General features: G+C 39.9%; 5 protein-coding genes across 5 annotated transcripts; 2 read left to right on the top strand and 3 right to left on the bottom strand.

The window, feature by feature from the left end:
* Positions 1 to 6824: 6824 nt before the first annotated feature.
* LOC119738458 (UDP-D-xylose:L-fucose alpha-1,3-D-xylosyltransferase 3-like) lies at positions 6825 to 12597 on the bottom strand. The gene is made up of 3 exons (XM_038213357.1): positions 12118 to 12597; positions 8895 to 8984; positions 6825 to 8410 (listed from the first exon to the last, which is right to left on the bottom strand). Exons 2-3 carry the CDS (start codon positions 8962 to 8964, stop codon positions 7437 to 7439), a joined length of 1044 nt encoding a protein of 347 aa, XP_038069285.1. The 5' UTR covers positions 8965 to 8984; positions 12118 to 12597; the 3' UTR covers positions 6825 to 7436.
* An 18768-nt stretch (positions 12598 to 31365) lies between these two features.
* Positions 31366 to 45203, top strand: LOC119736880 (UDP-D-xylose:L-fucose alpha-1,3-D-xylosyltransferase 3-like). Its single transcript, XM_038210892.1, has 3 exons — positions 31366 to 31719; positions 42752 to 42840; positions 43314 to 45203. The coding sequence occupies exons 2-3, from the start codon at positions 42771 to 42773 to the stop codon at positions 44273 to 44275; spliced, it is 1032 nt and encodes a 343-aa protein (XP_038066820.1). The 5' UTR covers positions 31366 to 31719; positions 42752 to 42770; the 3' UTR covers positions 44276 to 45203.
* Positions 45204 to 66264: 21061 nt separating this feature from the next.
* LOC119736585 (proteinase T-like) lies at positions 66265 to 71962 on the top strand. The gene is made up of 8 exons (XM_038210602.1): positions 66265 to 66391; positions 66984 to 67124; positions 67241 to 67382; positions 68328 to 68561; positions 69206 to 69368; positions 70080 to 70314; positions 70722 to 70859; positions 71957 to 71962. The coding sequence occupies exons 1-8, from the start codon at positions 66281 to 66283 to the stop codon at positions 71960 to 71962; spliced, it is 1170 nt and encodes a 389-aa protein (XP_038066530.1). The 5' UTR covers positions 66265 to 66280.
* Positions 71963 to 76221: 4259 nt separating this feature from the next.
* On the bottom strand, positions 76222 to 90039 carry LOC119736586. The gene is made up of 6 exons (XM_038210603.1): positions 89544 to 90039; positions 85301 to 85385; positions 78906 to 79069; positions 78164 to 78354; positions 77470 to 77666; positions 76222 to 76298 (listed from the first exon to the last, which is right to left on the bottom strand). The coding sequence occupies exons 1-6, from the start codon at positions 89874 to 89876 to the stop codon at positions 76222 to 76224; spliced, it is 1047 nt and encodes a 348-aa protein (XP_038066531.1). The 5' UTR covers positions 89877 to 90039.
* Positions 90040 to 97997: 7958 nt separating this feature from the next.
* On the bottom strand, positions 97998 to 119638 carry LOC119736587. Its single transcript, XM_038210604.1, has 6 exons — positions 119527 to 119638; positions 116367 to 116552; positions 113416 to 113579; positions 112910 to 113094; positions 112167 to 112348; positions 97998 to 98296 (listed from the first exon to the last, which is right to left on the bottom strand). The coding sequence occupies exons 1-6, from the start codon at positions 119570 to 119572 to the stop codon at positions 97998 to 98000; spliced, it is 1062 nt and encodes a 353-aa protein (XP_038066532.1). The 5' UTR covers positions 119573 to 119638.
* Positions 119639 to 121896: the final 2258 nt, after the last annotated feature.

The following is a 121896-nucleotide window of genomic DNA, read 5'->3' on the forward strand; positions in this document are numbered from 1 at the left end:
GACTTGGCTCTTTAGGTGGCTTTCCCCCTCCGGTTACCTTGTTGGACTTAATTTGGAATTTATTCTCAGACTCGCTCAAGTAAGAATCGAAAATGGACGAAGAATGGTTTGGGGTATCACAAATCATGAAAATCCAGCTGACATCTGATCTGTTGATACTTTCATATACTTCCTGTGTCATTCCCATGCAGTTTGTATGATACCAGGTATCACACGTATCACAAGCTACAGCTGTTCTCGTTTTCGACCAGCGGACGGCTTTCTTAAAGACCCCACATGGATACTTGGGAGAGTAAGGACCTGGATTTAATTCTGTGTCGTGGGCTTGAGTAATCAGAAGGATGGTTAGATACATCAACACCGAGTTCTTGCTTGGTTTAAAATCAGCAATTTATTTTCTATAACTGAACATGAAGATAACCAGGAGGCTTGCCAAAGCTTTTGGCTGGTGTAGTGGTTCATCTTGGTAAGGCTAGCTGCAGGATACCACATGAAAAAGTTCAGGTTCATTGATGGTGGGTGAGACACAACAAAAGGTGAGACATGCTGTTCATTTTTTACAAAGTTGGTAGCCAATATTGGCATAAAAAGTAGCGCTGCAAAGATATGTGGGTCAAAAATGACTGATAACTGACCTTAGTTCCGATAGCAGGGGGTAATATGAGGCATCAAACCTGTCACGATCACCATACACTGTACAGCATGTACAATGCGATCCAAGATGGCTGCACTGGTGTGACCCCGCGAATGCACAGTCACCGTCACAGAAGAACTAAAAAAATGCTGGAGTTTAGGGATCCAATGAGGCAATAGGCAGGTACAATAACGATCCAGGGGAGTAGGAGGGAGTATAATGTGACAAAAGAAAACAGCGTCCAGGACCAAAAATGGTGAAAAAACACGAGCTCAGTGAGGAGAATTCCGAAAACAGGTGTTCCCGCGACCGCGACCTTTGTCATCCATATTTGTCTGCCATAAATAGTTGCCTTCTTGAGAATAATTTGCCTTCCTTGCCCTTGTTATAGCCATGTCTGATATACTATCCATATATGCAATTGCTAGAGGATTTGATGTTGATTCACTTACACGCAGTAGTACTGTACCACAATATGGGCCTTGGTCATTTTTTGTGCTAATCCACGCAAGTTCTGGACATGGATTAGCCTAATACACCTGTCACACTGTTGTATCTGTTGTCATCACATTCCATACATGCCCACTGCACCCAAAGCACCCAATTCCAATTACTGACGTATACAACTAAATTCTCCTAGTATGTAACTAGTAAGCAAGGTTCTTAGTAAGGTTTCATGAATTACAATTTAGTTGACAACTCCATAGTAGACTTAGTCTCGGTTCTCGACGCTCCTTGTGTTTTTATTCGACGAGCGCAACCCATGGCACCCAAAACCATTAACCAAGGAGCGTCGAGAACCGAGACTATAGCAGACTACTAGGCATTTTAGTATCCTGCTAAGGCCTAGTTGGCTGCTAAGTTAGTAAGGTTTCATGAAAATGGCCCCTGGACCTCAACATTGACCTACCGTACCATCCGATGTGGCAAAATCTGGTCGGTATTGTTTAATTGCTAAACATCTCTAGTTTATATTAGCCTTTGCAAAGTGGAAGTTATGTATTGGTTATCAACCTCTGATTGATCACACTCCAGCATGCAGCAATAGGTTTTCGTCTGCAGGCTAGTAAGGTCATTTACCTTTATGCGCATGCGTGAAACATTTCACGTGAGTGGGGTTTCTTTCTTAACTTGTTTAATGAAGTCCTATACTAATAAACAAAAAACCATCCGTTTGTGTGCTCCCGATTCGTGGCTGAGGAGAATTTTTTAAGGGACATTAAGTTTTAGAATCATTTCGTAAATCAACTGACTCATGCTTACTTTTACTTTTTCAGCCATTGTCGATCCAGCCTCAGCATGATGTCTCTAAATGCATCTATTTTGTGCTTGATGGTACTACTTGACTTTCCCCAGTATTGTTGCAGCTTGTCTCTCCATCCTCTTCTCTGGCGCCCTCTATATTATTTCGTTTGTTCTCATATGTTGTCCAGTGAATGATTGCTAAACTCCTGTTCTGCGGTTAATGTGTCCCGCCCAGTTCAATTTCCTACACTTTACTGTTGATATAAATGTCCTGAACTTGGTCTGTTCCCTTATCCCTTTGTTTGTTTCTCTGTCCTCGTGCGTGATCTCTAGTAGTTTCCTTTCCATTTTTTTTGGATAGGGTCCAGGTTTCAACTCCGTATGAGATAGCAGGGAGAATGCACTGATTACACACCCTTTTATAGGCACATTGGGAGGTTACCTTTCATGATGGTGCTGTATCTGCCATAGGCTTGCCATCTAGCTTTGATTCTTCTTCGTATTTTGTTGTCTTGGTTTTTGTCTTGAAGGGAGAACCGTTGGCCTAGGTAGATGTATTCGTTAACCTGTTCTATTTCTATGCCATTTATTAGTACTTCCTTTGGAGTTGCTGCATGTCCTGCCTCGACCTTTGTCTTTTTCATATTCATTTTAAGTCCAGTAAGTGCTGCGTCCGGCTCTTGCAACATTGTCTGCAAATCTGAGATGGCTCAAATTTCCCCATTTATGCTGACTCTTTTAGTTGACCAATTTAGTGTTTTGAAAATTCCCTCTAGGCAAGCTGTAAATCATAGCTTTGGTTTGTGATCCTTTGTCTCCCTGTCTTAGTCCCTTCTTTATCATATTTTCTCACTGTCCATGTGCATTTTGACAATGTTGTAGCAGCCGGAATATATGTCTCTGTAGATCTTGATGTATGCGTTGTTGATTCCCTTGTCTTCACGTTCTTTCAACACTGCCCAGATTTTAACAGAATCAAATGCCTTTCCATAACCAACGAATGCTACGCATGCGCATTATGTTAATTGACTATAGGCCTACTTGGTTGGCGAAAAAAAATTACCGCCAGCAGGGAAAAAAAGTTCTCTGCAAAACATTCACCGATCTAAAGCCTTTTCCCAAACTGCAACACCCCTCTAGATCCGCTTTTATGTTTATTAGTACATATGATGTGCCAGATATTGAATTTGCAATGTGTGATTAATAGTACAGTCGAATTGAATTGACTGTTGCAGCAGGTGCAGAGGCGGATGTGCCCTCTGGCTAGTGAGCCATTGTTGACTGTGAGATATACATATATATATTATATATAAATATATATATGCATATTTGATCAGTACAGCAGCAATAAAATATTTCTCATTCATGGAAATTTATTCACTCTGCCGCCATGACTATTAAACATGTCCAATAAAATGCAGTCAAAAACAGAAAGTGAAAGTCACTGGACCTAGATCGCGTACTAGGCCAGCTGGCCAGCTGTCCAAAAAATCTCACTCTATTCCGACAGATGGTCCTAAAGGCTTGGGTTTAGAAATGGTAAAACACGAGAAGGCTTGCTCGTCAAGGTGGACATGAAGCCAGGCTCAGGCAGATTTACTATCGCCGTGCAAAATTGCGAGTTTCGATCGCCACGAAAACTTGATTTTGAATTGTTTATGCATTTATAATATGTTTTATGCCAAAACAGTCTAAACTGTTTTCCAATGGGGCCCTGCATACATCACAAGTTATTAAAGAATGTTTAACAAAGTAAAACTCATAAGGAAAAAGTGCATTGGCGAAACAGACGAACAACATTAATATAGGTTTTCCCGGTAAGTTTAATACATTTGGCAGCCAATTTGACGACGAATCACTCCTTTTCGCACAAATTTTGATGCACGTTTGGATCAACATTCAATAAACTAAATAAATGGTTCAATTTAAATTTAAAAACATGCGATTGCACTTTAAAAGATAATGCATCCAAATTAAAATTTCACATTGGGTCATTCGAATTCGCTTTCAGTTGCGTCAGTTTGGTCATTCGAACTCACCATTAAGCAAGCATTTAGTGTATAAGCACAGGCATTTGAAAACGGTTCATGTTATTCATATGTTCAACAGGGTGTTTTTGTTCCAATTGGAAGTACACGAGAACTTTTCTCACAAGATTCTGCCACAAAGCAGCAGCCGCATAATAGCCAAATTGATCACTTTTTCCCCGCTATTTGTTTTGCCTATCAAAGGAAAAATCAGTCAATGCACTGAAGCAAACAAAAAAAAATAAGCATGTTTAAGATAAAGCGAATTGAGCAAATATCTCGGACATATGAGAAAACAAACGGTAAAAGAGCATCAGCAACTATGAAAAGGCAAAAGTTTAAAATATTTTGCGAAACTAAATGTCTAAACAAAAAGTCGAACATGATTAGCATCATATCTTTTAGTGGAAAACAAATGAAAAGTAATCAAAACGTCACGTCATCATTATGGAAATGAAAAGTAAACTAAATTTAGCCTGTAGAACGGTACCAGTGTGTGTAATCCTAAGGCCAAATAAAAAAAAACGTGTTTAGGCCCCCCAAAAAGTCTTCGGTTTCTGGTATGCGCGCGCGTCGCCGTAGCCATGCGCGTCGGCAAAATGAAAACGTTTTTTTTTCAATGAAAGATGATGTCTCAAAACCGCCAAACTCACTGGTTTGACTGGAATCCTGCTGCTGCACAATTTTAACGTGTTTTTAGATTGGGTTATGATCGAGAATAAGCTTTATGTGGCCCTTTCTGGACTCCCATATATTTGCACTAAGTTTAGTCGGGCGCCATTTGCAGTCATCAGCCGACATTTGAAGCAAAGAAATCAGGTAAAAAAAAAAAAAAGCCGCGTCGCCACACCACTTTTTGGGCAAGCTCCATACCAGAGCGTCCTGCATTTTTGAGGAGGCCCCTTGTTTTTTCCAAAATGGCCGCCCGACCGGGCTAGTTTTCAAGATGGCCGCCAGCTTTTTTTTAAATGACCGCCACTTGGACGGAGGACTGACATACCAGTTTGATATGGGCTAGATGCAACAGACAAAGAGGCCAAAATGATGTCACTGTTTAAAATGTATAATTTGTTCGTTTAATAAAAAAAAGGGAGGCGGCCTCCAAAAAGGAAGCGGGGGGGGGGGGGACGCTAAACATGTTTTTATTTCGCCTAGCTCTGTTTGCAGATATAACAGAAGAATTAAAAACGAAATGCCATGTAACAGCAAACAAAATATAAAGTCAGTGGAATGGGGCGGGGCATAGAGGGGAAGAGTGGGTGCTTGGGGGGGGAGGGGGGTAGGGGCACTCTATTGCCTGCTTATTCATTAACCGGTTTACAACTGAGATTTTTATTTACAAATAATGTGGTAGAATAAGGAGGGCTTCATTTTGGGGCATTATAAACACTTAATAATAATGGGGAAAAATAAAATGCATATTTTTTGCCTTTTAAGAAGAAATAATTCTTTTTACAACACTACTGCACCAAAAATACACCCCAAAGTTTTCTCACCAGATATGCAAATACCAATGTTGGTCCTACTGAGTGCCCTGGCAAATTGTTGGTTTTTTTTCAGGGGTAAAAATGCGGTAAAAAAAAAAATCAATTTTGAAAGTTTAAAATTCCAGCTGTTTTGAAGCGTCTAAAATCAATAGGCCTATAAGGAGGTGTTTCAAAATGTGTTTTGCATTTTGTCCAGGAAGGGTAAGGACAGTGCTTTGCACTGATATAAGTTTAAGTGAAATTATTTTGCATTTTGGCTGGATGGCCTTTAAAAAATCACCCAAATCAATTTTAGCAGTTTTCAAAATGGCCCAAAACAGCCAAAAACACATAAACGCATGCTACCATGGCAACGGGCAAAACATTGATTTAAAAATGTCTATTTTGGTTACTCACTCCCAAAGTAATCGATTTTTTTGACCGTGGACACTTATATGAAGTATTTACACGAAATGACTCTTAACTCTGTCAGAAAATGGAACTCAGTTTAGTCTAGCAAAGAATGGGTTACTAGTTTTCTGTCAATACAAAAGTACGGTTATTCACTCGTGAGTGAGACATTGAACAAAGAAATCACCTACGTTTAGTTATGGGGATATTTACTGCACAAATGTTGAATTATATGCGGCATAAAAGCGACTAGTCCCATATCAGTTTATCAAAGCTGCCACCATTTATACTGGAACTTTCAAATAGAACTTATTCAGACTATTCAATGCCAAAAAAAAGAAGTCTTGTAAACAACAAGGACACCACGCACGTACACAATAGTGTGTAAACACCTGCAATCGTGGACCCCTATTGTCCCTCTTTGTTTGTACCCTAACTTTATGGGAAGACCTCCCATTATTTTTCCACGATCGTCAATTGGGGACCTTCGGGAATTGTGGACCCAATTGTCCTCTATTGTTCAAAGTCCCCTATTGAATGCAAAAACGAACCCGCATGTTCAGGCAATAAAGTAGGCATCATCGGCACATTTTTGAATTGAGCAAAAGTTCTAGCAAAGGTTCCTATTAAGTTAGTACTATAACAGCCCCATAAATGTGGCCCATTTACTGGACTACCTCCGTAAACATAGGCCACACTTCCACCATGTACAAAAAACATGTCGAACTTTGTCAAATTTTGATTTTCACATTTAGGCTTAGTTTGTAGGGTTTTTTGGCTTTAGAAGCATACTCACCCTCTTTATAGGCTAATCAGAAAGTGCTGCCTTTATCAGATGTCTATCTTTCGTGAAATTTCCAGATTCATTTGCACACGTTTGCGTATCAAAATTTCAACATGAAATTTCACAAATATTAGACATCTGAAAAAGGCAGCACTTTTTGATTAGCCTATAAAGAGGGTGAGTATGCTTCTAAAGCCAAAAAACCCTACAAACTAAGCCTAAATGTGAAAATCAAAATTTGACAAAGTTCGACACGTTTTTGTACATGTGGAAGTGTGGCCTATGTTTACGGAGGTAGTCCAGTAAATTGGCCACATCTATGGGGCTAGTACTATAACAGCAAAATCTCCACAGCAAAAACTGCCTAGTGCTAACAGTTCTTGTAGCGATAAATACACCACCTATACCCAAACAATGAAGACAAAGCTTACCTCAAGTAAAGATAAGAAGGGAACAAAAAACAATTCCAACTGGTATGATGTCATCTTCAACCTCACGCGATTTACATACATCCATTAATAAGATCCTAATTACGATCCCTCTGTCAAGAGCTAAACTGTCTATTCAGATCGTCATCTGATCCAACAGGGAAACATTATATGAGTTATAGCTCATGTTGACACCATCCAGAATGATAATTTTTCTCAGATTTTTTTTCAGTGTATATTAGTTTCCAGCACTAGTTTTGAGATTCGATGTTCACAATAGCTGTGTTCAATAACTAGACAAAAGATGATTTGATGCCATCAGACTTGTGATCTACAAATCTATATATATATATCGGTGGAATTACTTTAAAACACACAGATGTTATCCCCTGGGTATTTCCAAAGCATTCTTAAAACTTTTCAGGTTCCGATTTCAAGTTTTTATGCAGCTCGTATACCGGAGTCGCCGATAGTGACGTTGACAAGCCACATGTTGTTTTTCTTGAACTTGTCCACTTTGGCGTCGTGGCCACGTACCTTAAATCCCACGTTATGCATTATGATGGTATCGTTGTTTTCCCTCCTCCATTCCGGTAGCCAAAACACATTAGCATGCGGGAAATGCTTGACGGGCAAGGGTCTGACGTCAACGCGTACCGGCTGGTCCTTGTGCAACAGGTTATTCAGGATGGCCTGGTCGGATCCCCTGTGCTTCGGATTCGCCAATATTTCCACCCACTTCTTGACGAACATGATGGTCTTTTCTGTTGGCTTGAAGTAGCCCAGGCCGGCGCAGTGGCCGGACCCAGTTTGCAGTCTGGTCGGGTAAGGGGAGCGCTCATCCACAAAGGACATGTCAAAGTCCCCTTGGAAATACGAGAAAGGATCTTGAAACCAGAAGGTATCCACGTCCGTGAAGAAAACCTGGAATCCCTGTTGCAACAGGGACAGGATGTACTTGTGGCGTCTGTTCACGAGGCGGTTATATTCGGGGCTGAAGACCAAGAGCTTGTCCGATGAGGCGTCTCCCTCGACCATTTCCAGCACGGTTATCGCTGGGTCGCCCTGGGTAGCACTGAGCAGAGCCCGGTAGGCGTTCTTCTCCGCTGCTAAGATGGTGGTGTTCAGGCAGACCCCGGTCCTTTTGATACTCTCCAACAGGTTCAGTGCCATGTCCATGAAGGCGGTGTTGGTGTGAAGCAGCAGCACAACACCGGGCTTCTTCTCAGTATCGGCCAAGGTGCAACCAGAAATCTTCCCCCGGATGTCCACAGTTCGATTTGGTGGCGGCGAAGTCGCGTGGTTGGAGAATGTCTGGACTCGCAGAGCGCTCACAGCGGCATGTGCCATTCTCGTATCCTTGCCTTTAGTCCTGTCATCTTGTAGCGTCGTGAAATGACCTGAAGAGTAATGATCTGCAAAAGAAACCAAAACAAGAGCAAAGGCCAAAACTATTTATTCTCAGAAAGAGCATAGAAACAGAAAGAATTTAGAGAGTAACTCTGAAACACAATTTTCGTTTCATTTTATCTTGTCAAATGGGACGAGAGTTGAACATATTTGGGAATATTCTTGTTTGATGAATCTGCACAAGCAAAAAGTTAGCTTTCCACACTGCTGTGGCGGACCCAGCTTTAGCTGAAGGGGGTAGCTGTGGGGGGGGGAGGCATTTGCATATTTTTCTGCATAATTTGGGTTTTTTTTGGCCACCCAAGGGGGAGGGGGTAGACCACCTATCCCCTTCCGTAGATCCGCCACTGCCTTAGTTGATTTTCACGCCAACTTCACGTATACACAAAACTGTTGTTTCAGGTTGGTTACCAAATTTCGATCTATTGGGAAAGGGGGAAGGAGGGATCACAGTAACTAAACACGATGTTCCATTAGCGATTGACTTACATATCAACACGAAGACGCTAAAAATTTGCAGAATGACCATAAACGCCAGTGTAGAACGTTTGCACTCCATCTTTCCTCTCCGAAAACTTTCTGAAAAACGACATTCATCGATAAAGAACTCATTAAGAACAACATTCATCGATAAAAGAGAAACTGACGTGAGGCTGTGAAAAACATTACATTTCTTTCCCCAAATATTATTGTCATAGTTGGGATTCCCCCCCCCCCCATGCAAAACAAAACAAAAACAAGAGACGCTTTGCGATGTAGAAGCCTTCAAAGTCTTTGAAGTTAATTGACTACGTTTAATGATTCATAAAAAAAACCGATAAAATGGAGTCAAAAAGTTTTTAAAAATTTAAAAAGGCGATAGAAAACGATTTACATATTCCCTGATATGGCGATTCTTCTAGGCCTAATATGTACATGTTACGGTTGTTAAATTGTGTGGACGTTGCTCATTGTGGCGGATAGTTCATGTTTGTACAGTTACTCAGCTTTACTGGAAAGTGCTGTTTGCTGACGTTCTCCCATACATTGAAAAATGAGGGTCGATTTCCCATGGAATGCATTTTGCACATTACTCATAAAACCCAAATAGTATCAACCCCATTGCGCATACGTTTGCAAGCTACTAGGCATAAAGTAGTGACAACTTTGCAGGTCAGATTATATGCTTTGGAGCGTAGCTTCTTTACAATTGAAAACCCAGACAATTGCAAACGAAAGGAACAGGAACAAATAAACCGCTGTATGCGTATATCACTATGAAGGGGGTTGAACTATTGGCAAGGCCGTAGCCAGTACTGGTTCATTGAATTCTTATGGATATTATTTCTTTCTTTTTTCTTTTTTTTAATTCTTGCATCTTTACACACTGTGTATTTTGGTCAGTTATTTCCCGCTTCCTTTTCTCACAAAAACAAAAAAACCCACCTGATTTCTGCCTAATGGCTGCGAGGTTTTGATGTGATCATTTTAATTTCAATTTCAATTTCAACAGACATTAATTTTATTTCCATATGTTGCAGAGAAAAATGGACAAAGAATAATAACAGGTAAGATAACTAAATTAACTTAAAATTGTGCAGAAGCAGGATTCCAGTCGAACCAGTGAATTTGGTGGTTTGAGACATCATCTTACATTGAAAAAAAAAAACCTTTTTAATTTGCCGACGCGCCTGGCTAAGGCGACGCGCGCGCATACCAGAAACCAGAGCCTTTGTTGGCCTAATAATCATTTACTTCGTTTCATATGAATAAAAAGGAGTAAATGCTTCAGATTTCAAATATGCACTTGTCATTTACAAGGCTGGGTTGGGGCAACCTTGAAATTATAAAGCAAATTAATTCTGCGCAAAAACTACAGCATTTATTATATGTTAATCGCGACAAATGATACCATGTTCGTATGAATAAAACATGGCATTTGCTTTTACTTCCAATGTTGAAGCATTTCTTCGCATCTGTTCAATGAAAATTAAGCAAACACTTTTCTAAAAACCATTTGCTAAAATCTGAAAATAATTAGTTTTTTACCTTTTAGCTTTTGCTACACTATAAGCGTTTACTTCGTTTCATATTGAATATAAAAGGAGTAAATGCTTCAGGTTTCAAATATTTGCTTGTCATATTTCTGAAGTCCTTTATCTAGAGAACTGTAAGTCCAATTAGGTTGAAACTTGGTATGTGACTAGACCGGGATGTATTATAGGTAAAAAATGAGGTGACGTCAAGATGACGTCATCCTGAGATTTTATATGAATATTTGAATTTTTGGACCGTTTCTCCATATCTCACGAACGCAACATGCAAAGTTAAAAATTCTTTTTGTATTTGGTTTGTAAGGTAATAGATATTTGCATAACATTTTTGAAAAACTTGGGTAGGTAGATAATGGTACTAGCATGCAAAGTCCGAAGTGACGTCACGATGACGTCATCGTTTGATTTTTTTATGATTTTTTAAATATTTATAATTTTATTCTGCTTCCAAAATTGCACACTTTCTTTCATCGGATTGACATTAAACTTGGTTCAAACCAAGACCACAATGACAAAATGTGTATTGAGAAGGGTTTTAAAGATGACGTCATTGCAGGGCATGTGACGTCATGTGATAAACTTATATTTTAGGAATTATTCTAAGCATTTGAACAACCTTTAACTGCATGAAGCACTCTGACAAGTGACTGCAAAAGGACCAACGAAACATTAACTTTTGTAAAATGCGAAAAGCCCTGTGTTCTGTTTGCAAACAGACATGGTGACGTGGTGACGTGTTATTGATTTAAAAAAAGTAAATAACGCGGAAAAGCCCTATGTTCTGTTGCAAACAGACATAGATCTCTAGTTGTAGTACTTTTTGTGTTCCGAGATGGGAAAGGGAATGTACCTCCGACATCCACTATTCCACCATTTCATTACCAAATCCATTTTCTTCCACTTACGGCTTTGGAATGTATACACATGTATGTACTCAGAAGAAAACGTTAAATCAATTTTAATAAACATATGTACTACTGACGTAACACTGTTTACATGTGCACTTTTTTATGGGAGCCTGGTGGGGACGGCAGTTCGTATAGCTAGATAGAAGCGCACACGTTTATGTGAAGGCTAAAACAAGTTTTTCATTCTTAAAACTCTACCGAGTTCCCCCTCCAGAATTTAGTTTCCCCCCCCCCTGCATAATTGTAACTCCGCCTTCGGTGGTCAACAAATAAAAACACCTTTGACCGTAAGAGAACTTTGCTGCTACACCGAGCCCAGACTATGTATTAGAGTGTGCATAAACTGGACGGGGAAACAAAAGCACGGAGTTTAGAGAGAACTCCTGTATTACGATATATAGTTTTAGTGATTCCTGAGATATGATTTGTCCAAGAAAGACACCGAGAAACTTCGTTAAATATACTTGAGTAAGCGAGGTGCCATCAATAAGGATAGGAGAAGCTGTGCCGAGTTAAAAATTAGTAGAATTGTTTTTGGCTGATTGTAATATAGCTAATGAAATTGGCTTTCCAGTCATTATTATTTTCGTGCTACATATTTTTTTAAATATGAAATATAATTTTGGGGGTTTGGGTTCCGCTTTTTTTTACTCACCCTGTAGTTAAATATATCATTGCAATGTTGAAATTTGCTCTTTGGGACGTCATACCCGAACATCACGGGTAGTATCGCGGTAAATCGCCTTCAAAAAATAACAAAATCTCCCTTACCTTGTACAAATAGAGCCGCTGGACTTGCAGAAAGTGTGAAGTCCCGGCAAATCTGTTATATCAAGTTGTTTGTCGTCAAAATGGCGTGTTGCACGATGCGTAAATCCTTTATTCGAGGTCAGCACACAATGAACACCAATACCAAAGCATTGCAGGCCAACTGATTGGGAAATACTGTGTCTGTAGTCCTTTCTGGGCGAGTGAACTCGTTGAAAGCCTTAGTACTAAGGGCAATAAACACTGATAAAGCTATTGTTGTACAATAATTTACATAATAACGTGAACTTGGATGCTCCCTGTACAGAATCTCGGCACTCCTTATGGACAATATCTGACAATATTTCGCAAAAACGGACAATATTTTGCAGGAACTGACACTATTTTTGGCAGGAACAAGCAGCGGACAGTTAGTCTGAGTATCATCTGTTACTCAACAGAGCCTGCACGCTCCGCAACAACGTCTGATATGTACATGTACCTGATCTGATATGCACGTTTTATGCGACCCTATAGCGCCAGGCAAACGGATTACTTATGTGATGCATGCCAGTAAATCGGTCCAAAATTGCCTACGCCGGCCAAATCACGATTTGCATGCCCTCAAATTCTTCAGTATTTGAGAGTATTTTGGGACATGAACTTGAGGGTTTGTAGAAAATATGGGTGGAAGCCGTGCACAGGACTGGGAGCTTGCAGTTCTGTGTAATTTGGATGTAATTTGGACCCTAAAAGCGCTCTATTTTGCAATGGAGTGTAGGCATCGTTTTTCATAACGGCGATGGGCTTCAGGACTATTTGAAGGGGTGATCATCTTCGGATGGAAATTTCTCCTAAATGTCATGAGTTGACCCTCCAAAAATTGAAAAGAAAATGAAAGATGATGAAATAAGCTTTAAATTGACGTGTGTCTCGAACACCTTGGAGAATTGTGAGTATTTTCCCGAATTTCTGAAGTGGGAGCATTTACCATTGGGGTCTATGGAAGTTTATTTACTGGTCTGGAATCTATAATTTCAAAATGGCGGCGTCCGTGTTGTTATGAAAGTGGAATTGAAAAGGGGCAATTGCTGTCTGAAATTGTTGATTACAAAATGAAATAAACACAAAAAAACTTTCAGAGACAATTTCTTGACAAATTTTTCTGAAGTTCTAATATTTGGCTGTGTTTTTATTGAAAAACAATTCATGCACCATCATTCGTGTGGATTGTTATGTAAACACAAAGAGTACACACTGCTCCATTCACCATAGTCTTAAGGTGCTTCGAATAGTTTCTTTTCGTTTGCTAAATTTTCCTTTACTGGCTAAAACAGGTCTATGTAATTTCATTAATATTAATTAAATAAAGTATTTTCACTCTTTACAGATAAACCGGCTTGGCAGTACTGTCATATTCAAAGTAAATACGAGGCAGGGAGAGGCATTGCAGTACTAGAGTACGTATGGAAACTTACAGCCAATGGCATGAATGAATGTACCGGTAAGCACTTCTTAATGTCAAAATGGAGGCCAGCGATATGAAACTATGGTGTGGAAGGATAACATTTGCAATTTTAAGAAGAGCCAAAACAAACAGAAGTGGATGTTTGGTGTGGGCGGGGTCCAAGAAGACTGGTTCCAGAAAAACAAAATATGGCCAAATCTCATGCCGAGTGCCTGGCTCGAAGAAACGCACAATGAAAAGTGTGCATCGAGTGGCTTACATCGCACATACCGAGAATTTCAATTTGCTACGGGAGTGCGATGTAAGTCACTTGTGCCACAATTCATTGTGTGTCCTCTTCGAGCACCTTTCCTTGGAGCCAAGGCTGGTCAATAACCAGCGAAAAACTTGCCGAAGGCAAAAGAAATGCCAAGGCCATGGCACATACAAAAGTTGTGTCCTATGAAAAACTAGTGTAAGTATGGCACTAAATTATATTACTAGCCTTCCACAAAGTTAAATTACTTGCTAGGAAACTGCTTGCAATAATTATGGTCGAGTCTAACATTGTGACTTCCATTCACTCCTTGGAATTTGAAACCATGCTTCGGATTCAGTTGGCCCTTCTTATACATATTTTGGGTAGAATAATAGGAATGAAACCTCTTAGATCTACACTGTGCGCGGCTTTTTCTGTTGGCTACCCCCTTTTTCTTTCAGCATGATATTTATGTGCCTTTTCTATTTCAGCGAGGGCTTTTGCAGCTGGAGAGCCTGGAGTAACTGAGCAACTAGCAGCTTTGCACTTTTTCACGATTGAATTGGCATGCCCATTATTGACCATATGGATGGCACTGTGGTCCCGACTAGAACCATTTCTAGAGAAGGTTTGTGTTCCTTTTGGGTTTGTAATTCGCTCGTACCCCCCGCCCTGCAAACAGGACGCTGGGATACTCTGATGCGCTTCACAGAATCTTGTGAAGGAAGTGGCCTATGACCTATGTATAAAGCATCTGGCTGCAGCTGTTCAAGACCGCAGTTAGACAATGTGCGCAAATGCTATCCGAAAACCTCCTATAGAATTGCGCACATTCCATACCGGATGTGATTTCTGTTTCCTTGCGGACCATGTGGGCGAAATTTTGAGCGTCGCATAATGCAATCCGAACGTTCGTGATTGGTGATTCGAAACGGAGCCTGAGCGAGCGATGGGAATTGTAAATTTACAACACAGATAAGTTTTACATAATTTCCTCCATTATTACGCTTTTCAACGAGAAAAAAACCACCTGTAAACTGGGATAAAAGAGTAATGAATCAGTCTTAACGGCCGTTTCAAACCTTGCAGAGTCATGACCTTGATGACGCGCAGGTCACTGGTCACGCAAAATCCAACCAATCAGAGCGTGAATTCATCAGAGTATCCCAGCGTCCTGTTTGCAGGGCGGGGGGGGGGGGGGGGGGGTGGGAGCGAAGGTTTGTAACCGCAAATGCATGGTTCATCGATTTAGATTTTTGGGTACTTGTTCCATATTTGTTTTTTTCCAAAGCTTCATTGCCAATTCTTTTGCTGAGTAGTCTAAGAACAGTTTGTTCATCAGTTGCTGAAATGTTTAATTTACCCCGAGCATCAGCTGGCAGGTATGGAAACTTATATCTACCACCTCCACAAACTATTGACCACTTTCTACAAAGTATATGTTTCCCCATGTAGCACTGAATGATGGCTTTTGCTGCTTTTTCAGCCATGTCAGCCATCTTCAAGGGCGGATCCAGAACACAATTTTTTGGGGGGGCCAAAACATTTTTTTGTTCCCCAAAAAAAGTGGGTCAAAAAATTACGGCGTGGGGTTCGGGGCCCGCTTAAGGGCCCCGAAAAATTTTTGGATTCTAGATGCTCTGTGGTGCGATCTGAGGCAATTTCTGACCACTTTAACCAATTTTTTTGAGGAAAAGATGGTGGTGTACTCATTGCCTGCCTTTATTGCAATGTCACATAAAAAAAAAAAAAAATTGGTTTCGTTTTGGGGGGGGGGGGGGGGCATGGCCCCCTTTGGCCCCCCCCCCCCTGGATCCGCCCTTGGCCATCTTGCAGGAGTCTCTTCTGAACTTGTTTACAAGTGCAGCAGCCTCGGCTTGTGCTCTGTGGCTGATATCGTCAGCAAAACGATTTTGCAATTTTCTCTTTTCCTTTTTCGTTTTTCCTGGAAACATGCCTGCACAAAATTTTGCCCGACCTATGGCTGCATAAAGTGACCGATTAAAATGAGGAGGGTCTAGTGAATGTTCAGTTTCCATACCTGCCTGGCTTTGCATACATGATTTCATTCCTTTTGCCAGACACCCATCGGCATCAGTTGTAACCCTATTTACTACAAGAGGCTCATTACAGTTTATCAGTTTTTGTGCACATTGACGGCCACCTTCTTGTTCATCGCCCATATTGAAGGTAGCTGGACGAGTAGCTGTGCATGTCTCCTCCTGCTTGCAGTTGGCATTGTCACTTTCCTTACAAAGTTTGTTTCATGGTGGAACATCACGACGTACTTCTTACTTGTCACGTTTTCACAAACGACGCCTCTCGTTTGTGTTGCTGGCACAAACAGTATTTTTTCCGAGCATTTCTGAGGGGGTTGTTGTACTGTCTGTCCATCTCAACTGCCACAGGGCTTTCCCTGTCATGACCCTGTAGTTCGTGAATGTCTTTCACAATTCTTCTTTTATCACTCATGTCCCTTTTATTTTCAGCAGTGATGATTTTTTGCATTTGTCTGCGAGGTTTTGCAGACCAGGTTTTGCAGGAACGGTTGTGTCCATCGCTGACAGGAGCCGCCGAGCACCTGCGGTTGCAATGCTGGTGCCGTAAAGGCCAACTTGCAATGCCATATTGGGAATGGCAGTCTTTCTCCCCTTTCCAGTGTGTTGTATTTCACTGTACAGGTTTGTGTGGTCGGTGTGAAATCCGCACTTCTGGCAGGCCAACATCTCAGACACACCCAGACCTCTGCGCACCTCAGCATCATGCACAAGTTCGGGTTGACTTTCACACCCAGGATTTGCTTGCTGATGACTAAGCAGGCGCGGTTCTAAAGCCAATATTTTTGGGGGGCTAGCAAGGTAAATCCAGAATTTTTCCAGGGAAGCGTGCTGAAATGTATACCGGTTATTATTTCCGGACACTTAGGCCTCTGAAAATCATACGTGGTGGGGGGGGGGGAGGCTCGTTTCATATTTTCTACGGGGAGCGTTCGCTCGTACCCCCCGCCCTGCAAACAGGACGCTGTTTGAAAAAGCATTACATACCTGCTTATTTAATTACCATGAAATCTTTCTGTTCATCTTAGGTTAATGACATAATTTAGTGATCAGCAATAGTTTTAAGTTCAGATTCACATTTGTGGAATTAATAGGAAGTTCAGTGATGACTTGAAAAACCAATTTGTCTACATAAAAACAGGGCATAATATAGCCAAAGCGTTAAGTTTTGCATAATTTTATGCTTTGTATACAGTGAAACCCTTACAAATATGAAACTTTTGGCTTCAAAATACTTCATGTTGGGTTAATGATGTAATTCGGTCATCTACAAAGAGCATTTTCAGCTCTGCATTTGAGAATAATAATTCCTAGAAAAAAATGTATTATTACATACTTTGTAATTATTTCCCATCAATTTACAATACTTGGAATTCAAATTTTAGACAGTTTGTTTAATTTGGATAATCGACATAATTGAATAATCTTTCAGCATCACATGAAACATTTCAGTGATACTTTGGAAAAAATACTGAGTAAGCATACAACACTGAATATTACCAAAGCGTTACATGTATTTGCTGAATAATTTCCTACTTAAACAAAACAACAATAAACTTTAATTATGAATTTTTTTTGCATCAAAGACTATTTAGTGACATGTTATTCAGTCATTTACATTTATGGAGACAGTGTGGTCTGCCTTATGGATATAAAATCAGTAATGCCTAAAATACCAGGTGGTACATGTATATGTAATAAAACATTGCATACAGATACACAGTATGTCAAAGCATTGTTTTTGCATTATTATCGTTATTATGAAATCCCTTTGGCTATGACCGTACAATCTTTGACAGTTATTTATCATTAAGTATTCCAAGTTGGTGACAATCTGCATTGAAATCGGAGGGGCCATTGCCAAGATCCTTAAGGGAATGTATTGTCAGAGGCCCCAAAAGGATGTTTTTGGTATAACACTTCGAACGAAGATTTTGCTTAAACCTGCCACCTGATAGCTTGGCAACAGAAAGAATTGAATTCAGCACCCTCGAATTGACAAAGAACAAGCATTTTTTTGTTGCAACCAAAACTTTTGAACGGACTTCATTTTCTAGGCAAGAAAGGATTTCTGGCCCATGGTCTAGTAGTCACAAGTTGTCGTACACAACCACTTCCTTGCAAAGAGGCAGTGCGTCACCTAAATAACCTGATGCCTATTCAGAGAGAAATGAATAATAAACTTATCGTCCAGCTATGGAACTGCAACTCATTGAGGAACAAAACTATCCTCTTATCTGACCACATCATGGAAAACAGTGTAGACATCATGTTTCTCACCGAGACATGGCTGAAAAGTGAGGACCCTGTAGTGATCAGTGAATGTACTCCTACTGGCTATTCATTCATTAATGCACCACGAGGCGGAGATGATGCTCACGGAGGACTTGCTGTCATACACCGGACTGGACTCAATCTATCCATCACTAACATCGAACTGACTCATGATACATATGAGAGAGTATGTATTATGAATCAGGCTAAAACAATATGCTATGCTCTGATTTACAGACCCCCACCATCTATGCCGAACGGCCTCAAAACTGCGGACTTCCTTGCTGACTTTGATGAACTGACAAAAGAGCTCACTGCACATTCATTGAAAATCGTTCTGCTGGGTGACTTCAATATTCATGTTGACATTCCCAACAAACCTGATGTGGCTCAGTTTCTCTCATCTCTCGAGGAAGCTGGTCTTCAACAGCATATCCAGGGCCCAACTCACAAACGTGGACATACGCTGGACCTGATCATTTCAAGTGTCACTGATTCCATTGTGAAATCCCAGTGGCGTAGCCAAGGGGGGGGGGGGAGGGCCCGTGGGGGGCGACAGCCCCCCCCCATGAAACCTCGTCGCCCCCCCCCAGTCGCCCCCCACTGAGATTTTGAGTTTCTAAAAAAATTATCATTGATCTACATGACACCCCCACCTCCCCATGAAATGTTCCAGCCCCCCCCCCCCCCCCCCACTGAAAAAAAGTGCATGACAAAACACTCTCAGACCATCACATTCTCAGCTGTGCAGTCGACGCAGCCAAACCTCGATTGCAGGCTGTGACATCAGTTTCGCGAAATTTCCGCAGCTTAAACAAAGAAACTTTCATCTCTGGAATTGTTGAAGCATTTGCAGAGTTTCCCATTGACGGCTCTGCTGATGACCAGACTACTTTCTACAACATTGCCATCCCCAAAGTGCTCGATAACTTATGCCCAGCCACAAAACGGGCGCACAAATTTCGTACCCACCCACCTTGGTACACCAATGAAATCTACGAGGCAAGGCGGGTACGTATATAGGCGACTTGAGAATTCATGGAAAAAGAGTCGTTCTATCGAAGATCACATCAAATACTTGGACCAGATCCCTGCAGTTTACAGATTAGTCCGGAGAGACAAGTCTGTGTATTTTAAAAACCAGTTGAGCGGTGCTGATACAAAGACGGTTTTTCGTGTTCTCAACTCACTGTTGAACAGATCTCCAACAATCCTGCCAACCCACGTCTCTGCAAACGGTCTATGTAATACATTTGTTACATTCTTTAAGCAGAAAGTCACTAAAATAAGGGAGACTCTCTCATCGCCTGTTTCTCCATCTGAAGGCCATGCAGGAATAGCTGACGATGATAACAACGGAGATTCCACTACATCGGGAACCGAGATTCCTGAATTTGAGTCTGTCACATGTGATGACGTCCGTAGAGTTATCATGTCTTCTCCAAACAAGTCCTGCTCGCTCGACCCTCTCCCAACTTGGTTGTTGAAGGAGAACATTGATCTCCTTCTTCCTTACATTTCCTCTGTTGTCGAGACATCCCTCAGCTCTGGTAGATTTCCATCGCCCCTCAAGGAAGCTATCGTGACACCTCTCATCAAAAAAACCTAATTTCGATCGCGAAAGCTTGAAGAACTACCGACCGGTCTCTAATGTGCCATTTTTGTCCAAAATCATTGAGAGAGTGGCTCTATGTCAAATTTCGCAGCACCTGGCCCTGAATGAGCTCAATGATGACCTTCAGTCAGCCTATAGACGTCATTACAGTACAGAGACTGCACTCTTGAAGGTCAAGAATGACATAATGTACAACATGGATAGGAAGCCTGCTTCATTTATTGTTTTACTGGACCTCTCAGCTGCCTTTGACTTAGTTGACCACAATATCCTGATCGACAGACTGTCTGAAGTGTTTTCTATAACATGCACTGCTAGGGCGTGGTTTGCATCTTACCTCTCAGATTGCAAATGTAGATGCAAAGTTGCCTGTGAGTTGTCCGAACCTGAGTCCCTGGACTGCGGCGTTCCTCAGGGGTCGGTTCTCGGCCCTCAACTTTTCAGCATGTACATGCGTCCAGTGTCAGACTTTATCAGACAATATGAAGGTATGCATTATCACTCATATGCTGATGACGTTGTTCTGTACACCATTGCTGATCCAAAAACTCCCGTCTCAGTGAACAGTGCTCTCCAGTCTCTGTCAAATTGCATTCTACACCTACAGAAATGGATGACATCTAACATGTTACAGCTGAATTGTGATAAAACTGAATTTCTTGTCGTGACTAGTCCACAGTCCCGGAGGTATTTATCTGATATCACACTCACCATTTCAGACCTTTCAATTCCTCCTGCTTCATCTGCAAAAAGTCTTGGTGTCGAATTTGACTCGGCATTGAAAATGGATCGCCATGTGTCCAAACTATGTCGCGGATTACACTACCACATGTCCAATATTGCTCGCATTAGACCATACATAACGATAAAGCTTGTGAGCACGCCACCCGTGCATTAGTAGCAACGAGACTCGACTACGGTAACTCTCTGCTATATGGAGTCAACTCATCCCAAATTCAACGACTAATCTTCAAGGCCAAAAAACGCGATCACGTCACTCCCTTGTTGAAACACCTATATTGGCTACCCATCAAGCAACGTATTGTATTCAAAATCCTGACCCTTGTTTACAAGTGTCTTCACAACAAAGCTCCGACCTATCTTGGCTCTCTAATCATGCCGCATCACTCTGCAAGACCTGGCCTCCGCTCCAGTCTGGACACGACCCTGCTCCATGTGCCCAGAACAATGCATTCCAGGCACATGCACCTCGGCTCTGGAATGATCTCCCGCAGCACATCCGACTGTATCCTTCCTTGGATATCTTTAGAAAGACCCTCAAAACATATTTATTTGATTGAGATTCATGTTTTCATAATTTTCTTGTTAATGTTCAGCATATTTTTGTGTGTGATTAATTTATTGTTCAGCGCTGTGAAACCATCTAGGCCTATGAGTAAGAGCGCTATATAAATGACTTTATTGTATTGTATTGTATTGTATTGTATTGTATTGTATTGTATTGTATTGTATTGTATTGTATTGTATTGTATTGTAAGAAGTGGACGGTTGTTGCGTCAACGGGCAGCAGCCTACGACGTCTGATGATGATGATGATGATGTAGTACAATACACGATGATCGAGTTTCTCCAAAAGGTCGTACAGTTTCAGCCGTGACTGTGCTGTAGTGTAAGGCTGCGATGATGGCGTTAGTCCGGCCAGACGATTCCACAGAGTCTTCGGTTTGCCATTGAAGTTCCGCCTTCCTTCTGGTTGGTCGAGAGCCCATCGAAAATGGGCAGAATTACCTGGTCATGCACTACTGAAGAAAGGTTTTAAAAATGCTTGACAATTTCGCCAAAAAATAAAGTGAGTGGCAACGTGACTTTATGGTGTATTTTTTTTTTTTTAGTTCTGCATGATTTTCTTGGTCGGTTGGGGCAGTAAGAAACACCTGTGTGTGTTTTCCCCTTGGCTTAGGTCTATTTAGCTTATTTATCTTGCTGAACTAGTTGCATGGGTTAACCACCAATAGTCTAGGAAACTATAAAGGCCTATATTCAGAAGGGGTGTCTTCATAAAGATGCTAAAAGCCAGCAGTGCACAACGGAAGTTGAACACCGCGGGAATAGACCAGAGGTCATTTCAGACACTGGATATATGACTGGTGAAGATGTCTAAATAGTATATTTTCCCGATAAAACTGTAAGTAATCAGTGAAAAATCCGTTTAGGCCATGCAGTGCTGGCATTGCGCGAATTTGTTTAGAAAGATAGATATGTCCAAGAAGAAAAAGCTGATTTGGCCTATGCACACCGTCACAGTGCATATCGGGCAGATGAGGCGTTCTCATAATTCTGTCTGCGTAATTGCAGAAATCATCTCCCAGAGACCCACTAGGAAATGCCTATATACACACTTATCAACTCCAAAACACGGGAGTTTTGTGCTCCGTAATTCTGTCTGCTTAATTACAAAATTCATCATAATGCCGCCTCCCAAAAGACCCTTTTCGGAACTCATATGTCAACTTACACACGGCAGTTTTGTGCTCCGTATTTAATTATGTGTGCTATAATTACAAAATTCATCATATTGCGTCTCCCAATACCCTTTTTACAATGAACTCATATATCAACTAACACAATGAACTCATATATCAACTAACACAACACGGCAGTTTGGTGCTCCGTACTTCTGTGTGCCTAATTGCAAGTCTGTTTCCTAATAATTACAAATTGATCATAGTGCGTCTCCCAAAGACCATATATAACAATGCATGCAAGGTTATAACGAACATTTGGTTATAACGAACATCCCCCTTGGCCCCCGAAATAATAAGTGCACTCTCACTAAAACGAAAGACACTATAAACGAACTGTACTCAAATATCAACTCACACAACATGGACGTTTTGTGCTCCGTAATTCCGTCTGCCTAATTACAAATTCCTCATATGATAATGTGTCTCCTAGAGAACCTGTTTACAATTGAGGGCCTACTCTTATAATAAACTCATTATAGACGCATTATAAATTCTGATGTGATGCGGGTAGCTATGTTGTATGAATAACGATCCAGATCCAGATCTCACAGCATGGGAGTTTTGTGCTCCGTTCTTCTGTCTCCATATATACTCTCTAAATGTGGAAGAGTGAAAAAACACTCTATTTAAGAGCAATATGGCGGACAACTCTCTTTCAGTGGCCCATAGTGAATTAAAAAAAAAAAAACCTAAAAGAGTGAATTAACTTCCACTCTTTTTAAAGAGCCATATGGGGGACACGTTAGAGTGGTTTTTCGCACTTTTACATTTAGAGAGTAATAACAATATTATTGCTTTTCTTTAATAATTTCTGGTAATGACACGAAGGATTCCGCAAAAGCATGAGGCAATGTAGCTCGCAAGCCTGAGGAAACCTGCAGAGAAAGGAAAATGAGACAAATTAGATGGAGGAGGAAACACCAGAACAATATCCTGGGGAAAACCCACGAAATCAGGCAGGAACTGAAATTGCTATTTACTAATTAGTCCAGGCTGGATACGCAAAATTTGCCGAAAAGGAACAAAAAGAAGAAAAAAGGTCAAAAATCTGACCCCGTGGTGGAGGTCGAAGAAGAGGAAGTAGTTGAGGAGGACATCAACTGGCGATTTGCCTACTCGAACAAGCGGATCGTCGAAATCACCCAGGCAACTGATTATCAAGCGCTTGTTAAATGGTAACAATTGAAATTCTTTGCCCATGTCTGTCGAATGCTTAACTCTGCGACGCAAAAAAGTCCTTATTTTCGCCGTACCGAAAAAGTGCAAAGGAAAACGAGGCAGAGACCAGGGTGACCGTAAGGTCATGACCAAATTCTGCTAACTGCACTTCAAAAATCTCCCCAGAATTACTCGAAATACACTATAAACACTTAAAATTACATGCAGATGTTGTAGTATTCCCTTAATTAAGGTTCAAACTACATTATAAACAATCTAAAGTCACATAAAGAGGTTATGACATTGCGTAAATTTCAGGCAAAATGCGGTTGGTCACGACGAGGTCTGGTCCTAGTGAACCTCAGTGACTAGACCAGGCAACCTGTCCCATTGTGCAATGGTTTGTTTGAAAAGATTGAAACTTTTTTAAACAAAATAATGTTATTATTTTTTTTTTAAATTTGCTGTTTTCTGTCAAATAACCATTTTTGCAAAATTCTGCCAGAAATCTGCCAAAAAAAGTCCATTCTGTCAAATGTTCTGTCAAACTCGTTTTTTAACAAAACATCTGTCAAAGTTAGCCGAAAATCGGCTAAAAAGGTCACCGTGGCAGAGACGTTGAAACCCTGCGCACAGTTGTGACAAAAGCGCAGTGCAAACACATATCCGAGCACACATTTCCTGCGCGAATGTTTCCACCGTTGTTACTAATCTTTGGACAATTCATGGACTTACGACTCGGATCTATGCCGAATAGGCTTTATTCACGAGTCGGCCATTTTAAATTGAAAGCGAGGTAAAGTCTTCATTTTTGGAACTTACGAATATAAATGAGGGCAATGGAATAAAGTTAATTACTAATTAATACCAGTCTGCTCTGATGAATAATTGAAAATTGTAATTAAATATACCCTAATGTTTTAAGCCACATTTAAAAAACAAAGGAAAGTGAGGCTTGGAACGCACAAATAGTCTGGCACCATCCCATTCAACAGTTTACAATTTACAAAATACATTCAGGAAACACGATCAAAATGGCTACCTAGTGAATAAAGTCTGTTATGAATGGAGTTTCCTGGTGGAATGTTCTATGTATGTTTGTATGTTCAACAATCTACATATCAGATGATGTCTCAACCAGGGTCCGGGATTTCCGTAAGAAGCTGCGGGAAGACAATCTACCGACCATCCGACGAGATCCGACGTACAATTCGCCTACATCCCTTGGTCTACTCCGCCATTAATCAGATACAAGCTGCACACCGGGGAATTCAAGACCTACACGGGGAAGTATATAGACGAAATCAAGTACATTTTCGTTATAAACTCATACTTCATGTTTTATTTTCCACCTTAAAATTTGCTCTGTATTTTGTATTTCATTTCAACCGATTGATACTCAATGTTGTTTACTACCGGTGTTCAGTAACCATGGTTATACTTGAAGAATATGCCTTTGTCATCATGAATAGAGTCTCCGTAACAGTAACACGTAAGCGTTTCCGACTCACATTAGCATTTAAATGCAACATACAATGTAGAGCTTTATACAACTTCCGAATGCAAGTTACTCATCACCTGGATCGTACTCTAGCAAGACTTGCGCTCTATAAGCGTACACAATCCAAGACTAAAGGCATACACAGCCCACACAGCGGCTTTCTCGAATCTGTCTAAAAGGGAGAAGTATTTTATAACCTGTCTGTGTAATTTATACTCAAGTTTATTATTTTGTTAAGTGTTCATGTTATCATTGTTTACATCTTTGTGTGTTGTCCGTGTGTGCAGGAGTAAAGCATTGCTGTATGTACCTGATCATATGAAATTAACTACGATACTGTTGTGACAACTAGCATAGATCCTGATATAAACTTTCAAGCTCCTGCTATTAATTGTGATTACTATGATCAAGAACAGTTTGTACTCAATGCATTTAACAAAAATAAATGTTCAAACCTGAAATTACTACACATTAATGCACGTAGCCTACCCAAAAATATTACTAGTGTTATTAACTGTGTAAATGTTTCAGGAAACACATTTCCAGTGATTGGGATATCTGAAACATTGTTAAAGACATCCAAGATAAACTAGTCCAAATTCAGAATTTTTCTCTACAAGGTTTCTGCAGACCAAGCAAAAGAGGTGGTGGGGTGGCACTCTACATTAGAGACGATATAGTGTATAAGATTCGCAATGATATATCAGTGAACAATTTGGATATAGAATCATGTTTTATTGAACAACCACAATAGCAACGTGGTTATTGGAGTTGTGTATAAATCACCAAGTGCCTCATTTAATGCTCTTATGGAACACATCAATGAAATATTGGCATGTGTAAACAATGAAAATAAAAAGTGTTATATTATGGGCGAATTTAATATTGATATTATGCAATATGACACAGAAAATACTGTACGTGATTTTATGGATAATATACATTCCCAATCGTTTTATTCTAATATAAATAAACCCACAAGGATAACTGCTAATACTTCGACTGTCATTGACAATATCTTAACGAATGATTTTCTTAATCATCAGTCTGGTATTTTAGTTACAGACATAAGCGATCATTTGCCAATATTTTTAGTTATTGATAATTTAAGAGAGAACCAACGGAATGAACGCCAATATAGTAGGCGTGATTTTAGTAGAAATAATATTCAAAATTTTGTTTTCGATCTTAATCAAATTGACTGGAGCTTTATAACGTTACAGAATAATCTGCATAATACATATGATATCTTCCTTGAACTTGTGCACAAACTTTATGATAAGCATTTTCCCTTGCATGAGGTGAGGGGACGGTATGATACTTGTAAGTCTCCATGGCTAACTGATGGCATTTATAAATCAATAAGGAGGAAAAACTATCTATATAAAAACTATCTCAGACATCCTAATTCACAAAACAAAATTATTTATACTGTGTATAAAAATAAATTGAATACTATGATTCGAATTTCAAAGCAAAACTATCTTTATAAGAAATTTGACCAGGAAAAGAGCAATGCAAAAGGAACGTGGAAAATAATTCATGTACAAATATATGAATAATTTGTTCCCTTTGTGTTTCGGCTCATGTTTTACTTTAGCTTTAAATGTTCATTGTTATAAAACCAGGAGTATCGCGAAGAAAAATCTTCATGTTGGCTTCAATAGAACAACAGTGTTCAAAAATGGAATAGTTCAACGTGGCACGAGTTTCTGGAAAAGTTTAAGTATCCCTCTTAAAACGTCTTTAACTCTATCTACATTTATCAAAAAATTAAAAACACAACTTCTTACATAATTATTATTCGTAGTCTGTTAATACTTTGTAAACATACAACAAAAGCTTAATGATACTCCTGTTTGTCTGTTTGTCTGTCATTGTCCTTAGTTCGTACTTAATTGTCCGTCAGTCTGTAAGTGTCCAACGGGTCAGGGAACAAAAGCGATCGCTTCACCCTATCCCCGTGTTGTTATGTGGATTATGCATATATTTTCATTATGTTAATAATGGTGTTGTGTAAAATTACTTCGTATTATAATTATTTTGTATGCTTAAAGGTTAACATAACGATTAAATGTTTGTAGTGTCATAACAAAGTTGAAATAAATGTTCAGTATAATAGTATGTACGCAGTCATGTGGTTGCATATAGGCATAGGCCGATTTCAAAAGGCTACGTGATACTTTATTTGGAATGAAACAACATGCACACAGAAATGTTGATGTTCACGAGCGAAATATTCGAATATCAAGTTCTCCCGTTTGGAAGACCGTAACTTCATTCAACTTTTAGGGTTTGTTTCCCTTATAATGATCCAACTATGTGCTAAAAATCGTTTTGATATGTTCAGTACTTTTCGTTGAATTGGAAAAATAGGCCTGGCTACCGTGCATTGTTAAAAGTTGTAACACTGGTGTTTCCAATATTTGTCAATCTTTTCATGCCTCACGAATATTGATAAGGTTCCTATCTATTGTGGAGTGCAGTAAAAAAATTCAGCATCGCCTCCTTCACCAGTTATTGATTAATAAATATCACCCTTTTTGCTAACTTCCATTGGTCGAAACCGAGACCCACGCGAGGTCACGCCGAGTGACGCTAATGAATATGCTAATATGCGCTTCGTCATTGTTGCCCCAAAATCGGCCAACCTGCAAACCATGCACGTGAGTTTGGTCGGCAAAAAAATCCTCGTCGAAATTTTCCTTGGAGATAGTTCAAGGTGTAACACAAGCGTTTGTAACAACAGATTAAGCTGAAATTCAGAATATACTTAGATGATATATGTGTTCAACTAACAACTTGTGGGGATTCCTAGAAAATGAGATAAATACATACATTTAGGGACGTTTTTGAACGATTTCTTTACAACTTTAAGGTCAGCTTTACCAGTAACCAGTATTGACGTTTCGGCATCGATGACGGCGATTGTTTTCACTGACATGAAGTTTAGAATTTCTTCTTCCGTTATAATTTAACATTTCAATCATACTGAGCATATTTTCTGAGAAAAACAACGTTCAAAAAGCCATGTTTTTTGGGGGTGCATGAATTTCACTGCTGTGTCTGTGGCGTCCAAGTACATAATCGGATTAACTTTGTCTAACAACAGCAACGCTAAGGCCTTCGTAACCACATGGCTGTATGTACCGGTAGAAGGCGTGGAAAGAACCGCTACGCAAACCTGACTCCCCATAATGCGTCTCCCAAAGAACCTTTTTACAATGAAGTCACATATCAAATCACATGGGAGTTTCGTGCTCCTTAACTATATTTCTCCCTAGTTTTTCGTCATCTCTATGAGACCGTTCACATTTGGTTTAAATTCTTGACTCAAAAACAATGCTAAGGATGTTCGGTTCATGATACATGTACATTTAATGCAACAGATCAGTTTGATCAGTAAACATTAAAAAGGGTTCTGCCGAGTATACACTAGAAATTATAGTGTATACTCGGCACAACCCTTTTTACCAACTGTTCAATCAAACTGATCTGTTGCATAAATTGTGAGTAATTAGTGTAATGGCTTCACGTCTTGTTCGCCGCAGCGGTGTGGTTCTTGGAGTTTAACAAGCCTCGTATAGCAAGACAAAATGCAAGGTAGTTATTATACTCATGCAGCAAAAGGATGACAACGGCCATGCAATTAAACTACTGCGCTATGGATTAAGCATTTTATAAATGTATTTTAAATGCAGCACCAAGTCACATTGGTGCATGCCCTCGTCTTGGCAACCCGACAATGTCTTGGGCTGTAGGTGTTTCTTAGCATCAGTTTTTCGTATTTTGTTACTGCAGCTTCATCAAAAACTGATCTGAAATTCTGGAAAGCATCATCAGCTCCTTGTGAGGGGGCACCTGTGGAGGGCTCAACTTGGGGTGCTTTTGATTAAAAAATGTCAAAGAGGGCTTGAGCTCATGATTTAAGATGGCTTGCCTGTTGATGGGGAAAATCCATGCAGACTTGAAGCTGTTCATTACAGTATAAGCGGCTTGAAGAAAGCAAGAATAGCTTCATGCAACTTCGCTGGAAATGTGGCCATGTCGATTAGTTTCCTGGTTGCTCCCTGGTGTGTTTCTTCCACTGCCTCTTCAAGAGCCCAAACACACCCACATTCCTTGGTTGCATCAGTTGAGTTGCATTCGGGACAATACGGTAGACTTCAACGTCATGAGCAACTGCATAATCACACATGTTCATATCAATGTGGCAGGACTAGCAATGAGCAGAATACCTGGGCGCTCTGCCAGTGGACCAGTACTGCGGTAAAAATGATCCATGAATTTCGAGAAAATATCCCCATTCATCCAACTTGTTTGTGGGGCGTGGTTTGGGCGTGGTTTGGGGAAAACAAAGAATGGTGGCATAAGTTCCCCTTCTGCATTACCACAATGCATCTCACAGTCAGCCTCTGCTTTGTGGATCCCTGCACTGTCAGCTAGATGTGGCAGTGAACCTGAATATTCTGATGTGGTGGGTCCAATCACATGCCCTGACTTGCTTCCCATCTCAAATCCTGTTTCGTCTGTATTCCAGATCATAATGGTTTGTCCAACAACTGAAGATTGGACACAAAATGCATGGTAACATATTAACCCTCAGATAATTTATGAGCTTGAAGGGTGTTACTTTGATTCTGGACGATTTCAGATCCGTTCTTTTCACCTTTGAACCACATCAGACTTCTGGGTCACGAATTAAGGAGTATAGTTCCAAGTGTAACTGGGCCTGCTGCTCTTAAACATCCGTTTCTCCTTCCTTGCGGTTCTATCAACAAAATCTAAGAACTCTCCTGGGAAATGTCCGGTGCCCCTCTTGGCCATTTCTGACAGCCATCTGAAAAGAACAAGCTCGTCTTCACTAACAATGGGCCGGGGACCATTTTTGCTCTGTATGCATCCACATCACCAGATATTTTCCAACCGAGGAAGCCGTAAAACACTGAGTTTTGTCTTGCTGTACTCGTATCTGCTAAAAGACTTTCTCAACTGTTGAGGCTCTACTTTAAGAATTCCTCGGAGTACTTGTTTTACGCTGCGAAGCTGAACTAAAAACAGTCTGAGGGACGTTCCTCTTTACCATTTTCCATAAAATAAACTAAGGAAAATAAACACAAAAAGGTGTTTATTTGATAGAAATAAAGATTTCAACTCGTAGTACATGTAAACGGTATCCATTCTCATGTACACATTCTCCACAGTTTGTAAAAGTGATGTTATTTTGAACCAAGTTTGAATAAAAAAAAACCGTGAAGATAGTATGGCATAACACATTGGGGTTTTTTTAACGAAAGCAAACGTTCTGCGATCAAGCTTAGGGTGAAGAGTAGCTCTTGCTGCATTTTATTGGAAGATCTGTGTACCTCAACAAATTTGTTAAACACAATTATTCAAAACAACATTATTACGGATTATTCAAACAACACTATCTTTTGGGCACATTCTATCGGGTCTTTGGTAACCCATTGTAAGTATAGGTTTTCCCGGCCAATTTCTTAAAATGTTCATTCACTTCTAAAAATCGGTCATTCATTTTCGCCTGAATTTGAGAATCGCTCTGAACACACGTTTCATTTTCGCAACCAGAGCATTCAATTCCATTTCAGTTCACCTTTCGTTTATGTCCATTCAGATTCGTTTACAAGACTTCTTTTTTGCCTTTAGGGGGCGATTTCAAACATTCACCATTCTATTTCACTTTTAGTTTAATGCCATCGGCACCAGATAAAATGAGGGTTTTCTTTTTCATCAACCGTCAATCAAATTAGCAGTACCTGAAATCAACTTAGAAATGGTATGCTTGCGTAAATGAATGCACAGGTAACGTAATTAGCTGTCTGTTTCTCAAAACCGAATGCACGGACAGTGAAAACGATTGAACTTTCGTTGAATTGAAATTGGATTAAAGACATGCATTCAAATTCAGACGAAAATGATTGACCGATTTTCAGAAGTGAATGAGCATTTCATAAAATTGGCCGTGAAAACCTATATCACAAAAAAACATGGCAAAAATGTAATAATCAACATAACAGCTTATACGGACGTCACGAACCAGAAGCTAGTTAACCATTGGTCCTTGCTCGAACATGCCCACAGCTCAGGTCGAATATCTGCTCGACATGACATCACAATTTCCGAAAGTAATTTGTTTGCCTGGCGCTATAGGGTCGCATAAAATGTGCATGTACATATCAGACGTTGTTGCGGAGCGTGCAGGCTCTGTTGAGCAACGATGATACTCATACAACTGTCCGCTGCATGTTCCTGCCAAAAATAGTGTCAATTACTGCAAAATATTGTCCGTTTTTGCGAAATATTGTCAGAAATTGTATCCATAGAAGTGCCGAGATTCTGTACATGGAGCACCTAAGTTCACGTTATTATGTAAATGATTAAACGACAATAGTTTCATTGCCCTTGGTTATAGGCTCGCTCACCTAGAAAGGACACGTAGGTCTATTCCCCAACCTGTTGGGCTTGCACTGCTTTGGTATTGGGGTGTTTATTGTGTGTGCTGAACGCGAATTAAGGATAAGCGCATTGCGTGATACGCCATTTTGACGATGATAGCCTTGACCAAGACTGTCAAACTTCACAAACGAGCTTGTTCCCGCTACCGCACACCGTACCGCCGCGCACACTACAATGTACCCGTTGTGCTACCGTTATCCTCAACGGCCCTTGCTTGTGCTTGGTCTGCACATGGTCAAGGCTATGATGAAGACAGCTGAGTGACAGCAAACAGCTTGATACAACAGATTTGCCGTGACTGACGTTGGAACTTTACCACTGTCTCCTGGTCCGACGGCTCTACTTGTACAAGGTAAGGGAGATTTTGTTATTTTTGAAGGTGATTTACCGCGATAACAACCTTGATTTTGGAGTGTGGCGTCCCGAAGAACACATTTCAACATTGCAATGATCAGCTAGCATTATAGCCGAGCCTTTCGGTGATTAGAAAACGGTTAAACTTCAACCTCAGACAAGTAAACTAACAGTATAGTTTCAAAGTATAAACGATTAAAATGTTTTGTTCCTAATTCCGAGAGAATATCAACCCTGTGCGCAGGTCATAATGAAAACAACGTTTAAGTGTCTAGTTTGTACACACTAGTGTCTTACATTGCAACTCCTTCGCAGAAAGAAATCTTTTCAAACATCATGCATATAGATTTGCCTTCTAATTGAATGTCTATTTTGTGCCTGATGTACAGAAAGCCGTCTTTCGCCCTCGTTTGTGTGTTTACCGAGGGCGCGCTTGGTGAGGGGGACGCTTTTTCGTTTTACTCTGCACTTCGTGATTTATATTTTGTTTTTATCTTCGTTTTTAGTCGCACATCTACGTTTTTAAGGAACTTTTTGGAAGTTTGTTATGGTTTTCCCTGTTAAGTCGTCATTTTATTTGCGAGTCTGAGCGGGTTTTTTTCACCGTGATTTTGGACTTTGAATATCTTTGAGTTTCGTCATTTTGTGTTCGCCGTATGTCGTCATAGAAATTCACCGGGCGCCATGTTTGTTTCTCAAACCAAATCCTACGTATTCGTCGGATGCCTTCTCCTTGCCAGCCGTGTCATCCGCATATACCCAACAGGAAAGTGCGCTTTCCAAGTACAACTATTGTCGTAGGAACTTTCCATTTTGTTGCCCATTTCCTGCATGGGGAATACTAATACATTGTAATGACTGGCTCGATGTCCATATCGCTACTGGTTCATATGAACCGTACTTACAGCAGTATTTTATTGCGTCTCATGTTCGACATATCCCTTTCTCATATTCGACATATACATAACCCAGTTAATACAAGAATCATGCAACAGTCCTTCTTTTCTGAGTCAGTTCACACGTGAAACACATTGCCCCATTCAACTGTTTGTGCAACGTCTACATCAAATTTCCAATCATTAATCAGCAGAGTAAACAAGTCCTACTCGGAAGCGCACCACCCTCATCAAGACTCCAGTTATACTCCTTAGATATACATGGACTACTTTTTGGAGGTATATTCCACAAGGTACCGTGTTACATCTTTTTAGGTTGATGTGGTATAAAATAGCATGGCAATCTACAAACAAAATTCGATCAAAAACCATGGTAGACAAGTTCGACTATTGCCTCAATTAAACGCACGCTAGTAGGGAGGTCTCATCGACAATTTTGGATCAGCCTACAAAATACACTAGCCTTTCACTGGTTTATTCTTAATCAGACATCACTCATATTTGGCTGAGTGTAATGTGATGAACACATCGAAACTTCGCGGTCATCAGGAAGAAATCTGGTGTTGTTTGGCTTTGTGAAAAGGGAAAGGGGAAGCAACTGACTAAAAAAACACAGTGTGTGAAAAATAACCCTTGTTTGGCTTTGTGAAAACAGAAAGGGGAAACAACTGACCAAAACCACAGTGTATGAAAAATAACCCTTACTTTCATTATCCTATGACAACAATAGCGTTCAGTAATGTAAGTGGATTTAATTCTAGCGGCAGCAAATGCATGGACATAAATTGTCAGTCCTTAAGAGTAATTTCGTGTAAATACTTCATATAAGTGTCCACGCTCAAAAAATCGAATTTTTTAAAACTTCGAGGGATGAAAGGACCTTTGGGAGCAAGTAACCAAAATAGATATTTTGCCCGTTGCCATTGTTTCGGGCCATTATGTGTTTTGGCCTTTTAGGGGCAATTTTGATGCTGCAAAAATTCATTTTTTGCGTTATTTTTAATGGTCATCAAGGCAAACTGCGAATATCACAAAAGTAACTATATCATGACAAAGTATCATCCTTACCCTTACAAGAAAACAATAGAAACCTTTTCTAAAAAATTCCCTTTATATTATTTTTAGGCCCTATATGAAGCATGTTTTTAAAACTAGCAAAATTGCATTTTTTACCCCATTTTTATCCCTCCAAAATGGCACTTGCCAGGGCACTCAGAATAATTTCCCTTCGGCTATGGTTAGTTCAGACAATGGTCTTTTCATATCTGGTGAAAAAAAATCTTGGGTTATTGTATATCCTTTGTGCAGTAGCGCTCCAAAAATGTTAAATTGCACAAAAACCAGATTTTGCCACCGAATTTAGAACTTGTATGTTGCATAACAAAACAAATGCAAATAAATAATATGCAAGTAAACACTGTATAAATAAAATAGACTTCCTTTTCACAGCCTCCCCTTCCCCTACCCCGGGGGCATTGCTTGGGGTTGAGGGTGGGGTGTGACCACCCACCAATAACTTGGCATTGTCGGTAAATTCATTGTCACATTGGCAAAACTCATGTGTTTGCAAGCCGCAATGAATAATAATATCCATTGTCCTCTGATTGAAGTGCACCATTATTCAAGTGATATCCAGTCCTCCCCTCCCAGCAAGGCCCCGCCCCTTCCCTTGCCACCAAATTAAGTTTTTGATTTCTGCATGTATTTACCTAAATTAAATTGAAAATACTAGATAATAATTTGCAAGTGAACCTTTTACAATCTACACCAACAGCCGTCTCACAGCTAGCCCCTTCCCCTGCCACCCCCACTCCCAAAGCTCAAAAGAGAGTTTTGCCAATTCGGGTTGAAAACCCACAAATTTTTGGAATAAAATCAGTGAGTATATAGTCCCTATGGCATTGACAATGGATGCATACAATTGCCTGACTGGGATGAATGTTTACACAAAAAATACAGAAATTATGCCCAAAATGTTATCTAGACAAGAGTTTGGAAAAATATATAAAAAACACCGCTCGTGGTAACAGCAATAGAACCAAGAATGTCATATTATAGAGTAATGGTCAACCAATATTTTCCTGACAAATCAGTTGTAGGAAAATCGGTCAAAGCATGTGCAAATCAACATGGGGATCACAGTGTGCTGTACCCCTCCCTTTCAACCCCCCCCCCCCCCAATACCCGCCAGAAAGGGTTCAAATCTGTAAGCACTTGTGGTTCGGTGGGGAAGTTAATATCTTTTTTATTAACACATTAACAAAACATTTTTTCCTGGTTGTATACAAAAAAACCCTGTAATTTATAAGCACCAATACATTTAAATTGCTTGTCATGCAACAATGGATGCACCACATAAGTGTGGCCTTGTTGACTACTGATGACAGTTTGGAAGCGACTCAAAATGTCAGGTTGATTACAAAATTACGATTTTGGAGGGCATAGCAGCACCCACAACGGTACTATATTCGACTTTATATGTGCTCGATCTGACCATATTTACACGTAGGGCCAAGACAATTCAATCAATCAAAATAGAGGCCATTTTGAGCTTTCACTAGAGTGATAGTTGTTTTAAAGTACATGTATTTTAATATAAAAATATGAGTTATTTGCTCTCGTAATCGCCATATCTCTTCTCTGTATTGAAAATAATAAAATAAATGCAATTTCGTTAAAAAAATTACAGCATTATGTACATGTACCATGTACATGTATCCATATTACACCCCCCCGCTTTCCAGATATTCCAAACCACTCCCACCTTGACAAAAAATAGCCAAACCTACATAGTGCATATAAATATGTGGACTTTCCGCAAGGCAATATGTAACCTCAACAATAATACATGTTGAATTCTTTGGGAGGGGGAGGGGTCGTTGCTCATAATGAGCACTGGAGTAGGAAGAGGGGTGGCAGGGGGTGGGCTGTGAGATGGGTACGCCTGTTGGTGTAAATTATGAAAGGTTTACTTGCAAATTGATATCTATTTACAATTTTAATGTAGGCAAATACAAGTAGCAATCAAAATCTGAATTTGGTGGCAAGGGAAGGGGCAAGGCCTAGCTGGGAGGGGAGGACTAGACATCATTATTTTAATTAATGAATGCACTTCAATCAGAGGACAATGGATATGGCCATTATTATTCATTGCGGCTTGCAAACACATGAAATTTGCCCATGTGACAATGATTTTACCGACAAAGCCAAGTTATTGGTGGGTGGTCACACTCAACCCCAAGCAATGGCCCCAGGGTGGGGGAAGGGGAGGCTGTGAAAAGGAAGTCTATGTAATTTCTAAAGTTTTCACTTGCATATTATTTATTTACATTTGTTTCGTTATGCAACACACAAGTTCAGAATTCGGTGGCACGGGGGAGTGGGCGGGGGCTTGTCAGGTGTGTGTGTGTGTGGGGGGGGGGGGGGAGAGAGTACACGACCTACTATTCATCCACTGGTCTAAAAATGATACAGAGTCTGATTCTGTTTGTGAAAATGTGCTTGATTCATGAACAATACCAATTATACAAGTTATTACTCAAAACAAAGGAAAACACTGAAAATACACTTTTTTAAGGTTTTTGTGAAATTTACCATTTTTGGAGCGCTACTGCACAAAGGATATACAATAACCCAAAATGTTCTCACCAGATATGAAAAGACCAATGTCTGAACTAACCATAGCCGAAGGGAAATTATTCTGAGTGCCCTGGCAAGTGCCATTTTGGAGGGATAAAAATGGGGTAAAAAATGCAATTTTGCTAGTTGTAAAAACTTTCTGTATTATAGGGCCTGAAAATAATGTAAAGGAGATTTTGTAAGGGTAAGGATGATACTTTGTCGTGATATAGTTACTTTTGTGACATTACTTCGCAGTTTGGCTTGATGACCATGGCAACGGGCAAAATAAAAGTTTAAAAAGTCTATTTTGGTTACTTGCTCCCAAAGTCCTTTCATCCCACAAAGTTTTAAAAAATTCGATTTTTTGAGCGTGGACACTTATATGAAGTATTTACACGAAATGACTCTTAAGAATTAAACACAAAGGAATTTTTATTGGTTGACCACCACAGACTTCGTGAGTAAATGCGGAGTTACAATTATGCGGGGGGAACTAAATTCTGGAAGGGGAACTCGGTAGAGTTCTCAGAATGAAAAACTCATGTCTTATACTAGCCTTCACATAAACTTGTGCTCTTTTCTATGGAGCTACGAAGCGTCTTCCCTACTAGACTCCCATAGAGAAGCGCACTTGTCACCAAAGTGTGACGTCGTCAGTACAGAGGCTTATTAACATTGATTGAACGTCTTAAGAATGAAAAACTCATGTTTGTAGGCTTCACATAAACTTTAAGACGGGGGGGGGGGGGGACACAGGGCTTGAGCGAGAGGTGCCCACCATTCTCCCTAACTTTACGTCACTGGGAGTTGAAAGTCAATAATCATGATATCTCATTTGGGTATAGGAATGCGGTAGCATTTTTGTGTACTGTTACTACATTAAATTAACAAATTATAGAACATCCTCAAATAAGATACCAGCAAAACGGCCCACACTGTCCATTATCTTCATTTGGCTTTCTTCATCCGGTTTTCTGATGTCTAGTCCAGTAATTTGTCTTTTATAACATACAATCGACACCGCACCCGCTCCTTGTCGGCAGAGTTGTAACGAGTCACTGATTTTTGTGACTCGAGTCGAGTCGAGTCATTTTAAAGAAGTGACTCAAGTCGAGTCGAGTCATTAGGTCAACAAGTTCGAGTGGAGTCGAGTCGAGTCACAGTGTGTGGTCGAGTCGAGTCGAGTCAACTATTTAGCTCGAGTCAATTCGAGTCACAAAAAATCTGAGTAAGGGGAGTAGCGAGTTCGATGGCAAAATGATTAATAAACCGTGCAGTAATATTGTCAGGCCCACCAGCTGTAGACAGTTTAATAGTTTGGAGCGACTTATAAACATCCCATGGATACAAATACGGGCAAGGTTGGGAAGAGGGTAAATATGCTGGGAGTCTACTAAGGTCAACACAATCCATATCTAATGCAACTGATACAAAATGTTCATTAATAGTAGATGCTATCATGAACGCATTATCTGGATCAACTCCTGGAATATACACTGACGGATGGTCTTTGTCATTACCAGTAAGCATGCGAATTCGGTGAAACCAAGCCGATGGTTTACTCTGTTTGAGTTTTGCAACCCGAGTGGCATAATACTGTTTCTTTGCCACGGCTATACCTGCTATAATCTTCGTCCGCAATCTTCTTCAGGAGACCATATCATTACAATGAAAAGCTACCTGTCGTGCTTTAATTAACCTTTTGATTTGTGGAGTCATCCAGGGTTTATCAGTAGTATGAATTTTGACTCTTTTAACCGGAAAATATAAATCAATCTTTGTGTTCAAGGTCTCAATAAACTTTTCATATTTTGTGTCAATATTAGTGTGATCTAACTCTTGAGCCCAGTCATAATTACTTATCCACATTCCAAAGGAACGCCTGGCACTCTCGGGCATAGGACGCCTCGAACACAATTTGCTTGCATTTTTAATTCGAGGATTACACACTGGGGTCCAAAGTACAGTGTTATGGTCTGACATGCCAACTGGTGATGTGATTTGGGGTATCGCATACTTATCACTCATATTCGTAATAATCTTATCAAGAATACTATTACCTCTAGTTGGTTGGTCCACAACTTGTTGAAAATGCTGATCTGCAATAAGTGGATTAATATTCAATTGATTAAAGTCTCCCAATATGACAAACCAGCCTGTGGGTTGGAGACACTCAGATGATCCATAGTGCTCAATATGTGGTCAGTCATGAGCTTAATAAGAAATCGCCCGAAACCAATGATGAAACCACGAAGTCTGGTTCAGGGTTTAGCATTACATGTTATAGAACCACAAGATGGGAGTCCGCGACACGGTGTATGTTTGTTGTGTATTATGGAGGAAGAAAAACAGACGGCCGCTGTACATGAACGTACATTATTCGCGAACATAACGTGACGTGAACAAAAACTGGTACGGCGCGGCGTAAGTCATTGCAAATATTTTTCGCAAATAAGTTTTGCTTTTATTTTTAGGACTCGAGTCTTATTAGCCTTCCTCGAGTCGAGTCGAGTCATTCTGATGAGGGACTCGAGTCGAGTCGAGTCGCCAAAAAATGTGACTCGAGTCGGACTCGAGTCGAGTCATTGACTCGAGTCATTACAACTCTGTCGGTAAGGGACACGGTCATGTATTCGGCATTATGCGCATTATGGGAGTCCTCTGAGCAGAGTCCTGTTTTTAAGCTCTGGCAGGAGCTTCCACATGTCACTCGGTCTGTCGGTCTGTCTGTCTGTCTGTCTGTCTCGAAAACTGACCAAAAGTATGATATTTCATTGTGCTATCGGCGTCGCATTTTTCGGCGTCGCGTTTTTCAGCTCTGGCAATCATTTTGATCGATTTCATGCAAGACTTTCATTCAAGACTTTTTGCAACACGGCCAGAGCTTATTGTGCACTCGCACTTTTTTTTGTACAATTACTCAACAACTTTCAGTGATTATTTAGGAAACCCCCACGAGTTTGATGTGTAGGGCAAAAAAGCAAGAAACCACAGGGTACAGCGCAAGAATTAGACTTGATTGAACGTCGTCTTCTGAGTACGTGCATTAGTATAGGTTTTCCCGGTCAGTTTAATAGATTTGGCAGTCACTTTGATACGAATCACTCATTTCCGCACGAATTTCGATGCACGTTTAGATCAACATTCAATTAAATAAATAAATCGTTCCATTTAAATCTTAAAGCATGCGGTTGCACTTTTGAATGATTCAATTTCAAAATGTATGCATTCAAATTAAAACTTCACACTGGGTCATTCAAATTCGCTCGAGCTTCCAGTTGCGTCAGTTTGGTCATTCGAATTCACCATTAAGCAAACATTTGTGAAATGTGAGCAAAGGAATTCGAAACCGGTTCATATTATTAATTTGTTCTTTAGAATTCAATAGAGTGTCTTTGTTCCAATTGGAAAGTACATGAGAACTTTTGTCACAAGATTCTGCCACAAAGCTGCAGCCACAAAATAGCCAAATCACTTCCCCCCTCTTGTTTGCACATCAAAAAGAAACATCAGTTATTAGTGAAATAAAGCATGTTTAAGATGAAGCAAATTGAATTAAATAAAAACAAAATCACGTTTAGACATTTAACAAAACACGGTTCGCAATTTAAAACAGAAGACAAAAGGGCAAAAGGTAAGAAATAGGAACATAATTATAACAAAAACTACATGTATACGTGTACACGAGAAAAAGAGTGGAAAGGATCACCCTTGGTTCAATGTTGCCCATGGTTATTGTTTATACGTCGACTTTTATATATCATGTTTAATTTTCTCGTATCACTAATTTGCATTTTGTTTCTTCTCTAGATTAAAGACAGATAGCACATAGGCCTACTTTGAAAATTAACAAACGAATGAAACCAATAAAAAAGAACAGTCGAAAAGTATACACACAAAAGAACTAACATCTTGCCTTTGTTTCCCATTATTTTGAATAAAGAAAAATTATGCAAATAACCCTAAACCAAATAGACTGCTAAATAGAATGATCAGTTAACCGAATGACATAACTTCAACTTAGGATGTGTTGAACATGAAAATGTCAGGTCGGACAACGAATTGGACGTCTGAAAACTAATACGAACCACGGGAATGACAACAGGGAGCTAATTCGCTTCAAATCTGCCACTATCAAGATGAATTTGATTGTTTTTTTTTGCGAAGTTGCCAAGGAAAACAGATAGTATTCATCCCAACGCCTTAACTGGAAGAAAATGGATTTGGTAACGAAATGGTGGAATAGTGGACGTCGGAGGTACATTTTTGTAAAACCTACAGAAGGAATCATTTCCTTCCCACCTCGGAACACAAAAAGTACTACAATTACAAAACGTATAAATTGTATCACTTTGATATAGGCCTTTGTATGACCCATACGACGTGAATGTGACAGACGGTTGATGCGATACACTTTACTACACTCTAAGAAAGAAGTGTAAATTTATGTTGTGTAAAACTGTTGTGTAAAAAAATTGTGTCATTTCTGCCCAATATTGAGCAAAATGAAAATTTCGCCTGTACCTCCTACTTGTGTCAAATGTGTTACACATGAAAAGGGTAAAATAGTACCCAACATTGACTACAAGTCCCAGCAGCACAGGCAAACAGTTAAAATCATGGTATTATTACCCAAGTGATGGGTTAAAGAAACTGGATTTACCCCACCACTGTGTAACAATTCTTTCATTGTACACGTCGAAGAGTAGAATTTACCACGACATTAGTAAAAGTTACCACTGTGTAGGGTAAACTGACGCACGTGACAACGTTTACCCAATATTGTGCATGCGTCATCACTCATGTACAAGATGGCCGCCGCTTGTGAGACCTTCAACAATTTGGGGATTTTGAAGACGTGATTTCTTTGTTCCAGGTAAGTCAGTGAAATGAATTTCAGTGTTGTTTCCTCCAAATGCGATGCTGATGTATGAGGATTAATATCGGGGAGATTGGAGAATTGACATGCTTACTATTTTGACATTTATTTGCATCTTGGATGTCACGGCTCTGCCAACCACGATTCCATGCACATGATGCATGCGTTTCATGTACCGTATAGTGAGTGTTCTCAGATCTAGAAACACGGAGTAAAGTGACCTACATTTGGGGAATTGTTTTTGAATGAGTTGATTGAGGGAAATTCAAACACCCCTTGCCCATCATTTAGCCCACGTTCCTCGTAATAGTCCTCATGCATCAGCACCATTTTTAGGGAAATATCATCTTATTCATTTTACTGACTTTCCAACCCAGGACTTTGAAAATGACTTTGAAATCCCTCGCGATTGCTGTCTCTAGCATGCAATTCACATTGCAGAGTTCAAAGTTGAATAAAACCGCAAGGATCAATAACAAAGGTACACAACAACTAATTTAAAAGCAACCCAAGTGATGGGTAGATTTAGAACCCAACAATGCAGGGTAAAAATTAGAACCCAATATCTGGGTAAGAAACTGACACAACACTTGGGTAAAAGGAGGGTTGGGTAAAGTTTGCCCAATAATTGAGTAAAAAGGGAACATGGTCGTCACATGGGTAAACTTTCTTACCCAACTTTGTTGTGCAAACACGTAACACAATTATGGGTAAAAGTTACACTAAAATGGGTACTTTTCTACACTTTAGCTGTTGTGTAAAAAAAGTACACAAGTTGACGACCATGTTCCCTTTTTACTCTCGAAAAGGTAGTAATTTTACCCAATATTGAGCAACTATTTTTTAGAGTGTACATATATCCTGGTGTGTCTTTTTTGCATTTAAAAAAATCGTATGAAAAAATATCCGTAAGAGTTTAACTGAACCAGTACTGGCTACGGCCTTGCCAATATTTCAACCCCATTCATTCCTGTTATGTTTGTCATTGTCTGGGTTTTTTCAAAAGAAGCTACGCTCGAAAGCATAAAATCTGACCTGCAAAGTTGTTGAGTACCTTATATACTTGCAAACGTATGCGCAATAGGGTTGACCTTGTGTTTTGTCAGAATTTTGTGTGCGTAATGCACACATGCGTTCCGTGGGAAATCGACACCCATTTTTCAATGTAGGCCCTATGGGAGACCGGCAGCAAACAACACATTCAAACTGTCAAACAATACGGTTTCTGCCACGGTTTCTGCCAATCCTTTTTTCCGCAACCCCCCCCCCCCCTAGGGGGGGGGTGTTGATTTCTTGACGGAAGTCGATAAGATATTCTATCCTTGTAAAACTGCGCCAAACAAATGTTTACAAATTTCCCCTGGAATCATTTTTCGGTTTTTGTTTGCTTCTTTGAACATGACCGTTGTGTAGTCATTATTTTTGTGAATATATAAAAATAGATTATTATTATTATTTTTTAATTTTTTTTTGGGGGGGGGGGGAGGTTGGTCAAAGCGTCTAACCTAAAGTGCCCGAAGGCCTTTTTTTTGGGGGGGGGATCCCAACTTTTGAAGAACTTATTTAATGCATGAATGTTGTTCTTAATGAGGAATAAACAGACAATTAAGTTTAAAAAAAGTTTTGTTTTGCAGAAAGTTTCCGGCAGGAAAGATGGAGTGCAAACGTTTGACACTGGCGTTTATGGTCATTCTGCAAATGTCTAGCGTCTTCGTGTTGATATGTAAGTCAATCGCTCATGGAACATCGTGTTTAGTTACTGAGATCCCTCCTTCCCCTTTCCCAATAGATCGAAACTTGGTCGATAAACAAACCTAAGGCAATATATACGTAAAGTTGGCGCGTAAGTCAACTAAGGCAGTGGCAGATACGGGGGGGGGGGGGGGTGTAGGTGGTCTACCCCCTCCCCCTTGGGCAGCCCCCAAAACACACAAATATGCAGAAAAAAATAGTAAATACCGGCTTCCCCCCCCCCCTTCAGCTACAGCTGGGTCCGTTACACTGAGCAGTGTGGAAAGCTAACTTTTGTGCTTGCGCAAATTCATCAAACAGATTCATGTTCAACTTTCGTCCCATTTGACAAGATAAAATGAAAAGACAAGCGTGTTTCAGACAACTCTCTAATTTTTTTGTTTCTATGCTCTTTCTGAGAATAAATAGTTTTGGCCTTTGTTCTTGTTTTGGTTTCTTTTGCAGATCATTACTCTTCCGGCCATGTCACGACGCTACACGATGACAGGACTAAGGGCAAGGATACGAGAATGGCACATGCCGCTGTGAGCGCTCTGCGAGTCCAGACATTCTCCAACCATGCGACTTCGCAGCCACCAAATCGCACTGTGGACATCCGGGGGAAGATTTCTGGCTGCACTTTGGCCGATACTGAGAAGAAGCCCGGTGTTGTGCTGTTGCTCAACACCAACACCGCCTTCATGGACATGACACTGAATCTGTTGGAGAGTATCAAAAGGACTGGGGTCTGCCTGAACACCACCATCATAGCAGAGGAAAAGAACGCCTACCGGGCTCTGCTCAGTGCTACCCAGGGCGACCCAGCAATAACCGTGCTGAAATCGGCCGAGGGAGAAGCCTCATCGGACAAGCTCTTGGTCTTCAGCCCCGAATATAACCGCCTCGTGAACAGACGCCAGAAGTACATCCTGTCCCTGTTGCAACAGGGATTCGAGATTTTTTTCACGGACGTGGACACCTTCTGGTTTCAAGATCCTTTCTCGTATTTCCAAGGGGACTTTGACATGTCTCTTGTGGATGAGCGCTCCCCTTACCCGACCAGACTGCAAACCCTGTCCAACTATTGCGCCGGCGTGGCCTACTTCAAGCCAACAGACAAGACCATCAAGTTCGTCAAGAAGTGGGTGGAAATATTGGCGAATCCAAAAAACAAGAAACACGACCAGAGAGTCATGAATGACCTGTTGCACACGAACCAGCCGGTACGCATTGACGTCAGACCCTTGCCCGTCAATCGTTTCCCGCATGCGAATAGTATGTTTTGGGAACCAGAGTGGAGGAAGGAAAACAACGATACCATCATGATGCATAACGTGGGATTTCAGGTACGTGGCCACGACGAAAAAGTGGACAAGTTCAAGGAAAACAACATGTGGCTTGTCAACTTCACTATCGGCGAGGGGTAGTCGTGATCAACTCTAAACTCCGGTACGAGCTGCATAAAAAGTGGACATCGGAACCTTAACACTTTTAGGAACCCTTTGGGACTGGAATAACATACGTGTGTTTTTGAGTCAGCTGTTAGATGTATGTGTTTGTACATGACAAGCGTGATGGCATCCAAATCATTTGGACCATTCCAAACTAGTGGCGGATACTGATAAACACTAAAATATAAAAAAAACTACAGACTACTGACAAAAATCATTACTCTGGAGTTGTCAAACATGAGCTAGTTCACACAATGTTTCCCTGTTTCGATCACATGACCAGCTCTGAATAGACAGTTTAGCTCTTAAGCCGTTTTTGTGTTATCCTTCGAGAACGAATTTCGGGGGTCAACATTATGACTCAACATCGAGCTGTTTCGTACTTGTCGTGATTCTATAGCTGCACATGTTCCTTTGAAAACGAAATAGCGTGTGTGCTTCTGTTTGGTAAATGTATGGGCTAATTTACATGGAAAGTCTCCCTGCGAGTTAACCTACAAGCAATGGGAAGTTACCGACCGTAGCGTTCGCTTCCACCAGGCCACGCTGCCATGCCTGATGCATACCAAGTGCACCCATGCAGTGCGGGGAACAGCCAACATGTTGTCCTCGTCGTAGTACAATGTGCGTACTAATACGTTAACAACGTGTCCTACTGTTGATCTTTAATAACTCTGTTGTTAACGAATGGAATTAAACCAAAATTTCAGATCATGTAAACAAGGCATGACACTTTTTATGGAGCGAGTTTCATCAGCTTTGTGCTAGAGGGTGATATTTAAACGTCATACGAAAGCAATTCTCACTTTCAGAATCTGCTTCTTTCGGCGCAATACACGATCAGGGAGGCGTGCAGTAGCATCAGGGTGATCCTGCATTCCTTCAGAAGCTTTCGGCTGCAGCACACGCTTTCCGCCACCGTCTCCAGCGCAGTGGCGTCACCAGACTTTTCAGTCTGGGGGGCACAGGGGGGGCACCAGCATTTGATGGGGGGGGGGGCACTTAGGTGGATACGGATCGCCGTCCTGGGGGAGGGGTCTAAGGGGAGGGGGTGCCTGGAAAAATTTTCGCATACGGAGGATGGGCTAGATGCAAAATGGTGCCACAGTTGATGCTAAATTCGATCTGAAGATATCTCAAGAAATTTGCTATTTTTGAGGTAATGATTTTAACAACGCGCAGAATTTTGCAGAGGATAGGGGGGCACCAGCATTTGATGGGGGGGGGGGGCACTCGGGGGACACTAGGTTTTCCAGGCCCCCCCCCCCCCCCCCCCCCCCCTTGGCGACGCCACTGCTCCAGCGCTGTACCGACAAACTTGGGAGAAATAAAATTAAGGAGCACAAAACTCCCATGTCAGTTGATATGTGAGTTCATTGTAAAAAGGGTTTGGGGAGAAGCATTATGATGATGCATTTTAAAATTAGGGACCGAAATAGAATTACGGAGCACAAAACTTCTATATTATGTGAGTTGATAGGCTATGTGAGTTCATTGTAAAAAAAAAAAAAAAGGGGGGGGGGGGGTCTATCAGATACGCATAAATGGGGAGCTTTAAACCGGGTTAATTCCCGTCTGCGCCAAGTCAGTCCGGTCAATATAGAACAGAACAGTGCCTGACCTAAAACAAATTGCATTAGAATTGATTTTATGCTAACACGCTAAGCAAATATCACTATTTAGCATACTGAAAATCTATTTTCATCATTCGAGTGGAAAAGTGTTTTTATTCACTTTTTCGCTACAATTTGTTCATCATACGTAAACAGCCGTATGGAGAGCTTAATGCGCCCGTTACTCGTCAGAAAATCCATATGAGACTTCGCGAGACACGACTGATCACAGCAGACGACTTTTTTATGTCCACCAATTATTAAAATATATTGTAATTTACACTGCCGCATAATACTATGGGATATTTCTTGAAAAAAATCGAGAAATTTGAGATTGTTTTGCTTCCCGAAATATTTATTGGTTAAAATAAATCACCTTGTGCCCAAAAACATTTGTTTCATAGAAAATCTTTGCATAAACAGGTCTACTTGAATAAATGGCGGAAATGATATACACAAAGAGACCATTTACATTAAAATTTCAGGTGTTTACGCCAATTGGCCAGAGTCCAATTTTAAATATTAGGGACAATATCCGACATCCGAGATTCGTGTGTTCCTTTTGTGTTGAATTGAGGTCATTGGCATTACTTATAAATAAGATATAAATTGTCCAAAAAAAATTAACGTTTACTCAAAAAACCTTACTAAAGCCTGGCAAATTAACGGGGTTAAAATTTTGCAGTGAAATTAATTTTTAGCTGAATCCTGCGCTTTAGAGAAACGAAATATAGTGTGACAAGTGTATTACGTCTACAAATAATACAAGTTCCCCAGATCAAAGCCTTTGGCGGTGGGGGGGGGGGGGGCGTGCCAATGAGATCTCTTTTTTTTGCCAATGAGCTGGTTTTTTTTAGTAATAACAACGCGAGGTCTGTTCCATCCAAAAAATCCTTTTTGTCGGGACTCAAGTATGCTTTTCTGGAGTTGTTCTTTTCACTCTTGATTGTACAAGAAGATGTCTCAATCAATTTCTTAACCCGTTCATGATCTTCTCAATTTAGCTGTTTAAAGTTACTGTACCGTACTTATGAAAAACATTGACATCTGTTTCTCATCAACCTCGCCCAGTAATCTTTTTTCCTTGTGATCCAAGTGTTTTGAGAGGTTTTGTTTTATATTTTCATGTACTAACAAAATGCACTATATAAGCTTCACAACCTGAGCCCAGTAATTCCTGAATTTTCTTAACAAAATCCAATGCATCATTTTCAGGTGCTTAATCAATAATATTTAAATAAAAGATTTTCACTTTACTTTAAAAACGGTCCATGCATGCTCTGTCCAACAGCTTTCTATCTGTGTATGATCAAAATGATGTTTAGACATCCCCGGCCCTTTTTGCAGATAATTGTATCTCGTCTGTGGACTTATTGCGCAAAGTTTCGGCGGAAAATCGTCCACTCCATCCGTTGTGCCCTGTATAAAATTACAATTTAAAACAGTCGTCTGCTGCACTCCATGTGGTCATGAATCCTAAACATTATCTGATATAGACATGTAAATCGCATCAAGTCACCAGACGAATTGTTCGAGGATAAAATGTCCCAAATTTTTTATCTGAAAAAAATGCTTGAAAAACACCCTTCCACTCCATAGAAACAATTAGATTTTTCACATGTTGTTTGTGTATTTATGTAAAGTCATTTGACGCTTGAATGATTTCTATTGCAATTTGTTCTAGGTCTTAACTTAAATTGACCGGACTTATTTGTGGATATCCTTTTTTTAGTTCCTGCCTGATTCCGTGGGTTTTCCTTAGGATACTGTTCTGGGTCCCCCCCCCATCTAATTTTTCTCATTGTCTTCTCTCTGCAGTTTTCCTCATGCTTGCGAGCTACATTGCCTCATGCTTTTAAGGATTCCTTGGTTTCATTACCAACATAATTAATAATATCAATAATTTTGTTATTACTCTCTAAAATGTCAAAGAGTAAAAACACACTCTAACTTGTCTCGCAGATGCTCTTTAAAAAGAGTAGAAGTCAATGTACTCTTTTAGATTTTTTTCTAACTATGGGCTGTGGTGAAAAAAAAACACTCGAAAAGAGTTGTCCGCGTACCGCCATATTGCTCTTAAATATAAAATAGTGGGTTTTTTTTCAATCTTTCACATTATGAGAGTAAATTTAGACAGAAATTACAGAGCACAAAATTCTCATGTTGTGTGAGTTGATATAAATCTTGATGATATGTATCTTTATACTCTAACAAAACTGCCACCCGCATCACAACAGAGACTGTAGAAAGAGTCTTTGGAAGACGCGTTTTGCTGAATTTAATTAGGCTGACAGAATTATGGAACACAAAACTCCAATGTAGTGCATGAGTTGATATGTAAGTAGGCATTGTGTCGTTGGATACACATTATGATGAATTTTGTAATCAAGCGAACAGAAGAGCAGAGCACAAAACTCCTATGTTATTGATTTGATATGCGAGTACAATGCAAAACGGGTCCTTGGGAGACGCATTATAATATAGCATGCAATTTGTAATTAGGCCAACAGACCCAGGAAGCACAAAACTCCCATGCATTGAACTGGATTATTGATGAATTGAATTATGCAGACAGAATTACGGAGCACGAATCTCCCATGTTGTGCGAGTTGAAATGTGAGTTCAATTTAAAAAGGATCTTTTAGAAACACATTATAATTTATATCATGAAATTTGTAATTAGGGGAACAGAATCACTGAGCACAAAACTCCCATGTTTTGTGAGTCTGTGGGAGACGCATTATGATGAATTATGTGAATTAGGGAAACATGGATTTATGGAAAATAAAGCTCCCTTGTTCTGTTCTGCAAGTTAATGTTGTTTGCAGGCGCGGTTCTAGGGGGGGGGGGGCTGGGGGGGGCTAGGGGGGGGGCTTCAGCCCCCCAACATTTTGTCTAGCCCCCCCCCCAAAATAAATTCCGTAAAAAGAAATTGCATTAGCAAAAAAGAAGGATTGTGATGTACATGCGAACGGTTTCCCCCTAAAGAAATAGTCGTGACAAGGGTGTATTTGTAGTTAATATAGTGTGAATGATTTTAGGATTTTATTGGCGCTCCCCATTGAAAATGTTGTAATTGTAATTAGGCGAACAGAATCACTAAGCACAAAACTCCTATGTTTTGTGAGTCTGTGGGAGACGCATTATGATGAATTCTGTGAATTAGGGAAACATGGATTTATGGAAAACAAAGCTCCCTTGTTCTGTTCTGCAAGTTAATGTTGTTTGCAGGCGCGGTTCTACGGGGGGGGGGGGGGGGGGGGGGGGCTAGCGTGGGGGGCTTTGCTTTTCATAAGTAATAAAAATAAGTAAGCGCTGTGATTTAGTTTACTATAGGTTTTCCCAGCGAATTTCCGAATTTTTTCTAATCAGTTTCATTATCAGCCATTCAATTTCGCGCGAGTTTTGCACACGTGGTCCAATTGGGGTTTCTTTTTCATTTGGGGTTCATTCAATTTCATTTTTAGACAGCCAAGATTTTGCTGTGAATGTTCGTTTTCGTTTTTGGGCAGCCTATTTCGTTTTTGTGCATTCAAGACTTAACTTGTAGCAGTCTTAAATTAAGTCTTTGCAACCTTTTGACGGTTGACGCATTCAAATTAGCAAACATCTGTGCGCTTATAACGTATAACCATGCTTTTCGTTTCTTATTCGTTTATGGGCAATCGCTTTCATCGTTTGGTCATTTAAATTAATAAGAATTTTTAATCGATATTTTTCCTATTTTTCTCCGAGGTTCATTTCCCCCCCGCCCCCCAAAAAAACAATCTTGATGACTGTAAAATGAACAATGTTACAAATCAACTGATATGAGGGAAACAAGATGCAACGAAATAATCAATTGAAAGGGTCTAAGATAATTTCTTTTTCACTGTTGATCTTTTCTACTTGTTGAAACGTTTGATCAAGGTTTTTTTACGTTGACGATTTCTTGACGTGCAAGACATCGGAACACGTAATATGTTTGGAAACGGTTGTACCGTCGGGAACACTTCTCTTGCGTTATTTCTTAAATGTTTTCTTGCGTATGTCTGACCGAACACTTACCGTATTCATAGGGCCCATGCAACGTTTTCAATGCAATACATCTTTGTGTCACATTTAACCTTATTTGCAAGTTTTATTTTCCATTTTGAGGGGCGTTTTTGGTGCCTTCTCCGTTTTTATGCTAATGCAAAGTTTCATATTCATTAGAAAACCTGTGATGGCATTCCGAGCATAATTAATGTTACACGGCTATTTCAGCAAAAAAAGTTGCTAGACTTTTGGATATTTTGCTGTCATAAATTTCTTTTATTTGGTGATTATTTGATGTGTCAGTACATGGCAGTAAGCCAATGACCAACCCTTTCCCACAAATGTTTTCAATTAGCAAATTTTGGATGAATAATTTGAAAGAAAAAAACCTAAACTGAACAGTGTCTTCCTGAAATGACATCACAGTAACAGCGGTAGTCCGGAAAAACATAGAAACTTTTAAATGCTTAAAGAAGTGCACATTTGCAATAAGATTATTCCAAAAAGTGTTGTCAAATGTGTAGTTTTCTTACATTTCACAGAGTTGCGCAAAAAGAATTCCTGAGAAAAATTCATTGCACATACCCTTTAAGAAAGAAAGTCAATCTACGGTTTGTAGTCATCAAATATGATTTACGCTAAGGAATACGGACACGCATGAAGTCTTAAAAGATGTTTGACAAAATGTAAAACATGTTTGCCCATTAATGAAAACGAATGCCCGATCAACCCCATACTAATGGTTTAGACGAAATTGAATGACCAACGCAATACTTTTAATATGAATGCATCTTTGATAGGGACGAGTGAAGCTAAAAGGCGATAGAATGCCCGGATAGTGAAATTGAATGATTCTTTTTGATTGTCGAATGCCGATCTGCGTGATCTTTCAATTTCAATCTAAATCGAATGAGCCAGGCGTTAAATTGAATAAAACTTGGTGAAATTGGCCGGAAAACCTATAATAAGAGCGTTCTTAAATGCCGATTATTATTATTATTATTATTATTAATAATTATAGGCCTACTTATTTCTTGCATGAAATGGAAAGTATGCATTTTCATTTGCCTGTGTACACCATATTTCTTTCAGTTGTTGACGCATAAAATTGTCGAAGAACTAAATGGATACACAAATAAGTATTAAAAACAGATTACAATTTTGCATTATTATCACATGAAAAATGCATTGTGTACCTCGAACAGATTTTAGACAATGGCCAGATTATTTCATTCACCAGATTGGCGGCCCTTTGTAACATTCTGCCCATCAACGCTGGGCGCATTACATCCAGTCTCAAAAGTAAAATCAAGGATGATTATGTCGGTGAAAAGCGCGAAGGGCCTCCGAACCATTTTCTGAATAAGGTCACATTTAAAGACAAAAACAAAAAATGATGTTCTGCTGTCGCGTAACAGTGTTTAAATTGTTTACGACAGCATGGTCTTTGACAATTTCAGTCCCCCTAGCGCTCAGAGTCATTGGGAAAAATTGTTTCACACCGACAATTTGAGTAACATCTGGATTCACGGGAAATGTGCCATTCTTGATGCTGATGACAAAGATATTTGGTTTAAATTAAAGCACAGAATCCTTCCAACCAAAAGTAGATTGAAACGATACGGTTCATAAGATGACGACACGTGTTCATTATGCCACACTCATTGTGAAGATTTAGAGCATCTATTTATCAATTGTATTATGCCTGGTTATTTGTAGAGAGTGTCATTCGCAATTACATTCACTACAGACTGTATTTTTTGTCTTTCAGACAAGATGAGGATTCCGGGGACCGGCATAAACAATACTTTGTGTTTATTTCTTATCGGTCGTCTTCATCGAGTCATTTGGAAAAACAGATGTAAATACGTCACCCTTACCGCGGGTACAGATAGTTGTAACATTTTGCAAGTGTTCAAAGCGAGTTTGAAAGAATTCCTCCGTCTCGAAAGAACGAGACTCGACGATAACACATTTCGTTTAATTTATGCCAAAAACTCAGCTCTTTGTGTTCTAGACGAAAATACATTGAGATTTGCCTTCTAAATAGATCATCCTAAATGCAGTGTTTCCACTTGATCGTTGACTAAGAATTTGTGATTTTCGTTGAATGTCTAAACCTTTATTTTTAATCGTTTAATTTTTGCCAAGAGATGTTTTTCTTGGAATATTTTTGTTCGTTTGTTTTTGCTTGTGTGATCCTTTTAATTGTAAAATAGTATTTATTTGATGTGATGTTTTTGTAATCTTTGTGGAGTTGTGAAATAGTAATAAAAGTGGCCGTATAGCCCCATTGTCATGGGGAAAAAGAGCGTTCTTAAATGCCGATGATTGTTATTATAATTACTATTATTATTATTATTATTATTATTAATTATAGGCCTACTTATTTCTTGCATGAAATGGAAAGTATGCATTTTCATTTGCCTGTGTACACCTTATTTCTTTCAGTTGTTGACGCATAAAATTGTCGAAGAACTAAATGGATACACAAATAAGTATTGAAAAAAGATTACAATTTTGCATTATTATCACATGAAAAAATGGTTTTTTTTAAGGTTATAGACCTGCGCTAACCAATGAGATACATGTACTTAACAGACACAACAAAATAAAGTAATTAAAAATGAACAGATGAAAACATAAAAATACCGAAGATAGCATACAATCAAGTGACGAATTTGAATGAAATTTATATAAAATTAATTGCAAAATGACGAAATTGATTCATCTATCGTACGTTCGGCAATTGCAGACGACGAAATTTAATTGTCTGTCACAAAAACAGTATGGCTAAGGTATGGAATTGTTTGAAAAGGTGCAAATATGAGCGACCAAAGACGAAATTGAACATGGGGTATGCAAGATCATGAATTTTCAAAACGAAATTGAAGTAAATTGTTTATGAAGTTGAATGAAAAAAGTTTTAAATATGCGGGAAAACATATATATTAGTTTTACATTGTAATCATTCTTAGTGTCATTTCAAAACTATTTTAGCATCAAATAATGTTTTGTATACAATCTAATAAGTGTATTTATTAAATACTATTTCTAACCTGTATCAAGCATTTTAATATTTTAATGAGCACGACAACCACAGCAATTTCTAATGTATAGTATACCCTAACCGGTATATAAATAGCAATAAAATAATCAATCAATCAATCATTATTGCTTAATTTTTTTGAAGAGCAAATCCGATTTCTAATGGATTTTTGGTCCAATACAGGGTTTTGAGATAGTAAACATAATGATCCCTAAAGCCCCTGTCACACTTGTCCGAATTTATAATTCCGTTCATAAACCGATCTGAAATATTATTAATTCGGACACGTTCGGAGAAAATGTCAAAAAACCAGCCAGAAATGAAAATACACCGATCATAATCCGGTCTTATTCCGGATCTAATAAGTTGCTATTCCGATTGCAATCCGTCTATATTCAGAACCTCTCCGATCATCACCGAACATGCCAAACTTTGAAAAATTCATTGATCTCAAGACCGACCGCTTTCCGAACGTTTCGTTTATATTCCGTTCGTCTCCGTTATATATATGGTATTACATCGTGGTAATGCGGTATATCATCGGATAAAGTGACATCAAAGTCCGTTTTTTGATCGGCATTACAATGTGGGTTCGGAATGAACTCTGAATACATACGGAGGCCTGTTCCGTACTCTTCCGTACCTATTCCGCATTGCAACGAATGGCAACGAATGAGTACAGTGTGTATTCCGTGCATTCCGTGCATATTCCGTGTGTATACCAGATACCGTCCGTATTGAGGTTGCCGCGACAATTCGGAGAAATTATTAAACAGGTTCAATAATTTCTCCGAGTTCCTCAGTGCATCACCGAGCGTACACGAGTATATAGCGTTGGAAAACTGAGGAAAACCGAGGGAAATCCGTTTGAGTTCAATTCAAACCGATTAAACACTGAATCCACAATGTTTTACTCGGAACATGAACGGAGTGACGATTCGGACAAGTGTGACAGGGGCTTTAACCCACGGATCCTACACACAAGGATAAAGGACTGTTCTGAGCTCTAGTACAAAATGCACTGAGTGGACTTGCCTTTATTGGTTAGACGCGTGATAACGGGCATTAATACCCGTTGGCTTGCAATTGCGAATTTTCCAGGTGTGCCATTGTGTTGGGTTTTTGCATGACATCTTAAACGGAAATAATCATAAAACTGTAAGCAAAACTACTCCTTATTTAAGATTTACTTGTTCCAAAATTGTTTAAAATCAATACTTCAGGATACAACAGATGGCATTGTGCAGTTTTTGTCGTCATAGATGAAGTATTTACCCGGGAAATAAACGTCAAAATGTCGAGGAGAACACCGTTTACCCAAATTTTGTTTTTAATTAGGCTTTTATAGATGTGATGCCGAACCGATGAAACAAAAGCGACATTTCATTGTTCATCTTCAAGCTAAAGATGTTGTGCTCAGCATTACCATGGTTATGTAGTTATAACTTATCAGAATTAATAATAAAGACCAATAACGTAGACTCATGATAAGACTTCAATACCAGATCGGGCGCAGAGCCTTGCAAATCTGATTTGCCACCAGTACAGGCCGTTGTCACGCGTCTAACCAGGAGTTGGGCCGAGTCGTTAAATCCTTGTGTGTAGGATCCATGCTTAACCCTACTTAAGTTATCGTTCATATTAATACCTAAAGTTGCACTGTATTTTGCCCAAGTGATGGTATGCTATAGCTGTAAGATTTTGCTTGTGCGCCACCCTTTTCACTGAAATCGGAAGAAAAAACTTAATGCGCATTTCGTCATTGCAGGTGCACACGTCATAGATTTATATTTTAAATATAACTCTATACGACATCTTGGAAAAAGCTGCTGGTTTCCCCCTCCTCCCCCTCCACGCCCCCCCCCCCCCGCCTGCCACGTTTACAAGAAATTGCCGCCACTCCATAATGCACATCGTGACGGTCCTGAAATCGCCGAAAATTGTTTTTGATTACACTTTAATATTTCAAAAAGATCTTGTTGAAAATGACTAACCTAATGTCGCACTGTTTCTGAGAAAAGATTTTAAGAAGGACCGGCCGGCCCATCGGCCTGGAACTGGCAGTGAGCTCGCAGTATAAAACATCTTTGGGGATGCGGCCATCTTGCATCCGGCGGACGTGGCCCAGCCAGCGCAGGCGCAGTGGGGTAAATCTGTGCCGGCGAGTGGGGGATGGGGGGATGACCAAAATCAAAAAATTGCCCGGCTATGGAAATTCGAAAAAAGCTGGACACTACCTTACACTGGGGGTGCTCTTCAGGATATAGATAGATATCGATATGTATACTCTCGCTTACATCAAAACGGCGCATTTTAAAAGCTTTTGTACTTTGTTTCTCCACTTTTCAGTGCTATGAGAACACTCTGGTTGTTGGGATGTTCGAAAAATACCTTGAAATCCACAAGTGGGGGGATGATTCAATAGCCCCCCCCCATGCTGAAAGAGTGGGGGAGGGGTGGGATATATACCCCCATCCCCCCCCCCCGGGGTTTACGCCCCTTGCAGGCGACGTTGGTTCAGGAGTAAGGACATGCTCGGAATCTTGGCCTTTTCCAAGACAATCATGCTTGGAATTCGATCCTGCCACGACTCCGGAGAATGTGTCGGAGACACCGTCGGTGGAAGCTGCATGTTTAGCACGAATGTTCATACCTTCCACTTCGTTTGTGCGCATGCGCCTAAATCTCGGCTAATGCCAGTGACTGTCGAAATGGCAGCGCCCTGGAGAGGAAAGACACACCAATTTTCATCTGAAAACATAATGTTCCTTGTGCTAGATTAAGTGAAATACGTGCCACCGGATGAAAATAAATGAGTTTATTTAAAAAAAAAAAAAATTCACCATATTTTGTGATCTAAATTCGACATATACAGGGTGAGCCAAAAAAAGCGAAACCCAAATGTCGGGACCATTATTTTAGTGAAGTTCTGCATGTAGCACTTTCAAAATCTAAGATATAAAGACCTAATTCATAAGCTTTCTTTTAGTATAAAAATCATTCAAATCACTCATGTACTTTTTAAGTTACGGAATTTTAAACACAACCACCGTTTTAAAGTTCTGTCCACAGATCACACTAAGGTAAGTATTCTTTCAATAAAACGGAAACAAATTACATAGGGATGTGTGTGAATTGTTTCCGTTTTGCTGAAAGAATGCACACCTTTTTTTTGTGATCCGTGAACAGAACTTTAAGACGGTGGTTGTGTTTAAAATTCCGTAATTTAAAAAGTACATAAGTGATTCGAATGATTCTTGTGCTAAAAAAACTTATAAAGTGGGCTTTTATATTCTAGATTTTGAAAGTGCTACATGCAGAACTTCACTAAAACAATAGTCCCGACATTTGGATTTCGCTTTTTTTGACTCACCGTGTAGATCGTTGTATGCTTTGTATTTAACCAACGCGACAACATGAATTGCCTTTTCTTTGTTGTTTACGATCAGAATTTCATTTTTTCGTTAAAATGACCGAAGGAATAAACACAAATTTATTTCAACTTTCTAATGTTTGATAGGTATGGAATCTGTAGCAGTTCCTGGCTACGCTTAGGAATTCAGCCTATACGATGAACCTTTGTAGAAACTCGTAGAGAGGAGACAATGACGAAAATTACAGTTTTAGACATGGGATAAAAACCGGAGAAGAATATTCTAGGGAACACTCAAGCGGGCACTGAACCCGGACCATGCTATCTTCCCTTTAACGAACATGATGCAGTTTACTTCCATCTCACACTGCGTTTTACCAAAGGTATTAAAAACAGTCACCACTCCAATTGCATTGCCATGGAAATATGCATTGATGCTTCATGATGTGACTATCTTGCTAATTACATGTAAGTACAAAAACATGTTGGAGTTTCATATCACCGATGCTATTATTAGCGTGGTGGTTTGTGTGCATTATCTTGCCCGTCAGAATGTTTGAAGATTTGCTGTCGGTATGCTGTGAGTGACTTGAAATATGGTAGGAAGTCATGGTCTAGCGTTTTCCCATATACAGCCTCATGTTTGCTCTCCTGAAGACGGTCAGAGCATACTGACTGGAACATAGAGTTTATACCTCTGGTTCTTTTCAGAACCATTCTCTTAGTTGAGAAATTATTCGCACATGGTGTTTCCACAAACCTTTCATTCATTAGTATCTCCACCATGCTATGAAACAAGCAAGACAAATCACTTTTAGTTTTTGGAATCATTTAAATTGTTCGCTAACACCAGTTGAATGTTAGATAGCATAATTTTGTGGAAAGCGGGCAGGGTTTTGATTCAATGAACGAAAATTGTAAAACACAAGAGGTGTCCTAAGCTACATGATTACCCAAAAAAGTACTCACCTACCCATGCTTTTTTTCAGTGCAATGGCAAACACAATATTTTCTTGGCCATAGTAAAAATGACTCATTAACGTTCAGTATTAATAATACAAGGCATGAAACTCTGCTCTGGTAGCATGGCCCGTGGTCACGGTGTGGTAGACAAACCCCATGGCAAGACTTTGCAAGAGAGTGTGGGAAAACCACATGCTGACCATTCACCCCAAGATGCTGGTTTACAAGGCTCTACCTCTGGTAGCATGGCCCGTGGTCACGGTGTGGTAGACAAACCCCATGGCAAGACTTTCCAAGAGAGTGTGGGAAAACCACTTGCTTGCCATTCACCCCAATATGCTGGTTTACAAGGCTCTACCTCTGGTAGCATGGCCCGTGGTCACGGTGTGGTAGACAAACCCCATGGCAAGACTTTCCAAGAGAGTGTTGGAAAACCACTTGCTGACCATTTACCCCAAGATGCTGGTTTACAAGGCTCTACCTCTGGTAGCATGGCCCGTGGTCACGGTGTGGTAGACAAACCCCATGGAAAGACTTTCCAAGAGTGTGTTGGAAAACCACATGCTGACCATTCACCCCAAGATGCTGGTTTACAAGGCTCTACCTCTGGTAGCATGGCCCGTGGTCACGGTGTGGTAGACAAACCCCATGGAAAGACTTTCCAAGAGAGTGTTGGAAAACCACTTGCTGACCATTCACCCCAAGATGCTGGTTTACAAGGCTCTACCTCTGGTAGCATGGCCCGTGGTCACGTAGTGCACTACGTGACCACGAGCCATGCTACCAGTAGACTCGTAAACAGAATAATCACATTGGAAGCCCTTAAATAGCTTTAAATTACCAGAACAAAGACTGAATTGAAAGATTCCATTTTATTCTTTTTGTGGGCTATTCCAAACTTAGCAAAAAGTTCATAGAGTGACGCAGTTCTACAGTATTGTATGTACACTCACTTTGTATGAATCACGAACAACATACAAAAGCGACCTTTATGCCAAAAAAAGTCTCCGGTTTCTGGTATAGAGCTTGCCCAAAAAGTGGTGCGGGGATGCGGTTTTTTTTTTTTTTTGCTGATTTGTTCGCTACAAATTTCGGCTGATGACTGCAAATGGTGCCCGACTAAACTTAGTGCAAATATATGGGAGTCCAGAGAGGCCACATGAAGCATATTCTCGACTATAACCCAATCTTAAAACACGTTAAAATTGTGCAGCAGCAGGATTCCAGTCAAACCAGTGAGTTTGGCGGTTTTGAGACATCATCTTTCAATAAAAAAAAACTTTTTCATTTTGCCGACGCGCATGGCTACGGCGACGCGCGCATACCAGAAACCGGAGACTTTTTTTGGCCTTAGTACTAAAAGCTTTTCGTTGATGCAATTTGCAGTAAAATTAAGTTTTATTTTTTCAATAGTTTATTTTAACTTAAAATTAAAATTTAACTTGTACTCAACTACTAACGTATAGCTACACCAATTCAATTCAATTCAATTCAATTCAATTCAATTCAATTCAATTCAATTCAATTCAATTCAATTCAATTCAATTCAATTCAATTCAATTCAATTCAATTCAATTCAATTCAATTCAATTCAATTCAATTCAATTCAATTCAATTCAATTCAATTCAATTCAATTCAATTCAATTCAATTCAATTCAATTCAATTCAATTCAATTCAATTCAATTCAATTCAATTCAATTCAATTCATTTCATTTCAATTCAATTCAATTCAATTCAATTCAATTCAATTCAATTCAATTCAATTCAATTCAATTCAATTCAATTCAATTCAATTCAATTCAATTCAATTCAATTCAATTCAATTCATTTAAATTCAATGCAATGCAATGCAATACAACATTAATTTTATTTCTATCCAACCACAAACAAAACACAATTCATATACCTGTAGCATGTACACTGAGGAAATCAAGAACAATCATGGAGGAAAGACAAATATGAAACATATCGGATAAAATGCAATTAATTAATTGCCATAATAAGCCTATAAGCTTCTTAATATTTACATGATATGCGATTTAACAATGAACATCTAAGATGAACTTCCGATAATGTGTAACATTTGCATTTGTCAAAATGTGATGAATGATAGCCATAGAGCTAATTTAATATATCTCTGTGTTAATAGCAGATATCGCTCAACTGACTGGTTAAAGGTTTGAGTCCACTGGTGCTACAACAGCAAGAAAAAGCGCTGTTAGTTTTCGACCGTTAAAGTGCACTGCTTGCTGAATTTAACACAGGATATTCATAAGTGCCGGCTGTGTCGTTGGAAAAAATTACATAATTGGGTGCGTAACCGAGTGTACGATACGAGGTCATTATAGCTGAGTTGCCAGTTGCCAGTTGCCAGGGGTGCATAGTGGCAGATGGCAACGGGATGCGTATATTTTGTTTTGCAGCAAACATCGTATTTTAACCAATCACAATCATCACGCACATAAATACTTATCACGCTGTGTGGATGGAAGACACTTAGGTTATCGTAGTGTTTTTCCTTCAATTAAACTTATCCCAACCAACAAATTAAAATATTTGATTAAAATGGGCACGGGTACCGGGCTCGAACCACAGATCTATGCGATTTATAGTTTACTCCACAATCCAATAGACCGCTGCGGCAGCTCGACGAAAGCCGTTTTTAAAAATGCTTTAATGTACATGCATGACTAGCAATCATGATGGTGTCAACGTCATTGTTATTTTCTTATGAATAAACATCGAACTATAGCTAAACAATCATGCCATTGACGATGTGTGCTGCAGATAAAAACACCGCCAACGGCGTGGAGATTTTTAACGCAAAATGAGCTAGAACGCTGATAGAAGCAAATTCGGGGCAGTGAAAACGGGTTAAACTGGACGAATATTCTATTATGTATCGGGGAAACAAAACCCTGCATGGCTACACGCCTGTGGTTTGCGCTCGTAAACGGATGTAGTATGGGGAGGAAGATATAATTTTCACAGCGATAAGTTCGGTCCCAACCATCGTTAATATTAATATTTGATTTTTTTCTTCATGAAAATGACAGCATACCAGGCGCTACGTTTTCACAAGGTGCTTCCTATACTATCATTTACAGTCAAACAGGAAGGCTTTTCCAAAATAAGTTGGCAGTTGAATTGCTTTTGAATAATTGCAAATGTTGCACATCACCTTTAATTCAAGGGGATATCATGACTCAATCACACCTTGTTTGAATTGAACAAATCTATCTTTTTTACATTATACGCAACACAAATGCGATATATACACGGCCTTTATACAATAGTGCATCTTTTTTTTCGACAGAGAAAGTTTGAAGTAACTAAGAAAACCGGACTTCATGATAGGCCTGTATACATGTATATTACGATCGGAGGGCTTATTTATTAATTATTTTCCCGACGGCAGGTTCAATATGAGATCATTCTGCATAATAGAACTTATGCGTTGCACCTGCAGGTACCTCACAGGGTGTTCTGTGTTTGATTTAATTTAATGTGGGGGTTGTGACACCCCCCACACCCCTCCCTCTAGCGGCGCCAATTAGACGACGCCCTTGCTCTGTGCATCTTGATTCGGTGTTTCATATACCGTACGGTACGGTATACCGACTAAGTATAAACAAAGGAAAGAGGAAGAGGAATAGAAAAACCGGGGCGTTTGTTTATGGTGTAAATCGAGGACAGGAACCAAATCGAGAACTCCTTGGTTAGAAAACGTGTCAAAAAAACAATGACAGCTGTTGCGAAAAAGTTCGAGTAAAAACAAAGGAAAAGGGAAAGGGAAGAGGAACACTAGAAAATCCTTGATTTATACCATAAACAACCGTGTGTGTTGGTGAGTATGAGTTTGTTTCTGCATTCAATAGGGAACATTGACCAATAGAGGACAATAGGGTCCCCATTTCCCGAGAGGTCCCCAATTTGGATTCGTGTACAAAACATATGGGAGGTCTTCCTAAAAAGTTAGTGTACAGACAAAAGAGGGACAATAGGGGGTCCCGATTGCAGGCAACTACACTTCAGTGTCTGCGTTTGTTTATGGTGTAAATCGAGGACACACACGTGCAACATCATCGGTGAATCGAGGACAGGAACCAAATCGAGGACGACTTCGATTAGAAAATGTGTACAAAACCAATGACAGCTGTTGCGAAAAGTTAGTACAAACAAAGGGAAAGGAAAGAGGAACAAACTGAAAATCCTCGATTTACACCAACAAACGGGGGTGTACACACGTGTGTAAACGCCTTCAATGGTGGACCGCTATTGTCCCTCTTTTGTTTGTACGTAAACTTTTTGTTATACTTTTGTTCAACATATGTTTTGTACTCGATAGTCAATTGTGGACCTTCGGGAATTGTAAACCCTATTGTCCTGTATTGTTCAATGTCTACTATACTGAATACAAAAACAACCCATACACACAGCCTTGCCTTACATACCTACTGCGGACATTCTTTGTATTTGTGTAGAAATACCGGAGAAAAAACTCACTTACCTGCATCGTGAACACTCTTTCAACCCTCTTTCATGATTTCCTTGAATGTTCCTTTACATTTTGCGATATATATACCTAAACCCCAAAATGCCTCTAATTATGTTTTCCAGACAGGGGGAAATCTAGTGTGGACGTGTGCAAGTTCACAAAGCGTTCACCCCATTCCTTCATCCTGTGGACCTCTTTTGTTTACAGGTCCACAAAGAGAATGCAAGGTTAGAACACAGTCGTACTTTACATAACTCTTGATGACAAGGCATTGTGTTTCGTATTGTCCCTGTAATATAACACTCTCCCATATACTTAGCACACAAACGCAAGATAGAGGACCGTCTTCAACAAAAAATGAACAATCATGGTCAACAAAGAATCTGTTGTTCTCTCTTTGTCTGTCGGTCCTCGGAGTGTTTGTAGTGCACGTACACCCCGTTCACTACGCCCCTGGTCTGATCCGCCCCCCCCCCAAAAAAATCCTACCATTCCCATTTTGCTTATAATCATATTTAGTGTAATACTGCTTGTTGGATGGGTAACATTATATTTATTACAACTCAGAAAAAAATGTGTTTTCCGATCTCACGCCAGGAGGAATTGATTCCCGTGTCTACCCTATTAGACGGCGCATATACTGACTTAAAGCATGGCCAGACACCAGACTATTCCGTACCTAATGATAATATGCAATATTTTTAAACAGTTGGAATGAGATGTCCAGTAATTTGAGTGAGATTCACAGAACAGCATTTATTTTGGGCTTGGATGCACTCTGACAGGTGAACAAGGCCGTTGAGGGCGTCGTTCATTTTTCTTTTGCAGCGGGGTATTTCCTTTCGATTTCTTTCCCGTGCTTAATTTTTTGAAATTCCAGCCACTTTCCAAATTGTTTAAGCATAACCTCACACACGGGGATACATTCATAAAAGCCAACGAGCAATAAGATGCAACTATGAAAATAACAAAAACTACGAACGAAAATTGAATTGGCTAGGCTATGGCTAAAATATACTTAGTTATAAACAAAGGGGCAAAATCGCTTTTAAAGCAGTAATTAAATGGCGCGAAATAAATTTTAATCGAAATAAATTTTAATCGATCTATGCTAATAGACTTGACCCACGCACGCGTAGTTAAAGAATCACACCCTAACCGTAAAAAGGTACAATTAACATTCGTTTATTAATTGTAAAAACAATTCAACGGAGGAAGGGGCGGGGCTACGATCACTCCTCCTCCCCAGGCTCACTTATCTCAGCATCGATGTGGATGGTAAGGCTATCTGCCCTTCCAACTGGTCCACCTGTGGGGATATAAGAATAGCAAAGCAGATAGCTAAGTATCAAATCTTGACCTTATAAATATGCCACAAATGTAGACTGTTCCTAATGCTCTGTCAGACCGGCAACATGACATTATGTTGATGCTAAGACATCTTCTGCAGTCACTCATCGTAAAGGTGTCACTAGAGGAGTTAGGGGTGGGGTATAGTACCCCCAGTAATAATTTGTGTCGGCCAAATCGTCCTTCCGTCGGCCAAATCGTATATTAATTGTCGGCAAATATGCCCTGATGAATAGCGCCACGAATTGTCCGGTAGTGTCTAATGTACCGCTTTGAACAGCGCCCCCAAAAGTCGGTTGGTGTCCATCGACAAAGCACTTTATGAACAAAACCAGAAAATGTCTAAATGTCTAAAATAATTCTTAATTTCCAAGAAATTTCAACTTGAAAATGTTTACTCAAATCCACCGTGCAAATCCTGTGGTAAAAATGGCGGACCAGACATTGTTTGGACCGATCACAATGGGAGATGACCTCGCGTGACGTCACACTTCTACAGCTTATGGCGGATACAGGCTTGTAATCAGAAAACGTCCACATGTTATAGTCTGATTTAACTCGCAGACTAGCAGTACCCTTTTCTTAACGTTTGAACGCAAATCGTTCCACATCACCTTCTGGTTGGTTGTGCTGTAGAGTATGAATGGGTAGGGATGTGCTGCCGTCTGTCTCTCCCATTGACAGTCTCCTCGCGCGGCAGACTCGGTCACAACCAGCCATCCTTTATCCACTCCACATCCACCATAGTGGTTGTTGATGTAAAACCGCCGCCCCAGGCTTTGTCTTATGCCAATCGAGAGATAGAGAAAGAACCAACTAAACAACCACTCTACAATAGAGGTTTTGGTTAAAAGGATCCCACACACCTCTCCACTATGTGCCCCTATATTTGAAAATATCTACAATTTTTTGGGGTACCAATACCGACTAAAATGGCTGATTTACAATGTTCATGCTCGATCACATTCCGCCAATAATCACTAAAATCAATTCAACACTTTTGAAGCAGTGGCGCAGCTACGTGGGGTGTGGGGGCGCCCCCTCCTCCAACAATAAAAAAAAATCGTTGCCCCCAGTCGCCCCCTCCCCCCACCACCGGAAATTTGGCATACAGATATCGAGAAAACAGAGTCCTATACCATAATTTGCTGGTTGAACATAAAGTGCCATATTTCACGGGTTTTTCTTTGTTTCTTGTTTTCACGAAAAGCCTGTTTTTAGCGATTGGCTGTTTATTTTGACGTCCCGCGGAAAGCGAAAAGCGCCACATATTGTCTGACATTACGGAGGCCGGGTGGCGAATTTCTTTTCCGTAGGCGGGATGCTCCAAAGTCATGAAAAATGTAATAGTTTAGATCGGGCCAGTTTATTCATGAAACAGAACAATGATATCAAGAGCATTGTTGTTATTTAGTCAACCAGTTACCCTTAAAAAATAAGGTTAGTCCGAATATACGGTAGGGTTAGATAGTCCGATTTGACAACAAGCTTCGATAGTCCGAATTGAGAATAAGGTTCGAAAGTCCGAATGGGCAATACAGTTCGTCATAACTTCGGACTCCGGACCTTTCTGTTGATTCGGACTATCGGACCTTATTGTCGATTCGGACTATCGGACCTTATAGCTCGCCGCCTGACTGCTTGAACGCCGTGATCAGATCGGCATAGCACAGGGCGGCGATGGTGCAGACAGCCCCGCAGAAGATGATGATTATCGTAGATGACCACACAGAGGTGGAGTTGGCGATGAAAACCGACGGGGCCAGGAAGACATTGGGCCCGATGGTGGCTCCCAGAATCAGGCACACGCAGTGGAGTAAGTTGGCGTGACGCCGCATGTACACGGCATCTCCGGGTGGGGGATCGGGATGGGGGCCGGGGGCGGCAGGCGCGCTAGCCTCGGCGTCTTTGGTGGGGTAGATCGCGGCATCGCACGGTTGGTGCTTCTCGTCGTTCCCCTGACACTCTGATGACGCGACCAGACTTGTGATATCGCTGGTACTGGTTCCTATTTCATGCCTCTTGGACCTCCGGAGGCTGGAGGTGCGCCGGAGTGTTGAAAATTGAATGTTATTTGGCATTACACTGTAGGTGAAGCACTATTGCTGTTTCTCTATGGTATAATATAAAGCAGTCTTTCAAAGACAATTAAATGTTTCCAATTTAGAGACCAAGTTGATTGATAATCCTTCCCTGATTTTTGGAACACCAACATTAACCAGACTCACAAAATTGGAGAAGTGTGTAGACACAGCAAAATCCATAGAGAGCAGAAAGCTCTAGTTTTATTATTGCATTGTCTTCTAAAAGTTCTATTCTCCTTCGAACCATGGAGAAATAAGAATGTTCAAGTCGAACCCAGCTTCCTTCACTTTTGACAAAGTGTATGGATGGCTGCTTCTTATTTCTTCGAAAGTCAGTTACAGGTAAACAGGTGGTTGACAACTTATTTACGCACGCGCAGAAACTCTTGCTCGTTGCCCTGGCAACGGCAGGGGTCGCTCAGCTGCATAAAATTCAGGGACTTGACACCTCAAACGGAATCATCACAGACTTGTTTGAAGCCGTTACGTGTGCATGGTTGTTGTGAGGTTTCAGTGTCTGAACTCCAGTCTGGACTTTGACGGTAACAAAAAAAATTGTCATGAGACTTTTCGTTGGCTCTGAGAAGGATCTGTTTTAGTGCATAACATTTTTAATTGAGTAATTTCCATTTTCTTGAAAAAACGCACCGACGCAGCCTATTGTCTTATCAGTCATCTAGGCCTGAATTTAGGTTATTTTTATAGTAGTTTATCAAACGCAAATACACCAGATAAATGTTGAAAAACAAAACACTTTAAAGAAAAGTGTAGCAGACAAGAATTATCAGTTTTCAACCCGATCAAGTACGTTAGTCTGCTGTGCACCGTGCTGCATACTTATTCACCATGTTAGTTCCTTTTATAGTTTCATCTCAAATTAACGTATTATAAAAATACACGGGTCTTTTGTCTGTTTCTGAGTCGATATTATTGATGTTTTCCTTAATTCGATCTGTATTTCTCAGGGTTTTGTTTTTCTTAAAATCAAACAGTTTTTGAGCTTGAAGCCACTGCTGAGACGTCACAGCGACCATGAGATTCCTGATTATCTGCCTGTGTGTTGCCCTGGCCAATGCCGGCCTAGCACCGCTGCTCACGTCCAACGACCGGTCAGTACCGAACAGCTGGATAATTAAGATCAAGGCGAGTATAATAACTATATTATCATTAAAATACAGTTAGGTTGTATAGCTATAGATATATTATACGCATGTAGCCCGGTATAAAATATGAAATGGCTTGATTCACACCCTTCTTCCCAGTGGCGTATCGGGAGGGGGGCAACTTGACCCGGCGACATTTTGCCATTTTTTCTTTAAGAAAACAAAGCGCCAGCACCTCACAGCCCCTACTAGTTTATAGTATACCACCCCTTACAATTTGCTGCCCCCGACCCAAAACCTGGATAATGCAAAATTGAATTCGTCTTGATATGATCCATAAACTGTGGATGCCCAATAATAATTGACGGGAAAATAAGAGCTTCTCATGGAAATTTGTGGACGTTTTAAAAGTCAGGCATAAACACTTGCAAAATGAGAACTGACAATTTTTTTTTTTACATTTGAAGGAGATATACTGCCCCAGACTTTTCTCGTTTTGATCGTCCCCCTTTCAGTCAGGTAGGCTACATCCTCCCTACGATCGCTCTGCATCCAAAGTATATTTTTAACCTTAAATTTTCCGGCCCAATGAACTGAAATTCTCTCTTCTAAAAAAAACATGCACCGAGCAGGATTTTGACGAAGTGGACCACGTTGCTGATGAGATCGCCAGCCGTTTCAAGCGGATGCTTCTCCCGCCCCCACGAGCGACCAAGATCCGCTACGTCCTGCCGGCCCTCACGCTGCAAATCCCAGCTCGGCTCATCGACGATGTAAGTTGACTTAATTGGACTCAGTCATTAGGCATATACCTTATTTTATCCAAACGAAAAAAAATCACAAAAACCAAATGATTCAACTACCTAAAAACCCTCTGTAATTGTTTCAGATTCGTTCAATTGAGGGTATTGAGTACATCGAACAGGACAGCTTCGGCACGCTGTATGGCACACAGGTCAACCCAATTTGGAACCTGGATCGAATCGATAGTCGTACTGGAACTGATGGCTATTACAACTTCAATGATAACGGTAAATGTAAACATTCTTATTAGCATGTACTGCCTTAGTAATCGAGACAAATCATTGTCTTGATTAAAATCATTGTCTTATAATGAACTGCATTAAGGGTTTTTTGGCTACACTATTTTTAAAAAGTTGTAATATCATTATTTTTTTTGTTTGACTTATCATCCCTAAAACTAGACCAGGGGGAACGTATGACGTGACTATCTTCTGTTATGCGAGTCCTATATAACGTCGTCAGAGTTGAGTTTCAGACCAAAAAAAGGCAACTCGCCCTATTAGTTAAATCGGGCATTTCTTGAGCGACGTGACACATTTTGGGGGTTTGGTCATAGTTTCGGAAATATAAAAAATATCTTTTTTTTTTGGCTTTTCCAAGTTCTTGGGAGTGGGATGGGAGTGTGGGATGGGAGTGTGGGGTGGACCGGGGGGGGATAGGCCCCAAGTGGAGGGGTGTGGCCTACTCCCCTTGTTACGCCACTGATTGTGCACAGGTGGAATAGAGCCCCCCCCCCCTTATATTAAAATGTCTATTTTTTAATTATTTCTTTAACTTTGTTATGAATGAATGTTATTGTTATGTCGCTCTGCAATTGGTATGAAATGACTTCAAATATTAGTTATTTTGAGGCACATTAAATCACTGGGAAGAATGTACTGAAATACTCACGGGAAGTCGATGTTCACGGGCAGTTGATAAACTTACAAACGGTGGGCAAGCAAACGGTGATCTTTTCATAGGTCCCACAGGCCCAGTCAAGGGCCATCTTTGAACCCGTCTTAAAGACTTACTGTCAGTCACTTGTGACGTATCTAGACTGAATTAATGCCCATCTTACTGACTGACCGTCTCGTGTGACTTAAATAGACTGGGTTGGGACCAGCTTTACTAGCTTGCATAGTCTTGTTCTTCAGAGTGTAAGTTTTGATAGCAATCTTCTCTCTCTGTAGTTCAAGGGAAAGGGGTCAACGTTTACATCATGGATACCGGCATCCAGACTCGACACAAGGTGTTCACCGGTCGCGCCTCCGTGCTCTGCGGAGATGAAGACAGCATCGGGCACGGAACGCACGTCGCTGGCACGGCGGCCGGGGCGACGTATGGGATCGCCCGCGAAGCCAACGTGTACAGTCTCAACGTGTGTAACATGTTTAGCTACTGCCCTAAGAGTACGGTCGTTGAAGGTATGGGCTTGAATAGGCCTGAACAATTCCTCCAAAAATGGTCCCAATCAAAAAGAAATCGTTAAAAGCTTCTTCTTTTTATCCTTGAATTACAGAATCCATCAGTTACGAGATCCCAAAGGTTAGGACTACGTTTTCTTCGTTTTCTCAATATCTATATCTACTGTGCTTACATTTCAACAGGTTGTTTGTTATGCATGCTATTAAAGTTCATATTCCATGCTCTTCAAAAAAATGAATATTTTTTCTTCTAATGAATTTTCAATTTGTATGTTTTGTTTAAACGAAGAAAAAACTTTATTCCTATTTCGGGCGTCTGCCACCCTCTGAAAATGGGCTTTCGTTTTGCGCAAAAATGACCCGCCCTGCACGGAGCCGAATTATTGTCTGGCAGTCAATAATTCGAATTCTGTGCAGAAGTAATTCAATAACTAAACGTCGGTGGATTTTTTTCGATCGATGTCTCATTCAAAAGTGAATAGCTTTGATATTGCTAGGAAAATAGCAATTGAAATGAATAATCAATTTTTTCGAGGTGAAACTTCAACATAGCGCGGTAACGATCTTTAAGATTTTGTGCACTTTTGTTTCTTCAAACGGGAGAAAAAACAAGTTAATGAATCGATTTACCATTAACTTGTTAGGTCTGCAAGCTGTGCGTGAGCACGGGGGTACCAGTGGCGGTGTGGTTTCCATGTCGCTTGGCTGGTCCCAATCCGAGACCATCAACACAGCGGTGAAGGATATGGTCGCTGCCGGCTATGTGGTGTCTGTCGCGGCAGTGTCTCGCCTGCCTCGGTCAACGAGGTGAGTCAATGGCGGGTTTAAGGGTGGGTGGGGGTTCAGGTCTGGGGTGGGGTCTAACGGGGATATCCCCAAACAAAAGGGGGCTTTTTGTAGTAATTAAACCACAAGAGTAGTGGAGACGATTGTCTACTCCCTTTACAGATTCTTGATGAGTATATAAAAAAGTGATAAGAATTGGGGGAAGAGCGCCACTTATAGCGTAAAAAAAAGAAGGGAAAAAATGGGGTTGGGTAGAACTACGTTTAAGATATGTATTTTCTTCGTTCAATGCTTAGTTTTATTAAGAGGATGAACTTTTATTCAGGATATTAAAGCTATGGAAGTAAAATATATAGACGGTCATTTTAAACTCATGCCAACCGGCGCTTTAGAAAAATGACAAGCGTTGAAAGGCAGTAATTCTCTTTTAGTAAACCTCGACAATGCTGTCTGTATTGCCTTCTTAATTTCAACATTAAAACCCAATCAGCTGTGCATGTTTATTGCTCAACAGTCTGTGCTCCTTTCAGCTGTTATTACTAATTTTCCAGGTAACCACCTTTTCGAAAATTTTTAACTTTTTTCGCGTGTCGTGCATGATGAAAATAATGTGTTTTGGAATAAAAACTAGATCAGAGCGCAAAGTGTAGATGGTGCTTAACTTACTCAAATATACATAGTTTGTGTAAATAATTCGTTGGCGTGGAGAAAGGATATGATAAATTTTGTCAGGAAGCACATCATTTACTCCGTGTTTTCCCCCGAGGTAATCACCGTCGGAGCGGTAGACGATTCAGACACCCGGGCAGGCTTCTCAAATCACGGTGCGTGTCTCGACATCTTCGCGCCTGGGGTCGACATCGTCAGTTCTACCAATAGTGACTACAGCTTTAGTGCTACCAAGATAATGTCAGGAACGTCCATGGCTTGCCCTCACGTGACGGGTCAGTTTTGTCTCCTTGTGGTGGTAGATAGAAAAAGTGCCCAAAATTGCCTGCGCCGACCAAATCAACATATGAATGCCTACTCAGTTTTCTTTCTAAATAGAGTGGATTTTTTTTGGTCCTTGCAACTTGAGAGTTTGTGGAAAATAAGGTTCCAATGTCTGACCAGGACTTGGAACTTATATTGCTAAGAAAATGAGGATGAAATTGGACAGTAACGTCGTATTGGCGAAACCAGGGTCGAAATTGCAGGGGAGCTGTGGGGACTAGGAAGAATCGTTTCTGAAAGATGGCAATCAGTCGGTTCAAAACATTAAAAAGCGGTGTTCTCCAAAGATAAAGGCATTGGAATAATTAAAATCGTACACTAATTATTGAATAATTAGAGTAAAAGCAACCATTTTGTTCTTCTATTTCTTGGTTCACACAGGCGCCGTGGCACTGTTCTTGCATGGGTCAGAACCCAGGCGCAACACCAGCAGAAGTCAAAACAGCATTGCTGAATGACGCAACCAGTGACGTCATTCCGGACACCAAAGGCTCGCCCAACAAACTTCTCTATATTAGTGTAAGTAAGGTTTACAATGATTTCTTAACAGTTTCTGCTGGTCCCAGAGGACTCAGAGGAGCCAACCTAATGTCCGTGTTTTGCACCTATCTAATTGACTGACTGACTGACTGAGGGACTGTCACTTACATGGGCGTAGCGAGGGGTGGGGGCAAGGGGAACTTGCCACCCCCTGGAAGGCCTCCCCCACCAAAATAAAAAAAGAACAAGAAAATGAAAAAGAAGACTCGGGCGAATCATATTATTATTTAATGCATATTTGATAACATGGATGTCCATTTTTCCACGGCTGTTTCTCCTTTCGCTTCTGGTCAGTGCTTTGCCCCACTCTAGAAAAAATCCTGTCGACGGCCATGGTCACTTAGTGACTTAAAATTACACTGGTTGTAGATTGTAAAGCCAATTAAAGGGAAGATACAACATTCGCAAACATAAAAACACGAAATGATCAAATTCTCACGGAATACCTTACTGAATTGTTAGGGAATGACAGTCTAAAGCATCCTCTAAAATCGTGGCTCCTGGTGTGCTGACATTTTAAAGAAAAAGTGTATTTTTCCAATGCTGGTCGGCCGACCAGCGTTGAAAAAACTGGCTTTTTTCAAAAACTGTACCTAATTTTTCATATCGCATTTTCTTTGCAATTGCAAAGCCTAGCCTGCTAGACTGATTTTTTGACCTTACAATTCCCCAAACTCTATAAATTGACCAGTTTCATCTTAAGTGGCGTCAGGGAACCAGACTACAAGAACACGATGGGTTTTCTTGGTTATTCCAGCATCTCACAAGCCCAAAACATGAAACAAGTCCGTTTAACAATATTTGCTATATCAAGCTATTCTTCCAAATCCATTGTTTTCTGAAAATTGCAGCGAAAGCAAATGTTGTACATTCCCTTTAATGGACCAAACCCGACCCATTGTGTAGACCAGATGCGTGAAAAGACTTCTGTGGATAGCCACTGTTCCGAATCAATTGAATGGAATTTTGCGCTCTCTGGGAACAGCTTTACTCGGCTTTCCCTTTTTGTCTTTTTTCCCCTTGTTTTGACTTATCTGAATTTTAAACTAAATCTTTCTGTTTTTCTTTCTTTACAGTATTAGGTCCAATCATCGGAGGAGTGGTTTGGGACCATCGAAGAATGACACGTGTTTGAACGTCGGTGAAGGGCAAAAAAACTATTTTGATTTATATCACCCCGACGCAAAATTCCATCTTATGACAAGTGTTTTGTTTGAAATCGTCCCTTCTTAACCAGTCACGGCAATAAAAACAGTAACGTTTAAAATTTTGAGTTGAATCCAAACTTTGATAGTAATTATAATTGACTGTTTCTCTGACTAGTTGCATTGTGCGCTGATAGCCCGTTGTAGTAAAACAAATGCACTATAAATGGCAAATAGTACGCATACTTATGAAGTACATTGAAAACAATCTATTAAAAGTAAAACTGAGGCCGAAAAACCATATTTTGCAGATTATCGATTCTACTGTGCTTCACAATGTTAGAACTCAAATATTTGTAATCGACGCATGAGACCTTACTTGTAAAAAACGGACGTATGTTTGTGAAGGTCTTTCGAATGTGAATGAATTAACAAAAATAATAGTAAGATCCTTTGAACGGGTACTACCAGTCTGATATGTTTATGGAATTATGAGAGGAGGCCAACTATTCTTGGCTTTTGTTTGGAGTGGGATGGTGCTGTCTTGGTCAACAGCACATTTTATTTTTTAAACCGTCTTCATTGATTTTTCTCCGAGCGTTGCCATTTCAGGCAGTATAATTTCACAGGTATAATATTATGACTAGTTCTTTCTTGACTTTGAGCAATATTTTTTTTCTCGTTAAATCGATGCCTACGTGTCTTAAACATAGTCTTATGCCCGCGTAACCAAATATTTTTTTTCTCCAAAGATAGCGAACATACACATTTTGAGTAAAACTAAAATATCAATTGCGAGGAAAAAGTGAATCTGCGGCCGAGTGGGGGGGGGGGGGGGAATCGTCAGACCCCGACCCATACGGGTCTGTAACGCGCTATTAATTTGACAGACAATGTTGCTTTTGGACTAGTTCGTTACTTAAATTGAAAAAAATGATAATAAACCACACAAAAATCCAAATAACTCAGTACATGAACAACATTCCGTCTGCCCTCGATTTGCGCTCCAGCGGCGTTAGACGAAGTTTCTACCTGAAAATTAATGAAATCCAAGGTTTTGTTCATGATTATGTGAATTTCTATGGAAGCCCTGGAATAGCTTGCAAATAACAAAACAAAGACTGAATTAAAGGATTCCATTTTATGTTTATGGACTATTCACTTTTAAAGTCTTTTAGTTGTGATGAAATAAAATATTGTATTGTATTGTATTCCACATTGGCAAGAAGTTAAGACAGTTCCGATGACGCATGTTCTATATATTTGTACAGGCCTATACACTCGGATTGAATGCATCATGAAAAAACCAATAACGACCTCAATTGAAGTATTTTTGTCAATTTATTATATCTTAAAATTGAAAACGATTTTGTACACAACTACAGGGTGAGTGAAAAAGAACGTGACATAGATTTATGATTGTTTTTTTTTTCTTCTTAAAAAGCGATCAAATTTGATACACAAATGAAGTATGTCTTAAAAGGGCATTTTAATTATTCTTTCACTTATCTGCCACAAAAATACTTAAATTGATCCATGCTATCAGTATGCATGTTTATTAAAATGACCTTTTTTAAGCTGTCCATGGAATGCCATTGGAAGCAACTGAGCTGAGTCCGAATTACAAATTGAACAGAAGAAGATTTTAATCATTTGAGTCAAGACTGAAACATTTTTTTTACTGTCAGATTTTGGGTTTTGAATATGAGGAACAAGTCAACTTTTTTTCCCGAAATATTGATGGCGATTTTTGTCTGCTTTTCTTTGCAAGTTTTCGTTCAGTCATGAAGGTGGGAAAACGTCTATGTTTTATTGTATTTAATGGATATTCATCAGTTCGTAGAACGGTAAAATGATAAGAGGTGGGCAGCCGAATTGTGCCATCTTTTTATTAAAATAGACATAACGTGTGAACAGAGTATGCAAATTACGTGAGTTGTTCATAGTTACTAGTCAATAACATGCACTTTATCCCTATGTTATTTTTATGAAATGGAGCGAGCCACAATTTTTTTTAAACATTTTTTCTTCTTCTAATTTTGTCACTTACTTTTTGACTCACCCTCTACTATAAGTCAATTACACAAATATATTTACATACAATACGATTAAATGATAAGCCGCTATTGGACGAACTAATAAGGTGATGTACAACATTTGCATTCGTCGAAATGTTAGGAAATGAACTGAATTGGGGGCCAGCAATTTATAGCAGGTATCGCTCAATTTACCAGTTCAGTGTTTCATGTCCACTGATGCCAGAAAAAAAACGAGAAAAAAACGCTGTTACTTTTCAACAGTCAAAGTGCAACCTGCTAAATTTAACACAGGATATTCATAAGTGCCGGCTGTGTCGGAAAAAATTACATAATTGGGTGCGTAACCGAGTGTACGATACGAGGTCATTGGCTGGTTTGCCAGTTGCGTAGCCGGGGGAGGGGGGGGGGAGATTGCAACGGGTTGGAGATTTTAAGAGCAAAATCGGGACGCCAATAGAAGCAAAATCGGGGTGGTGAAAATGGGTTTAACGGGACGAACATTCTTTTTTGCATCGGTCAAACAAAACCCTGCAGGCCACGCGCCTGTGGTTCGTGCCCGGTAACGGATGTAGTATTTGAAGTATAGTTTACCATTTTCACAGCAATAGTTCGGCCCCAACCATCGTAAATTTTATTCTTTTTGTCTTCATGAAAAATACATCACACCATACGTTTTCTCAAGGTGCTTTATACTATATCATTTACATTCAACCAAGTAGGCTATTTCATAATATTTTGGCAGGCCGTTTTTTGAATATTTGCAAATGTTGCACATCACCTTTAATTAAAGGGGAAATCATGAATTTATCAATCACACGTTTGAATTTGACAAATATATCCTTTCTACACACTACACAAATGCAATATGTACACGGCCGCATCTTTTTGTTGTGACCGAAAACCGGATTTCATAATAATATAGTACGATCTCACAGTGGAGGTCTATAGTTATATATTAATAATAATCCCGACGGCAGGTTAAATATGAGATCATTTTGCAGAATAGACCTGATGCGTTGCACCTGCAGGTACCTCACAGGGTGTTCTGTGTTTGATTTAATTTAATATGGGGGTTGGAACACCCCCACACCCAGTGGCGGCGCTACGAGGGGAGGGGGAGGGAGCTGGGAGTGGCATTTCTCCCCCCCCCCCCCTGAAAAGCCAAAAAAGAGAGGAAGAAACAAAGAAAGAAAAAGAGGCGTGAAGTCATATATTTATTAATTGTATACACATTTAACAAAATGGGCGTCTGCAGGGGTGTCATTGGGCTGGTTAAATGTCCCCCGCCTACCCTCGCAAAAATGATAAATTGAGAATATGCCAGAAAATCTAGAAGGATTCTTTTTGGGGGAAAAATGTGCTTTGGCCCCGGCCCCCCAGAAAAAGTCCAGGCGACGCCCATGTGAAAGCTTGATAAACATTGGTACTTTGGTAGACAAAACACGCCACACATGCATTTATGCAGCCGTAGATAGTGGCTTATTGCCGGACCATTGACTGCCCCCCCCCCAAAAAAAAACCCATATATTACCTTGCCCCAAAATTCTCCCCCCCCCCCCCCCCAATGTTAGAGTCTGGCGCCACCACTGCCCACACCCCTCCCTCTAGCGACGCCGGGACGAGCATTTGCTCTATGCATGTATCTTGATTTGGTATTCGCTGCTTTACTCTACAGCCTCCTTTTTGTTTCAATATGACGATCTCGCCCATGCCTTTGAGCGAATTGTTGCCAAGGTAACACTCATCCCAGTGATGAAAATATTACAAAAAATTAACGAATTAATGAGCTCTGAATGTCTTCAAACGTTTCCGAAATTCTGTCTTCAAGTGACGTTTCCGAAAAAAAATTCCTTCAGTTTTTGTTAAACATCCAGAACTTGAACTTCATATCACCAAGAAAACAATCTATCCTTAAAATACGAACTAACGAAATCATTTTTTTTAATCAGTAGGCCTAAATGGCGCGAAATAAGTTGTATTTATGTAGTAAATCTATGCTACTAGTCTTCAGATCCGCGCATGCGTGGTTAAATAATTACGGCCAAGAGCAATGTGAATAGCACAAGTGTAAAAAGGTGCATTTTAATGTCCGTTAATAATATTAATTAAATTTTTTTTTCGGAGCCTGTAGGGGCGGGGCTAAGATCACTCCTCCCCCTAATCATATGTACACGCTCCCGGATCACTCAGCATGATGTGGATGGTAAGGCTATCTGCCCTTCCAACGGCTGTAGCTGTGAGGATATAAGAATACAAAAACAGATAGCTAAGCATGACATCCTTACCTTATAAATATTGACAAAAATGTGGACAATTCCTATATGCTTTACCAGACCTGCAACATGACATTATGTTGATGCTCAAACACCTTCTGCATCCATTTATCAGAACGGGCGTCGCCAGAGGCCAGTGGCGTAGCTAGGATTTTTTGAGTGGGGGGGGGGGGGGGGGGGAGGGGGGCACAGGGGGCATCAGAATATCATGCGGGGCACACATCGCAAACGTCCTATTGCAGTTTTTCCCAGTTGGGCCCCATATTGCCTCGCTATATCCATTGACATAAGAAATTGTAAACAGTAAGCCTTTGGCTAACTGAAAAAATACAACTACAAAAACCCTTTGTGGTTGGGGAAGGAAAAGGGGCATTAATAGTATTTTGATGGGGGGGGGGGGGTCACCTAGCTGGGGGCACGTTCCCCCCCCCCCCCCCGGCCCCGGCGGCTATGCCACTGGGTGTGGCACCCCAGTAATAATTGTTTGTTGTTTTTGCCAAATCGTCCTTCTGTCGGCCAAATCGTATACCTCGCGCCTGTCGTCAAATATGCCGCCTATTATACCGCCACGTGTTGTCCGGTAGTGTCAAAGATGTAATAAAAAAAACCGAATAAGTTTCCCGGCTATTTTAAAACATTTTCGTTCGGATTCACCGATTCTTGTATTCAAACTCGTCCAGCAACATCGATTAAGTGCACTTCCAATGGTTAATTTCGTCATTTGACAGACAATTTCAATTTTAGTCCAAACAAATTCAAACAATCAGCACAATGTTTTCGACCCGGAATATTTCGTCTCGTCTAAACCTAATCATGTTATTCAGAAATCAAATTCGTCTAATTGATTTATATCAGACGAATTCTATCACTGAATGCTGCCATTCGGCAACAGCTTAGACGAATTTGATCTGTACTGACGAATATTCTCGACCCGGTGACTAAAGAGGGTGACTATACCTTGAAATTGAATGGTAAATGCGTAAATTAGTTTTGTTAAAATAACGTGTGAAATGTGTCGTCGACGAAATTAAATATATAATACAATTGGTGAATTTGAATGAAAAAACTTTTAAAATAGCCAGGAAAACCTAAGTTAAATTTAAAACGCATACTAGCAGTACCCTTTTCTTACCGTTTGAACGCACATCGTTCCACAACACCGTGTGGTTGGTTGTGCTGTACAGTATGATTGAGTAAGGATGTGCTGCCGTCTCTGTCTCCCATGGGCAGTTTGCTGTCGCGTCAGACTCGGTCACAACCAGCCAGCCTTTATCCCCCTCACATCCACCATAGTGGTTGTTGATGAAAAACCGCCGCTGAAGATTTTGTCTTAAACCAATCGAGAGATAGAGAAAGAACCAAGTAACAGCCACTCAACTATAGAGGGTTTGGTTAAAAGGATCCCACACACCTCTCCACTATAGATGTTCGAAAAAAATCTAATTCTAATTTTTTGTTTGGGGGGGGGGGGTGCCACTCCCTACTAAAATGGCTGATTTACAATGGTCATGCTTGATCATATTCCACCAATAATCACTTAAATCAATTCAACACTTCTGAAGTCGTGTTATCGCCTGAGGTTTCTAACTTCAGTACCAATCAACAAAATATTTCCTAAGCCCCTAATGAATCAATGAATTACAATATTATTGTGTGTAAATCGAACTGATCAGACGATTGACTACACCAGAGCTGTAATCAAGCCCTTCAAAAGTCCCTGCTTATGCAATCAGATAAAGGTGGACAAAGCAGCAAATTATAAAAACAAACAACACAAAAGCAACAGCAACAAACAACTATCCAATACAACAACAGGCTATACTTACTCTCGAACATCACCGTCGATACTGAAGATCCGCCCACTGCCTTCATGTCCGGTAAGCTCAGCCGATTTGAGATCATCCCAGGGAGATGAAATCAGGCGGGTCTGCGTGAACCAACTCTTGATGTCGGAGCCGGTTCCATTGAAGATCAACTCGGCTCTCACCCCCGCGCTGTTAGACAGGGAAAGCTTCACCTTACCAGAAAAGAGAGGACAATGATCGAAAATAACCAGACGCTATTAGTTTACATTCAGAATTAACCAACTAACAGAAGCGTAGACGGAGGAGGGGGGGGGGGTTTCCCCCAATATATTAAGTGCCTCCCTTTAAAACAAGTGCCCTTTTTCACCAACCGCCTTTTAAGAGTGTCCTATTTTGGATTTTGGTACAACCGTCGGCAATTATGCCGCCCTTAAAAGCGCCATCTATTGGGCATGATCGTCTGGTTCGATTAGTACCCCCATGAAGATGGTGCCTCCCCCTCCCAAACTATTTGATTTTACAAAGGCCAAGTGTCCGGAGAAAAAAACAACTTGATGTCTACATTTCAGCACGGATGTGTGGGTGCCCTTTACACGAACTTTTTACCCTCCCCAAACAAAAAAATGAGCTTTCCACACCTCTGAACTATTACGCAATGTGGCTTTAAACTTTAATTTTTTAAAGCATTTCATAATTGTGTTTGTGTTGTACAGTCACTCTGGTAAGCGATGAGCCCTCTGTTTCGTCATCATGACATACTTACTCGTCGGACATTCAGCTGTCCGTTGCGCCAGGCTTGGTAGAGGGAATTATTACGGCGATGACCACTCGCCTCATAACTCGAGGTCCAGTTCATTGAGGTCCACATGTCATGCAGCCTGACTCCAGTTCCTGCCACGCCTTTGAACACCAGTCGCCACTTTGGGTCTGTATAACAGAAAAAGAGAGTACCTCCCTTTTTCCAACATACTTCCATACATAATTAACTTTGAAAAAACCTCATCTATTGGCATTATTGTGACGTCATGACTAAGTTTAGTTTGGTATACAGCAATAACAAACAGACGCTGAATGTTGGTTCTGATTTTGTGCGTGTACATGACTGAGCTGTCATTTTTTTTTTTCATTTGCCAGGAAAAGGCAAATATAACAGCCATAATGGTAAATGACAAATTCTGGTTTTTTTTTAGGTAAACGTGTACATCTTTTACATTGCTAGGAAAGTATCAATTGCAAAATCAAATCGATTTTTCGAGATGAAACTCTGAAAGAGCACGGAGAATACATCTTTAAGTGTACGTTAAAACTATCCAAGGTGGTGACGTTAACACGACACCAACACATGGGAAATGGCATAGACAGAAGGATGTGAACAAAACAAGATTGTATCAAATTACCAATCGACAATATAGTTTTCGATCAGTCAGCTGGAGGTGTTTAGTTTACCATTGGCAGTTATTGGTGCCAATACTTCCTTTGTATCAATATTCTATTATATAGGTTTTCCCGACCAATTGCAGCATCAACAAAATCGCTCAATTTAACCCGAGGCCCATTAAAATTCGTTTTAAAATGAATGCTTTCTTAAATGGGCATTCGAGCATCAAAAAGAGTCGTTCGATTTCGTTTTTTAAGCAGTCTTTCGATGAATAGGTTCATTCATATGAAAATAGTCTTTTCGTTCATTCAAATTCGTCAAAGGCCTCAGAAAGAGGTTGAAAGAGAATTCGATTTAAGGAACTGGCAAACAGTTTTTCACATAGCTATATTCAAATTCATTTGTGTGGTATGCGCTTTCTGCTGAATGGTATTTGCTCCAACACATAATCCTAAAATACTATAGGTTTTCCCGGCCACTTTCACCAAGTTTTCATTCAATTTAACGCCTGGCTCATTCGATTTAGATTGAAATTGAAAGATCATGCAGATCGGCATTCGACAATCAAAAAGAATCAGTCAATTTCACTATCCGAGCTTTCTATCGCCTTTTAGCTTCACTCGTCCCTATCAAAGATTTATTCATATTAAAAGTATCGCGTTGTTCATTCAATTTCGTCTAAACCAGCAGTAAGGGGTTGATCGGGCATTCGTTTTCATTAATGGGCAAACATATTTTACATTTTGTCAAACATCTTTTAAGACTTCATATACGTGTCCGTATTCCTTAGCGTATTTGATGTCTTCAATCCGTAGATACCTTTCTTTCTTTATTAAAGGGTATGTGCAATGAATTTTTCTCAGGATTTTTTTTTGTGCAACTCTTTACTGCTGTGAAATGTAAGGAAACTACACATTTGACAGCATTTTGTTGTTTAATCTCATTGCAAAAGTGCACTTCTTTAAACATTTAAAAGTTTCCATGCTTTTCCGGACTGCGTATGAGCGCGTTGTTACTGTGATGTCATTTCAGGAAGACACTGTTCAGTTTAGGGGTTTTTCTTTCAAATTCATCCAGAAAACATTTGTGGGAAAGGGTTTGCTCATTGGCTTACTGTCATGTACTGACACATCATAGAATCACCAAAAATAAAAAAAATCTGACAGCAAAATATCCAAAGTTCTAGCAACTTTTTGTGCTGAAATAGCCATGTAACATTAATCATGCCCGGAATGCCATCATAGGTTTTCTAATGAATATGAAACTTTGCATTAGCATAGAAACAGAGAAGGCAACAAAAACACCCCTCAAAATGGAAAATTAAACTTGCAAATAAGGTTAAATGTGACACAAAGATGTATTTTCAATATTTGCATTGAAAACTTACTTTGCATGGGCCCTTTGAATACGGTAAGCGTTCGGTCAGACATACGCAAGAAAACATTTAAGAAATAACGCAAGAGAAGTGTTCCTGATGGTACAACCATTGCCAAACATTCGTGTCCCGATGTCTTGCACGTCAAGAAATCGCCAACATAAAGATGCCCCTTGCTCAAACGTTTAAACAAGTAGAAAAAATCAACAGTGAAAAAAAAAATTATCTTAGTCCCTTCCAGTTAATCATTTCATTACATCTTGTTTCCCTCATATCAGTTAATTTGTAACATTGTAAATTTTACAGTCATCAAGATTTTTTTTTTTTTGGGGGGGGAAGAATGAACCTCGGAGAAAAATAGGAAAATATATCGATTAAAAAAGGTTACTAATCTCAATGATAAAACGATGAAAGTGATTGCCCATAAACGAATAAGAAACGAAAAGCATGGTCATACGTTATAAGCGCACAGATGTTCACTAATTTGAACGCGTCAACCGTCAAAAGGTTGCAAAGACTAATTTAAGACTGCTACAAGTCAACTCGTGAATGCACCAAAACGAAATAGGCTGCCCAAAAATGAAAACGAACATTCAGAGCAAAATCTTGGCTGCCTAAAAATGAAATTGAATGAACTCAGAATGAAAACGAAACCCCAATTTGACCACATGTGCAAAACCCACGCGAAATTGAATGGCTGATAATGAAACTGATTAGAAAAATTAGGGGAATTCGCCGGGAAAATCTATATAACAGGGCTGGCGAATTTTTTTTATTATTATTTAAAAAATAATTAAATCGGATGTTTGTAATTTAAATCAGATTGTTTTGCTTTTTTTTTTTTACTTTCAAATGATTGATTTGTCGAAAAAAGTGTCTCAATCTTTTCAGGCATCCTTACACCCATTTAGAGGGAGTTTTTAGGTTCCTATAATACCCATCATCCACAAAACTCAGTATCGAGAAATGTGCATACAAAAATTACCAATTTACATTCATAAATTCCTTTAAAGAAATTGCATCGAATGTAAGTGATTTAAAAAAAAATCACTTGATTTAATCTACAGCATTAGTACAAGGGTACATGAGTACTGAAGACACTTTAGAGGTGCATGGCTTGATTGATGTACGGTCGAGATACATGTACGTATGGGTTTCCCGGCCAAATTCACCAAGTTTTCATTCAATTTAACGCCTGGTTCATTCATTTTAGAATGAAATTGAAAGATCGCGTAGATCGGTATTCGACAAAAAAATCATTCAATTTCACTATCCGTCCTTTAGCTTCACTCAAAATGTCGTATTGTTAATTCAATTTCGTCTGAACCAACAGTAAGGGATTGATCGGGCATTCATTTTCATTGATGGGCAAACATATTTCACATTCTGTCAAGCATCTTTTAAGACTTCCCGCCTGTTCGTATTTAAAGAAATTTAAAACTCAGTATCGAGAAATGTGCATACAAAAATTACCAATTTACATTCATAAGTTCGTATTTAAAGAAATTGCATCGAATGTAAGTGATTTAAAAAAAAATCACTTGATTTAATCTACAGCATTAGTACAAGGGTACATGAGTACTGAAGACACTTTAGAGGTGCATGGCTTGATTGATGTACGGTCGAGATACATGTACGTATGGGTTTCCCGGCCAAATTCACCAAGTTTTCATTCAATTTAACGCCTGGTTCATTCATTTTAGAATGAAATTGAAAGATCGCGTAGATCGGTATTCGACAAAAAAATCATTCAATTTCACTATCCGTCCTTTAGCTTCACTCAAAATGTCGTATTGTTAATTCAATTTCGTCTGAACCAACAGTAAGGGATTGATCGGGCATTCATTTTCATTGATGGGCAAACATATTTCACATTCTGTCAAGCATCTTTTAAGACTTCCCGCCTGTTCGTATTCCTATACAGTTATGTCATAAATTATAGCGTATATTATATCAAACGTCTTCAATCCGTAGATGCACACCTCTCTTCCTCAACTAAAGTGTTCAGACAGACAGAAGTAGCATGCGTGTCGCCAGGATTCTTTTTCAGGGGGGGGGGGGCAAAGCAAATTGTTCCCCAAAATTCCTTAACTTTTTCATTATTCTCAATTTTTCATTTTTCCGAGCGTGAGCAGGGGAGCATTTCGTTTTTCCGGCCGGGGGTGTCGCCAGGATTTTGTTAGAGGGGGGCAAAAAAAAACATTCTCGATTTATCAGTTTTAGAGGGGGGCAGGGACATTTTGCCCCCCCCCCCCCCCCCCCCCCCAACTCATTAAATTTACACCACTTTGTCTTCGCGCCTCTTTTTTTTTTTTTTTTTCTTCCTTTTTTTTTTTTTTTTGGCTTTTCCAGGGGGCGGGGCAAGTGCCCCCCTTGCCCCCCCTCGCGACGCCCATGAGGAGTATGATTGATCCTACAGGTGTGAAGGTGTGATTGTCTGATGGAAGTGGCCCGAAAAAATTGGAGAAATTACCCAAGAGAGGTGTTCCCGACGGTACAACCTTTACCAAACATACATTTCTTGATGTCTTGCAAGTCAAGAGATCGATGGGTGAATCAGTGATGAATAAAAAAAAACTTTCAAAAAACAGAACGAAAAAGAACAGTAAACACAGTTGAAAGATTAATAAACATGTCAACATAAAGATACCCCTTATAGATTTGTTCAAACTTGAACCAAGTAGAAAAGATCAACAATGAACAAGAAATTCCTTAGCCCTTTTCATTTCATTATTTCGTTACATCATCTGCTCCTCAATCATATCAGTTTCTTGTTACATTATACATATAGAATGCCACCAAACGAAAACGAACGTTATTTCATATAGAAGAAAAATCTTGGATGCCTAAAAATTGAAATTGAAGCCCCAACAATTTATTTATTCATTTCAGTATTTACAAATATTTTAAACATTAAAATTAGCAAATATGTTTATAGAAACAAAGGTACGTTATAACATGAAAACAAATAATGTTGCTGTGGATTCCTTCATGGGCAAATATGAAGCAACAAACACATACCACGGAAACGAATTTAAATGCAGACATTTGAACAATGTTTGCCGACTAAGTAAATTGAATTTTGATCAACCTCTTTCTTGGGCCCTTCGACGAATTTAAATGAACGAAACGACTATTTGAATTTGAATGAACTCATTTATCAAAATACTGCTCAAATAACCGAAATCGAACGATTCGTTTTAATGTTCGAATGCTCATGAGGGAATATTTATTTTAAAACGAATTTGAATAGGCCTCATGTTAAATTGAACGATGTTTTGATGAAATTGGAAAACCTAAATATATATACAGCCAAAGCGGGAAAGTTATTGGCAGCGTATTGGCTGTCTTAATGACGTTTTCTTTGTGTGTATTCGCGTATGCATGGATTATAAATTACAGCTTTTGTTGGCTTCGATGGAGCAAAATTAAAAAAATACATATACATTTCTGGGAAAGGGCAGACAAGACATATGGCGGCAGTTAATAGTTTTATTCCATTGTACACGTTATCGCTGTTAATGCGTTATAAATGGGAAGTCGAACAAAAACGGGGGAAAGGCGGTTGACATGTATAGAACGTTGAATCGAAAACTGTCACCGCATCCCGCCCGGTATCAATCAACCAAAAAGATTGTTAGTTTTGTTGAATCGCAAAAGCGGTCAATTTATTGGCAGTGTTGTCTTCATGTGCCTTCCTTTGTGTGTATTCCCGTAGTTACTGCATATTAGAAGCGGCTTAATTAATATACATTATATTTCAACAGACCCCCCCCTCCCAATATTAAGTAAAGAGAAACTTTCGTTGATTCCCGCCCCGTTATTGTTGAACCCAAATGGCGATTCTTGTAAAATATCGAACACGGGGACAAATTCATTGGCAAACGTATTCCGATTTGTATTGTTTTTTTTTTTTTGGGGGGGGGGGGTGGGGTTGGTTCGTGGGATGTTTGTTGTTTTGATGTTTTGGTTTTTTTTAGTGTAAAACGACAATCCTCAAGTCACACTCAGTCCGTAGAAATGCCCCCCGAACATGGATAGCAATAAAACGTTAAATGGTTGACAAAACATCGTCAGATTTTGTAAACTTTTAATTTTTTTTCTCAGTTTTGACCAAAAATGTCTTAGACTTTATGAATCGAAATAAAAATGGTTTTAAACCGGTAAGGGGCCTAGGCGCCGATAATGGACCCCGCCTGCGGCTCCGGCGTTTGAAACTGCTGTACCACATTATTAATGCCTTATATTGGCAAGAAGTTTCATCAATAAAGAATGCAATGAAATAAGTACATGTGGACACTAAACTCAAGAAAGATTCCGATGGTGAATAATTGACCCATAATAACACTTGGTTAATTTGTGTCCTTCGGAGCAACAAGGCTAGTATGTGGCTCATAATTCTTACCTTGCATATCATCAGCTGGACATGGAGCTTTGGGCTTATTCTCAAGGCAGCTGTCAGCTGACGACTGAAGATTGCACCCGGATTCCTGAAAAAAAAATCAATATATCAATAAATAAAATCAACAAATAAATCAATATCGAAATTGCGATTTGCAGTTTTTACGCGACAGTCCAGCCAGTCCTTTAATTTTTGTCATTTAGGCCAAGTAATAAAATACACCAGTTGATCGCCTGGATGAGGGCCTATTTTATTGAAAAACAAAAGGCTATTTAGCCATATTTAGCTTACAAGATATGTGCCTTAAAAAGGAGGAGGCCCTATTTATTTGATAGTTCTGGGTAGTTGTCTACTAGTAAATGATCGGCCCACTTCCGAAACATCTTTTAAAAATGTTATTTCATTGAAGGTATAGTTTAAAAAAATTTTTTTTTTTTGCGGGCCAGCAAATTTCTAACTATATATCAATGGTACTGAACGAATTGCGAAGTGGATACAAAGTAATGGATCGAGCTGTAAATGCTACATATTGCCGGTCTCGTACTCTCGACCCGAGACCAGCCAAAATATCGTGACCAAAGGGGACCGAGACCGAGACCAAGATCGAGACCACAGCTCCCGATTCCGAGACCGAGACCGAGACCAGCAAAAAGTGGTCTCGAGACCGGTCTCAAGACCGGAACTACAACATTAATCAACTGAATGAGAATCATGTTTGGAGTGCCGATTAAGACATTTTATGCGAGAGGGTACAATTTACAAAATGAAACGACAACTTTTGCATCGGAACTTCGGAAGTACAAGAAAGCAACGCAATACAATTGCGAGATTTTCTGTTCTCTCAAAATGTAACATGCCCACTGCCTTGAAAGTTCAACGGGTTAACTGTTTTACTCTGCTTACATTACATTTCGAGAAATGTTGTTGCTTTAAAAGGAAAACTGAATGAACATATATGTACCCTTAAATCGTATTCAATCCGCTGACTATATATACAATCACGATTTTTAAAAAACAATTTGATCTACAATTAATTGGAAATAAATGAATATGTCACAGGTTGATTTTTAATCCAACTTACTCTTGAAATGAAGAAAAATATGGCCATATATAACATTACGGCCTAAAACGTCTGTTTTCGGTTAAACGTACAAGTTGAGACACACAATATATTTTCCTTTGGGCCGTCACGCCCAACCATTTCCATAGAAACTAATAAACCGTTTGAAAATGGTTTCTCTCGAATCAAATCCAGTTGTTCAGTTACTGAAATTGATCCATGCTATTACAAATTATGCATGTTTTAGGCCAAAAAAAAAGTATCCGGTTTCTGGTATGGAGCTTGCCCCATAAGTGGTGCGGCGACGCGGCTTTTTTTTTTTTTTTTTACCTGTTTTTTTTTTTTTTTTTTTTTGGCTTCAAATGTCGGCTGATGACTGAAAATGGTGCCCGACTAAACTTAGTGCAAATATATGGGAGTCCATAGAGGCCACACAAAGCTTATTCTCGATCATAACCCCATCTAAAAACACGTTAAAATTGTGCAGCAGCAGAATTCCAGTGAAACCAGTGAGTTTGGCGGTTTTGAGACATCATCTTGTATTGAAAAAAAAACCTTTTCATTTTGCCGACGCGCATGGCTGCGGCGACGCGCGCGCATACCAGAAACCGGAGACTTTTTTTTTGGCCTTACTAAAAGAACCTATTTTTTTTTTACAGCTGTCCGTGGAATGCCATTGGAAGCTATTGAGCTGAGTGAGAATTACAGATTACACACAGGCATTCAAAAACAAACTGATTTCAATCATTTGAGTCAAGACTGAAACATTATTGTTATTGTCAGATTTTGTGATTTGAATATGAGGAACAAGTCCACTCTTTTAACTGAAATATTGATGGCGACTGTTTATGTATTTCTTTGCGAGTTTTCGTTCTTTCATGGAGGTGCGAAAAAGTCCATGTTTCATTGTATTTAATGGGTATTCATCAGCTCGTAGAACGGTGAATAATCAGTGGTGGACAGCTGAATTTTGTGATCTTTTCATTAAAATAGTCATAACTTAGGAATAAAGTATGCAAACTAAATTTTCAAAGTTACTCTACAACATGTATTGTTATTTATGTATTATCAGAAATTATCTCTATTTTGTTTTTATTAAATAGAGCAACCCACATATTTGTAAAAAAGAAATTCTAAGTCGGTCACTTTCTTTTTGAAACCATGTAGAGAACTTTACTAAGTTAGTGTGAGCTCAACATTATATCCATATCCCACTGTGTATGAAAGCAGTTTGTATTCAAATTTAATACATGTTTGAACAAGCCATGCAGTAGTCATCCAAATCATGTAAGTTTATTTTGTATGAAATAATACTTTGTAAAAATTATTTTAAAAAAATCTTGGGATTGTAAAAGTTGATTTTTAAACTGACAACTGTATTTTTCTCAAAATTTTAATCACAAGACATCAAGGAAACGTTTTATGGATGTGAAAAACCCACTTGAGCCAATAAAAAAGTTCGATATTTTGTGTGAAAAAGCGCAAATTCTCTGAATTTTACTTTGTATTTCGTTAGTAAAAATTGTATTACTTTTTTACTTTTTTATCGTTTTAGTTTCTTTTCTGGTAATGTTGACCTTTTTGCATATAGACCATCTGCTTTTTGTGCTTTTTTTTGTCGTCGAAGCAAAAAAATTGCTCAAAATCTTAAGAAGGGTGCATAGTAATTGATGATAAGAAAACATAGAAAACGTATACACCATTTTTGGGATTGGACTGGTATACCAAATACCCTGTTATATGATTCCGCCTGAAATGGTATCAGTAGAAAACAATCATTGAAGGTGTTTTATTAAGAAAATGTGCCCATGGGCACAACTTCGTCTGGCGTTGATAGCAATCGCAAAATGGAAAAATAAAACTTGAAAATAAGGTTCAAATGTGTCACATAGATGTATTTTCAATGTTTGCATTGAACAATTATATACTTTGCATGGGCCCTTTAAATAAGTGTTCGGTCAGACATACGCAAAAAAAAAACATTTAAGAAATTCCCCAAGAGAAGTGTTCCCGATGGTACAACCATTGCCAAACATACATGCCCCGATGTCTTACACGTCAAGAAATCATCCACTCAAAAAAGCCCCTTAATCAAACATTTAAACAAGTGGAAAAGATCAACAGTGAAAAAGAAATTATCTGAGCCCTTTTCATTTCAGAACATCTTGTATCCCTTGTATTAGTTAATTTGTTACATTGTAAATCTTTACAGTCACCGATATGTTTTGGGGAAAATCAACCTTGGAGGAAAATAGGAAAATATATCACTTAAACAAATCTTATTAATTTGAATAACCAAACGATGAAAGTGATTGCCCATAAACGAATAAGAAACGAAAAGCATGGTAATACGTTATAAGCGCACCGACGTTCGCTATTAATTTGAATGCGTCAACCGTCAAAGGTTGCAAAGACTTAATTTGAGAATGCTTCAAATTAAGTCTTGAATGCACCAAACGAAATAGAATGCCCCAAAACGAAAACGAACATTCAGTCCGAAATCTTGGCTGCCTAAAAATGAAATGGAATGCCCCAAAAATGAAAAAGAAACCCCATTTGACCACGTGTGTAAAACTCACGCGAAATTGAATGGCTGATACTGATTAGAAAAGTTCGGAAATTGGCCGGGAAAACCAATATTATGTGACGTTATTTTAGGAAAATTTCAGTAACAGTATCCGGGTGCTGTGGCGGAGATCTGTGAGGTTGGTGGGGGGGGGGGGGGGGGGGGTGGTGTTAGAATGAGGGAACATGTTCCCCAATCATTTTTGGGCGGGGACGCCAATGGCGTTATCCCCGCCAATAATTTGTCCCAATGCGTATAGATTTTAACCCAATGCATCTAAATTTGCACCGCAGTTTTTCAAAATAGCTGCAAGATATTGCTTGGGCACCACCCTTTTCGTGGAAATTGCACATAATGGGGGTAAATGCGCATATGTATTTATATATGTGAGTGCCACCTCCCCCCCCCCCCCCCCCCTCTGCTTTTTGAACTTTGAAGCTATCGGTAACTCGGTCTCCCTCCCACAAAAAATGTTGACAAGAAATTGCCACCGATGATCGGGTGGCAGAAAAGCGCCGACCCCAATAAACCCACCCCAGCAACCCCCTCCCCACCCTGCAATAAACATCGCCCTTGCTGCACCTCGGTCAAATTCAATCAATCAGGGGAAATAAACTGACCTGTTGGGTGAAGGTATACACGGAGCCAGCCTTCTCGACCAAATGACGGCCGGAGACGTTCAAGTGCGACACGCTGTTCAATTCGCACACTTTCTTCCGATACCAGTAGTTGGCCGATTGGCAACCGGGGGTGTCCAGGCAGGCCAAGTGGCACAGCTTGTGCGTCGCGGTGCGATTCGACGAGATGTTCCAACCGACCAAGGCTGTGTCTATCACGCTGCACCAGGGTTGCATTAGGGCCTCGACCCCGTCCAAAGCCCATAGCCCGGCCAATAGAGCCCAGGCCAGGAGCAACAGGCTGCACCGTCCGCTAACGGTGGGCTGTGCCGTCATGATCAAGCCGAGCGCTCGTACAAACTGAGCTACTTTCTACCAAACGTCTCCAATTATGACCGTCCCTCGCCAATATTAAGAGCGAGACGAATTCGTTACCAGGGTAAAGAGGTTGCACAATACGCCGTAGTAGCGTGACGTCACGCGGGGTCATCTCCAATAATGATCGAATAGGTGAATAGGTGAATAGTTTCTAGTTGAAATTTCTCAGACATTAAACAAAAAATGAGACTGGAAAATGGCGCAGTGCTTCGTGGCTGACTGTAGTCATCAATCAGAATGTAACGGATTCCTTTTTTTTTTGTTCAACGGATGAAAGACTGTCGAAAAGGTGGGCACCAATTTTCTATCGGTGTGCAGACCAGTAAAAACACTGCCATAGACCTTAGCGGTAATTACGCGCACTCCCCAAGCATAGTCCATCATCTTTCACTTTTTGTTCAATGAATAAAATATAGTTTTCGCTTTCGAGTGGAGCGAATTTATTACCGGGTAATGAAATGCGGCACATGAAGCTGCAGTTATCGTTAATAGGCTTCGCTTTCGCGTGAATATAAAGGTCGTTCATCCGTGAAAGGTCACTGTCGATATAGCCAAATTTGGCGATAAATTACAATGTTTCAATTTGTTTGAAAAAAAACAGAAAAAAATGATAAATAAAAGATGTTCTCCAGTAGAGTCTTTGACAAGTATACAGTCTGATATTTTTACGCATTTCCTCAGTTTTCGATTGTACCAGGATGATTCCTTTTTGGTTAGCGGCACATATTTTGAATCCCCTTCAATGGTTTTTAGTCCGAACAATTACCATTTCAGGCAGAATCATTTCTCAAGGGGGATGGTCAATGACCAAAATTGACCGGGGAGGTGGGGGAGGGGGACTGGACACCACATGGCACTAGGGGCGCTATTTATGTATGCAAAATATATAAGCGCGCTTTATCAACACGGTACATTTCAATATTTTGTGCTATTCGTTCTCCGTATTTCAGTGCTAATAAATCTGGGGTGTAGAAAAATAATTGGCTTTTTTTCACCACCAAAAAACAACAACAACTGGGGGGGGGGGGGTGCGGGAAAATACACAAAGAGAGCCACAACCATTAACGGCCTGCTTTCTGCCTCGGCTTCTCGCCCAAATGTCAATTGAACAACGAGACAAGAAATTATGAAGTCCCGTTAATCATTCCAATAATTGTATACTCCATTTTAGTCAAAATCGAACGTGCCTAAAAAGGCCTCCGCACACGATAGCTGCATGCTGAGCAAACGGTCTGGAATGACTTAACACTTGCACGTAGCTCTCGCGTGCGGCGGGCTTGACTGTTTGTACTATTTCAACACAGAGCACGCGTGATTAATGTTAACCGTCTGCTACGCACTAATGTCGTGGAACCTCCAACTTGGGAAACAAAAACGGTGGAAAACACTTCATGTAAGTAGAAACATTCAAGGTAGTGACATAACGAACACCAACCATTACACAGAAGGATGTAAACAAACAAGAATGTATCAATAGCCGACAGGGGCGGATCCAGGGGGGGGGGGCCATGGCCCCCCCCCCAAAAAAACGAAACCAATTTTTTTTTTTTTATGTGACAACGCAATAAAGGCAGGCAATGAGTACACCACCATCTTTTCCTCAAAAAACATTGGTTAAAGTGGTCAGAAATTGCCTCAGATCGCACGACAGAGCATCTAGAACCCAAAATGTTTTCGGGGCCCTTAAGCGGGCCCCGAACCCCACGCCGTAATTTTTTTGACCCACTTTTTGGGGGGACCAAAAAATTTTTGGCCCCTCCAAAATTGTGTTCTGCATCCGCCCTTGATAGCCGATCAATTTGGGGAAAGAGATATTGATCAGTTTTCGATAAAATCATCTCGCGTTTGATTCACCCTCGGTCAAACAAATCGCACTGAGGTTCAGTACCTTGTATTTAAGAATATAGAAATTCCAATCAAACAACGACACAAATATCAACAGTTTTCTAAAGAACCAAAACAACATGAGAGAAACATGTTGTTGCAAAATTAAAATCAAAAAAGATAAAAACGTGCTGCGCCAAGGGCGGATCCAGAACACATCAAACAAATTTTTTTTGGGGGGGGGCGCCAATGAGGCAATTTCTGACCACTGTGACCAAGTTTTGTGAGGAAAAGATGGTGGTGTTTACGCAGTGCCTGCCTTTATAGCGACGTCACTTACAAACAAAATTGGGTTCGATTTTTTTTTTTGGTGGGGGGATGCCCCCCGGATCCGCCTTTGGGCTGCGCTAATAAGTAAGGCTTTGGCGAGGCCTTTCTGGTTACGATTTGTTCAACACGTGTATTCAATGGGATTATTGGTAAGCTGCTGTCATTTATAATGCAGTGACTCCGGAAAATACACAAAGAGAGCTACAACCATTAACGGCCGGCTTTCTGCCTCGGCTTCTCGCCCAAATGTCAATTGAGCATAAATGATAAGAAAATTGATGAAGCTCCATTCATTATATTGACTGTATATCTCACTTAATCGCAACACCAATATCGTAAAAGCCAGAGCGCCTTAATGACTGCCTGTACTTTTTCATCACAGAGTACCGGTGTCATATGAAAATCGGACTCGTATGAAAATCGGACTCTTTGTCCCTTTTATTGGTTAAACCCTCTCACGTGACTGGTCCCTCTCCTAATTATCTATGCATGAGCATGCGCAATACCACCAAAGAGTCCGCATTTCATAAAACCTAAATTCATGCTACACCGGTACGCGTAACCCTTGGGTAACCCGCTTGGTACGCACCGTCGTGCAGGCGCGGATCGGGTGGGGGGGGGGGGGGTAAAAAAAAAACCTGCTCTGACCCCCCCCCCCAAAAGACAATTATAATTACCGATAATGTCCGCCTGTCCGCAACAATCGGACTGTACAGAGGCGTAGCCAGCGGGGTGTAAGGATAGGGGGGGGGGTTCACATAATTGTCTGATAGTGTGCAAAGATAGATTGTCCGATAGTGTGCATGATCGTCCGATTTGAACAGTGCCCCCATTGGAAGATGGTAGTGTCCAAAGAGACAACAGGGGTACAGATAAGGGGTAAACAGGAGTGCAGTTAGGGCAACAGGGGTGCAACTGCCCCTCCCCTGCCCTGCGCAAATTCCTGGATCCGCCTGGCGTGGAACCCCCAACTCACAAAAATGTGGGAAACGCTTAGAGGTAGAATAATTGAACCATTTGTCATTTGTAACTTTTTTTACGTTTGAACCAACAAAAGTGTTCAAAAAAACAGAACAAACATAAACATAATATTCTGGATCTCGATTTCAATTCCAAGATTACCGAATTGCGCTTCTCGTGACACAATTCCGAAATCAGAAATCGGGACACGGTTCTCATCTAGCCGGCTGTCACCCAGTCCTTTTTTTTCGGGGGGGGGGGGGAAGCACACTTCCCCCAAAAAATCATTGTACTTTCTCTTGCTTGTTCATTCATTTATCATTTTGTTTGATGGTGGGGGGGGGGGGGGGGACAACCCCATCCCCATTGACACCCCTGTGACATCCATGTTAATATGCATTAAATTAACAGCAATATGACTTCGCACCACTGTTTCTTTTTATTTCTTTTGTCTTTCCTCCTTGTTTTTTGCTTTTCCGGGGGGGGGGGCCTTGTGACACCATTGACCCAGTCACGGATTCGCTCAATTGCAATAAACTACAAATTAGAACACATGGGGCGGATTCAGGGATATTTCCAACTTGACACATCTTTGTAGATGACCTTCTTCGGTTGTTTTCTTTAAATACAGCATGCACAAAGGAATCATGTCACAGGCACTTCAGTGGCATTACTATTTTAAACCAAATACATTTTTTCAAAATAATTTGGACGGTTTCTTTTTGGATAGCTGGAAACGGTCTACTATACCCTTGAAGATGATACCCCATGCTCTTCAAAAGAAAAACGTTTTTCCCTAATGAACATTTGATTTGCACGTTTGGGGTTCACGAAAAAAAATACTTTATTTTGATTTGGGCGTCTGCAACCCTCTGGAAAAAAAAGATTTTCTTTTAGTGCACAGAAAACCCGCCCTGCGAGAACCGAGTTATTGCCTGGCAGCCAATAATTCGATTTTGTGAAGAAATAATTCAATATCTAAACGCGGGTGGATTTGTTTTGTCCAATGCGTCATTCAAAAGTGGTTATCTTTAATATTTCTAGGAAAATAACAATTGCAAAAATAACCCAAATCTATATTTTTTTCCAGAGGTGAAACTCGAAAGTATCACGAGGAATGCATCTTGAAGGTACGCAGAGACGTTTAAGACGGTGATATAAACACGTCATCAAACCATGGAAACTGTATAGACAGAAGGATGTGAACCAAACAAGAATGTATCAATAACCGATCGATTGTAAAGTTAATTGATCAGTTTTCGATATATTAGCTGGTATTGGATTCCCCCTTCGCAGTTATTGCTGTATAGAAATAATGACCGTCCTCCAGTGGATAGCGCTCTTAAAGGTTAAATTTTGTTTTTTAGAATTAAGATATAACATTCCCATAAAATGACATGTTTCAGGAGTTTTCAAATGAAATTAAACAAAAACAAGACAACCCTTATAAGGTGATTGCAAAATTCCCATTTCTTATATAATTTTGTTTTGAGCTGCTTAATAAAGCAGTTACTACGGGAAAAACACAAATAGAGCTATAACCATTAGCTGTCTGCTTTCTGCCTCGGCTTCTCTCCCAAATGTCAATTGAACAACGATGACAAGAAATTAATGAAGTCCCGTTAATCATTCCAATTGTATACTTCACTTGATACGTATATATATTTTCTTGTCAGTTGCTGTCATTTATAATGCATTTTCTCCGGGAAAATACACAAAGAGAGCTACAACCATTAACTGCCTGCTTTCTGCCTCGGCTTCTCGCCAAAATGTCAATTGAACATTAATGATAAGAAAATTAATGAAGTTCAATTTTTTTCAATTGTATACATCATTAAGCGCAAGGCTACCATAAAATATGTAAAGCGGTTATTAATTTCCTATACTTTTTCATAACAGAGTACTGGTACCGTCTGGTACACACAAACGGCGGCGATTTCTAGAAACAAAAAAAATTCTGGGGGGAGGGGTTTCACTGCAATTTAGGCCTATGAATTGAATACTTGATCCTGACAGTCCCAAGCACGTCTTTCACCGGATGCTTTCATTTTTCGTCTTAAATTTTTTTTCCTGATCATTATTTTTGCAACAGCAATCACCAATGTGTACCGAACGATGAATTGTAATATTAAAAGAAGATATTTTGCAAATTCTCCCAACAATGACTTCCTGAAATCATTTTGAAACCTCACAAACTAATGTTTTGTCTAAAATACAAAATATTTCCAAATTAAAAGCTGTCGCTAGAGTGTACCATGTCGGATTATGACGTCATCTTACCGTCTTTTGTGTTTGACTTCCCTAACTGAACATGTTTGATAATTTTTGTTGGATTCTATGGGTTTTCCCAGTTGGCTCATTCTCCGTTCAAAAATGCGATTTTCGTGTGGCTCGCTTTGCTATCAATTATCACTGCGAGATATGGCTCTGAAACCTGTAGAGAAGAGGGGTTAAAGCTGGCAAAAGCAGTGGAACAGTGAAGTTGACATGCATGGGTGGTTCTTGTTATATTCCCATTTGGCCAGCCAAGGTGCTCTTTATGTAAAGTATTTCGTTCATTACACATACCGATATCCGATATACATTCATAGTATGCGCAAAATATAAACTTTAAAATTGCTCGTGACATTTTCGTCATCCTTTGGGTATATGTTGCAAATTTCATGACCAGATTATTAAGACATTTTCAATGTTTCATAAAACATATGTGCTTAATCTTACATAGGCCTACGTGAGTTTTAACAATCCAAAATCGACTGAAAACAAAACGATCATGAAACATGTACTGAGGAAGTTGCAGTTCCATTATCCTAGTCCATGTTCATTTCTTGGTTTTTTTACCAAATAACGCAGTGATATCAACTATATTCGCAATGGGTAACTATTCAAAACTACACAAGTTGACTAATCCTAAGCATTGTGATGTTTCACTGAAGATGCATTTAATATGTTCGACTGTGTTTTCAAAAATGTTTTTGTCATAAATCCAAAGTCAAACGTTGCATTTTGCTGTACATCAAAGCAGAATGTGTTCAAGAAAGTGAAGCATGTCTACAACAAGAGATGACATTTGCCGCATCAACGAGGTGATCATTCATTTCTGTTTTATCTACACAAAAAAAGCACAATAAAATATACGTCCGCATCTTAACTCGTGTTTTCAAAACCCAGGCGGCTTTTAAAGCATCGGTTTTTTTTCAGCCGTCGATGAGCACAGATACTCGCAAATATCCGGACGAGGGTCCATGAAACAGTCACTGTTTAGTGGACGTAAGCCGATGAGCGAAATGTACAGCGTTGAATTTAGCTGAAAGGTGTAAGCCGATAGACACAGGTGATGAACAAGGTACTTGCCAACGTCAGGACATTGACGACGTTGCTGTTTTGTGGAAGTTAGCCGATGAGCAAATAGCGACATGGATGTTGGGCAATGGTAAGCCGATGGTCACAGACATGAACAATTACAACGTAGGTTTCCCAAATCAGGACATTGCATGGGCGTAGGGGTGGGGGAGGGGGGGGGGGAGTAAGGGAGTATTTTCCCCTCCAAAATTTTGTAAAGACTGTCCTTTTCCATTCGAATGCCCTTTTTTCCACCAGTGCTTACCCCCCCCCCCCATTATTTTGTAAAGAGTGCCCTTTTTAAGAAGTGCCTTTTTTTTTAACAAATGCCCTTTTTAATGCCCCTCTCACACCAATCCAAGACCAGTGCGCGGTCACTTCGGAAATGCAATTTTTTCAACAGTATACGTGATCTCCGTTTTTTGGGCGTCCGTTTTTTGATGCCAGCACGTTTTTATTTCGTGATACCCGTTTTTACTTCATTGGTAATCCGTGGCCACCTCGGAAACACCACGGGACCAACCCGTGCTCATGTCCGTTTCCTGGAATTCACGGACTGCACGCCGGCGACATCTCGTGGCCATCCCGATTGCATCCCGTGATGACTTTGGCGCCAGCTCGAGGCTACTACGTGGTGTCAGTGGTGACTACGGTGCCAGCTCGAGAGTACTACGTGTTGTCCGTGATAACCCCGTACTAGTGCCATCGAGTACCGCGTAATAAAAACGGCCGTAAAACAGGCCAACAATCAATCCGGGGCCATCCCGTAAAGTCCGATGTAACTTCAGCCCACCTCGAGAACACTACGAGAGTACTTCGAATAAACCGTATTGAACACGTTTTCAATTCGGCAATAAATGTCAGAAGTGCACACGTTTCAGTTTTTCAACATATCCAACAACTTTTTGGGAGATCCGTGGAGCATCCGTGAGAATCGGCCCACGGAAGGAATCGACATGTCCTTAATTCGTGGTTAGTTCGTGGCAACCCGTGTTATCCGATTCCATTTCGCGTGGTTACTTCGATTTTTAAACATTTGCGCCCACGGACACCTCGAAGTGGCCACGAAATGGCTTCACGTATTGGTGTGAGAGGGGTCTAAAAAAGAAGTGGTGCCCTTTTTTTGTGCCATCGGCCGTTCCCGTTGCATTTTTTTGATTGTCACGCATGTTTCGCCATGAAAAGCACTAGATATCCGTCATATTCGTCGGTTTTGAACAGCGCCCCCCCCCCCTCCCCGCCTTTTGATTTTACGGAGGCCAAGTGTCCGGAGAAAAGAAACTTGTCTACATTTCACCACGGATGTGCAAGTGTCCTTTTCAAACAAATTTCCCCCCCCCATAAAAATGACCTTGCTACACCAATGCATTTATATATGAAACAGTTCTGTGTTGTTGAGTTTAGCAAATGAGTGAAAAGTGATGTGTTTGTCAGCAGATGGATGTTAGCCGATGAGCAAGATAAGTAAATGCAAACACATCAGGAGGAATGTGAAACAGTCGTCGTTTAGTGGATTTTTGCCGATGAGCGAAAAGGTGTTGTGGATGTTTCCCGATGGATGTTAGCCGATTAGCTCAGGTAAGGTACGTGCGAACATCGGGAGGTACATGAAACAGTCGTTGTTTAGTGGACGTTTGCCGACGAGCACAAGTAATGAACAACCAGGTACTTTCCTAGAATGGGACAAGGGTCTCCTCCAAAGAAGGTGTTGGAGGGGATGAAGGCGCATTGAGGTTTTCCCTGACATGCTGCCTGCACCGTCGTCAGTGACGTGGTCGGATCGCCGCACGGTACAGCTGCGTTGATTTGACAATCAATGGTGCCGTCCTCGCGGCCGTAGAGGGCCCACTCCACGTCGATGGTTCCCACGTCACATGCGATGCTGAATGGGTAATTCTCACAGACGAGTTTCTTCAGCAGTGCTTTAGAGAAAACAAATCATGAAATGCGAGCAAAATGATATTCATGAACCAATACAAAAAACATATAAAAGATCTTACCATATAGGCGTTGCCAGCGGGGGGGGGGGGGGGGGGGGGGGGGGGGGGGGGGGGTGCCCTCTTTTTTTTAAGAAGTGCCCTTTTTTCTGAACAAGTGCCCTTTTAAAAGAAAAAGTCGTGCCCTTTTTTTGTGCCATCGGCCATTCCGGGTGCCTTTTTTTTTTTTAATTTCACGCATCTATAGCCATGAAAAGCCTCATGTTAGTGTGATATCCGTCGGTTTGGAACAGCGCCCCCATCGACAGATGATATCTCGCTAAGTCGACTTCCTGAAGTCGAGATGACAACTTGTCAAGATAAATTATCTCGCCAAGTCGACTTACGATGAGGAGATGATGACATGCAAAAAATCTCGTTCTGTATGGATATCCGTTTTGAAGCACTGTCTTGTTTCTTGTTCGTCGGTGCATTTGAGGTTCTCCCATCCGTTCTTATGTGAACAATAAACTGGCAGAGGAACAAGAGATAAACTGTAGGGTATTGATTTGATCTGGGTCGAAGTTGATTTGTGGGTTTTTTTTCAACTTGTTTTAAATTACTCCCCCAAGCTTCGTAGGAAATCACACCTCTACCTGTTTTCCCCTATTTATCCCGTTGAAAAGTAATTCACTTCACGTTAAACATTAACAATCATGAATTCCAAAAAATGTCTTATTGACAGGTTGCCTAAAAATGACACTTACAAATTCAAGATTTGCTTTAAATCATATTGAGATCATATTTAAGATAAAACGACTCTCACGGCTTAAATTGGAATATCGGAAAATTAGCAAAAACTCTTGTCTGATATATTACGAGAAATGATTCGATAAAAGCTCTTATTGCCAACATTCAATCTGGGGCACTGAAGACAAAGACAAATTTGTGTTAATTTCAAGATTTTAAATGGGGAGCGCCGGGGGGGGGGGGGAGGGGCATTTTGTTGCAGGACATTATATTCTTTTACATTTCGTTCGGAAAAAAAAACAATCGAAATTTGAAAAAGCACGTATATAATTATACCAACAATAACCTTTCAAATTCCCAAAACTATACAATCATGTGTTGCATGTTCGTCAAGCTTAACAGCTTTTCCATAGATGATAATGCCCAAACGCTTTGCATCAAAGCAACAATATCTTTGCAATGAAAACAACTCTAATGACATCATTAATCATCCGTCTTTGTGCCGCTTCATGTGTGGAAAGGAAATAGACGAGCAGACGTTTTGCATTTTTTATGAACATCAACAAAAGAGACACAACCATTAGTTGCCTCTGCACGCCGCATTTTGATAAAATTTTCAGTTTCGGTGTCGTCGGGTATTAGTTTCTAGGAATGCTATTTAATAATTAAGAAATATCAAGTCCGTTTGCGAAAATAATTTACACGTTTCAAAATGTACCACAAACGTATTGACACTCAACTTTCCTTTAGTTCTAATTTTACATGTCTTTGTGTGTGTTTACTCGACTAAACCACAGATGTCCCCGGTCGATGCCCCATGAGTTGTAAGCTGGATAAACACAATCTACAAAGAAATAAATTTCGTCGAATTTTTGGTTTGTTGTTTTATATTTTGATAACATCATAATGATGTAAATAATAGTTGATGACTTATTTTGAGGTAAATTTAAATGTTCTTGTGGCAATAAAAAGACAAGTCAAGCCTAGCCAAGCTTTTCCCAAATCATAAAAAAAATTATATTCAACTGGTGCCGAATGGTTATTCAATTGAGGCCTTTTGCATGCATATGTGTACACAATAGCCCATTCGTGTGACGTTACGGGGTAATCCTGTACAATAGTACTGCCCAGCGCCCCTACTCCGACACCCCGAGAAATTATACTGGTATTATACGCCTTTCCCCAAAATACGGACAGAACCTGCTGGGTTAGGGGGTATTTGTACATCCCGTAACATATTATTGTTAATAATCGTCGGATTTGAACAGCGACCGCTTTGAAAGTATGGTACGAGCCACCCCCCCCCCCCCATTGTCCCAATTGTCCGGACAAAAAAACCCTGTCTACATTTCAGCATTGATTTGCTGATGAAACCCCACTCCACAAAAATTCCTGGTCCCGCCCCCGATTGTTGTTGTGCATATACGGCAATTATTATCGTCTACAAGGTGATTCAAAATGCAATCAAATTTGATACACAAATTTGATACAATGAAGTATGTCTAATAAGAGCATGTTCTTCCACTAATCTGAAAAAAAAAAGCAATTAGCTGATATTAATCCACGCCAACAGAAGTTATGCATGTTTTACTTAAAGAAAACCATTTTTTTTTATAGCTGTCCTTGGAGTGCCATTGAGCGTAGTGATAATACACACAAGCATCCATTAAAATGAGATATTAATAATTGAAATCAAGACCATTGTTTTTACTGTCAATTGTAATGGTTTGCATATGAGGAACAAGTCAACTCTTTTTCTTCTGAAATGTTGTTGGCGATGTAAAAATCCTCTGCAAGTTCTCGTTCATTCATCGAGGTGGGAAAACGTCCATGTTTCATAATACTCAATGTGTATTAACCAGCTCGTAGAATTATCAGAGGTGGACAGCCGAGCTTTTGTGATCTTTTTATTCAAATAGACATAACGTGAGATTTGAAGGTTTGCATGGTGGAAAGATACTAAGACAAGAAAAGTTTGCGGTAGCACCATGTGAATAACATTCTCCTGACGACGGGCAGAGCATACTGCTCGAAACGTTGAGTCCCTCGGTTCTTTTCAGAATCACACATACTCACAAAAGAGATTTATTCACATGGTGCTACCGCAAACTTATCTTGTTTTAGACATAACGCGGGAATAAAGTATGCAAATGACGTGAAATTTTCACAATTAAAAGTCATTAAGATGTACTATCAATTTTTAATAATGAAATTGAGCAAGCCGAATATTTTTAAATATTTTCAAATTCATTCATTCTTTTTTGACTCCCCTGCAAGGAGAAGCCGGTAGAAAGCCTTGCGAATCGGTATCGGCTGAGCATGCACCGCATGCATGGTTGTATACACGGTAGCCTCATCAGTAACCTGTACTCTGAAACCGACCACTCGCATGGCGGTTTGCATCATGTCCTATTAGCCAATATATTCGGCTTTTCCAAAAAGAGAGACTGACAACAACATTCCAAAGGGAAAACGTTCCTTTTGCGCAACTCACAGGCAGATGTGATAAAAGTATAATATTGTCGCATTATCCGGTTATGCTGTAAAATATGACCGGCGTTTGCATGGTGATAAAGGAAGGATATGAAAAAACATGCTGACATATATTTACAGTTATAATTCTTTTTCATTTCTTGAAAAAAAGGTAAAATATACTGGTACTATCAGTGGCGTAACTGGGTTGTGCCCCCCCCCCCACAACGAATGCCCGTGCCATAGCCCCCCCCCCCCCCGCCCGGCGCTCCCCGTTTAAAATCTTGAAATGAACAAAAATTGTCATTTGCCTTCTGTGCCTCATTAAAAATTGTGTGCACCCATGTGCCCCCCCCCCCCCCCCCCATCCACCCACCGGAATTAAACCTCACGCCACTGACTGTTAATGTCTATGATAAAAAAGTACTCTCTTCCACCTGGTGTCTTTCGTCAAGGAGGAAAGTATCATTAACTTATTAATAGGGAAATTGTTTAGGTTCTTGGGAATTTGAATTACATGTTTGACAAAATTTCATTCTTCCCGATGGATTTTCTCAGCCTTAACAATTTAGGTCGATTTGTGATCTAAAATCGCTTGTAATGTCATACACAGTAATATTGAGGCCGATGTCTCATTCAAAAGTGAACAACTTCTATATTGCTAGGAACAGAATTTTATCATAATGTGATGATCACAGTGTGATTTTAGTGTGCTAAGGCTAATCAGAAGCTAATGTCCTTAATGAAACATTGATTTAGTGTTGACAATATAAAGTGATATCTTTATCAAATAATTTCTCGTAATATATCAGACAAGAGTTTTTCTAAATTTTCGATATTCCAATTTAAGCCACGAGAGTCGTTTTATCTTAAATATGATCTCAATATGATTAAAAGCAAATCTTGAATTTGTTAGTGTCATTTAAGAAAGCAACAAGTTTTATGCAACCTGTCAATAAAGACATTTTTTGTGACACAAACACCGGTGTAAGACAGTAATCAAGGCCGTTATTATCCCTATTACACTGTTTTAGTATGCAATTAAAAAATTTTTTTTTTAGTTTTCTAGCAAATAACCTCCTGTCTCCTGTGCTTCGCTAATAAAAAAAGGTTTTGCTGTGTATTTTGTGTAAGTGAAAGTAAAGATAAGACCTATTATATAAACGGAACATTGTGATTCAAGGCATTGGTGCTGGATATCCTTATTATGAATGGTGAGGGCGTGTAGATAACGAAATCAATCATTTTGACTTAACTAGATAAAAGATCAGCCCGTAGCCAAGGGTTTTTGCTTTCGGAGGGGGGGGGGGGAGAGGGAGTTTAGTTGCAACTTTGGCAACTGTGCAAAAGCCGCTCTTAAGATTGACGTCAAACGCGATGTAAAAGCTGTTTAAGTCAAAATGGTTTTTGTTGAGGGTGTTTAATCTGCACTTTTTGGCAAACGTATTGCTGCCGACCTCGGTATAAATTTATGTCCTCGTGGCAGCCCAGACAAATGGCGCTCAATTTAATTGGAACGAATTAAAAAAAAAAATTAGGGAGTTTTAAAGATGTAAGTTTTAAGCATAAACTAACTGGAAAACCTATAATAAAATGCCTCCGTTTTCTAGTTGTATAGCCCCAGAAATAAAGGTCGGGTGGTTTGGTGCCCGGGAATAAAAATGTTCCCCAAAGTCACCGTTTTTCTCTCATATTTTCGGTCAAGGGTTCATGTTCATACCAGGCTTCATCCGGCTTCATCCCTTGCACATATTCAACGAAATTTGTTTCGTCTTGATTTATAGGCTCCGTTGATATTTTGAATTTACCTTATATTGACCTTCGGTACTCCTAAAGTACACGATATAATTAAGTGACCGCGGTTATTCGATGACATTCATCATATTATAAACACATCTCAGCGCTTACTTTGAGCCATGGACTTACCCGGACCTTCTGGGTCTGTCTCCTTCCCGGACAACGCTTCCGTATCTCTCGCATGACTTGTTTCATCCAGTGCTCCGGGTTATCAGGATCAGGTTCCGGTGGGGGACCGGAGTAACACACCCTCTGCTCTCCACACCAACCAACAGCACTTTGGAATAAAACAAACCAACGATAATTGCTCTGTGAACGTGGATTAAATCAACATTTGTTTTCGTCATTTGCGAAGAATCGATGTCAAATCTGTTGGAAGCCAAATGGCGTTTTTTCAGAAAAAGTGAATTTAAAGTTCGAGGTCTGTTTTTTTCCCACAGCTAAATAAAGTGATTTTATGATGATATAAATATAGGTTTTCCCAGCCAATTTTGCAAAAAAAAAAAGAGATAGCATTCACATTCAACTTGATTGTGGCCGATTTGAAGCGAATTAGCGTCCTGCTGTCATTCCCGTGGTCCGTATTAGATTTCAAATTCGTTGTCAGACCTGACATTTTCATGTTTAACAAAACACATCCTCAGTTGAAATTAGTCATTCGGTTAATTAAAATGATCGTTCAATTTAGCAGTTAGGTTAAGGGTTATTTGCATGAGATTCCTATTTCCGTTTTCATCTCCGCGCATTCGGATGTTTACCGTTTAACTTTTGGACTGTTTATTTTTATTGGATTATAGTTTGTGGATTTTTCAAAGTATCTGTTGTCTGTCTTTTTAATCTAAAGAAGTAAAAATGCAAACTAGTGATACGAGAAAACTATAGGAAACAGTCAACTAATTAGGTGATGTGTCCCCTCTTTCTATTGTGTTTACATATATATGTCTTAATTTTGACCTTTTCCTCTTTTATCTTCTGTTTTAAATTGCGATCTGCGTTTTCTGATATCTTTAACATTTTTCTTAATTATCTTCAACATGTTAGTAGTGTGTAGGGTCTTCATAAGACAAGACAAAAGAATTCTATGCATAATGCACAAAACAATAAACTCATTTGCATATCAGTGAAACCAATTACCATATTAATTGATTATGTTAGCATGATAAAAGAGCGCATTGGCGTATGGAAGTTTTATCAGACAAAGGAAGGGTCTGACAATTTTATTGGACAAAGGGAGGACCCTCCTCCCCCTCCCAGATTGAATATCGGACAGAGGAAGCCTTGAACTGGAATAGCGGACAGAGGAAGACTTGAACTGGAATATCGGACAAAAGGGAGACGCTTGATGGAATAGTACAAAGACGGGTGTCAATCGTTTGAAAATGACTAAGAGTATCATTTGTATTTATTCAAAAATTGTGCTAACAGTAAATGAGAAAATAAAAATGGAGGCCACACCAACAGAGCGCCAATTAAGAGGGAAAAAATAAGAGAAAAAACTTGGGGTACGTAACTGTCTTTAAGACGGCGTCCTGTTTTGTGCTAAACGAATCATTACAGTGCTTAGCAAATCTTTGCTTAAGTCAACTCGCTGGAAATCGCGTGAAAAAATGTTTTTACTCTGGGAAAAATGGAGTAGTAGATAGGAGTAGTATGGAGTAGGTAGATATTACCATCTTCTGAGCAAAGATCTTTATAGGTAGTGCCCCGCCCCTTTTTGTACACGTTCTATGGGGAAGTGTGGGGGCGGTTTGATGAGCAATGAGGATCCATTGTAAAGGGTATTCAATAGAAAAGAGGATTAGCTGATGCATTTTGTAGGGATATATATGAACTTGTTTGTCATTTTGGATGAACGGCTAGGTTGTACGGCGATCGGAACAATAGGCTCATTATACTTAGCAAAGCAACATTTATTAGGCAAGCCATAAAATATGCCAATGTATTTTAGGTCAGCATACAATACATTTCAGTGGTACTATAATTCATTGATGGGCTTATTAGGATGACATTAACGGTACCCGGTTTGCTTTTTACATGGTCACTGTGGAAAGGTTTTTCGTGGAGAGCTTTTTTAATGCACATATAGTTGGAACCTCCGTAATTTATTGGAGCCACTGTGCCGCTTACTATGCATGCAATGGGTCAGTAAATGGGATGTTCATGTATCATCTGGGACCATCGCTTGCCATGAATGCATCGGATCAATTCGTTTATCCGCCAAACAGCGCATGTCAAGTTAAAAGGGGGGGGGGGGAATTGTCACAGTTATAATCGCTTCAATGACCTGTATTGCAGTGTTGTAGGTCTCGAGACCGGTCTCGGTCTCGAGACCACTTTTTGCCGGTCTCGGTCTCGGTCTCGGTCTCGGGAGCTGTGGTCTCGGTCTTGGTCTCGGTCTCGGTCCCCTTTGGTCTCGATATTTTGGCTGGTCTCGAGTCGAGACCAGCCAAAAAGTGAGGGGGGCGGATTCCGCCCCCGGCCCTTTTAGGGTTAAGTAAAGAATCAGTTTAGGGCAAATGTGACTGCAGTATGATGCTAATGGACATGTCTCTCTTCACTTTCTAGTGAGTGAGGCATAGTCCAATAACCATTGCTCCACTTCTTATTTCTCGTATTTATTGTGGGGTGATCTGTTGAAACAAGCACTTCATAGCCATCCTCATTGATTCCAAATACAACTGAGATTTAAATCTTATGAATCAAGACTGAAACATTATTTTTACCGTCAGATTTTGTATTTTGAATATGGGAACAATTCAACTCTTTTTCCCTAGAAATATTGGTGATTTTTTTTCTATTTTCCTTTTCAATTTTTCCTTTATTCGTGGAGGCGGGAAAACGTTTTTCTTTTCATTATATTTATTAATGGATATTTATCAATTCGTAGACTGTTAAAATTGGTATTAGTGGTGGACAGCTGAATTTTGTGATCTCTTTATTAAAATAGACACGACTTGGGAATAGAGTATGCACATTACGTGAAATGTTCACAGTTACTACTCAAGAACATGTTCTTTATCCCAATTATATTTTTTACGAAATGGAGCATGCCATTTTTTTTATCATACGGTCACTTTCTTTTTGACTCGCCATGTATTCATCTTTTCATCTGTGATAAACACAAATTGAGCTACTGCCATAGTCACACAAAAATAGAGTCTAATTGCCTGCCTCGTCTCCTTCCTAAATGTCAATGGCATTTGCATGAGTCGAAAAGAATTGTGTTCCATTAATCGCTATATGCTGTTTTACGGCCATCACAATAAACTATTAATATATTGGCAATATGTCGTACTTGTAATCACTAAAATATTCACGTAAATTGCCCAGCAAAGTAGCTGATGCGGGCGATACGATGGCACGGTACAAAACACAAAGAGGCGTGCGCACTGAGCCATGAATCCTAAAAGTACATCTCGCCCACCACATTCAGTTTGTGACTGCGCCCTTCTATTGTGTCGGCCATATTCTCAATTAGCTTAATGACGATGATGACGGCGGGCAGATTAACAGAAGATGGATCAGGCAAATAGGGTTCATCAGTATTCTATAGTATATGTAACGTTATTGACATTAAACAAACATAAAGTGGCATTGCATTTCAGCCTCAGCCAGGTCTTCTTCAGAGGTAAATGACAGAGGAACAAGAAACAAACATGTAGGGGACACACAGACATGCATGAATCAGTTTTGAATTCATTTGTTTATATTTCACAAATGCTTTGTAAATGGCGAGTTGGAATGACCAAACAGGCGCAATTGGAAGCTCCGGCGAATTTGAATGACTCAATGTGAACGTTTAGTAAGTTTAAAAATTCCATCATTGTAAAGTGCAATCGCATGCTTTAACATTTAAGTTGAACGATCTGTTTAGTTAGTTGAATGTTGATCTGAACTTGCATTCAAATTCGTGCGAAAATGGTTGATTCGTCATCAATTTGGCTGCCAAATCTATTAAACTGTCCGGTAAAACCTCTAATAAAAATGTCTGTTTCTTGTGACATGTAAGTTTATGTATGAATTTGAAAATTATTTTTGCACACTTGCATGATCTCTAGTTGAGTTTTTTTCTCACGAGAATTTTTACATGACACAATGACATATCCTGAGTTTTTAACACAAATCAGCAGATATTGCGTTCAGGATGGAACCGAGCAGATTGAGAACATTTATATAATTCCCCGTCTACAGGGTGGTTAAAAGAAAAATTGATTGTTTCCCTTAAGGAGCATATAAATGAAGAATTACTGAAATTAATCCATGCTATCAGAAGTTATGCATGTTTATTAAAAGAACCCATTTTTACAGCTGTCCACGGAATGCCATTGGGAAGCAGTTCAGCTTAGTGAGACCAGACACTACAGACATGCATTCAAATTAACATGAGATCTTAATAATTTGAGTTTAAACTAAATGTTTTTTTACCGTCAGATTCTGTTTTTGTATATGGGGTAAAAAAGAAGAAGAAGAAGAAGTGATAATGGTGATTTTGGTCTGCTTTCCGTTGCAAGTTTTCGTTCATTCATGGAGGAAGGAGTTAGTTCAATGCATTTAAAGAGTATTCATCAATGCGTATAGCACGGTAAATGATCAGCTGAATTTTGTGATATTTGTATTAAAATTCAAAATATTCGAGTGCGCATAGAGTATGAAAAACGTGATCACAGTCAGGCCTACTATATTCAGTACATGTAACATGTCCTTTATTCCTATGTTCTTTTATTTTGTTAACTCGGTCGCTTTCTTTTGACTCACCCTGCAGCCCATCATTAAACGGGCTTTGAGAACTATGCTTCTATGATGCTCAAGCGGCTTGCCTCAGATTTGTACAATGGTCTAATTGAGTCCTTTAATACATTATCATGCCATTGCAGATAGCATCAGAACCACAGCTGCCGCTCCGTCCATCCTCCCTGATGAGGTGAATTCTGTGCAAAATCAGTTTGGTTCGTGGTACTTTATCAGCGTCTCGCCCATGTCATTCCTCTATGATAACACCCTAGTTCTATGATCAAACCAACCCTCATTAGCAGGCTGCACACGTAAACCACTAAACAGCATGTCATCATCAACAGCCAATCAGGAAAGAGCCAGCAATGAATAAACGAGAACCCTCGAAAGTGATCCTATGCGTATACGTTGTATGCAAACCACACCAGGTCGCGTCACAAACTACGCAGCCGCAAACCATTCAACAGACTGACGACATCCCATCCAATCAGAAGTGAACCTGAACTTGAAATGATGAACGGAACGTTTAGGATTGGTTAACGTTCACGGCATTGGCACTTATACTGGAAGTAGGTCAAGTTGTAGCCAATGTGACAGCAGCGTATCCAGCTTTTGATGTCGGGGGGGGGGGGGGGGGCAACTGCACATCCGCGCCGAACTTGCCCTCCGTAAAATCAAAAAGTTTGGTACCCATCTTTCAAAGGGGGGCGCTCTTCAAAACTGACCATTATTATGCATAGGCCTACTACATATTACATGGACTCTTTTCATGCCGCATTTTAATGGTTGTTGAGCGGGTTTTCTTTGGTGGGATTGATGTCAGACGAACTCTATAAACATTCATTTAAATCATTGCCGACAACAAAACAATTGTGACAAAAATCCGCCGGGGGCAAAGTGTGCCCCCCCCCCCCCCTGGATACGCCACTGCAATATGAAGTCTCTGGTCTGGGTGAACAAGACATTGTATTCAAATTAAATCAATTACCATCAATGGCGTAAACCGTCAAACATCCGTATGCAATAGCGCGGTACTGCATGCGAACAAAAGGTTCAGCTTGCAGTGAGCATAGAATTCATTTAAAGCAATCAACGTATCAAGATCACAAGCGAGTACGTCGAGTACGAGCGAACATTGACACCAGAATCAAAAAGGCGCTTTAGATGCAAGAGGGCGCACTTTTTACCGTCTGTTCCGGTTTTTCTTTTACTTTCGTCGTTTTGTAATATTCTTTTCTGTTGCTAAATGCCATTCCCAGTCTGTATATTCTGTATAGGCTCTTGTCAACATGCCATGCATTTGGTGTATGAACAAAAATAAAGAATTTAGAAATCAGTCTTTTGTAGTTTATCGATTTGTTTTAATTTCAACAAAAAAGTGCGTCCTTTTCATTATACATTTTATTAACGGGTACACGTTAATCCCGGTTAGATGACGTCATTAGTTAAAATATTGTAAACAAATTGATTTAATTCAGAGAGTTCAGTTCAGTTCATTAGGTGACAAACACGTTTGAAAATCTGAAATTTACAATGAATGTACAATTAAGTGTGTGTACGCCCATCAAATTTGATGACGTCACATCATCAAATTGCCTCAGGCAATGTAAATCTAATTACAAAAATGAGAACGGTACTACATTCATGTGAAATGTTATGATACACTCAACCAAAAAAGAAAGTCCCACACTAATTTCTGTTTTTGTCTAACTCAAAAACCACTAGCTATGCACCTCTCGCTCAAATATGACTAATTCAGAAATTCTTTAGTTCTCCAGTCATACTCTTTATTTGGCCCAAAACAGTGATAATGTGTACGGAATTATGCAATTTAATGACACCGAAAAGCAGTTGCCACTTTTGTATCTATGTGCAAGTTGAGTGTGAACATTTCGTCTCTACACAATCTTCCAAAAAAATAAATCGCTTGCAATTATACACGTTGACGTCATGATGACGTCACAAAGCATTTCAACACTTCGAACCAGAGTTAAGGTTCATACTTTAATCATCATCCCGTAAACCGTTGGGAAGAAATGTCGGTTTGTTTGGATTTGAGGCTCACGAGTATATTTTAAAGTCACTTTTGACCTTCGGGGAATCCCCAGAAGTAAAAAGTCAAGCAATTTCACGTAGCCTATGCGACCAAAACATTGAGTATTAATTATTCTGTATGATTACAAAATCATGGCCAACTTTATTGATAATTTTGTTCCGGAGTTCTAAGTGAAAGAAGTCGGCCACTTTTTCCTATTAAAATCGCATATAATTTGATATGTAATGTATTGTGCTTACATTTGGATCAGGGATGATGTTTGTTCGAAGTTAAAAGTCAATACCAGTGAGAAAAAAAAGACTGAAAGAAACAAATATATGTAAGGAGACCAAGTGCGCCCTCATTGTCTGTACGCCTAAAAGTTTTGCAAGTGATTTGCATGTTTTCATTAAACACTTTGAGTTGCATAATGTGACCTTTGTGCTTCCCGTGCAAAGGCAACTTGTATCAAGTTTTTTCCCTGCAGATTTCGAGCAGAGAAGACCGATACTAAATTACGCTGTAAATTCTCTCAATTTGGTATGGAGCATGTACGATGGCTCCGGCCGCGTATTCTTTTCCCAGAAGGGTTAGGGGCAATGTCATGAATAATTCAGTTTTTCCTTTGAATCATTGCAAGACATCGGTTCTCGTTCTCTTTTGCACAGGAATGGAGATTTAAAAGTAAAATCGGGACGCTGATAGAAACAAAACCAAAACGCTGAAAATGGGTTAAACAGGACGAAACTTTTACATCGGGCAAACAGAACCCTGGCTACGTACCTGTGGTTTGCACCCGTTCACATATGTAATACGTGGAGGTCAATAATAACCCCGTTTTCACAGTGAATGTTTGGTCCCAACCATCGTTATTATTAATATAAAAATTGTGTTTTTCCCCATGAAATGAGAGCATACCAGGCGCTACGTTTTCACAAGGTGCTTCCTATACTATCATTTACAGTCGATCAGGTAGGCTCTTTCTAAATAAGTAAGCAGTTGAGTTTTTTTCGAAGGTTTGCAAATGTTGCATATCACCTTTGAAGAGGCAATCATGAATTTATCAATCACCGTGACGTTGTTTGAATTGAACATACCTATTCTTTACACACTACGCAACGCAAATCTTTACTTTATAACTATTGACAAACATGCAGACTATTCCTATACTTTATCAGACCTGTCACATGACATCTTGATGCTCAAACATCTCCTGTAGCCACCTATCATCACGGGCATCGCCAGAGAGGTGGGGGCGGGGTGTTACACCTCCCCCTCCCGTAATCGTTTTTGTTGGCAACATCGTCGTTTTGTCGGCAAAACCTTATGCCTGTTGGCAAATATGCCACCACGATTAGCGCCACGTATTGTCCGGTAGCGTCCATTGTGGTCCGCTTTAAACAGTGCCCCAAAGGAGCAATTTATGAACGAAACCAGGACATTTTTTCCCTGTTACGCGGTTTTCCCTTCGTTAAATCGAAAAGCGGGAGAGTGGTCGTGGAGTAGTTATGCACGTATATACCATCTTCCAAATGGGGCGTTTTGTCCACAAAAACGACTAATGGGAGCGCGATACATAGGGGCATTTTTGAAATCAATGGCGGATACCAGCTTCTAGTAATCAGAAAAACTGCACATAAGGCCAAAAAAAAAATAAGTCGGTCTCTGGTCAGCGCGCGCGTCGATTTTAAGCATGCGCGTCGATCTTTTTTTTTTTCCAAAATGTTCTGCGGTAGCTCCAACAGCGCCCTCTATTTCCGCACCTCCTCATTTTTTTTACCAAAGAGCACCAAGGAATGGAAAATTGCACCAAGGCAAATGATCGAAAGCACCAAGGCAAATTATGCAGGACACCAATGTACATGAGGACACCAAAAAAGCAAAATAGTACCCACCTTGTCTGTACAATCGAAGCTTGAAGAAAAAAAAAAAAAGCAAAAAAAAAAAAAAAAAAAGCCGCGTGGCCGCGTCAATTCCGGAACTTTGGTCTGACCAGAGACCGAATATTTTTTTTTTTGGCCTAATAATAATAATAATAATAAAATACAATAGGCCGATTTAACACGCAGACTAGCAGTACCCTTTTCTTACCGTTTGAACGCACATCGTTCCACGTCACCTTCTGGTTGGTTGTGCTGTAGAGTATGTTTGGGTAGGGATGTGCTGCTGTTGGTGTCTGCCAAGGGCAGGTTGTTCTGAAGCCGTTCACAGCCAGCCAGCCTTTATCCACCTCGCATGAACCATAGTAGTTGTTGATGTAAAATCGCCGACCCCTTTGTTTATTGCAAATGGAGAGATAGAGAGAGACGTAAACGAACGATCACGCACGGAGATCCGAACTCGTCACTTTGTGGCCAACACAATCTCCTTTTTGTTGTTGTTGTTTTTTTGCACCAGTCCCGACTAAAATAGCTCATTTGTAAGGGTCAAGCTCTATCATATTCCGCCAATAATCACCAAAATCAATTCATCACTTATGAAGTCCTGTCATTGCCCGAGGTTTCCATCTTCACTTTGTGTTTTGGTTATACCAATCATTAAAATCTTTCCAAAAACACCTGATGATAATCAGTGAATTACTCAATTGTTTTGTGTAAATGGAACTGATGATCAGACGACTGACTACACCGGAGCTGTAATCAAGCCCATCCAAAGTCCATTCTTATTCAATCAATGATCAAGTCTCAAGTAATGTCATAAGTAACAGGGAGAAAAAGCAGCAAACTACAAACGTCGTACAAGACGCAACACAGCACACAACGCATAAACAAGGGGAAAAACACAAAAGCAACATCAACAAATAACAACCCAAAACAACAACAGACTATACTTACCGCACAACATCACCGTCGATACTGAAGATCTGACCAATACGTCCAGTAAACGGAGCCGATTTGAGATCATCCCAGGGAGATGAAATCAAGCGGGTCTGAGTGAACCAACTCCTGATGTCGGAGCCGGCTCCATTGAAGATCAACTCGGCTCTCACAATTGCGCCTTCATACAGGGAAAGCTTCACCTTAGCAGAAAAAGAAGCGTGTAGTAAATATGTCATTTTCTTTAACTGCAAGATAAAAATAGAATCGAGGTCACTCAGGGGGCGGATCCAGGTTGGCCTAAGAGGGGGTTTACTTTAGCTGATAAGTGTGGGGGTGGTGGGATATTTTTCTGTTATTTCTTTTTTGCTGATGGGCGGGGGGTGTTAAATCCCTACTAATTCTCCGTAGATTCGCCGCTGTCACTGGAGATGATAAATCTTTTTTTCAAAGCATCTCTTGTTTTGTTTGCTTGCACAGTGTTAAACCACGGACCCTCTGTTTCGTCGTCATGATATACTTACTCGTCGGACATTCAGCTGTCCGTTGCGCCAGGCTTGGTAGAGGGAATTATTACGGCGATGGCAACTGGCTTCATAACTCGAGTTCCAGTCCATTGTGGTCCACATGTCATACAGCTCGACTCCAGTTCCTGCCACGCCTTTGAACACCAGTCGCCACTCTGGGTCTGTAATAGAATATTTCCCCCTTTTCAATTCTCCCTAATGAACAAGACTTCAAAATGTACATGTATACTTTTACCGACACATAATTAACTTTAAAAGCCCATCCAATGGCAGATTGTGACGTCATGACTAAATCAGTCTTTGGTATACAGCAATCACAAACAGACGCCGCCAGTTGTGGTTCTGATTTAGTGCCTGTACAAGTAACGGCCAAGCTGTCAATTAATAAAATATTTGTTTGCCAGGAAGAAGCAAAAATACAAACTAAGGGTAAATGACAAAGATCTAAAATAAGTGAAACAAAACATTATTTGGCATTCTTTTGGGGGCGAGGTTTACAAGAGAAAGTACTTTGCACACGGTCAAACAAACAATTTATGCAAAATTAAAATCTGACAAAATGGACTGCAGTGTCCACTGAAAACGATACTTTGGCGAGGCCTTTCCGGTAACGATCTTTTTTCCTACTGTAAAATATGATTATTGGTGAGCTGCTGTCATTTGATGCAGTTACTCCGGGAAAATACACAAAGAGAGCTACAACCATTAACGGCCTGCTTCCTGCCTCGGCTGCTCGCCCAAATGTCAATTGAACATCAATGATAAGAAAATGAGTGAGGTTTAGTCCCGATCATAGTTCATGCTCTTCAAACAAGGATCTTTTGCTCCTATAACGAATTTTCAATTTGTATGTTATATTTAAACAAACAAAAAAAACCTATAGCCTAAATTCCGATTTTGCAATCCTCTGAAAAAGGGATTTTTCAATCTGTGCACAAATAACCTACCCTGCGAGAGCCGAATTATTGTCTGGCAGCCAATAATTCCAAGTTTGTGAAGAAATAATTCAATATCTAAACGTCAGATGATTGTGTTTGTTCTATGCCTCATTCAAAAGTAAGTAACTTTTATATTGCTAGGAAAATAACAATTGCAAAAAAAGCAAATCTATTTTTGAGTTGAAACTCAAAAATACAACGAGAATACAATCTCTAAGGTCATTGGCGTCGCCAGGATTTTTTCTAGAGGGTGCAAAGCACATTGTCCCCCAGAAATCCCTATACTATTCCAGCTTCCAGCATATTCTCGTTTTATCATTTTTGAGGGTGGGCAGGGGCATTTGCATTAACGGCCTGCTTCCTGCCTCGGCTTCTCGCCCAAATGTCAATTGAACAAAGATGACAAGAAAATTAATGAAGTTCCATTAACCATTTCAATTGTGTACTTAAAGCGCAATGCTACCTTAATCCTAAAAGGGCTGGGGGCGGAATCCGTCCCCCTCCCCCCCCCCCCCCCAACATTTTCCGCGATAACCTTGAAAAGCATTTTCGCGACCCGAGCTGTTATGACTTTTTAGCCTCGAGCCTTGCGCATCTTATATACCAAAAACATAAAATTTTCCGGCTCTACGCGCCGTGAAAACTGAATTTTCCCATATGCGTCGTGTACACAGAGCAGAATTGCCATTCGTAAATTTGAATAATTAATTATTGCTGTTCCCTAATCTTTTCGTCTTGACATCTTTTCCCTGATCATTATATTTGCAACAATGAACACCATTGGGTACCGAATAATGGATTTTTATTTAATAAAGAAGATAATTTGCAAATTCTCCCTGCAATAACTTTCTGTCTTATGACGTCATTCCATTCCAATTCACCAATTCTAATATTCAAATTCGTCCAGGAAGAATTTTACATTCCTTTAGTATAGGTTTCCCCGCTATTTTAAAACATTTTTCGTTCGAATTCAACGATTCTTTCAAATTTGTCCAGCAACATCGATTTAGTGCACTTCCACTATTTCATTCCGTCTTTTGTCAGAGCCTAAGTCCAAACAAATTCAAACAATGAGCACACGTTTTCGCCCAGGAGTCCCCCCAAGAGGTTGTCAATTTTGTTTTTAATCGTTTTTAGTCCTACGATTTCACCGTGGTGATTATGTACGTGGCCTATTTTCGAGTAGTGTAATAGGGATGTAAATGGCGTCATCAACGTCAAATTAGTCCGTCCACCCAAAAAAAATAAAAAATAAAAAATTGGCGGCAATGTTTTTTGCAAAAATGAAGAAAACAAATTGTGAGCCCCCCAAGCCAAATCCTCGGTGCGCTACTGCTATGCATAAACTGACCTTGAATGACCGAGGCGCGAAAAGGAGCGATAAGAAACGAATTTGCCTTTTCAATTAAAATCTCCACATGAGACGAATTTCCCGAAATTTGGACGAATCAGATTCGCAAATTAGACTGGACCAAATATGAAATATATTGGTGTAAATTCGAAATCGGAATTATCAATGGAGCCCAACGACGTTCTGGAACGAAACTAAAATATCTTTCCATGGAATTTGAATGATGCAATTTATTGTGAGGCCTACTGGGAAAAACCTATATAGATTAAAATGCTTCCGTTTTCTAGTTTATCTTTGCACTTTTGATATAGCCCCAGACGTTAAGTGGCTTGGTACCCGGGAATAATAATGTTCCCTGAGGCTAAATCTGATGACGTCGTGATGACGTAATACCAATTTTTCCCTGTATCTTCGGACAAAGGTTCATATTCACACCAGGTTTCATCATCCTCCCTTACACAGATTCAAAGAAATGTATTTTTATCTTGACTTATATAGGCTTCCGTTGATATTTTTTATTCACCTAACATTGACTTTCCTGCACCCTTGAAGTACACGACAATACGCGACATTATAAAATGACAAACGGTTACGCAGTTACATCAATCATGTGATGTAAGCATATCTCGGCGCTTACTTTGAATTAACCATTGACTTACCTGTACTGTCAGCTGTGGTGCACGGTTTCTCCGTAACAGCTGGGGTAGGTTGCCTCCTTCCCGGACAACGCTTCCGGATCTCTCGCATGACTTGCTTCATCCAGTGCTCCGGGTTATCAGGATCAGGTTCCGGTGGGGGACCGGAGTAACACACCCTCTGCTGGCTCTCCACACCAAACAGGAGCACTTTGGAATAAAAACAAACAATAATTGCACTGTGAATGTGGATAAACCACAACATATTTTCGTCATTTGCGAAGAATCGACGCTAAATCTGTTAGAAACAAACTGGCGTTTTCAGAAAAAAATTTTTTCTACCTAAATGTTGTAAAACACAGAGATTTTCCAGGCCACTCCCTAGTTGACGATATGTCATTCGGTTTAAGTGATCATTCAATTTAGCAGTCAGTTTGGTTGAGGCTAATTTGGGTAAGAATCTTATTTTCGTTTTCATCTCCGCGCATTCTATTTAGTATTTGGTGTATTCAAAATAAAGAGAAACGAAGGCAAGATTCGAGAAATTTAATGTTCTTAACTTTAAGACTGTTCGTTTTTATTGGATTATAGTTTGTTGATTTTCAAAGTTTCTGTTGCCTGTCTTTTAAATCTAAAGAAGTAAAAATGCAAACTAATGATACGAGAAAACTAAACATGAAAGTCGACGTGTAAGCAATGAACGTAGGAAACAGTAAACTTGAGCGATCTTTTCCCCTCTTTTTATTGTGTTCACATGCATATGTTCTTTATTTTTGCTCTTTTATCTTCTTTTTTTAAATTGCGATCTGGTTTTTTTTTTAACATCGCTAACATTTTTCTCAATTCGCTTTATGAACTATCTTAAACATTTCATTTCAGTAACATCTGATTTCTCTGTTTGCTGTGCAAGAGAAAGAAAAATATGATCAATATGGGTATTTTGTGGCTGCTGTTTTGTGGCAGGATTGGAAATGGCAGTGGGAAACAGTTCTTAATATGTACACTCGATTTTGGAACAAAAACACTCTGTTGAATTCTGACAAACAAACTAATATATAACATGAACCGGTTTGGAATTCATTTGTTTACATTCACAAATACTTGGTTAATGGCCAATTCGAGTGACCAAACTGACGCAACTGATGGAAGCTCCGGTGAATTTGAATGACTCAATATGAAAAGTTCAATCGCATGCTTTAACATTTAAATTGAACGATCTGGTTAGTTACCTGAGTGTTGATCTGAACGTGCATTCAAATTAAAGCGAAAATTGGCGATTCGTCATCAAAAGCGCTGCCAAATCTATATATTGAACTGACCGATAAAATCCATAACAAAAATGTATGTATCTTGTGACCTGTAGTTTTATGTAGGAATTTGAAGAACAATTTGAATGATATCTAAAGTAATTCTTTTTTTTTCTCACAAGAATTTGTATACATGACACAAGGACATATCGTGAGTTATTAGTTTATAACAAAAATCAGAAGATATTGTGACCAGGATTAAACCGAGCAGACTGAGAAATAATTAGAAGTTGAACTGAAGTTTGTTATATTTTTATTAAAATTATAATAATGTGCGTATAGAGTATGAAGATTACATGAGATTTTCACAGTTACTTGTAACATGTCCTTTATTCCTAAGTGCTTTTTTTAATTAACACTCGGCTACTTTCTTTTGGACTCACCCTGCAACCCATAATTAAACGGGCTTTGAGAACTAGCGTCTATGGTGCATGCTGTAGCAGTTTTCATCAGACTTGAACAATGGTCTTGAGTCCTCTTTACAATAAATATCATGCATGGGTACTTTCAAAGCATCGTGCCATGTCGAACTATATCAAATTAAGCGTGATATAGCAGCGTGTGAGCATGGCGATGGTTAATAATAAATCAAGTAATATTATTCCCGTAGGAAAGCTATACTGATCAAGGCCAAAGCTGTACTCGTGTTCCTTATTGTAGTCCTTTCGTTGTCAAGGCCCTAGAGAACGTAATTATCTGCCTGTGGATTCATCCATGCCAATAAACTCCCATAGACACCAGTGTTAATTTCCCTTGTTTCATAATTTCCCTTGCTTCCTAAAAGAATGATGTTTCCCAAAGTGGAAGAGCCGGCAGCCATTTTGGAAAAAAAGAATCACCTCAACAACATGGATAAATAGCATTTCTTTCGGGCTCAATTGCATCCAAAATGCTCGGAATTGGAAGCCCGGAGTCCGGGCCAGAGGTTCATTGCCATCTTCAATTTCCCAAATTCCATGGCTCTCAAACTCTTTTAAATAAAAAATGAGTGTATAAAGTCACTTTATTCATTAGCTCGATGGACCGTTTTTGGCCTATTCGCAGGGTTGCACACATAATGGGTCACTGATCTATATTGTGCTGGAATGACAGAGGTCAGTGGTATAAGTCTTTAAAAATGCAGTCACCATATATATGCGTTGTTTGCTGATTATGTCTGCATGCCGCATTTTTAAATGAACGATAATATGAGCAATGTAGCGTGGCGCGGTTTTAAACATCGTGCTACTGGCGTGTCGAATAATTTCAAATTGGCCGGCCAACTTCGAATTGAAATTATATTGGACGCGGCAGTAGCACAACGTTTGAAACAGCGCCATGCTACTGCCGTACTAAGGCCAATTAACATTGATTTTTAGGTTTTCATCAATGCAAATTGAAAAAAAATCGGCCAGGATGGTAAATTCCACTTCTTCACATACAAAGTGAATGGAGGGGACGTCAGATAAACTTAAAAGCAACACAACAAATTTAAACACTACTTAATTTTAAGTACCAGTCAGCTGTTAAATGACCTAGGGTTTGTGTCTAGAGTTTAGAAAGGGTAATGAAACTCACAGTGCGACCTTGCCTGTGGATTTGGTGAGAAACTTGTCTGGATAATACCCTTTTTTGGAGGAAAAAACATCGGGCGGGAGTCAAAATCGAGGAGGGAGGTGATGAAAACCTCAAAATCGATTTTTATTGGCCTAAATGGATAAGCACGGCAGACCATATCGAGCTACCCTTCTGCCGAGCTGAAATCAAATGATAAGCCAAATTGGTTTCAAACGTCGTGCTGGTGCCGTGTCGAATAAGAAAACTCAAGTTTCTTTCTATTCGACATGGCATAAGCTTGACGTCTGAAACAGGCCTTAGAATATAAAAGTCAAGCTTACCTGCCATTGCTGATAGCATCAGAACCACAGCTGCGGCTCCGTCCATCCTCCCGGCCAGATGCAGTGAATTCTGAGCAAAATCAGTTTGGTTGATGGAACTTATCAGCGTCTCACAAAATCCTTTTTCTGTAATTAAACCCTAGCTCTATGATCAAACCAAACCAACCCGCATTAGCAGCTACACACGTTAACCACCAAGCAGCATGACGTTATTAACAGCCAATCAGGAAAGAGCCAGCAATGAATGAACGAGAATCCTCGAGAGTGATCCTATGTTTATACGTTATATGAAAACCACACCAGGCAGCGTCACAAACTACGCAGCCGCAAACCATTCAACAGACTGACGACATCCCATCCAATCAGAAGTGAACCTGAACTTGAAATGAGGATCGGAACGTTTAGGATTGGTTAACGTTCACGGCATGGGCAGCAGTGTTGTAGGTCTCGAGACCGGTCTCGGTCTCGGTCTCGGTCTCGAGACCACTTTTTGCCGGTCTCGGTCTCGGTCTCGGTCTCGGAAGCTGTGGTCTCGGTCTTGGTCTCGGTCTCGGTCCCCTTTGGTCTCGATATTTTGGCTGGTCTCGAGTCGAGACCAGCCAAAAAGTGAGGGGGGCGGATTCCGCCCCGGCCCTTTTAGGGTTAAGTAAAGAATCAGTTTAGGGCAAATGTGACTGCAGTGTGGTGCTAATGGACATGTCTCTCTTCACTTTCTAGTGAGTGAGGCATAGTCCAATAACCATTGCTCCTCTTCTTATTTCTCGTTTTTATTGTGGGATGATCTGTTGAAACAAGCACTTCATAGCCATCCTCATTGATTCCAAATACAACTGAGATTTAAATCTTATGAATCAAGACTGAAACATTATTTTTACCGTCAGATTTTGTATTTTGAATATGGGAACAATTCAACTCTTTTTCCCTAGAAATATTGGTGATTTTTTTTCTATTTTCCTTTTCAATTTTTCCTTTATTCGTGGAGGCGGGAAAACGTTTTTTTGGTCATTATATTTATTAATGGATATTTATCAATTCGTAGACTGTTAAATTGGTATTAGTGGTGGACAGCTGAATTTTGTAATGTCTTTATTAAAATAGACACGACTTGGGAATAGAGTATGCAAATTACGTGAAATGTTCACAGTAAAGGGAATAACAGTGTGAGGAGCCGGTCTTCACTGCGTGATAATGACCGGGTGTGGGGGTGACCGCTGTTAATGGACTGAGACGAAGTCGAGGTCCATTAACAGCGGTCACCCCCAAACCCAGTCATTATCACACAGTGAAGACCGGATCCTCACACTCCTTGATCGGCCATATTCTCAATTAGCTTAATGACGATGATGACGACGGGCAGATTAACAGAAGATAGATCAGGCAAATAGGGTTCATCAATCTTCTATAGTATATGTAACGTTATTGACATTAAACAAAAATAAAGTGGCATTACATTTCAGCTTTAGCCAGGCCTTCTTCAGAGGTAAATGACAGAGGAACAAGAAACAAACATGTAGGGGACACACAAACATGCAGGGTTGGAAGGAGAATCACAAAGAGGGATGGGGGGGGGGGCAGACCAATCCATATCTGGCTACCATCTCTCAATTTTTTGGTCTACATGTACAAATCCATATTCCATGACTGAAATTTTAAAAAATAAATCAATATTTTCTTGCTCCAATTTTTTTTCGAATCAGGTTTACAAGGAGGTCCAATGTTAAATTAAAGTTGCATTTAAATATTCGTTAGTGGTCATTGCTGAAACCAAGGGGTGGCTGTGGAGTTTAGGGTCCGAGTTCCTATAACAGATGAAACATCCACCTTTAACTTTTTACTTTTGTCAAGTTTCAACATGTTCAAGTTTTGCAAAAACTAGTACAAATTGTCGTACTCCTAAGTTAGAGTTTCTTCATCAGATTTACACTTCATAGTAGTTAAACAATTTAAAAAAAAAAAAATTAAAAAGTGACAAAAATATATGGAGTTCATCAAATAAGGTTTTCCACTTCTTTAAATTAGGTTGTTTCCAATTTTTTTAATTGATTGTGACAATAACAAATTCTGTTGCCATGTTGTAATTTATGGCATGAAGCAACACGAAGAGCACTCGCATGGCACAATTAAGCAGGTACAAGTGATTCCTAACTTTCAATCACTTCCTTCACATCCCCATGAACATCAACATCTCAAGGACAGACTGTTCAGCTGTAATTAGTGTCTTGTTGTTTATTTAGATTATTGTTATTTATTATCCGCGGTCTCGGTCTCGGACCATTTCGGTCTCGGTCTCGGTCCGCCTTGAAGGGGCTGGTCTCGGTCTCGGTCTCGGTCTCGCAACTTCAGGTCTCGGTCTTGGTCTCGGTCTCGGAC

Source organism: Patiria miniata, unplaced genomic scaffold (assembly GCF_015706575.1).
Source record: "Patiria miniata isolate m_02_andy unplaced genomic scaffold, ASM1570657v1 HiC_scaffold_3, whole genome shotgun sequence".
Taxonomy (NCBI): domain Eukaryota; kingdom Metazoa; phylum Echinodermata; class Asteroidea; order Valvatida; family Asterinidae; genus Patiria; species Patiria miniata.

Coding starts and splice junctions, on each gene's coding strand:
- LOC119738458 (XM_038213357.1), bottom strand. CDS start 8,964: ATGGAGTGCAAACGTTCTACACTGGCGTTTATGGTCATTCTGCAAATT. Junction 8,411..8,894: donor TAGCGTCTTCGTGTTGATAT/GTAAGTCAATCG, acceptor TTTCTTTTGCAG/ATCATTACTCTTCAGGTCAT.
- LOC119736880 (XM_038210892.1), top strand. CDS start 42,771: ATGGAGTGCAAACGTTTGACACTGGCGTTTATGGTCATTCTGCAAATG. Junction 42,841..43,313: donor TAGCGTCTTCGTGTTGATAT/GTAAGTCAATCG, acceptor TTTCTTTTGCAG/ATCATTACTCTTCCGGCCAT.
- LOC119736585 (XM_038210602.1), top strand. CDS start 66,281: ATGAGATTCCTGATTATCTGCCTGTGTGTTGCCCTGGCCAATGCCGGC. Junction 68,562..69,205: donor TAAGAGTACGGTCGTTGAAG/GTATGGGCTTGA, acceptor TTAACTTGTTAG/GTCTGCAAGCTGTGCGTGAG. Junction 70,315..70,721: donor AGTTTTGTCTCCTTGTGGTG/GTAGATAGAAAA, acceptor TGGTTCACACAG/GCGCCGTGGCACTGTTCTTG.
- LOC119736586 (XM_038210603.1), bottom strand. CDS start 89,876: ATGACGGCACAGCCCACCGTTAGCGGACGGTGCAGCCTGTTGCTCCTG. Junction 78,355..78,905: donor GACAGCTGAATGTCCGACGA/GTAAGTATGTCA, acceptor TTTTCTGGTAAG/GTGAAGCTTTCCCTGTCTAA. Junction 77,667..78,163: donor ATCGACGGTGATGTTCGAGA/GTAAGTATAGCC, acceptor GATTGGTTTAAG/ACAAAATCTTCAGCGGCGGT.
- LOC119736587 (XM_038210604.1), bottom strand. CDS start 119,572: ATGGACGGAGCCGCAGCTGTGGTTCTGATGCTATCAGCAATGGCAG. Junction 113,580..116,366: donor CACCACAGCTGACAGTACAG/GTAAGTCAATGG, acceptor ATTCTATTACAG/ACCCAGAGTGGCGACTGGTG. Junction 112,349..112,909: donor ATCGACGGTGATGTTGTGCG/GTAAGTATAGTC, acceptor CAATAAACAAAG/GGGTCGGCGATTTTACATCA.